General features: G+C 36.2%; 5 protein-coding genes across 10 annotated transcripts; 3 read left to right on the forward strand and 2 right to left on the reverse strand.

Annotated features, from left to right (window-relative positions):
• Positions 1-12,598: 12,598 nt before the first annotated feature.
• On the forward strand, positions 12,599-23,302 carry LOC112014945 (external alternative NAD(P)H-ubiquinone oxidoreductase B1, mitochondrial). 3 transcript variants are annotated; one of them, XM_065775551.1, is made up of 11 exons: positions 12,599-12,801; positions 16,142-16,232; positions 17,401-17,595; positions 18,039-18,245; positions 18,440-18,690; positions 19,051-19,270; positions 19,487-19,591; positions 19,948-20,214; positions 20,327-20,448; positions 22,827-22,946; positions 23,027-23,302. In XM_065775551.1, the coding sequence occupies exons 1-11, from the start codon at positions 12,716-12,718 to the stop codon at positions 23,112-23,114; spliced, it is 1,752 nt and encodes a 583-aa protein (XP_065631623.1). In that variant the 5' UTR covers positions 12,599-12,715; the 3' UTR covers positions 23,115-23,302. The 3 variants fall into 3 exon arrangements, with proteins under 3 accessions (XP_065631623.1, XP_065631621.1, XP_065631622.1); XM_065775549.1 differs by lacking the exon at positions 17,401-17,595 and having other exon boundaries at positions 16,142-16,418; XM_065775550.1 differs by lacking the exon at positions 16,142-16,232 and having other exon boundaries at positions 12,600-12,801; positions 17,331-17,595.
• A 7,663-nt stretch (positions 23,303-30,965) lies between these two features.
• LOC112014942 (uncharacterized) lies at positions 30,966-32,753 on the reverse strand. The gene has a single exon (XM_024047322.2). It carries the CDS (start codon positions 32,578-32,580, stop codon positions 31,192-31,194), a length of 1,389 nt encoding a protein of 462 aa, XP_023903090.2. The 5' UTR covers positions 32,581-32,753; the 3' UTR covers positions 30,966-31,191.
• Positions 32,754-36,424: 3,671 nt separating this feature from the next.
• LOC112014941 (vacuolar sorting protein 18) lies at positions 36,425-58,064 on the reverse strand. The gene is given in 23 exon segments (XM_065775552.1): positions 36,425-36,908; positions 37,310-37,426; positions 40,212-40,373; positions 40,760-40,915; positions 42,006-42,233; positions 42,975-43,163; positions 43,759-43,864; positions 45,844-45,974; positions 46,068-46,130; positions 47,532-47,610; positions 52,139-52,281; positions 52,620-52,727; positions 53,348-53,407; positions 54,712-54,768; positions 54,935-55,054; positions 55,155-55,273; positions 55,567-55,736; positions 55,984-56,085; positions 56,288-56,355; positions 56,495-56,590; positions 57,149-57,288; positions 57,381-57,593; positions 57,865-58,064. Coding segments are annotated over 23 exon segments (2,967 nt in total). The 5' UTR covers positions 58,031-58,064; the 3' UTR covers positions 36,425-36,734.
• Positions 58,065-63,777: 5,713 nt separating this feature from the next.
• LOC136068414 (uncharacterized) lies at positions 63,778-64,515 on the forward strand. Its single transcript, XM_065775538.1, has one exon. The coding sequence runs from the start codon at positions 63,778-63,780 to the stop codon at positions 64,513-64,515; it is 738 nt and encodes a 245-aa protein (XP_065631610.1).
• Positions 64,516-71,923: 7,408 nt separating this feature from the next.
• On the forward strand, positions 71,924-94,512 carry LOC112014925 (protein VTE6, chloroplastic). 4 transcript variants are annotated; one of them, XM_065775553.1, is made up of 5 exons: positions 71,924-72,843; positions 73,104-73,357; positions 82,510-82,633; positions 83,208-83,312; positions 94,089-94,512. In XM_065775553.1, exons 1-5 carry the CDS (start codon positions 72,394-72,396, stop codon positions 94,212-94,214), a joined length of 1,059 nt encoding a protein of 352 aa, XP_065631625.1. In that variant the 5' UTR covers positions 71,924-72,393; the 3' UTR covers positions 94,215-94,512. The 4 variants fall into 4 exon arrangements, 2 of the variants coding, with proteins under 2 accessions (XP_065631625.1, XP_065631626.1); XR_010629772.1 differs by having other exon boundaries at positions 71,925-72,843; positions 82,510-82,628; positions 94,119-94,512; XR_010629773.1 differs by having other exon boundaries at positions 71,925-72,843; positions 82,510-82,628; positions 94,089-94,190.
• The last annotated feature ends 49,667 nt before the right edge of the window (positions 94,513-144,179 follow it).

Below are 144,179 nucleotides of genomic sequence, written 5' to 3' on the forward strand. Positions count from 1 at the left end.
AATATGATCAAACATAATACTTGGAAATTGAGTTCTATAAACTCAAGTTTGACAAGCTCAAGTTCTAAAAAAGTGCTACATAAGAGCATTCATAGTGATGCAGCTAAAAAATTTAGTTTTTAGCAACTCCAAAAACTATTTTATCTATTTTAACAATGCGCTTTACAATACACCAAACATGAATGGTTCTATATTTTTACCACTTTCATTTAAATATATATATATATATATATATTCTTTCTCTTTTCTTCCATCTCTCTCTTTCTATGAAGCATGAACAAACCCACATCCTCTGCTAGCCACTATCAGCCACCACCACTACTAGAAAACTCAAAACCACCACCACCACCACTGCCACCCATAACCCCCACAAATTGAAACCCCAGTCAAAACCAAATCACAAACCCACAACCCCTATATCACAACCAACCACCAACTACTGCCACAACCACAACTAGCCTACACTGCAACTCTGATTTAAGAAAAAAGAAACAACAACAACAACAATCACCATCACCACAACCATCATATACCCACCTCAACAACCACCACAAACTGCCACAAAACTGAGCAACCCATTACCCCAGCAACCTACCACCACTGCCACAAACACGTATAGCCCACCCACTGCTGCCACAACTGAATCCAACCAAAGCCGACCAAAACCAAATCAACCAAAACCGAAAACATCAAAGAGAGAGGAGAAGACAGTGGTAGTGGTGGCGCTACTGCAGGTCAGTGGTGGCCCTCTCATAAGCTTCAAGTTGGGGCTTGGGTTTAGTGGCTTCAGTCTTAGGGCTTTTGTTTGAAGGCTGGGTTAGTGGGTACTAGAGGAAGAAAGGAGGAAAAAAACAAAAAAGAAGAAGAGAATAACTAAAGACACTCGGTGAAGAAAGAGAAAAGAAAAATAGAGAGAGAGAGAGAGAGAGAGAGAGAGAGAGAGAGAGAGAGAGAGAGAGATACGTGCTTTTTAATTAAAATATGAAAGGAGAAATAAATTTCATTTATGTGTTTTGCTTTGAGCTATAGTGGATTGCCATAGATGGCAATTTACTATAGTTCAATTGTTAAAAAATTTAGCAATAGCACCTTCACTGCAGCTTCATTTTTGTTGGGTTGGTTGTTAAAAATAGCAATTTGGCACCATCATTGTAAATGCTCTAACTAAATAAGTTTGACCAGAGGCATTTATCCTAAATATTTTCTAAATTTAAGCTATTTGGCAAAATTAGCCTCCTAAACCCACTAAACAAAACACAAATCTTCTCTCTCAAACAAAGCAACCGCTACTCTCTCTCTCTCTCTCTCTCTCTCTCTCACAAAACACAAATCTTCTCACTCAAACAAAGCAACCGCTACTCTCTCTCTCTCTCTGAAAACCTTCAACAACAAAAAATGGGTGAATGAAACTAGGCGATCTAAACTATATACACGACAAGGTCTACTAGGTGACCGAACACCTGACGAATCCAACAAGAAGGAGAAGAAAGACTTAAACCCCAAAAGGAAAAAAACCAAGGAAGACAAATCAAAAGTCAACAATCTTAGAGGCTTTATTTTTTTTTTTCACTCAAATATTTCTTTTTTAGGTAAGCTCAGGGGCTCATCTTAATAAGTTTCATGTTCTCCTATCAATAATCAATTACATGGTAAACGAAAAAGTTTTTAGATCTCATAAGCATTATCCCACTTTTCTAAGGAGGGAGTTAGATGATGCTTTATTTATTATTATTAGTTTTCAAGGAAAAAAACTATCATTCACAAAGATAAGCATTTACATCAAAGAACAAAGCCGCTAAGGCAGGAGAAGGAGGATCTTCCATTCAAGTTACATTAGTAGGAGCATCTCCAATAAATTCATCAAATTTTTGTACTGTTTGGAGAATGAACAGTGACATTTAGCTTTTTACCTACCTACTTTTCTAAATACACTTTCCAACAGATTCTCTATCATTTTCTCTATCTCATTTAAATATTATTTCTTCATTCATTCTTTATTCTTTTTTATCATCATTTATTCTTTTTTTAACAACTATATATTTCAATAAGAAGTGTTACGTGAACAACATTTTACGCAATACTTTCACAACAAAATTTATGTGGAAAGTTGTTACTATTTCTAATTTGAACCCACCACTGAAATTATTTTTTTACTTGCTAATATTAACTAATAACAATATGTTACTTAAAATTTATTGTAAAAATATTGTCGTAAAATTTCTCAATTAATATTTTTTATTCTTTATATTATTTTTCTTTCTTTCATTTCGTTTTCATACATGCGTTCATTTCTTCTTCTTCTTTTTTTTTTTTTTTTTCTCCTCCACATGTCCACTGTCCAGTGTCCTATCTCTACCCCCTTCTTTTATTTTTCTTTTCTCCTCAAGAACATTCCAGACATTAGAAAAGAGAGAGAGAGAGAGAGAGAGAGAGAGAGAGAGAGAGAGAGGACAAAGCTGGTGCAGCACTACCACGTCCACCCCCACCGCCGCTCGTCCTCCTCCCCACCACCAGGCTAGGTCAAATCAACTTGTTCTTTTTTTTCTTTTTCTTTTCTTTTTTTTCATATTTGCTTGTTCTGTGATATGAGAACACTAAGAAGCAACGGAGAGAGAGTATGAGAGAAAAAAAAAAAGAAATCCAAAGAAGAACGAAAGAATTGATATAATAGTAGCTTGTATGATTTTTCAATCAAAAAAATTCAATTGCTAATGTACAGTAGCTCATTAGAGTTGATGAGCTACTGTTCATAAGCCAAAAAAAAAAATCAGGATTTAGATAATCCACTGGAGAGCTTTTTTTGGGTTTCATTCTCTATTATAGAGAGAATTTTGGTTTAGCTTCACCGTTGGAGATGCTCTAAAGAGAGATTTAGCAAACATAGCTAAAGGGTGTGCCATTGAGTTACCAAATGATGCTTTATTTAAGCAATTTTAAGTCAAATTATTTCTTTAAGAGTGAGCTTGAGGCTTATACTTAATGGACCCCAGCAACAAAGCTACCACAACATTCTTTGTAATGTCTCATGTTTATAATTTGAATCCCACACCCCCTCCCATTTCAACAAAAACAAAAAAGAAAAAAAAAATATTAAGTTTTTTTTTACTAGGTTTGATAACAAAAAAGTTTTTTTTAATATATAAATATATATATAGAATTTATTGAGGAGACATATTATGATTTGTAAACAGTAAAACTGGTATTAATAATAGGTTTATACAAAAGTGATATGGAATTAATGATTAAACAACTTGTTATCTCAATAGACATAGGTTACATATGGGGGGGGGGGGGGGAATATATATATATATATACCTTTCAAAAGTGATTTAAAAAAAAAAAAAAAAAGACGAAGCTAATAATAAGACCTCAAATTCTTAATTTAACAATTTATTCTCCTTCATAAAAATTTGTGTAATAAATAATAACATGTAGGGATAATTATACATAACAACATAATATATGTAAGTTGTACTTGGTGTCTATTTAAAGATTAAAAAACTTTTTATTCATAAGTGAAAATTTAAACTTGAAAAGATAATCAGAAAACGGAATAATCATGCAAAAAATCTTTAAAGATAAACAAATGTAAGGAATATTCTATATTTTTTGGGTTTTCTTACATTAAAATATCACTTCTTCTTTTTTGAGAAACAAAATACCAATTAAGGTACAAATAAATTACTTTTATATTTCATATTGGTTGAAAATAAGCCAAAATATATAATTCACTCTCTAAGTTTGGGTTTTGTTATTTCAGTATTTTAAGTTTCATTTCTTTTCAATTTAGTTTTTACCATTAACTTACCAAAATGGGTCATTTTGGACCTTAATTAATATTTATTTTTTTCTTAATTTTAGAAAATATGTTAACTAAAAAAAATATAGAAATCCAATTAGAGGAACATGTCGTCCCACCCACACCTGAATAACAATTCAAACCCATCTTTGAAACTCTCCAACCGCATGTACCCATCAACCTCATATACCCTATCCTTTCCCCTTTGCAATACCCATCAACCACATAGAGCTCCAAGAAACCACATCTCTTTCAATCATACCCTCAAAAACTCGACGCACCATGATGCGAGGCTTGACTAGTGCTGGGTCCATGCCTGTTGGCCTTCAACATAGAGATCCGAAGCTAGGTGCTATGGTGTGAGCTTTGGGTATCGTGGGTTACGATTTTATTTTATTTTATTTTTTTAAATAGACCACCTTGCAACGATGAAGGTTTGGTAAGGATTGGGTTACTTTTGATTTGAGTATCTATTTGCAGAAATTGAAGTAAAGTTTTGTAATTTTTATTTGGTTTTATGTGTTTGTCATTATTAGATTTTGGTGAGGTTCATTGCTTCAATATTGCAATCAGCTGTAGTTATTCAGGCGTGGGTCAAATTGGATTTCCGGTTTTTTTTTTTTTTAGTTACATTTTTTTCTAAAATTAAGAAATAAGTAAAAAAAATAAATATTAACTTGTTGGGCTTTGTGGAGCCTAGATATGTTTGATCCGGTTGAAGACCCGACTCGACCCGAATAATGTTGCGTGGTTTTTTAATGAGAGATTTTTTGAGGCTTAGTCTATGGAGTGGAGGCTTGGGCCGACAGGGCCAAGCCGTAGCCCATTGTGAATCCTGTGCGCAGAATATAGAAACCGTTTTTTTGGTGATTAGGGTTTCGATCTTGTTGTTGTTTTTGAGAGAGTGAAAACACTGTAGCCACTCTTTGTATTTTTCCCTGATAATAGTAAAATCCCTGCAACTCCGTAGACGTAGGCAAATTGCCAAACCACGTAAATACTGTCTTCTGCGTGTGATTGTTTTCTTTTGACGTGTGTTTTTTCTCTATTTTTGTTTCTCACGTTTTGGGAATTTTGGGTTGAATTCCCTACATAACTAAGGTCTAAAACAATGCTATTTTGGTAAGTTAACGATAGAAACTAACAGCCCAAATAGAGGATTTAATTGGGAAAGAATGAAACTTAAATAATTGAAATGAAAAAATCCAAACTTATGAAATGAAAAATGTTAAAGCTTAAAGGTTGATTTTTGCATTTTAACCTTAAATTTTTTTTTTTTTTTTTTTTTAAGAATACTAAGTATTTTTAATATACACAGGAAGAGTAGAGAAAGTCTTAAAGAAAATGATAATAGTGTATATCTGAAAAGGTCTAATTCTTGGATACACAGTACAGACTTTAAAACCTTTTTAACTCATACTCATTTTTCAATGTGGGATTAATCCACAATTTTTTCCTTGAAAATACTATATATATATATATGTGTGTGTGTGTGTGTTTGAGTGAATATATAAGTATAAATTTTATGGCTTAAAGTCAAATTATAGTTCCCCACTAACTACCGTCAATAGTAGGTATAAAAAACCCAAAAAAAAAAAAATAGTAGGTATAAAAAATAGTCATATATTCATAGTATTGCTCAAAAAATAAAAATGTGTGGACAACACGTCATTAACGCAGCAAGAGTAGATAACTGGAGAAATAAAAGTATGAAACACGTTGTATTAAGAAAATGACACCTAAAGTCTGTTTTGATGCCGTTTATTGCTGAAAATTGAAAATACTGTAACAAAATAATTTTTAAATGTGTAAGTAGTACCGTGGGATCCAGTTTTAAAGAAAAAGTTACTGAATGAAGGTACTTATAGGTCCCGTGAACAGTGCACGTGATTCACAGAAAAAGCACTTCCGCTGAAAAACACGCAAAATGCACTTTCCAAACAGAGGCCTAGTGGTCCAATAAGTCCAAATTTGTATTTTTGTGATTATAATTGACCACGACATGTTTTTGACCGTTGGCTTAGAAGTGAGTATCTTAGAGACCAACAATTTAGCCATAAATTGTGCCTCCAACCTTGATTCAATACTTCAATGGCCTTTTTAAGTTTCTATTACTATCGCGCATCTTTTGTGTGATGGTCACTTTACAAGTATAAGTGAATGTGGGGTGAGAGATAAAGGCTAGAGTTTAAATTTCTAGAAAGAAGACTCTCACACATATATATACACTTACATTATACTCTCCATTTGGGGCCCATATCACCGTGGCAAATGGCCCTCTCTGATACAAAGAAAGATGACTTGGTTGTTCTTGTTTCAATGGAAGAAATTAAATCAGCCCTTTGGTCTGTGAAGGCTTTTAAAGCTCCGGGTCCAGATGGCTTTCATGCTGGGTTCTTTCAACGTTTCTGGATGATAGTTGGAGGTTTAGTTGTGGAGGAAGTAAAGAAGTGCTTTGTGACAAAGAAAATTCTTGAATCCCTTAACAACACTAATGTGGTGCTCATTCCCAAAATCCAAGGCCCAAAAACCATTGGCAATTACCGCCTCATCAGTCTCTGCAATATAGTTTATAAGATTATTACAAAAATTATAGTTGCCAGAATTAGGCCGTTGTTGGACAAGTTAGTGTCTCTTGTTCAATCAGCTTTTGTGCCAGGTAAGAAAGGGGTTGACAATGCAATCATTGTGCAAGAACTCATCCACATTGTTAGTAGAAAGAAGGAGGAGTGGGGTATTTGGCAATCAAAGTGGATCTTGAAAAGGCTTATGACAAGCTCGAATAGAGTTTTATCAGAGAAACTCTCTTGAAATCTAACTTACCCAGGGAGTTGATAGAACTTATTATGAATTGTGTGTCTTCCACCACCACTTCTGTGCTTTTCAACGGGGGTATGTTTGAACCATTTAGGCCTTCTCGAGGCATTCGGCAAGAGGACCCATTGTCTCCCTATCTTTTTATTCTTTGCATGGAAGTCTTGGGGCACTTAATTGAAGAAAAATGCAGGGAGAAAAAATGGACTCTTGTTAAAGCATCTAGGAGTGGTATCACTTTTTCCCACCTCTTTTTTGTGGATGACCTTGTTTTATTTGCCAAGGCAGATGGTAGAAACTATTCTGCAATTAGAGATGCTTTGGATGAGTTTTGCAATAGATCCGGTCAGTCAGTTAGTGAAGCTAAATCCAGAGTGTTTTTCTCCCCTAACGTTGATAGAGATACGAGGGAATCCTTGTGCGATATTCTGGGGTTTTCTTCAACACCTAATCTCGGCAAATATCTGGGGTTTCCTATTCAACATCGAGGGTCAAACAACTAGGACTTCAATTTTGTCCTAGAGAGGGTTAAGCAAAAACTTGCTGGTCGGAAGGCCAATCTACTCTCCTTTGCCAACAGAACAGTTCTTGTCCAAGCTTCTTCTTCTACCATTCCAGCTTATGTCATGCAATGCAATGCTTTCCCAGGTAAGCTCCTGGACAACATTGATAAAGTTAATCGGGATTTTTTGTGGGGCTCTTCAGTGTCAAGCAAAAAGATGCATTGGGTGGGTTGGCAGAAAATTACTCGACCTAAGAGTGAAGGGGGTCTCGGCCTTCACACAGCTAAGAGCAAAAATCTTTCTCTTCTTGCCAAGCTTAATTGGCGCTTCAATACTGAGAAGGATGCGTTATGGAGTAAGGTTTTAAAAAGTAAGTATTGCAGTAGACAAAGATTAAATGCCACAAATCCCACAAAGCTGCCTTGCTCCAGAGTGTGGTCTGCAATGAGAAAAGGCGAAGATATTTTCTAGAAATGAATGAGTTGGGTTGCAGGTAGAGATAGTGAGTTAAGCTTCTAGCATGATAAGTGGTGTAGTGTTGGGCCTATCAGGAGTTTGGTGCAAGGTCCTTTGTCTATTGAAGAGGAGAAGCTCATAGTAAAAGATGTAGTGTCAGCTGATGGATGGGATTGGTCAAAAATATCCATTCCTATTCCAGAAAGTATCAGCAATTTTTTAAAAGCCACTTATGTATCTCTTGCCGCAAGAGGACAAGACAAACTAGCCTGGGGTAAGTCCATTCATGGCGGATTTGAACTCAAAAGTGCATATCAAATTGCTATTGGAAGTGAAGTTGCTCCTTTCTTGGGTCAATGGGTGTGGAAAGTTAACATTCTTCCTCGGATACAAACATTTGTGTGGATGTGTCTGTATAGTAGTATTGGTGTTAAGGAGTGCCTAGCTAAGAGGGGGGGTTCTGGTGAATCCCAATTGCCCACTATGTCTCTCTGATTCTGATCTATAATTCACACTCTAAGGGACTGAAGCAAGGTTAGGGAGTTTTGGACTCAGCTGGGTGTCGAGGAGGTAAATCCATCTTTTTTCAGTGGCAATTTGCACGAATGGAAAACTCAATACAAAAAAATACAGAGACCACTCCCCCTGGAATACCTCCTTCCTATTCGCTATTTGGCGCATCTGGAATCATAGGAACAACATTGTTTTCAATAATAAAACCATCCATCAAAATTTGGGTCATGAAATCTTTCGTGAAGCTATGGAGTATGAGCACTATGTGAAGCTTCCTAAAATAGCTCCATTTCAAGTGATAAAGAGGATTAGGTGGGAAAAGCCAGAGGTGGGTTGGTTCAAGCTTAATTCAAACGGATCCTCATTGGGCAATCCAGGCCTAGCTGGAAGTGGAAGGCTCATTCGAAATCGAGAAGGCGACTGGGTTTGTGGTTATGCTAGGAAGATAGGCACCACAACGAGTTTTGCTGCAGAACTTTGGGGCCTTAAAGATGGAATTCTGCAATGTTTAAACCTCCATTTACGTGCTATAGAGATCGAAATTGATGCTAAATCTATAGTTGAGCTGCTGAATAATCCAAGGGCTATTGAAAGTGTTGTTTCTGCCTTAGTGGATGATTGCAGGTACCTTATTTCCCAGCTTCCACGGGTTCGTGTTAAGCATTGTTTTAGAGAGGCCAATAGGTGTGCAGATTTTTTGGCAAAGCTGGGTTCGAATCAAGATAATAATTTCCTTGTTTTTAGAAGTCCGCCTGTGGACGTTTTGGATTTTCTTAAGGCTGATGCCAATGGTCTGTACTTAAACAGAATCTATTCTGAGCCTATTTTGGCTGGTTAGCTTCAATAATACAATCCCTTTTACCAAAAAAAAAAAAGTAGAATTTATATCTTGTATATATATTTAAAAAAAAAAAATTATGTTAAGCTCTTGTCTCTAGTATGGACATAAAAAGATTCATATCAGATGCAATACCCTAATACACGGTTGAGATTGAAAGTTCAAAAAATAAACTTTCAATTTCAACCATTGAATAAAAAAAAAGTTAACAAGTTGAATAGTTAAAATTAAAAAATAAAAGCGGTAAAAAGTGACGTGAATGAGTGTGGTGTAATTGCATCAATTGCAATTCCTACCCTTAGAGCAATTACATCAATTTATGCAAAAAAAAATTTCATTTTACACTGCTAAAACCTACTTTTTCTATTTTACACACGCATTTTTACAAAATGTCCACATCAGTTTGTCTATTATGCACATTTATTCAAATAAAATATTCATTTCCTTAACACTTTCGTCTCTCTCAAAGACCCAACACAACCCGCACAACCACCGTCATCAACCACCATCTCTCTCAAGATCAATGCCTCCGGCCTCCAATCACACCAGAATCCCAAAGAAAACCAGTAAAAAAAAAAAAAAAAAACCAAAAAACAAACCCAATAAAAAAAAAAAAAAAAAAAAAAAAAAAAAACTCCAAAGATTGATGAGATGAGAGAAAGAGAGAGCTGTGCGCCTGTGTCTGTTGTAGGCGACAAACTCATTTGCCTAAGCCTGAGAAAGAGAGAGCTGTGCGCTAAAGAACTCCATTCATGTTGTAGGCAACGGACTCGTTCAGCAACTCGGCTTGCTCGATCTTGTAGGCGACAGACTCGACTTGCTCCTCGGCGATCGGTGGAAGCTAGAGCAAGCCAGATTGATGAGATTAGAGATTGAGAGAGTGGTGCGCTTGAGTCTTTGAGGAAATGAGAAAGAGAGAGTCAGCACAGAGAGGTGAGAGAAAAAACAATAAAATATTAAATACACATGCTATAATAACCGTGCATATATGCACACCCACTGAAATAAATATTTTTTGGACCAAAACGTGTAAAAAGGCCACCTTTTTTTTATTTTGTAAAAATTTACACAGCTTGATATAACTGCTCTCACTATTACACCGGATCCAAACCCGACGTAGAACATTAGCACATAAGTTTGTCAGTGGAAGTACAGAAGTAAGTCAAATAACAGAACTCTTTTCTTTATCCAAATCCGATGTAGAACATTAGCACATTGCTTGTCAGTAGAAGTACAGAAGTAACAGAACTCTTTTCTTTTTATTTGACTTGTCGGGACGATAATGTGAATGTTTGATCCCTAAGGCTAAAGTAGTACTTATAGTTTACCAAAAAAGGTTACTACACCTTTCCCCTCCTGTCTGTCTTAACCAGAAAAAGACGGATCGAAAAATTAACATGAGAACATTTAATGGGATAAATTGCGCCACAGCCACACATGGTTCCATTAAGGTAAAGGCTGAGGTAGGGCTTATTTGGTTTTATTTTAAGGTTGATGCAGACGTATTTTATTTGTCTTCTATTCGCTCTGATCTCTATAGTCTAACCTACTATTTTATATGATAATGAATAAAATAGATCTGGTAAACTTATCAAAAAAAAAAAAAAGATCTGATAAAGTTTTTATTTTATTTTATTTTTTATTTTAGAATAAGAGATCTATCATTTGAATTTCATTTATACTCAAATTGATTTATATTTTGACCTGATAAGTAAGAGTAGTAATAATGGAGCAAACATATAGGGTTAAAATTCTATTATATATATAATTAATTTAAGAAGAAAATTATTGATATTTGTCAATGAGAGACATGTTTTTACACATTTATTGAACACAACTGTATATGCAATAGGGATGACAATTTTTTCCCGCCTTGTAAGAGTGGTAGGCGAGGATGGGGCAAGATTTTTTTTTCTCACACCCCAAGGTGGGGTGGAGATGGGTTTAGGCTTTTTAACCCCACCCTGCTCTGTTAGTGTTAAAAACTTAATTTTTATCACTAAGTATTTAAACGTATGAATATTAAGATTTTTTTATTTTATTATGATATAGTCCTGTTAAACACTTTAGATAATATTATTCAGTTCTTACTAAAAATTAATTTAATTTGATGTAATAAATGTAATTGTAATTTCAAATATAATTTTTTTTGAGAGAATCATTTCAAGTATATTTGTATTAATGAAATATGTTTTATAAAAGAAATTGTAATAGGTGTAGGGTGGAGTGTGACAGTAGATTAATACAAAGTAAATTTTTGCAGATTAGGGCAAAGCCCACTGAAGCCCTAAGGGGCAGGAATGGGGCAAGGCAATTTGCCCCACCATGCGGGATACGGCGGGAATGGGGTAAGACAAAACCATGCGAGACGAGAGTGAAGACCCCATCCTTTGGCACCGCCCTACTCTGTTGCCATTCCTGTTACACACATTTTGCACTTCCAAGTCTCCATATCAGCTTTCCACTACCCTTATTCTTAGAGTCTATTTGACATTAGCTTCTATTATCAATTTTTAACTTTTACGTACAGTTTTTTAAAACCTCTTTTTTTTTTTAATACTTTTTCTTACTTTTTTTTTTCAAGTTACAAGTATACTTTAGTATACTTTTAGCAAAAAGTTTTCAGTAAAAAGCTAGATTTTTTTTTTTTTTTGACGGGGTAAAAAGCTATACGTGGGCATTATCCCACATCGCTTAAATGTAACTCTTTCCCATTGTTTAATATACTACAAGAGTTAGGCTCTTTTATAATGATACTTTGGGTTAAGTAATGAGTTTGAACTTGATAAGAGAGTGTAATTAAGTGTGTGTGTGACAACACTCAAGCATGAGCCAACTAAATTATTAAGCACAATGCACATGAATAACCTATATATTTTTTACATAACAGCAAATAAAAAGTGAATGATCAATCCCATAGTTCAATCATACATGATTACAAAAGTTGCAATATACTTTACCTCTAGCTGATTCTTGGAATTTTTTTTTTAATCTCTTTCCAATTAAGCATACACAATTTTTGTCACAATTCATTAAGGAAAACATTAATAAATACTCTAAAAACATTGGCATAGAAAATATTTTTAAAAACTTTTTATATAAAATAATAAAAAAATTATCAACTTTTAACTTTTTATATTAATTTTTTTAAAATTTATATTTTTCATAGAAGTGATATTAAAATTTTATTAATAAATATGTTTAAGAGCACTCCTTAACAATACAAAACGGTGTCGTCCTCCCTGATTTTCAAATAGACGCTCATAAGCCATAGGTCATAACTCCAATTTTTTAATGGAAGATGCATCAGCCATTATCTTTTAAACGAAGGTGTCTCCAATCAAAATGCGCCATGTTAAATAATAAAATCAATTTTAATTATATGGGTCACATGATTGATCACTAATCCCCATATATATAATGATACAATAAGACTTTTTTTCTTTTTTTTTTTGATAAACCAAAAATTTGTCGGGAATCTGCAAATGAAAGATGATCCGGCACTATCATTGGCGTTCAGCCGTACACGTGTCCTTTTTATTGCTACAGATCTCATAACTTCGGTCCGAGAATAATACACAGAAACCCCATCTCCCAGCAAAAGTATCAGTAAATTATAGCCACGTGTACACGGAGAGCAGTTAAAACTAAAAGAAAAAGTGATTTCTAATTCTACATAACTGTCAACCAAACAACAGACATCTATGTTATGGGTCTGAAAAAGAGTCTCTCTCATTGCTGGTAGCTTTTCTTCTTCGATTTGAGCTCTCAAATCCAATAATTTGGGTAAACATGGCGATTCTCTCATTCCTTAGTAGAGCTTCAAGAATCTACAAAGGCTACCCTAAGCTTCTGGTCCTCTGTACTCTGGGTCTCAGGTTTCTCTTTCCCTTACCATGTTTTCTTTCTCAGTCTGCACTGCTAGATTAGATTGACACTATTTCATTGTTTGTTTTGTTTCCTGTTTGGTTGCTGAGTAACTTTAGGGAATGAAAAGAAATGGGCAATTTGAAAGTTGGTTTTTTGTTGCACAGGACTTGAGAAACCAAGGCCTCTGTTCAATTGTGCCTAGTATTTGTTCTGTTGTTTTTGTATAACTGTACATCTAGGAAACCATAGTGGCATTTTTTTTTTAATTAACTATCTATATACAGTAACTGAAAAAAAAAAAAAAAAAAAAAAAAAAAAAAGCAACTCAGAAATGTTCACTCCACTGAGCTAAATCTCCACAAAATCTTATTTTATATCTGCGGCTATCAGAACAAAGGAAATTAGTTTAACAATTATGATTACTTTTTAATGTGACAAATTATCGAGGGAGTCAGTGTTTTTTTTTTTTTTTTTTTTGGTTAAAAGGAAACTTCATTAACAAAACTAACCGGCCTCTAAACAGAGGTTACAATGCGATCGTACATCATTCCAGCCGAATCAAGGCTGAGCAGGAGAGTTACATCAGAAGGGGGCAAGAAAAATTATAAAATCCTGACTGAGGAGAGCAACTCATCTAGCAAGGGCGTCGGCACATTTATTCACCTCTCTATAACAATGTCTAATCCTAACTAGGGAATGTCTTTCAAAAACTTCCTACAATCAGCCACCAAAACATCAATACCATTAGGATGATCTAGTTCCTTCTTCATAAGATCCACAACCAATTTTGAGTCAAGCTCAATTTCAACCGCTGGAAGTTTAAGAGTAATACACAAGTGAATGCCATCACGAAGGGCCCAAAGTTCTGCAGCAACACTAGTTGTAGACCCAATTGCTCGTGCAAATCCCTTGACCCATTCTCCCTTATCATTCCGAATTAAACTACCTCCACCAGTCAGACCGGGGTTCCCCAATGAAGATCCATCTGTATTCAACTTGAGCCAGCTAAAAGGAGGTTGGTGCCAACGAGGGAGTCATTGTTAAAGCATCTAAATTCTAATCCAAAAGCTTGAGCTAATTTAGGTGGTCCAAATCCAATGACCCACTGAAAATTGAAATAACGACAAAGAGGCACATGGAATCCGAGAATAAATCAATCAGGCTTTGACTTTTTTACCACGTAAAGTGTCTAACTTGAAGCTTCTTTTTTTTTTTTTTTTTTTTTTTTTTGAGAAAATCTAAAGCTTAAACTTTTGGGTGAAAACTGAACAGGCCAACAACTAAACTACATATACCAATAGCCAAGCAGCCACCACCAATGTTGGATTTCTTGACAATCATAAGCTCTTGATTACGTTCTAATTTTGCAGTATGTATATATACAACATTCTGTTTCATTGAATCTACCCATCCTCGCCCATATTGTTGTAATTATCAAATAATAATAATAATAATAATAATAATAATAATAATAGTAGGACAAAAATTAGTTACATTACTTTTATGTTATTACTTAGGTTTTTCATTTAAAATTCAGCCACATGGTTGTACTTAACTAAAAATGTACTTTTCATCTATGAGAAAAAAGTCACATGGATGAATTTTAAAAAGAGAATCTAAAGAACAACACCTAATGTAGTATACTTAAATTTTGTTCATAATAATAATAAGGATAAAATGCAAAACTAACCCTCTAAGTTTTTTCAGATTTCATTTCAGTCCTTAAACTTTCAAGTTTATTCAATTAAGGCTTTTTCATCAACTTTTGTTATATTTGTGGTTAATTTTTCAATTTTATAAATTTTTCTTCAAATTTTTTAAATTAAAAAAAATTCAATTAATGATTGAAAAATATTTTACAGATTTTTTTTTTTCAAAATTTTTTAACAAAAGTTAATAGAAAGGCCTTAATTGAATAAATTTAAAACTTAGAGCACTGAAATGAACGAAAGTAAAGTTAGAGGACCGAAATAAAATTTGAAGAAAGTTAGAGGGTCAGTTTTGCGTTTTAGTCTAATAATAATTTTACCCATCCCCATTGACAATGTGCATCTTTTTATGTGGATTATTGCTGTTTTTGGCCACGTTGAATGTTTTTAATATCCTATATTATGTATAGTTTTTGTATAACTAAAGGTAGTCTTTTTTTTTTTTTTTATAGGTTAAATTACAAATTGCACCTTTTTGACCTGTTTTACTTAAAAAAAAATTGACTTGTTTTCAATTCAGTTCTTTAAGTTTCTTTTTTCTTTTCTTTTTTTTTTTTTCTTTTTTTTTTCCTTTGAGTCATTTAAATTTAATTTGTTTTCAATTTAGTCATTTTATTAGTTCCATTTGATCTCGCCATTAGTTTTAATATTTTAACTTTCCAAAACTACATTGTTATGGTGGACATAATAGCATGGATTGGATGGAAGGATTACATTCGATACAAATGGAAGTTAAGGATTGAAATGAAAAAAAGAAAAAAATTTAAGAATTGAATGGAACATATCAAAGTTAGAGTAATACTTTGTAATTTACCTTTTTATTATTATTATTTACATTTATCTCTATTTTAAGTTCTATTTTTTTAGATCTCTTTTAAAACAAGTCTTGATGATTTGTCTTTTGGATTATAAATGTCATTATAAATCTAAATAAATATTATGTTCTTATATGTGTCATAGACTTATCATTTATAGATATAAACCACTTAATTATAATGCTTTAAGACCCTTTTGGATATACACCATTATAAGTTTCTTTAAAAAAACTTTCTCTCCTCTCCCTTTGTATGTGTGTTAATACTTAGTATTCTAAAAAAAAAAAAATTTATAATGCTTTAGTTATAAAATCATGTTCACATACCTTCACAACTCCTTTTTAACCATTTTTAAAATTAAAAAAAAAAAAAAAAAAATCAACAAATGCAAGACTGGGGTTTCCAATTTGTGAGTTTTTTTTTTTTTTTTGGAGAAATAATTACAACGTGATGCTAACCCCGCAGCTCAAATCATTTCCCCTCCAAACCCCCAAGCACTTTGTACATAGGGAGGTGTCAATTTAGCTACAAGGCCTTTACCAATTTTGTGAGTTAAATATTTATGATAATGATGTGTTATGTAAGGTCGCTACTTTAATGAACTATATAAATTAACATAATGTTTGTTAATTTCCCGTTTGTACGATATATGCATAGAATTAAATCAGCTTTTGAATATTATTGCGTTGTCAATAGACTGTGAATTATCTAGATATATTGTTATTTAGTTACCAAGTCTAAAATTTTCAAATCTCTATATAATCATGGGCCCCTTATTTTATTTTTTTTTATTTTTTTTTTTTGGCTTCACTACTATATTGCAGTAGTGGAGGCCTTGTGGCTTACTCAGAATCACAACTTGACACTAGAGCTCCTCATGTTGGCCCTAATGAAAAGGAGCCCGAGAAAAAGAGAGTGGTGGTACTTGGAACGGGATGGGCTAGTACTAGTTTACTTAAGGACCTGGATGCTTCATTATATGATGTTCAGGTTGTCTCACCCAGGAATTATTTCGCTTTTACCCCTTTGTTACCTAGTGTTACATGTGGAACAGTTGAAGCTCGAAGCATTGTGGAGCCAATTAGAAATATTGTGAAGAAGGTAAGACAAAACAAGAGATGGAAGAATATATATGTATATATATATATAGGGATTAGAATCATGTTACTCTTTTTTCTCGAAAAAGAAAAAAAATAATCATATTACTCTTGGTGTAACTCTTTGCGATGCCACATAAGCTTTTATCAAATGGGTATTTTAACAAATCAACTGCCCGGTCCTCTTGGTCCAGGTTCTCAAAAAAAAAAAAAAAAAATCAACTGTAGGTGGTTATTGGAGGTGGATGTATTCAATTGCATCATATAATATGTATGTATGTACACATTAATAATCTGACATTATATGCACATACATACGTGTGAGTTATGTGACGAAAAGCTGGATATTTAACTCTGTTTATCTTGAGATTGCATTTATCACACTTCCATTAGAAGCAAAATTAAATAAATCAAATTGATTGCTCTTGGAAATTCTTTTGATGTGGCTGTGGCAAGTAAAAATATCTTTATCATCCTTTATGACAGAGAAAAGGAGAAGTTAAAATCACAACTCCTTTTTAACCATTTAAAAACTATATATATATATATATATATATATCAACAAATGCAAGACTGGGGTTTCCCATTTGTGAGTTAAATATTTATGATAATGATGTGTATTTTATGCAAGGTCGCTACGTTAATGAACTATATAAATTAACATAATGTTTTTTAATTTCCCGTTTGTACGATATATGCATAAGATTAAACCAGCTTTTGAATATTATTGCCTTCTCAATAGACTGTGAATTATCTAGATATATTTCTAATATATTTTCTCTTTAACCAAAAAAAAAAAAAAGAATTATCTAGATATATTGTTATTAGTTACTAACTCTAACATTTTCAATTCTCTATATAATCATGGCCCCCTTAATTTTTTTTTTTTTTTTTTGGCTTCACTACTATATTGCAGTAGTGGAGGCCTTGTGACTTACTCAGAATCACAACCTGACACTAGAGCTCCTCATGAAAAGGAGCCCAAGAAAAAGAGAGTGGTGGTGCTTGGAACGGGATGGGCTGGCACTAGTTTACTTAAGGACCTGGATGCTTCATTATATGATATTCAGGTTGTCTCACCCAGGAATTATTTCGCTTTTACCCCTTTGTTACCTAGTGTTACATGTGGAACAGTTGAAGCTCGAAGCATTGTGGAGCCAATTCGAAATATTGTGAAGAAGGTAAGTCAAAACAAGAGATTGAAGAATTTATATATATATATATATATATAGGGATTAGAATCATGTTACTCTTTTTTCTCAAAAAAGAAAAAGAATAAAAAAAAAGAATCGTTACTCTTGGTTTAACTCTTTGCGATGCCACATAAGCTTTTATCAAATGAGTATTTTAACAAATCAACCGTTGGTGGTTATTGCAGGTGGATGTATTCAATTGCATCATATAATAAGTATGTATGTACACATTAATAATGTGACATTATATGCACATACATACGTGTGAGTTATGTGACGAAAAGCTGGATATTTAACTCTGTTTATCTTGAGATTGCATTTATCACACTTCCATTAGAAGCAAAATTAAATAAATCAAATTGATTGCTCTTGGAAATTCTTTTGATGTGGCTGTGGCAAGTAAAAAATATCTTTATCATCCTTTATGACAGAGAAAAGGAGAAGTTAAAATTTGGGAGGCAGAATGTGTCAAGATTGATGCTGCAAACAACAAAATTCTCTGTAGGTCTAATATTGAGAACAACTTGGTGGGTAATAGAGAATTCTTTCTGGAATATGACTACTTGGTCATTGGAGTAGGAGCACAAGTAAATACTTTTAACACGCCCGGTGTCAAGGAAAATTGCCACTTTCTGAAGGTAAAGTCTTTCAAATAGAATGGAGCCATACATGATACAACATTAGTCTCTGGTTGCTTCTTAATGACCCTGAGATTCTTAGATGACTGCATTTTTCTAAACAGTCAGAGTTTATTACTGTAATTAACTTAGTCTCAACAGAACTATAAATCTTCTGTTCTCAATTAAATAAGAAACGGTGACATCTCATGCAGGAAGTAGAGGATGCTCAGAAGATCCGAAGGAGTGTTATAGATTGCTTTGAAGCAGCTATCCTTCCTGGTCTTAGTGAAGAAGAGCGAAGAACAAATCTTCATTTTATAATTGTTGGAGGGGGCCCCACTGGTGTGGAATTTGCAGCTGAATTGCATGACTTCTTGGATGAAGATTTAGTCAAATTATATCCTGCGGTCAAAGATCTAGTGAGAATAACAGTGATCCAATCAGGAGATCATATCTTGAACACGTAAGAAAAAATGAAGCTGTCATATTTTATTAATCCTGATGCTAATCAACATATTTCTCATGCCTGTATTTGTCATAAATGAAATATTGGGTCCAATCCTGTATACCATAGGGAGATTTCTTCTGTTAGTCATCCCAATCTTGCATCAAAGCAACTTAGACTTATTGTTGAATTTATTTGTGCACAAATATTCATGTGAGTTCAATTCCAAAAGTCTTTAGTCATATTCTATACTTGCCCTATACCATATATACATTTGAGTTTGGGTTCATATTTAAAATAATGGAAGAGTCTTTTATGCCAGTTAATCATTCAAGACCACAGCTTGAAAGTTCATAAAATTTCATATTTTCTCTGTAGATTTGATGAAAGAATTAGTTCATTTGCTGAGAAGAAGTTTAGAAGAGATGGCATTGAAGTTCAAACAGGATGCCGTGTTCTCAGTGTTTCTGATAAGGATATTACAATGAAGGTGAAGTCAAAGGAAGAGGTTTGCACCATACCTCATGGATTAGTTGTGTGGTCTACTGGAATTGGGACTCGTCCAGTTGTAAGGGACTTTATGGAGCAAGTTGGGCAGGTGTGTTACATAATTTTAATGCCCTTGCACTTATGAAAAAAATAAGTAAATAAATGAAAGAAAAAGCACTTGTGGTAAATGAGTAATGTGAAATTTCCAGATAGTTGAATGGTGTTTTTGGAGCCTAATTTCAAGTTAGATTTTCGTGTAGTCCCTGCTTATGCTTTAACTTTTAATTCAAATGCAATTATCACATTAACTCTGCTCTATATGCAGGCTAAGAGACGTGTTCTTGAAACTAATGAATGGCTGCGAGTAAAGGGATGTGAAAATGTCTATGCCATTGGTGATTGTGCTACAATAGATCAACGTAAAGTCATGGTAAGTGAAGCCTTTAACTGTTTGATTTTACTTTTTAGAACTGCAGTAGTCCTTCTTCATTATTCATGTAATGCATCATTTTACAGCAGCTTGTCCTAGCCATCAGAGATTTAGGTATTTGGTGATGATACCAAGCCCCTTGGTGCCAGTAATTTGTTGAAGTTGTGGGTTACTTGGTCACATTAGCACCAATTTATTTTGTATTCACCTTGGATACTCGTTAATTAAGCTATACAGTTTCTAAATTGTTGTTTTTGCTTCTTGAGATGGAGTTAGAGAAAGATATATTTACCAGGTTTACACTGATATTTGTAATCTACGGTAATGTTACATTTTTTATATCATTATGTTTTTAGGAAGATATCTTGATCATATTTGAAGCTGCAGACAAAGACAATTCTGGTACCTTAACTGTTGAAGAATTCAAAGATGTGGTAGATGACATCCTCATTAGGTACCCTCAAGTGGATCACTATCTAAAAAGCCAGCAGAACCTGAAGGATGTGACAGATCTGTTGAAAGATCCCCAGGGGAATGATTGGCAGGAAGTGAATGTTGAACAATTTAAGTTAGCCCTTTCTCACGTGGATTCGCAGATGAAGAGTCTACCCGCAACTGCACAGGTATACGTCTTTCCTCTAATGGTTAAGCCATCTGGATAAATTTGATGTGGATTTTTGAATGTTTGATATCCAAACAATGGGACACAAATTTACTCCATCTTTGGGTATTCAGGTCGCTGCTCAACAGGGTGCATATCTGTCTAGGTGCTTAAACCACAGAATTCAGTGTGAAGAGAATCCAGAGGGTCCTCGGCGTTTTAGAGGTTCTGGGCGTCATCAGTTTCGTCCTTTTCAGTAAGCCATAAAGTTTAACATGCTCATTATCTTACCTCATTATTTATATGGGTCATCTAGAACATGCAATTGCACTATAATCTTCTATGAATTTTTAAGCAAAAAAATATATAAAAATTCTTTCAGGTTGCATTCGAAGAACAAATGTTATTATTTGCATGATATGAATTTCACAATACAAGGTAGTTAGAGCTTTGGGAATTTCGCTATAACAAAAAAATTTGTGATAAAGCTTTGGAGATTTATCTCTAATTTATTATTGATTTGAAATAAAATTTTATGTCTAATCATTTCAAATCCATCCATAAATTTCATCAATAGAAAAAAAAAATTACTTTCTCCTTTATTCAAGCCATTTAAACCAAAAAAAAAAAAAAAAAAAAAAATATAAGCCATTTAAACCAAAAAAAAAAAAACACTTTAAAATATAGCATTTAAGAGGAGGAAAGACGGATACTTCTAGAAAATCCCTCCTTTTAAATACTTTTATCAAATCAAACCATTAAGGAAACACAATTATTATTTTGGAAAGGGAGATCCATTCAAATTGTTTAATTGGCCTCATTTCCTAGTTAGCTGTTAGCCATTGTATGATATAGCAACTAACATGACAGATATTCAGAAATTGTTAGCACAATCCAATAAGTTTCTGAACTTGAAGTATTGTAACACTTCAATGGAGCCTTTTCCTAGACATCCAAAATACCCCTACGTGCAATGATTAACTCAACAGTTTTGTAAACAGAAATTATTTAGCCAATTTCAGAGACTAAGGTCTGTTTGGTCTCGCAAAAGTGACGTATACAAACTATATCATTTTAATTGGACATGGTAATCTTTCTCTCCTCCCCTCCCCTCACTGTCTCATTGTTTTTCCTTCAACATGCAACCATTTTTTGACGAGTACATTTGAAGAATGGTAAGTAAAAGATCTATCAGGATTGTATGACTGGATCATGGTACCAGAAAGCAATTAATTAAGTAATCTAGTTCCTAAATTGATCCTTGAAACTATCTGGCATGCAAGATATTTGCACGTTGTTGGTAAATATTAAGAAGTAGCCAATTACAGAGTAGCTGAATCCCCCACCTGTTAGAATAATGTGGCCTAACATAATATATATAATGCCTCTATTATTAACAAATAAATATTCAGTCTCTTGTAAAATTATGCTATATTTTTATGATGTAAGATATTGATATATTGAAATAGGTCTACTTGATTTAGTAGACTAAGATTATGAATGCATTCATTGTAGTCCTTGACTTGACCATATCTATCATGATGTAGCCTATTCTGATAGGTACATTGTTGGGCCATGATGGAAAGGAGGTGCAAGTTAAAATTGCTCAGACTATGGAAGACAATGAAGGCTAGTTTTTCGATGGTCAGTGCATAATAATCTCGGAAGTCCTTCCATAATGAGATTCATGCACGTTGAGTGTTGGCTTTAATAAATCTATCGTGTCAATACCAGTAACTTGAACTCCTATTAAAGGTGTTGTCATTATAGTAGTTCTGGATATGAATGATAGATAAATCCATGTATTAGCATGGAGTTACAAAAGTAATAACACATTAATGAACTTCTTCATTAATGAATCTATTTAATAAAGTTGTTTATTAAGAAATGTAACATTTCTGTTACATGAAGTGTTATTACAATAGAAAGGATTTTATGGCTGGTCATGTCCTTTCTGCATATTATAAATATTGTCGAGGCCACACTTGCAAGGAGGTGTGAAGGAGAAAATTAAGCTCTTGTTAATCCTGACCAACTGGGGAAAGCATCCTGATTGCTTGTGAGGTTCTTGAATAACATAATCTAGTATGTAAATTTCTCACATCTTATTGTTGATTTTTATTACATATGCATATGATATAATTGTTAATTGATAAATGTATTGTATTTGTTTCTCTTGAATTATTACTTTTTAAGTATAATTCCAACACCACCCTCACTCCCCGGGGTGCAAAATGATATTTTTTCTTCCCAATCAGTTCTCATGTGTCATTTTGTAGTCATCACTTGTGAATGGAGTATCTATCGAGTAACATTCCAAGGTTATCAGGTGAAAGTTTTCAGTATGGTTGAAGATTCTTTGACAAAGATATCAAGTAAAGCATGTGCTGATATTAACCACAGTCTAGATTCTTAAAAAAAAAACCAGTCTTAAGAAAATTTTGCTTTTGTGATTTTCTTCATTTGTCTTTCACAGAAAAACTTTAGAAATATTTGAATGCCCTCTAAACATGGATCTCAGCTGTAGTGAACAACTCTATATCTATTGACAAAATGTTGCAAATGTTTTTAGCTGCCATTTTTTTATGTATGCCCTTCCTAACTAATGAGGTGCTGGCAATTTGTTGACACAAGGTACAAGCATTTTGGGCAATTTGCTCCCTTAGGAGGAGAGCAGGCAGCCGCAGAGCTACCTGGAGACTGGGTTTCAATAGGTCACAGCACTCAGTGGCTTTGGTATTCTGTATATGCAAGGTAATTATCTTCGGCTTCTGGTGTTTTATGTGTGTGTGCATCGTTGTATCTGATTTGGTATAATTGTTTCTCACGTTTAGCAAGCAAGTGAGCTGGCGTACAAGGATGCTAGTTGTATCTGATTGGACAAGAAGATTCATTTTTGGGAGAGATTCAAGCCGAATTTGAGACAACATTTGGGAGGCCCTTAAATTATCGAGTTGTATTGGTTCTTGCAAATGCAGTCTTTGCACCTATGAAGCTATCACATTATTGTCTATTATTTTTCTGTATTTTTTGTTCCCATTATATTTGGAATAGATTTACTTTCTCGTTCTTGATAAATGAACACTTCCACAAAATGTTTAAATTTTCAAGCAATGTTGATGTAGTGACCCGAAAGGGGGTCTTGCAATCCATGAAATCTCACATCGCCTAGGGAAGCACATAAGAATGTGCTTATAAGGAGTGACCTTCCTTCAATGTGTAGAGACCTTTTTCCCAGCGCAACCTGGGGAAGAACAAAACCGTGAGGGGTATGGGTCCCAAAGCGGATAAAATTTTGGATTAATGTCTGATTGTTGCCAATTTATGATGAACTTGCAGATGGCACATGGCAACTCAAAAATTTTCAAACTAAATTATTGTTTAGTGGGTTTAACCTCTTAACGGTTTTATTGGGGGCTGAGTGGTGGGTGGATATGATGTTAAATTGTCTCTCTTAGAGGCTTATGGTTTTATTACTACTGGGAAACTGGTGGCTGCCTTTACAAAAATGGAGTAAATGGCAACATAGACATGCACCTATCGGAAAATCTGGTGCAACCATGCAATTTCTACTGCCTTTTGTCAGGAATGACAAACGTGAATTTTAAGTTTTAAAACAAAAATATGGAGAGTGATACAATTGGTGGTTTCCATACCTTGGGGCACGGCAAGGAATGTGCTTTAATACTATCACAGAATTTCCCCTGGATATGAGATGAGTGATATCCACCGGTTCATGTTCAAAACATGTCCCAACTCCCAATAGGTATGTCCCTAGTCAATAAGCATATGGCCTCTTTCTGATTTGTTAGTTTAGTTAAAAAAATTAAAAAAAAAAAAAAAAAAAAAAAAAAAAAAAAGGCTAGTGATTGCATTTTGAGTTACAAAAATCCAAAACAAAGCATTCTTGGTTTACTCACAAAAGAGACCATTTGCAATGCTGCCATGGCTTCAGTTAACTCAACCGAATGAGGAAGTAAAATATTTTATGGCTCAGGGCTGCTATAATATTTCCATCATCAGAGTATCGGATCACCACTCCAAACCCAGCTAGTGAAGAATCCGAGCTGCATTTAAAGTTAGCAGCCTTATAGAAACCAATTCTGGCCGGGGAGGAGACCAGGGACGGACCTACAGTAGGGCAGGGGGAGCCATTGCCCCCCACCACCCCCCCCCCCCCCCACCCCCACCCCAAATTAAAAAATTAAAAAAATAAATAAAAAGAAAAGAACTGGTATACAAATGCAATCTGGTATACAAATACAAAAAAACTAGACTTTGGTAATGACTGTTTTGTGTGATTGTTTATTTGTGAGACTAGTTTTGGTAAGTCATAAGTGACTTTTTTGTGAAACCAATTGACCAAAGTCTTTGGTCTAATTGTTTTGGTTTTATAAAAAATTTTGTCTTTGTCACTTTGTGTAATGTTGCTAATATTAATAATAATATATATAAACTTGTGAATTTTGTCTTTGTCACCTTCTGTGATGTGGTTAATATTAGTAATATATATAAACTTGTGCTTGTTTGGTTGTGATTATTTTGGTTTTAGATTTTTTTTTTTTTGTGTATGTTGTACTTTATTGACATTTTTATAATATCAAATGTTTAAAAAACACTTATTTTATATGTAGTATTTTGTTAAATATGAAATAGATAGTTTTTATTTTCATAAAAAAAATATATATATATATATATATGTTTTAAACTTTGGCCTCAAGTTTGAATCCTAGTTCTATCCCTGAGAAAACCAACATGGGGGAGCTTTGATGTATGGATAACCTTAGTAACTTGCTTGTGAGTTGTGAATCTCAAGAAATTCCACCAACAGTGATATGACAGAGAAGAGGGCTACAAAGTAGTAGGCTGAACCATGATTAAGCTCAGACGGTAAGAATCAAAGCTCTTGTGGTTGTGGTTGTGGTAGAGCAGCTGGGAATTAAGTTGGTTCGGACTCACACACAAATTGGGCATAGGCCTGCGTGAATTCAGTCCAGCCCTCCGGATGAATAGAAGTAGAAAATTTAGCCACAATTTTTTTTTTTTTGAGAAACATTTAGCCACAATTTTACGACCATAAATGTCATAGAAAAACTTGGACCAAAGTACATACTAGTAAAAATTTGGACTCAATGCTTGACCTGCCAAATTTTATTTACTGTAATCGCTGTGTGCGTATTAGCGTATATACGTGAATTGATTTTGAATGATTTTTCAATGATNACTCAATGCTTGACCTGCCAAATTTTATTTACTGTAATCGCTGTGTGCGTATTAGCGTATATACGTGAATTGATTTTGAATGATTTTTTCCAATTAGATTGTCTGACGATGGGACTTTTTTTTTTTTTTTTTAAGAAAAAGGAAAAAAAAAAAAAAACAATTTATAGTACTTAATATTTGTGAGCTATACAAATCCTCTATATTATTTTTTTTCCTGAAACAATTGTGGTATATCAATTGTCTAGTCCAATTCTTCTATAAAAAAAAAGTGTCTAGTCTTTTTTCTTTTTTTTTTTTAATTTTAAACTTTAGTTTTATAAGAAAAGTAAAAAGAATACATGACAATTTGTAATTGATAAAGTATAAAGTAGAACACAAAAAATGGTACAAAAAATTCATATTCAGATTTAAACCTAGACATCTTTTATTGAAAATAATAAGTATAGAAGAGAGAGATATGAACTTAGCAGTCTTTACTAAAAATACCAAAAATGCCATTTGAACTATAGGTTATCAACTAAAGGGAAATAAAGGGAAATCTTTATTTGAAGAACAAAAATACAATTGGGTTTGTCAAATAAAAGGGCATTAATAACCCTCCAGAGCTCCAGCATTCTAGGAGAGAGAGAGAGAGAGAGAGAGAGAGAGAGAGAGAGAGAGAGAGAGAGAGGACTAATGACCTAAGTAACCAACTGAAACAATAGAGAGCTTTTAGTGTTTTTGTTATACATTGCAAAAGGAAGAGAAAGATTTCAACATAAACTTCTTTACAATAAATACCCAAAAAAATGCCATTTGCATTATAGATTATTGACTAAAGGAAAATATTTATTTGATAAATAGAAATACAATTGGGTGTGTCAAATAAAAGGGAATTAATAACCCTCCAAAGAAGTCTAAGGCCACGTTTCCATTCAACCCCATACATTTAGCATGAATATGGGTACCAATGTTACAATTCTGAGGGGCCTAACCCAAGTAACCTAACTCTAAGCTGTGTGAAGGGTTTCAAACAAAAAAGATATTGACCATCCGAGGCCATCTCAAAGTTGTGGCCATAGAACAACTACATTCATAATGCATAGACCAAAGCTGTTCTTTACTAATTTTTTTGCATCTCTCTTAATAACTCGATGATGATTCAAAAACAAACTCAATGATGATTTCTTTTCAACGCTTCTCTAACTGCCAAGTTAAGCGCAATAGCTTCTGCTGCCGCAGCTAAACTGCCATACTTGTATGTGGTTATATAAGCGTTCATTATTTTGCTTAAAAAGGTGAGTGAAAAATTTTCATACTTAGTGAGACATGACTAAACTAATTGACCCCAATGACTTGTTTCTTGGTTTATTAGGTTTGCCACTACAAAAGGGATGTTTTTGGCATTTAGCATGATTTTGCTAACAATTTCATTAGCTGACAAGTTTTGCACACTATTTTCTTGAGTAGCATATTGAGTCTTAAAGCCTCGAGTTCAAAGTAGTGGCAAAGCTGAGGTGATACAAAAAAAAATGATTCATGTGGTTGGGATGTAGTTTCAGATCGGTTGGGATGGGGGAACAAGAAAGCTGAAGCACGAAGCAGCAGGACAAACTTCCAGCTATTGATTTGTCATTGCTTTGGTGAATTTGTTTTGATAGGACATCAAATTAATGGTGGGACATGTGAATGGGAGGCATGGATTTCCTTTTTTTTTTCTCAGTCTTTGAGAATTTTTTTTTTCTTTGTGAAACTCAAGTCTTAGAGACTCAAATTTCACGTAAATTTTTTATCAACATTAGCTTTGCCACCTCTTGGTAGATACTTGAGTTCCTTCATTAAACTGTAGCTTCAAATCCTCAAGATGCTAGTTTATAAAATAGTTTCAAAAATTTGCCAACTAACAAAATTGTTAAGAAAATCATGTTAAATGGCAAAAAATCCCACTACAAAATAATGAAAGGATAATGCCTTTATTTCCTCTATTCTTGGTTTGGGTATAAAGCCCTCATTTCCCACAACAAAACATTTAACCATTATTCAAGCGTTTTTAGCTTCTCTCTCTCTCTCTCTCTCTCTCTCTCTCTCATGTGTTTTGTTGTTTGGCCATAAGAACTTGGACAGAGAACTTCTTTGGTCTGAAACCTACCATCCATCCAATCTTTGCTGTTAGGGTAGTGTTGATCTCATGGAACTTCCTAAGTCCAACCCCCCCTACATTTCTTAGGGGTTGGCAAAAAGAGACCAAATCCTTTAACGCCAATTTTTTCCTTTTTTTTATTCTCACATTTTGGAAGAAACCAAAATCTCCTCACTATTCATCTAATTCAGTACATTACTATATTGGCAACTTAAAGGTGGACATGGTATAAGAGTGCTTGAGCCATTGATTTTAATATCTTATCAACGTTGCCCTACCAGCCCAAGATAGACATTTGCTCCGCCACCCATGTAATTAGATTTTATCTTCTATTTTCTTGTGACAATTTGATATTTACATTTGGGGGAGGGGGATGAACAATGATTGTTTTCGTTCGGAAGCACTAAGAGGAGCCAATTGATTACAAAGCTCTCGGCTGTGTCTTCTATTTTAAAAGGCTAAAATCATTAGTTTTTCCTCTTGACAAAAACAAAGGAGATTCCAAATATTTCTACTCTAGATTAGTCCTACAAATCAGATGCCAAAATTTGAAAAGCAAATTAACTGATAACTTTAGTAAGAAGCTGCTTGGGAATTTGCTTAGTTGAACTCTCATAAAACAAACCAAATTATGCTAGATTTACCATGACCCAGCCAGACCCTGCTATGTGCAATGCTAATTGGACAAATTTAGTCGAGTAACCTGTCATACTGGTTCCACAGTGAAGCATCTTTGTATTTCCTAGGTCTATTCTATGAATTGTTAATGCTCTCTATTAAGTACACATGATGTTCTGCTGTACCATAGTAACTGTAAATTCATTGAGGCACTGGAATTTGCCAGGGAAAAAAATACTTCCAAGCTACAACCATTTGACATATCAAGGTTTTTTTTAACTTCTCCAAAAGCAAAAAGTTGAAATGTTCCCTAACGTCATGAGCAATAGGAAAAATTGTGAATGCTTGAATGATATGAATAATAGTGCACAGGTTTAACATATTTAGAACACGTTGAGATTTATACAGAAGAAAAAGTTGATCCATATGACCACTTGCTCTTCTTTTTTTCCACCAAGGAAGTTGATCTATTTTGATACAAACAAGATATTAGCTCTCTCTTCAAACACCGCTGGCATATTCATTTGAAAATAGTAACCTCTATCTCTAGATTTAGTAGTTGCAGCCTAAGTGAGATGCGTGACCTTAAACTATTAAACAAGCTTAAGAGCGAGTGGTACATTCTGAATTTTGATGAAAAAGGACCAAACTTGAAGCATTCAAGAAAGTATGACACAAGTACTAAGTAGTCAATAATATTATGATTTTCCATGATAGGAGACTTCTGTTAAAAGGGTTTCAGCAGCACCAGAATGTCAAAGACTAGTATATGACAGATCATGCAGGTTTCAGGCATCTGGGATGAATAGTAAAGATATGTTTTTGTCCAGGATAAAGATATAACAGCATTTGATGAGCTTCCTTTCTCACACTGAAAAATCTTTATGTCCTTGAGTACTATGGTAAAGAAAGTATACCTTCTTTGAATGGAGAAATCTTCTCTCACACTAGAATGGTTGTTACCAGGCACACATTGGTATGGTGGTCAAGAGCGGATGGGAAGTATGCTGCAGGTATATCTAATCAAATTCCTTGCCTTCCCAAATTGACTATCAAAGACTGACCCTGATCCTTGCCATTGCATCAACTCTTGGACAGGTAGGTCTTAAATGGGTCAGTGATAATGGGGTTGGCTGCCAAAAAGCCTTCAGAATAAGCAATGATTCTCTTCTTTGTTAAACAATTCAAAAATTTGACTTCTGTCCATTTTCGTTTTTATAATTTGTTGTCAAATACTGGCAACCTAATAACATCACAGAAGCTTTTCAAATTTTCAATGGAAAATCCGAGTTTCTCAAAATCAATATTTCACTTTTCTGCACTGAAATACTGCAAAAGAATGCAGTGTAATCTGCTTAAAATCCAATTTTCATTAATCCTATTATTGAGAGAGTAAAATATACACCAGCATGATCATCTGCATTTTTGTGCAAATTGGTAATCCTTAATACTGTTCCAATATTAATAAAAACTACTCAAATTTCATTCATTTGGAAATCCTTAATCCTGTTCCAAGTATCTGGACCAACATTTGCCTTCAAATGCATACCGAACCTTACAGATTGCCATCACTGTTTCATTTCCTTCCTTGTCCATGGCTTGAAGGTCTCATCTTTTAGTCCCTAAGCCAACTGTCCTTCTCCTTTCCATATACATAAATCACAAATGAAAAGACTCTATATAATACATGAGCACCAGCAAGCATTAGATGAATGTGTTGACTCTGTATTCTTTCAAACTCAATGGCTATCACCAACACGTATTAACACCAAAAGAAGGTAACTTTCACACATTCTTAACCATCATACAATGTTTAGCAATCATGAGAACATTACAATTTTACAAACATTTGTAAAGTAATGAGGTTCAAGTCACCAAGTATAATCTAATTGTTAACCAAATTCATGATGCAATTACGTAAAGGAAACTCCCCCTAGATTGGTGGGATGCTCACAAGGACAATAAACATCTAGCATTTAGGAAGAAGAACTACTTTGCCTATATGATAAGTATGCTGCTAGACATAAGTTCAAATACATCCCTCTGAATCTAGGTATAAGTGCATAAATTCTAACAATAATGATCAATTAAAATCTGATGGTCATATCCAGATGCCAATTACTAGATTGCTTTGAATTGCTAGGGTACTTTTAGCTTGATTTTGGTATGCGTTGACAGTAACACAGAAATTTCTGCCAGAAGATTGCTGCTATATGGCTTTGTCCTAATAGTCAATAGATCTTGAAGAACAAGACTAAAGTAAAAAACTAAAGTCATAACCCAGTAAGCACTAAGCAGTAACCACCAATTAACTTCATTCTACAGTCCCAACAGTGTAAGTAAGAAGAAATATGGCAAGTTCCAGATATCAGAATCAAACAACAAAATATTTTTTTGAGTTCCACAGTACCTTCATCTTCACCTTCTCATTGCACATATCTTCATCTTTGTTTCTTCTTCTTCTTCCAGAAGGTATTCATGCAATTTATATTTCATCAAAACAACTTGACCAAAGAGGCATGTGCCTGATGACAGTAAACTGTATTTTACCATAAAAACCATCCTGAATGAAGTTCAAGACCTTAGGAAATATAGAGACATATGATACATTCAGGTAAGCTAGTTGTCAGAATGAAACCTTAGGAACTCTCCCCAAATGCAGGTATTATTGATTGGAAAATTTTAGTCAACCAGTAAAATATGATAACAGATTCAAAAGGGAGAATAGAAATAAGTTCCAATGTCAACTAATTTGAAAGTTGAACTGTCAGAATAAGTATCATTCAAATGGTTCTGAGTCCTAACAAAAAGAGTATCAAATAACATGCTATTCATTTTCATTGACTTCAAAACATGTACCACCATTATCAAGCAAGAGAAAAGCTTAGCCCATTATTGCATAATAGATGAAGTAATACAACCCATTCACAGAAAAACAAAAGCTTGCAAAACCCATAACAAGAGTTATGGCTCACAACAATGAAGCTAAAATTTTCAGTACTAACAATCCACTCGTTCCTTACTTTCTTATTATTCAATTCATTCTGCATCTCCTTCTGCAAAACTCAAGGCCTGACAAACTGAAGGCTCCACCTCCTCATTATTGCAAAAATACGACCTCCTTCCAATCAATTCAGCCACTCTTTTCGCCGGCCCTGAGTCCCTTGGAGTCTCATTCACACACCGGAGTGTCCTAATCTTTGGAAGCACGCCACCCACCTCAGAAATTGACACTGCATTACCATCCTCCTCACCCTTGTACACCATTACCTCACTGGGAATCTCCCACCGCTTCTTCACCCGGCTCTCAGTCCCTTGATTCCCACGCGATTTTCCCACTGATGAAGCTCGCTTTTTTTCACACCTCTTCCCATCATCCTTATCATTCTCCGGTAGAGACCGCTTCCTACCATCACTCAATCTCAAATTCCCATTACTCTGATTAGCAATCTGATTATACCTGCTCGCCACAACCCGGCCTGGCTTCATTGGCTTCTTCACCGACTTTTCTCCATCTTTAAACAACTTCTTTGGCTGAATTGATGCAATAACCCCATCTTCTTTCTTCACAGGCCTTTTAGACGTCATTGTCGTGGCGGCTTGCTTTGAAGCCTGAATCTTTGACACAGTTTTGCGCGATTTCGGGCTAAGACTCAGACTTTTACCCCTTTCTTTTGTCACCTTCAACTCATCTATATTTTGAAGCTTCCAAAAACACGATTTCCGGCGATTCTGTATCGACTGGACCGGCGTGATCTCCGGCTTCTGCCTAGCTCTGGCTCCAGCGAGTATTTCCGAAGGCCCTAAACTCATACCCCTTCTCATAATCTTCGATTTCACGCTTGAGGGTAAAGGTTCTTCAATCTTTTTCATCAAATCCAAATTCTTCCCACTCTGCTTCGGCTCCATAAACTTCGCTTGCACAATCTTTCCACGCCTTTCAACCGTCTTCACCGCATTTCTCTCAGCCTTTTCCAGCCGAAGCGCATCAAGTCTCAAAGATAACCGAGAAATCTCCTTCTGAATTTCCTCAATTTCCAAATCAATCTTTCTTTCATCGGAGACCTTATCATCTTTTTCTTCTCTTTTTTCATGCTCCTTCTTTGGTACCACCGGGGTTTCAAGAAGGCCCTCCTTCACAAGAACCTTGAATGGCTTCCCTTGTGAGTTTACGACAAGGCTATTCGGGCAAAGAGGCCTAATGGGTACCGAAGATTTCACAGGGGCAGGGGTTTTAACCACAAGAGGGCTAAGATTTTCTTTGCTGCAATCGGATTCAAACGATTCGGACAGATTGACAGAGTGAAGATTAGACCAAGAAGTTTTAAAGGCAGTAGAGCCTTCGGATTCTTCGTTGTCAAAGGCGGCATTGTTCCAAACCTGGAGATCTGGGGCGTTAATGGCATCTGGGTATTGAAGAATACTCATTGTTGAGTAAAGGGTTTAGGCAATTCTTGAAGATCAGAGAAAATTGTTTGTTTGATTTTGTTTGTGAGGGTTTTTGGTTTGTGGATTTCTTGTATGATTCTTGTTGGTGATCAGAGAGAGAGAGAGAGAGAGAGAGAATTGTGAATCTGAAGTGGGGAATTTTTTTTGTATTTTGAGATTTTTGACCGTTGGGAGGAGAAATTAGACGTTGTTGGAAGTGGTATATTGGCCGTTAGATGCTAAACGGCTCCTATAGACGCTCCGATTTGATTTTAAAAAAAAGGTTAATTTGCCAACATTTGTATTTGTTCGCATTTAATAAGTACCATTTTTTTTTTTTTCGGGGGGGATATTTTTTTGGGAGGGGGGGGGGGATAAATGGGGTCCAAACGGAGCGCCTTAGATACGGTGCGTTTCATTCAAAAGGAGTCTTGTCTGACTACCTCTACCTTACCTAAAAAGGACAGAAAATTATCTAACATCCAGTTTTGTTTATGCACGTGTATCAAAAACAAAACATTAAAAAATCAGATGATTCACTGCTTAGAAATTATTAAAACAAAATAAAATATATGTGACTAAATGTTTATTTGTTTTGTTTCAATAATTTCAAAGCAGTGAATCATCTGATTCTTTAATGTTTTTTGGTGTTGTAGAAGGTTTAATATTTGAATTTTTTTTTTTTTTTTTTTGCAGTATCTGAAATTGTTTGACAAATTTTTTGTAAGCAATTACACGTTCAAACAATGGCTTCTTCATCAAATTGTAACACAAATTGAAATCATACAATAGTAAATCATGCAATGATGTTTTTCTTAATCAATTTAAGATTTTACAAAATTATTTTATTTTACCTTACAAATAAGTAGGTTCTCATGCATAGCACGAGTTAACGACTAGTTTATCTTAATAGTTGAATAGGACATCATGCTCATTCATGACACTGATATTTACAGAAATAGTGATGTTGCCCTCACAAAGGCGCTAAGGTCACTTAATATAAACAATGGCAATTTATATTTTAAATCATATAATTTATTAGTGATTTTGGAAAATTTTAAATTTAATCACACTATGTTCTAAATGCTCTTTATCATTAAAAAAAAAAATTATTGTTACCACTACATGTTCTCTCAGCATATATTAAATCCCAAAAAATGTCATTTTACTTTAATGAAATAAAGTTTAATTTGTTAATTTTTTTTAGGAGTTTAATTTGTTAAGTTCGAGAACAACACAACTAATTCATCCTTATGCATTTCAGATACAATACCGTTTAGATGATTTACTATGAAGAATAGAATACCATCACACTCTAGTGATGTAACAAGTCAAAAGACTTTCATAATGTTTCTCTTACGTCAATAATTATATGAATGTAGAAAACCCAATTTAGAAAATTATCTTAGCTAATAGGACATGATGAGGCGCAAGTTTGTGCTATACTAGATGTATCAGCTAGTGATGCACAAAAATATTATAGGACATGATTAATTGTTACAGCGACAGTAGATACTCAATGGCAAAACTTTTGTGTATTGTAGTTTTAATATCTGAGACATCTTTGTTTGACTTTTGGGAAAAATATAATTCAATGGTTAAAAATAGCATAAAAATTGTCTAGAAAAGTGGACTGGAATCATACTTGAGTTAGATGGTGCTTTAACTAGTGACAAACTTGTTGAATCTTGGCGTATGGTATTTTGGGTGGAGTATTCAAAGAATTGGAATGAACACAGGAACCACGGAAAGGAAGTGACTTTTAGGTTACGTTTGGATTGGGCGTTTACTGCTTACGTTTCACGTTTGTGTTTTTTGAGAGGCATGGGACCCAGCTACAGTGGCAGCAATAAACACGCAAAACCTCCGCGCTGAAACGCAAAATGAAACTCCAATACGCACCGTTTCATTAAAATGTCTGCGCGTGTAGGTAGTCCACTTTTTTGGTGAGCATAAACACAAAATGCGTTGAACCAATCTAGTACTATTCACACTCTCTGACCCACGAAGCAGAAGGACAAAATGTTGCATTCTCTCCATCGGCTAATTTTTGCATTCCCTTCTTCCTCTCACCTACCATGCACAAATGGAGTTAATTTTCATCAATGCCTCATCCTCTTCATCTTCAATAAAATGCACCTACCCACCATCCCGCAATAAACTATCAAAACTCACACTGAAACACAGTAATTCAGCTCCCACACTAACAAACGAACCCATTCCTTCGTACTTCGCTTGAGCTCAGCTTCTCTCCGCTTGGGACGTCGTGGCCGCCATTGTGGTTCTCTGCATTCACGGATACTGTTCTGTCTAACTTTTCATACTCTCTGATTTATTGGTGTCTGGTTATTTTGTTTTCCATGAACACACTTCAATCTGTGGTTTTGTACAAAACTTGTGTGTAATTTTAGTTTAACATTTGTGTGTGATTTTTGTGTTTTCCATAACATTAATATGTGGGTTTCTCTCTGCTTCATGTAATTTTGGGTGTTTCTCATCAAGTGTAGACGTATTGGAACTATATATGTGAGTTTACTTTGCATTTTTCATGACTCATGCGTAACTGAAAACTGATATGCATACAAATTGTTCGTTGAAATGCCTCAATGAGTATAGAAGGAAGTTGTAGCAAATATGGGTAAGGGGAAATCGAAGGCTGATGGTAATGGAATAAGAACTAGGTGGAAAAATCCTAGGGAATTAACACTATAACTTCAATCCTAGGGAAAATTGATCTACAGCTATAACACTGGAAATTACTTAACATGAATCATATATCCAATCATAACTTACGAAATTTAAATTATACATTTCACATCATCATCCAAATTTATTAACTTCAGTCACAGAAAGTAGTTGAAAATTAGTAAAAGAGTCCTCCACAATCTTTACAGGAAACCCACCTTCCATTAGACAAAGATTGAATCCAAAAACCAGAGTAAAAATCAACAATGTATCAAACCCACAAGCTGCCAGCCACTCGCCCATATATGGTAGACATACACTCAACTGGGCATCATACCCATCATCATGCATATTGGGGAAAAATTGATCAAAATTCAAATCAATAAAATTTGGAGAAAATACAAATCAATATTAAGACTAATGCGTGATTTTTTTTTTTTTGGGAGCTTTTAGCTATATATTTGCTAAAATATTAAAATAGCTATACTGGTGTAAATACTCTTACACCCCTAAATTATAAGATTTAAAATGAAAATTTTCCTTTTGTTTTTGGTTTTTTTAATCCTTCTTTGAGTTTTGTTAATTCCCAAAAGGTAAGGTTAATGTTTTATCATCTAACTCTTTATTTGTATAGTTTGAGTCTTATTATTATTTAATAAAAAAATTATTCTTATCTTTATATTATAGTATTAATATGTTTAGTTACATTTTGTTAATTTTATTTTCTTAATATGAGTGGAAAACTCACTTTAAAATTGTATTCTTTAAAGTTTAAACATCTTTTATGGCAAATACATTAGTCATAAAATTATTATATATTTATGTTATTTATTCGAATAATTATAAAATTATTTATGACACCATTGGTTTGACCGGTCTCCAATTTGGCAATTACATCGGAGAATGATGAACCAATTCTATCTCAGTTATCTATCTGGTCCGATTTTCAGAAACCTTATAAAAGAGAGAACTAAGGAAGGAAAAAAGAGATAATGTGCGAAATAAAAAAGAAGAGTTTGAGCCCACAAAACAACATTTACTGAAACGCATTGTTTGTGCTTCATTTGTGTTCGAACTGCATTATCGAGAACAAGAAAAAGAAAATCCTAACTTCCATCAACTACTAATATGGTTGATTAGAAAAAAAAAAAAACCCCCGTTGAGAAGGATTTTACAATAGGAAACAAATTAAAACTGTAACAAATCAATCATTGGGGAAATTACATTACTACAAAAAGCAAATTCTGCGCTTAAGAAGGCAGGAATCGACCCAACTACCTCAGGGCTCCATAAAAAAATTAATCATTGAGGGCCATTGATCATGACCAAATTGACATTAGGACAATACAGTTGAGAAAAAGGAAAAAGGAAAATAAAAACAAAAAACAATAGAAACAAAATAGCAAATCACCATAGGTAATAACACTCCTGGGAAAAAGAGGCACTGAATACACAGACAGACAACATGATCATAAAGGTAAGGAAAGAGTCCTTTGGCTTCCAAGACTACTTGGTTTTATCTCCCATGAAGCAACCTGAAGTGCTTCCTCCGGGAGGATAAAATTCAAAGATATCTCACGGATCATCAGGTCACCGCAAAATGGGCATTCACTGGCTATGGCATCGTCCAACTGTGATCGGAGCTGGCCATCATTTGGACATAAATTAGTCAGTTTAGCTTAACTTTTGAGAAGCAATAGGCTTGTGCTCAAACACTCATATGAAGATGAGATTTTTAGCATTTTCTTGAAGAGGTTAAACTATTAAATTGCATCAGAATCAAAAGCAAAAAAAAGTGAAAACAAACATTACTAAAAATTTGATTGGTAGATAGTGGTCAACAATGAAATGCTTGTTACTAAGGAAGGAAACTAGAAGTAAATGCAAATCAGATGCAATTCAGAGCAATGCATTCTCAAATGGTATCAAACTCCATATGAACCAATAAAGTACAGGTCAAAAGGAATAGCGCCATGGCCTCTGATTTCCATAAAAAGATACATGCTGCTAAAATGCAAATGAGGAACCACATGAAAGTACAGACCTTATCTACCGGGGTCACGCTGGTTATGGATTCCTCAGTTAGGCTACCATTTGAATCCTTCCTTGCTTCACCCCCAATTAAAGTAAGTTGCTTCTGCAGATCCAGTATATACTCTGCCTGCAAGGTTCATTCATTCAGGAGGGAAAAAAGGAAGGAAATAAGTTTTACCCAAAAAAACAAACAAACACAGGAAAACAGCTTCCTTAACCCAGAAAATCAATCCTAAAAATCCCTCTGTACACACCACCAAAAATAGCCCCAAAACCCAGCAACAACCCACTGAAAAACCCTCAAAATCTCATTGCAAATCCACTGCTGATATCGTGTGCGGTGGTTGGCGTTGGCTGGGTTCAGTGGGCGAACGAGGAGGCTTTGCCTCATTTGGATCAAAGGCATCGAAGTCTAGATAGGCTCGGATCGGGTTTGCATTCAGAGATAGAGCAGAGAATGAAGTTGTTGAGGGCTGTGGTTGGAGGTGATGAGCTTGAAAAGCTCCGGCCATGGAGGTAGCTCAATTTTAGAGAGAGGGCTCAAAGGGATGAGAAGTGTTTTAGGCTGATGGAGAGGGTGAGAAGTGTTTTAGGCTGACGGAGCATGGTGGAGAGAGGGAGAAGGTTCTAGTCTTCTACAGCTATTGGGTTTTGACAGAGGGAGAGAGAGAGAGAGAGAGAGCGAGAGAGAGAGAATAAAAAATAAAGAATAAAGAATAAAGAATATTTAAATAAAGTGGTAAAAAAAATAGAAGTTTTAATGTAGGGTGAATTGTAAAGTGATGCGTCAAATGCTATAAAGTTGGTTTTTGAGATGGTAAATGCTAAATTTTTTTAAAACCCTTGATGGGAATGCTCTAATCAAGCAGTCAAAGCATGTGCTTCCTTCAGTCTGAGAGTACCAAGCACATTAAGTTTCAATTATATACAATTTTGTGAGAAGCCAACAATGACAGAAGCTAGTGACAAAACAGAATTTAAGTAATTGGACATTTTTCGACCCATGATATTCTGTAACACTCGGTGTCAGACCCCAAATTATTGATTGAGCTTCCCAGTTTTTTTTTTCCACCAATTTAAGGGAAACAGACAAATGAAGTGGTACAACTGCATTCACATTCAGAGGGGCCATATGTCTCAACTATGTGCTTGTCAATGCAATCAAAATCACCTTTTTTTTCTCCCCCCTAGTTTTAACAAATCTTTTAATTATTATTATTATTATTATTATTTGATAAGTAATAAAGCTTTGATTATTATTCCTTCAGATGATGTTTGCAGTAGATCACGTTAAAAATCTGATCCCTCTAGTTAACACACCTGAACATTACTAGTCATCTAAGAAATGTGTCATAGTTTTAGTCTAAACTTATCTCTGATACATCTCACAAAATCCTCTGTCACACCATCTCACCCAAGCTTCTTCCTCTCCCTCTCACCATCTCAGCCAACTCTTTCACCACTGCAATCCAGAAAATACCAGAAAGAACCCCGCTGCAATCACACAGAAACCCAACCAAAAAACCCAGAAAGAACCCCACTGCAATCACACAGAAACCCAACCAAAAAAACCAGAAAATCAGCACAAAAAAAAATACCCAAAACCTCACTGAAAATACCCATAAAATACCCAAAAAAACAAACAAACACAGGAAAACAGCTTCCTTAACCCAGAAAATCAATCCTAAAAATCCCTCTGTACACACCACCAAAAATAGCCCCAAAACCCAGCAACAACCCACTGAAAAACCCTCAAAATCTCATTGCAAATCCACTGCTGAGATCGTGTGCGGTGGTTGGCGTTGGCTGGGTTCAGTGGGGGAACGAGGAGGCTTTGCCTCGTTTGGATCAAAGGCATCGAAGTCTAGATAGGCTCGGATCGGGTTTGCATTCAGAGATAGAGCAGAGAATGAAGTTGTTGAGGGCTGTGGTTGGAGGTGATGAGCTTGAAAAGCTCCGGCCATGGAGGTAGCTCAATTTTAGAGAGAGGGCTCGAAGGGATGAGAAGTGTTTTAGGCCGACGGAGCATGGTGGAGAGCGGGAGAAGGTTCTAGTCTTCTACAGCTATTGGGTTTTGACAGAGGGAGAGAGAGAGAGAGCGAGAGAGAGAGAATAAAAATTGAATTAAAAATAAAGAATAAAGAATAAAGAATATTTAAATAAAGTGGTAAAAAAATAGAAGTTTTAATGTAGGGTGAATTGTAAAGTGATGTGTCAAATGCTATAAAGTTGGTTTTTGAGATGGTAAATGCTAAATTTTTTTAAAACCCTTGATGGGAATGCTCTAATCAAGCAGTCAAAGCATGTGCTTCCTTCAGTCTGAGAGTACCAAGCACATTAAGTTTCAATTATATACAATTTTGTGAGAAGCCAACAATGACAGAAGCTAGTGACAAAACAGAATTTAAGTAATTGAACATTTTTCTACCCATGATATTCTGTAACACTCGGTGTCAGACCCCAAATTATTGATTGAGCTTCCCAGTTTTTTTTTTTCCCACCATTTTAAGGGAAACAGACAAATGAAGTGGTACAACTGCATTCACATTCAGAGGGGCCATATGTCTCAACTATGTGCTTGTCAATGCAATCAAAATCACCTTTTTTTTCTCCCCCCTAGTTTTAACAAATCTTTTAATTATTATTATTATTTTTTGATAAGTAATAAAGCTTTGATTATTATTCCTTCAGATGATGTTTGCAGTAGATCACGTTAAAAATCTGATCCCTCTAGTTAACACACCTGAACATTACTAGTCATCTAAGAAATGTGTCATAGTTTTAGTCTAAACTTATCTCTGATACATCTCACAAACTTTTGACACAGCCAGTGATAAACTAACCAGAAACAATGATAGCCATAAACTTATGCTAACGCTAAAATCCAATAAAGTAATAGCACCACAACTTACCTGAGCTTCATTGGTACAACGTGTCACGTGAGCAATCAGGCATTGTGCATGGAAGGCATGTCCACATGGAAAGACATAGAAAGGGGCCATTGGTCCGATGGATGTGTAACCCCGAGCCATCTGGTACTCTCTACCCACGGTTAAGATTTTACGCCTACAAGCCTGATAATTCACAGATGCAGAAGTCACATTTCAGATATAGGCACAAAACTAACTAAAAACTCAATCAGTTCACAATAATGGGGGGAAAAGAAAAGGGTTTCCTTTTGGGAGATGGTGGGGGAGGGGTGGCGGGGCCAAAAAGATTGCTCCATTGTAGGTATTTAAATCAGAGATGCCAGTTTTGGAACTCTAAAATTTTTTTAAGTAATTAGACGGAGCACTATCAAAGAAAACCATATGAAGTATGATAATTTGCTTCCACTCCAATCTAAGTGGTGCATAAGTGAATTCACATTATCTTCAAACATGCACAAACTAACAACTGTAATGTTATTCAATTAATTTTTGGCTTGTCCATGGCAACTAAAAATCAGGATGATTTATACCCCACATTCCTCTTCACGCTCAATCACAGCATATCTTTGAGCAAGTGCACTGATATCATTTCTGATGTTGTCTGCACCATGTGTTGCATCATTCATCTCCTGTTTCAGTAGTTCAATTTGCTTGTTGTAATCCTCTAGCGATGAGCAAATTGCCTCCTACATACATATAAAAGAAATTAAAGAACTATGGCATCCAAAGACAAATTTAAAAGCAAGTAGAATGATTAAAAAAAAGTGAGTAAGAGTAATCCAAAAGTTGGTTATATTAGACATAGGATCATTTAGACACATGCCGTCTTCAATTTTTTATTAGAAAAATCAACTACTTTCTGAAAGAACATGTATCACATAATATTTGTTTAACAATATTTTTTTTTCTTTTAAAGATAACAGAATCATATTGCACCCTTGAAATTTTGACATGAGGTTATAAAAATGAGATTTGAAAGGTAAAAAGACACATAAGGAAAAAATTCTTTTCTGTTTTTGGCACATTGAAGAAATGCTATATAAGTTTCAAACTCCAGAAAGCTTACAGAAGTTTGGGTTTTCTTCAAAACCTTTAGGACCGAAGCATTTATTAAAATAAAATAAAAAGTGCAAGAGAGCAGAAGTTATGTGGTAGAAAACTAAGGCAGAACCAACAGAGGGATGCAGCTCAACTACTGTATGCAAAGCACAAGAAAGTCTTAAACCCATTAACCCTTGGGGAAATAGCAAGCTTATGGGTTTTTATACATTCATTATGTGCCATAAGATGAAATCCAGACGCAGAAGACCAATGGAAGGGAAAACTCTAAAATATTAGATATGGGGGTAAACCGCAAGCCCTGCCACATTGGAAACACCAGCAAATGGCCACCAAACTTGATCAGGCATTAAAGAAGAAAAAATCCATTATCAAAAGGAGGGAATTAGCCTGAGCTAATGTTAAAAATCATATGAGATTTGAGGATATAACTGAAAAGATTCTTCTAAAGGCAAATGAATTGTATTTAATCGGTATTTGAGGAGAAGAGAATTATTTGAAATGGAGTTGCTTTGTACAAAGAACAGTTGAATATAACTAACATGGAACTTAAGAATAATTAGTGAATATAGATTTAAATCAATTATGAAGCAAGAACAGGAAAAAAAAATAAAAAGGAGTGTTCAATTTTTCAAAAGAAGAATTGTAGCCCAAGGTATAAATGGAATCGTTGTGATCACTGAAACTAGAACAAAATTGAACATGATAAATTCTCACTTTGAAGTCATCAATCAGAGCAAAGTCTGGAAAGAATGGTAATATATCCTCAATCTTTAGAAGGCCATCTGTTTCCTTCAGAAATGCTATTGCCTTCCGTATGTTCTCCCGTTTAGCCCCCTTTTCCTGTTCAATAACATGCTTGGCAACCATAAGCCAAAGCTTCTTTCTTAAGTCTTCATCATCTTCAACCTTGTCAGCTTCAGCCATTGCAAGCTCAGGATCAACCTAATGCACCAAAAGGAGAATTACATAAGATAAAAATGCTGTCTAAAGTGAAAGCAAAGATAACCATTAGAAAGTTTAAAAACAAGTACGTTGCCTAAGAATCTGCATACGTTCCACACATAAGAAGACAGCACATGGTGGGGTATGGTTAAACCAACGAGTTTCTAGACTTCTAGCCTCCAAATATGCGAGATTTCTAATTATTAGGATGCAACAACCACAACTTACCGCCAAGGGCATGGAATAGTTGAACATTCAAGGACATGAAATCATTGACCTTAAGTCTAGTTTATTTGTATCTTTTATTCAATGTTGCACTATGGGGTATCTTGTACTTCTTTAAGAAGCTCTACCATTTGATCTTTTCTTTCATTAATAGAATTTTATTACTTATTAAAAAAAAGAAGTTCAACACGTTTTGATGACAAAATTACCCAAAACCCCACAAGTAAAATGCCATACTTCCAATGGGGGATTCTTTCCCCCCAACACCCCCCCCCCCCCCCCCCTTCCCTGATAGNACCCCCCCCCCCCCCTTTCTCTGATAGATATACAGTGGGGGAGGGGAAGGTGTGTTTAGAACCACAAAAATGGTGCACCACAAAGGATGCCATTACTACTAGGTTATCACTTGAACCCCAATTGGGGGAAAACTATTGAAACAGCCATGGAAAAACTAAACTACAATGTATTCAAATTAAACAAGGCAGAATAACAACATTGTTAGCATTAAATTGCTACCTGTAGGGCAAGAGCAACTGCTTCTTCATGCATAGACATCATGCTGTATATATGAACACAGGCACGCATTCGCTTTTCCTTGAGGCATAGGCGCAAGGCATACTTGGGATCATAGAAGAATTCAGGGCCATTTTCCCTTCCTTTCCCAAACTTGCATTGTAGGAAACGCAAAAGTGCACTATCATCTTCCTGATAGAATATGAAAGAAAAAACAAAATTCAATTTCTATATGCAGTGTAATTTATACTGTACACAAATGCCAGAGTAAGTTAATATATAAATATATATATATATATTTATATAATAACGGCATGAATTTTACCCAAAAGAAATAATTAATTTTTGAACCCAAAAGAAATTCAATTCACTCCACAAAATCTTAAACTAACATACATGTGTTTCAGAAGTGACAAAAGAGTCAGCTTTAAGTCACTGTAAAAACTGACCAACTTCCACTTTATTATATGATCAAAACAATTTATGAATGATAAAAAAAAATAAAAAAATAAAAAAAAAATCAAATATATTTCAGATACTATTTTGACATTGAATTCATAAAAAAAGGGAGACATAGGAAGTTTTGATAAAAATGCTTCGAAATATTGATAGATTTATAGCATGCATCGGCCAAACCATATTCCACCGACACCATGACATCAATAATTCAATACAGAGTGCATTAATTATAATATATGATAAAGCATGAAAAAAGAATTACAGTACAATTAACTTAAAAGCATATAGTACAAAAATTATTTCAAAACTCTAAAGTAAGGAAATCAACCTGCTTGGCATACAAGGAGAGAAGCAAGTTGTGAACTCCAGGATCCTCATTATGCAAACGATGAACACAGTATTCCAAATATTTGATGACCTCATGTGTTTCATTCCTGCATGTGATATATAGTAGCAATAAACCATTAATACAAAGTTTATACTTAAATATAAAAAATAAACTAAAAAGTCTAGATACATAACTAACCCCTAAACAGAAACAGTACTTCAAAAGGTCTCAGTAACTTCTAATGTTGGTTTTATCAATTTAAGTGTTGTATCTGACAATGACAAGATGTAATTTTCTCCATAATATGAATTTGTCGAGCCATAAGGGAAGTACTATAACTACTTAAATGCAAATGTTCTTGTAATTTATTTCAAAAAAAAGGCAAAAATATAACACAGAAGATAACTGAGTATATCCTCGATCTCAATTGGTGATCAGAGAATGCTCCACATCAAAATTCATGAATCAAATAACCAAACAAAAGAATTTTTTTAGGACAAAGACATAATTTGCTTTTTATGAGCAAACCTAAAAGCATGGTCTAGTGAATCAAACCAAAAAGTTCTTTTTTTTTTTTTAGGACAAAGACATAATTTGCTTTTTATGAGCAAACCTAAAAGCATGGTCTAGTGAATCAAACCAAAAAGTTCTTTTTTTTTTTTTAGGACAAAGACATAATTTGCTTTTTATGAGCAAACCTAAAAGCATGGTCTAGTTTTTAATGCCTCCTTGCTTCAAACATACACTACTTGGAGAGTAAGCAGGCTACTTTGCTTGCATTTATACTAGATCCATAATAAATGGTGAGTAGGAATATGTACAAATATAACCACATAGACCATCAGAGAGGCCTATCAAAACAATAGAAAGCTAAGGGGCTTGACATTGCAAGAATTATTAAATCCATTGGATTCAAGGGGGTGAAGAGTTGAAAATCTCGGCATTTAAAAAATGACCAATAGTACAATTTTTTACACAAGAAATGCACAAAATTTTCTAATTTATCAACTGATGATTTCTTCCTTTGGCAGGTTACATATTCACCCAGTGGGTATTGAATCCATGATCCATGACCTCACCTTAGGAGTGATCACAGATAGGTCAGGCTTGGGATAAGTGTCAACTTGCCAACCAACTTGATCACTTCAGGTTTGAAGATAGCTCAACTGCTGCCAACTAGGAACATGCGGGTTATAGACAGATCAGGAAGGTTATGTTGACAATCAGATTGGGGTTTTGCTGGTTCACCTTGTCAATGCCAGCAATTTTAGGTGGTGTCAAGGCCAACATAGCAATCTCTGTTGGATTTGGCAAAGATCTCTGTTGAATCTCATTATAGATCATATTGTGAAGGACATGGGCCCAGAAAGGTTGATGGCAAGGTGGGCAAAGGACAGAAAGGAGGCAAAGTGGGGACATGGAAGAGAAACAGTGATGATTGGTGAGGTGTAATGGGTAAAGGTCATTGGGTGTCAGTTTGGTTGGGTGCATCAGGTTCATAGGATGAGGCCCCAATGTCTAACAAAAAAAGATCAGGTTTTGCATTCTAAAATCCAGTCTCTCTCAACTAATTGAGTCGGCAAAACTGTCTGATCTGAATTGGGTTAGTTTTCTCGGGTGTTTGATTAACCTTACCCAACCTTACCCTTCAGCCATTCTTATTGAAGAAGGAATTTGGCCAGAGCATTTAATGTATCAAGTAAAGAGCCTCTACATAGATTTTATTTCACTTTCTCTTCCACCAGATGATGTTAAGTCTTTGATGTCTCTTAACTTGTACACTATTTGCACTGCTGCTTAGGTCTTTTCAACACATTTCCTTTCTACCAAATTAAAATTGAAAAAGGTGAAGAGCCAAATGAAATAAAAATTCATTACCACTACAAGCGATCATGCCAGATTCAGGTGTTAGCTGCAACTGCTTTGAATCAATAATCCTGACCAAATTTAGAACTACGACAATTTCCAGGATCGCATGCAAGTTTAACCATGAACATTACAACATAATGCTACTATCACAAAAAATTTGTGATGAATCTGAAAGGAATATATGGTTGATCAAAGATCCAAGTAGGTGCACATTACTTTGCATGAGGTTCACTTGAATAACGCATCATTGCTGGAATCAGTTTCCGCGGGTTCAGGTTGTTTGTGGCCATCCACGACTCCACAGTTTCATATGCATCAAGCATGATGAGGTCTGGGGCGAACTTATACTGCAAAAAAGAGTTCAATGTTTATGGAGGGCCAAGAGTGGGGAAAAAATCACCCAACATGTAGATTTCAGTGTTGAAATTTTCTTATCCTACCTGAAGGTCTATAGGAACAGCAGGTTTTTGAAGTACTTCAAGTGCTTTCTTTGCTTCTCCTTGCTGAATACAAAACCAAGAGAGAGAGAGAGAGAGAGGAAAAAATGACAACTATAAGTAGTGATAGAGACATAATTTTTCTTCAGAGGGTGCAACTTTAAAAATTAATCCCAATTTTTTGGATAGTAATTTGAAATTTTAGTCCATAATCAAGGATTTGCAAGAAGATTATTAAACTTAATTTCAACAAGATTTACTTGGCCATGGCAGCCCCATGGGCACGCAGCCAAGGCCATGGCTATGTTCAAATGACACCTCCTCCCCCTATAAAGAAAGGGTGGAGGGTAAATTTATGGGTTTAACACCCACTGGATAACCAAATAACTATATCAGCTTCTAATTTTAGCCTCCACTCACCCATGAGCCCTAGTTCCAACAGCACCTCCTCCAATAAGAAAGCATGGAGGGTAAGGTCATGGGCTTAACACCCACTGGTTGAGTGTGAAAACTTACCAATAAAAAAAAAACTTCCACCACTCTTTATTCATTTTCTTTTGAGCCAAGGAGAAACTGCACAACTCACAAGTGCCCGGATTTTTAAAGCAAAAGCCAATATGTGTGGGACCCTATAGCAGAGGCAACAAGCACAGGTATGGTATATTGAGATTTGTCTGTATCAATGCCCTCTCCTGATATGTCATGTTGAGAGTTGTCTGTCAGCCTTCTCAATATTATGGGGCTTCCTTACTAGAAATCAAAGAGTTGAGAAAGATGTTATTGGTTTGAGGAGAGTGCCAGTATTTGGTCTCTAGTAAAAACATCTTTCAAATCCCATTGGATAAAACACTAAGCTCAAAACATCTAATTTTATTCCATCTTTGGACTGATGCAGTAGAAGGCAAAGGAATCCTCTCTAAGAATCTTTAGAATTTGGTATGCAGTCCAGGGTTTATCTGCCAAAGGAGGATAAGTATTAGGTAATTCTTGGACTTGTACCATATATCCTCTCAATGCTGGTAGAATATCGCTACTTATTAGTAGGGCTTCTGTGTAGAAAATTTCTCAGGGTTATGACCTTTTGCTATTAATAAAATTAGGGAGGGCAGAACAAACCTAAAAACCACATGAAACTACAAAGGCTGGACTATGTTTTCCCAAAAAAAAATCTCCAAGACCACCTAGTGTTTGCATTAGACAACTCCGTGAGACCCAAAAAAATTTCAAAGCTGAACCTTAGAAAAAGTAAAGAATGACAAGGAATTGGAAGTACATCAACAAGGAAAAACATAGCATGACTATGAACGAGAAAATTAAAAGCAGAAGCTACACTTAAGAAAGTGTGAGTCTAAATGTAACAATCACTATTTTACGTAAAAAAAAAAAGGATATAAGAGTTAATCTATAAGTAGTAGTAGCAACAGGTGACAAACATTCCACAAGAAACTCAAAGCTTAAAGAAAGCACCTGAATATAGTGGTGAACAACAATTTCATACTGCTCCTTTAGACTAGCAAAATATACTAGTTCTTCAACCCGACCATAACTGTAGCACATTCCAAAAGAAAAACAAAGTTTTAAGCATTCTTTAACTTGACTAGAAATTTATGAGAGACTTACATGCATAAGAAATGAGTTTTGCCTTTTCAATAGAAAGCATGGTGCTGCATCAATAGTCACAATAACAAAGAAATGAGATAAGTAAACTACAATAACACTTTTTAGGGTTAACAGTTAATACCATGCATTATAATAAGAAAGCTAATTACAAACTACAAATTTCAAGCTAGCTAGGTAAGAAGTTGATCTCCATGATTATTAATCAACCAGATGTTGGGACAATTGAGCAACTTCCCACCTTATACTTTGCTAATTAATTTTGAGACTAATCAACCAAACATGAAATTTGACCTTGAGCCGCCACCCCCACCCCCCACCCCCCCTCTGCCCAAAGAAAAAACCTTTGGTTTTCCAGAAAAGTTAAGGTATGGGGAAAAGGGTGCTGAATTTGCATAAAAGGGCAATAAATCAAAAAGGAGAAGGGTCTTGTTTGTTGAATCATCATGTAGCTGAATATAAATTCTTGGAATGAGCATGGATTAAATGAAGGAGAGAAGCGATTTAAGGATCAGAGATTTACCGAGGGAATGGAAAGAGAGGAGTATGCTTACAAGACATCAAAATCGAGTCAATTTCTAGAGAGCATGTCCGAAGCAGACATGTTATGCTTACTGAGGGAATGGAAAGCAGATGTGGTATTCAGAATTGATGAAGCAGTGGGTGATTTTCTATGTCTTGTAGATTTAAACACGTACGTGACGACTATTCTTGGATTTTCTACAGAATATATGTCCCCAACAAAGACTCGGACAGAATTATTTTTGGGAAAACTAGTGGGTTGTATGATTTGTGGGGGGACCCATGGTGCATTAGAGGTGATTTCAACATAACCAAATTCCAGAGTGAAAGTAGGGGAGCTATAAGGGAATGAAAGTATGGGAGCTATAAGGGGCCATTCTCCAACATGGGAGTTCTCTAATTTTATTTTAGAGCATGGGTTCGTAGATATTCCTCTAGAAGGGGGTGCTTTCATGCATTCTAATAACAATGATCCTACATCCATGTTGAAAATTGGCAGATTTTTTTAAATCACCAGAGTGGGAAGTGCACTTTAGCAATTGAATCAAAGGCTATCACTCACTTAGCTCTTGTAGGACCATTTCCCTATTCTTCTTATTAGCAATGGGATAAATAGTGGAGGAGGATCTTTTAAGTTCAAGAATATGTGGATGAAATTTAAAGGTTTTGTAGCGAAAGTTCAAAATTGGTGGTGCAGCTACTAGTTTTCAGGATCACCAAGTTCTGTCTTGGCAAAAAATCTAAAGCCTTTGAAGAATGATTTGAGGATATGGAATAAGGTGAAGTTCAGTGATGTAGGCGGAAAAGGAAGAATTAGTAGAGGAAGTTTGGACGATGGACAGCTTAGAGAAAGAGTGGATTCTGTCAGCAAATGAGTTGAGTAAAAGGGAGATTTCAAAGGTAGAACTATGGAAGGTGATTCTTCTGGAATAGATGAGTTGGCATAAAAAATCTTGAGCATTATAGCTTAAGGAGGGGGATCAAAATACTCAGTTTTTGCATAGATTGGCCAGTTCACACAGGTAACAATTTTATAGGATAACTTGGACAACTAAGGGACGTTGAATCTGTCACATGGAACCAAGACGAGATCCAGAACAAAATACCGCAATTTTATAGTAATCTATCTATGCAGTAAGCCAGAAGACTGAAGACCCAAGTTGGATGGACTGTCTTTTAATTCAATTGATGCTAATACAACAGCCAAGTTAGAGAGATCATTTGAGGATGAAAAGGATTTGCAAGCATTGAAGAGTTTGAAGGCACCTGGACCATATGGCTTCTCTGTAACCTTCTTTCAAACTTGTTGGATTATGGTGAAGGACAATGTTATGGAGTAATTTCAAAACGTCCACGAGAAAGATATGTCTGAAAAAAGCTTAAAAGCAACATCCATTGCTCTGATTTAAATAATAATAATAAAATAAAACTGCTGTAAATGTCGAGAATTTTAGCCCTATTAGCCTTGTAGGTAGTGTATGCATGCTAAGGTGCTCTCAAACAGATTGGAAATTGTGAGGGGACTTTCTCTCTAATACTCAAATGGTATTTTTCAAGGAAGGCGGATTTTAGATTGTCTTAATTGTGAATGAATGTCTAGACGGTAGAATAAAGGAAGGGCTCCCAAGGGTGTAATGTAAATTAGACCTGGAAAAGCCCTCTGACCACGTATATTTAGAATTATTTTTGCATAAGTTGCAAAGATATGGCTGCATTGCAGAACCAATCATTTTTATCTTTACTTGATTTCCTAGATTCTTGTAATTTTTGTTCTTGATTGTTTGCCCCCTTGTACACTCCCAGTGTACTAGGGTGCTCCCCTTTTTTGATATCAATAAACTTATTAGTTATCAAAAAAAAAAAAGATATGGATTTGGGGAAAAGTAAAAAAGGTGGATAGCCTTTTGTATTTCCAAAGTTTGCTTCTCAATTCTGGTGAATGGTAGTCCTAGAGAATTTTTTGAAAGTACTAGAGGCATATGGCAAAGGGTTCTCCTATCGCCTATCCTCTTTTTGGTTTTTCTGTGGAAACTTTTAATTCGGCTGATTTCTAAGGCTGTAGAACAGGGTTATCTATCAGGTTTTCCTGCAGATACAGCTAGCGATGCTCTTATGAAGATCTCTCAATTATTTATCATGGATGATTATCTTATTTTCTGTGATGTAGCTTCAGTATTTAAGGCACACCCTTAGCTGTCTAAGGCTTAAAGGTTAATATGAGCAAATCTGAGATAGCTCCTGCAGGTGAGGTAACAAATTTGGAAGAGCTAGCTGAAATTCTTGTGTAATGCATGCCATTTGCAATTGAAATATTTGGGTTTACCCTTGGGTGCTCACTTTAAATCCAAGGCTGTTTGAGATGGGATTTTAGTGTGAATGGAATGCAGATTGTCTAGCTGGAATTTTTGTTTTTTTTTTTTTTTAATATATATATATACATAAAGGATGATTTATTTTTATAAAGAGTACGCTCTCTAGGCTCCCACTTATTTTTTGTCTTTGTTCCCTATGCCTGCAGGCCTAGCCAAAAGGATGGGAAAAAAAAAATTCCAACATGACTTTTTTATTGGGTGGTTTGGGGCAGGAGTTTAGTTCTATTTAGTTTATAACTCTATTGGAACATAAGTTGCTAAGATATGGATATGGGGGAGGAGCAAGCCTATGGAAGAACATCAAAAATGGGCGGGCTACTTTTGTTAGGCTTATTCACTAGGAGGTAAGGAACAACACTAAATTCTATTTTAGAATGATCTTTGGTCATTGAAAAAAAAAAAATCTTAAAACACTTTTTATAGCAAGGGATAGAGGTGCTATGGTGGTAGATTTTTTGGATTGTTCTATAGGAGACATTCATTGGAAATCTCCTTTTTTGAGACCAGTCCAAGATCGGGAGCTTGAATCCATGATGTTATTTTTAGATGAGTTGTTTACTGCTATAATCCTTCAGGATGTTCGAAACAAACCGCTATGGTCTCTTTCAAAAGGTCATGGTTTCCATATCAAGGACTAATGTAATGGGAATGACAGAATTCTCTTGGCGAGGTATGTGGTGAGTCGCAGTTCATCCTTGTATGGCCTATTTGGGTGGACAGCTACCATGAATCAAATCTTAACGTTATATAACCTCCAAAGATGAGGTATCATAATCACTAATTGGTGTTGTGTGTAAATCAGATGGAGAGTCCATAGATCTCCTATTCCTACATTACTAGAATGCACAAGACTTATGTTTGTTTGGGGTGATTTGGGTGATGCCAAGATCTGAGATAGCTTATAGGCTTGTTGGACTAGAAAATTTTAAAAGTATGGTAGGGTTGAAATTTGGTAGGCTATTCCATTATGTTTGATGTGGATTATTTAAAGGCTAATGAATAAATAATATTTCTTACTTATCAAACAAAAAAATTATTTGGAGGGGGGGGGGGGGGGGTGTTCGACCCATAATTTGCCATTAGACCTAAAGGTCAATGGTCTTACAGTGTAAATGAGTGGGGATAGGCTAATATCAATTTTTTTTTTTTTTTTTTGTTTTATAAGAAAGCATAGTCCCATTACCTGTTTGCCCCTGCTTAGGTTACAAGCTCGCACTAACACTTCAACTTCTTCGACTAATTTTCTAGATTTTTTATATCAGCTGAATTTTAAATGTTAATTGATTTTTTTCCCTCTTGTTTTGGTTTTTCCTTTGTATGCTTCCCCTGTACTAGGGTTTGTGTCCCTTTTTGCACTTTTCTAATGGATTTATTTACAATACACCATCACAGAACATATGAGATTTAAGATACTGATAACAGATGCAAATGTGACACCCTCACCTCCCCACCTCCCCCTTGGCGGTGGGTGCAGGGGGGCAGAGAATAAGATTAGAAAGAATAGTTCAGACACATGTATTCAAGGGAGGCAAACAATTTATAGCAGATTGCATTAACAATTACCTTTCCAGAAGTCTCATTGTAGTTGCTTCATCTAATACGTCCTTGCAATCACCAAGAAATGCACGGAACTCTTTAATAACTGATTGGTACTCTGAACCATGATTAACCACAGCAGTGTCATCTTCCAAGAGCAGCCGATTTATCTACAAATAATTGATGAAATATAAATTTAATTTTAAAAATGGCAACATTATAATCCATGCATTGCAATCACTGTAGTCAAGGGATGGATAATATATTTTCAAATGATACAATACATGTGATGTTGAAGATAACTAAAACTCCTAATCTTCTTTCACGTCTCAAAAATGGTTTTCACGCATTTTTTTTAGTACGTAATGGTGGTTTATTAAGGGAATATGCCCACATAATGGTGCAGTACAAACAAAGAAAGAAACCCCCTTAGGAGCCTTAACATACCAAATACTCTAATAAGGTAAAGAGATTGCATTGGTACAATTCAGTATAGAAAGAAGCAAACCTTGTCCAAGTACAATTCAGTAGCCCAAGTGGAGATCATTGTTATTTGGCATTTATCATCCTTTGCAAGATTATCAAGCTTCCGGAGTAAGAAAGTTCTCGAGGCATCCTGCAAGTAAGCAAAGCAAAATATAATATTGTAAATGTATGCTACGCTATTCCAGTCAAAGGAAGTCTAGCTAAACTCATGCAATCTCATAATTATAATTTTGGAAGGCTCAAAGACAAAAGTCATAAATTATATATCAGATATTGTATGTAATATACATCTACCATAATATTTTTTACAGCTTACATCCACATGGAAATTAAGAGAATTTTACACACCTAGCAGCAGTTATAAGTCAAAAATTAAAATCTGCATCTTTCATGATTTTTCTACATACGTTCATAATGATTTGTCTTGCAGTAAAAAGAAATGTGCACTGGGTCAAGGATATTTGACCAACTGGAATTAACATGAAAGGCAACATAAAATCTATATTCCCTACTTCAACCCCAGTTCCAGCATTACATCTGCTAAAGCACAAACATAAAAAATCAAAATAAAAATAATAAAAAAACAAAAAATCAAAAAAGGAGGAACATATAAACTTGACGTACAAGAACTTCCAAAATTGTGTTACACTTGCATCCAACATGATACATTGCATGCAGCAGAAAAAGCAGTTATATTGATTTTCCCTACATATTTATTGAGCCAAAAGAATGAAATGGTATTCCGACTACCTGTTCACCTATGGTAATAAACTTTAGAGTGATCTCCTCAAATGACAACATATAGTTAATCTGCAAAACATTTCCTGTCAGTTACAAGAAATAAAAAATAATAATTAAAAAAAATTAACACACAAGAAGAAAACACACACACACACACACACATACATAAACTAGAATAATGCTCTCAAGTTAAAAGAAAAAAGCATCATCAGTTAAATATTATTCATGATTTATGTGATTTCACCAACAAAGAATCGTCTGTATATTCTCAGGTCTGTTAAAAGTTTCAATATTGTCACATTAACTGATCAGAGTTATATGAACTATATCTAATATGCTACCTCAGAAGACAGTTAACCAGTGAGTCAGAGCCAGTTTGATAATGATACAAGCCAGCAACATAATTGCAATAAAGGCACCAGAAGATACAAAGAACCATTGAAAGAGAAAGTGAAGAAAGATAGAATGAACAATTGAGGTGTCTTCTTCTCCAACATAAGCTAGAAATAGTAATCAACAACACATACATGGAAAACTGGTTGGAAGGGGAGGACAGTGTTATGAATTAAGAATTAGAATGAGTAGCATGTATGTTAGACACCTTCAAATTCAGAAGACTCACAACTGAAAATCAATATCTTTGTGAAAAAAAATTAAATAAATCAAAATTTACTATCCTTCAAAATGGGGGATGAGACCATGCACAATTGAGGGAGGAATCAATTAACAAAAGCATGAAAAACTGGTACGAAGGGGAGAACAGTGTTATGAATTAAGAATTAGAATGAGTTGCATGTGTGTTAGACATTTTCAAATTCAGAAGAATCACAACTGAAATCAATATGTTTGTGAAAAAAATTAAATAAATCAAAATTTACTATCCTTCAAATGGGGAATGAGACTATGCACAATTGAGGGAGGAGTCAATTATGCATCTGCAGATCAGGTGGCTTTGCCTGGATGAGGTACAACAGCTTGCATTTTACTCAAGTATAATAGCAAAAAGTTGTTGACAGAAGGGGAAAAAAAAAAAAAACACTTGCATTGTATAACTTACTCAAAAAAAGAAATTTGATGCCTGAGAAATCAGACAGTAGTAAGTCTTTTGGGTTTATAGATATAATTAAAATCTTTCTGAGCTCAACAGATGAAAGATGTTTGGTATGTTTCATTATTTCCTTTTTTTTCTTTTTCTTTTTTAGGTTTTTTTTTTTTTTTTTTAATAAGTAACAAATTTTATTAAGACAAATGCTCCAAGCACGCAGGAAGTACAAAGTAAAAATACTAAGTTCATTCATAAGGAATCAAGTAAAAATAACAAAATTTGTAACTTAAATACAATGACAGAATAAGATCAAGTGATGGATATTCACTTTTGCAAAGAAAGATGCTGCTCTGTGATAATCCTTGGAGGCAAATGCAGCTTCAGCCTGTACCACAAATCACTCTATTATACACGACTCAGCTAACAAGATTTAGTTGATACATATATGCTGTCCTTAAAAGATTGAAAAAAAATTGTGAGAAGAAATTACAAAAGAGGCATATAATCAGAACAACCAAGAGTTCAACTGCAATAAAATCAATTAGTCTGACCTGTACTAAGTATACTTGGTCTCTTTGGAGTGGGTCACGACAATTTGCCAAAGCTCCAGCATACTCATTCATGTCCAGATAAACCTTCCACATATCTCGGCCTTCATCATTGACAGACACCTGGCATGGTATTCTTAAATTAAGCAGTATGGGAGAAAGGTATTTCCTACCGTGACATGGACCAAAAATAGAATAGATGAAGTCATCAGAAGATACAAACTTGATAAACAGAGTTTTGGTCATATGCATAGAACAGTCCAGCAGTGGCATCACTACATAATCCAATGATACCCCTGGAAACTGATTCTGATGTTAGGTCAAACTGAAGTTCAAAAAAAAAAAAAAACAAAAAAACAAAAACAAAAACAAAAACAAAAACAAAAACAAAAACATTCAAAGGACTTAGAAAAGAAGTTATAGGGCTGAAAAACGGAATAAAAGTATTATGTTATATGTAGGAAACTCCAGGTAGAAGACTGACAAAACCTCATTATAAAGATAATGCAAGATTACTATACCTCATATTAATTAATAGCAGTAGTCCAAAACATTATACTTATTACCAGCATTGAGATTGGAGCATTCATAAGGTTGACAAGAAAAGAGCACATTCATAAGTATAGGTTAAGAGTGTCAACTAGTTAAGTGAATACACACCTTGACCTTATTCCCAATAAGAAGCAAGAAATGAAATTCAGACACTGCCATAGAACTCGGTTTAACTGCTTCAGCACCTTCGGACAATTTTGAATAGTCCAATAGAGCCTTGTTCTCCACAAAATTTTCATCTCCATTTGGAGAGCTGCCCAAGAGTTTTCCAAACAAAAACTAATAAATAAATAAATAAATAAATAAACAAAGCAAATTTCATAGTTGAACTACAGCTGATACAAATCAATAAACAATCCACTCCTTATATCAGGGAAGTGCAATAAGCACATTCCAAAAGGCAATCCACATAGCACCCACTAAAGTAAGAAATCCAATAGTGTAAATGAATGGTCCAAATTTGACATGAAAGCTAGAAAATCAATAATGTTAAACTTTACCCATGATGTGCTCCAAAGTTTAGGCCACCATGATAGATACCAGCTCCTGAAAGCCAGGCAAAATGCACAGCTCTTCGTTGCTTGAAGTAGAAATGCAGTTCACTGATAGTAAACCAAAATCAAAGGGAAACCTCATATTCAGAAAGCTAAAAAAGAAATGCCAAGTACCATAAATAATTGATTTTATAGAAGAGAAGCAACCTTCCAATGTAAGTATAAAATAATATTCCAGCCTCTACAGTTTTAGTGTCTGATTTTGTAAATAAGTTATTCAAAATAATGTTCAAATAAAAAATGCATTTACCTGTTTGGTATTTCACCGGGAAGCTCCATGAAATGCACGACACGATCTAAATAACTTGCAAAAACAGTCTAAATATTTAAAATGATCAATAAGCATAAAATTCAAATTATACAATAAGAAGACAGAAGCTATAAGTAGATAACAAATTGTCCCACCATAGAGTCAGACATGTTCATTGTAAAAATTGGGTGTTAGAGTTAATCTTACCTCCAAGGATCCAATCCCAGTAAAAGAGTAAAGTCGTGTAGGAGTAACAGCCATTACATAGTATCTAGTTCCATTCATTATGCTAGCTGTCTCCATCTGTAATCGAAAAAAAGAAACCAAAACAGAATGCCTTAGAATTGTACACAGATAAATTCCTTTTGAGAATAAACTGTAGTGTCAATTTCTGAAAATCAAGACAGCTTTATTTTAATCTATCTAGCTCTCATTCCAATACGTAGCAACCCAGTTGCCCCCACCCAATTACCCCCCCTTCCCCAAAAAATAAAGATGGCATTCCAGTGTTTTGACCCCCTACAGGTACTTCATAAGTTCATCTATCAGAACAAGCAACAGAATCCTTTAATCTTCAAAACATACAAGGTTTGAAGAGCTTGAGCAAATCCACAGTAGCTGATTAGGCATTGTCTGACAGAAAATTCATGGCCAACAAGCCAAATCAACTGGATACGTAGCAAATGCACGCAACTCGACACACCAAAGCATTAAAATTATTACCATCCAAAGAAAAACTTTCTTAGTTGCTTCTTGTGTAACGGAACACACAAGTTAGTCAGAAATATTCAGTAACTAGCAAACAAAAATCCTTATTCTTTTTTTTGGTTTTCAGAAGAAAAACACAGAAAATAGAGAGACCTGTAAATCCATGAAAGCTTCGGGAAGTTCCTCCAATTGGAACAGAAACTTAATATACTTCTCCCTCTTGTCCTTCTCATCGACCGCAATCTCATGAAGTTGGCCATTATCCGTACCAAGAATAACTTCCTTTGTCGAAGCTGTGTTTTAAAACAACAAAATCAAACTGCATATATGTTTGGCTATATCCACATGTATGAATCAAACAAACAAGGCGTGGATAAAACCCTACCTTCAGTAATGAGTTGTCTGTTCCAGGCAACAGCATTGACAACAAGACCTTTCAATTTGGTTAAAACTCGAGGCTTAATCCACTTGGCATGAGTATAAAAAGTATCAACACCTCCACTTCCAACTACACTGGCAATGCAATGACTCCCTCCTGGATCAATAAACACCCTGTGGATCGATTGCTCGCCGGGACGACCCGTAGACAGATCAATCTCTATAACATACCTCAAATAAAACCAATAACACAAATATCAGGAAAAATTTACTTTATTAGCAACACATATCAGACTCTCCCTCTCCAACAAATTAGGGGAAAGGCGGACCCGCAAAGGTGGGAGCTTTGTGTACTAAGTACGACATTTTTAATGGAATTGACAATATGAAAGAAAGAAAGTGTTTGAATTGTGTGGATTCGGGAAAAGATTTTTTTTTTTTTTTTTAAATTGAATTTCAGATATTGGAGGAAATGGAAAGTAGGAACGAACCGGTGGAGTCGCCGAGGCCGAAATCGTGGCGGATGACCCAACCTTTACTGGTGCCCAACAAAATGACGTCGTTGCCGGCGGCCATGCAAGTTATAACTCCGCGTCCCTTCGCGGCGTATCTTTCTAGAAGGTCCACCGTGAATACCTGTCTTCCTGCCGGATCCATCTTTCAATTCAATTCTCACCCGTGTTGCTTAAGTCTAAGTACTTTATTAGCAACACATATCAGACTCTCCCTCTCCAACAAATTAGGGGAAAGGCGGACCCGCAAAGGTGGGAGCTTTGTGTACTAAGTACGACATTTTTAATGGAATTGACAATATGAAAGAAAGAAAGTGTTTGAATTGTGTGGATTCGGGAAAAGATTTTTTTTTTTTTTTTTAAATTGAATTTCAGATATTGGAGGAAATGGAAAGTAGGAACGAACCGGTGGAGTCGCCGAGGCCGAAATCGTGGCGGATGACCCAACCTTTACTGGTGCCCAACAAAATGACGTCGTTGCCGGCGGCCATGCAAGTTATAACTCCGCGTCCCTTCGCGGCGTATCTTTCTAGAAGGTCCACCGTGAATACCTGTCTTCCTGCCGGATCCATCTTTCAATTCAATTCTCACCCGTGTTGCTTAAGTCTAAGTGTACTCCAGTTGATTATCCAAAAAACAAAAAAAAAGTGTACTCCAAATTTTGATTCACCGGAGATCAATTATCAATCAACTATCAAAGAAAGGAAATGCCAACGGCCAACGGGAGAAAACCCAAGAAAAAAACAACGTCGTCGTTTCGTTTTGTGAAATTATTCAATAGTACTGACCTGGCACTGCTAGCCAATAGAAATAGGGAGTCATTTTTTTTTATTTTAAAGACCTCTTTCAATTGATGGGACAAAATTTAAAAAGAAACCTTTCAAACTTATTATATATCTTTTTATTATTATATGTGAATTTTAATTATTGAATTATATATTCTTCTTTAAGTTCCTAAAAGAAAAAAATTATATGTTCTTAACATACATGTTAACTTTTGTTTAAATCAGATGTTATTTACTATTTGATCGACAAACTTATTTTTTATGCATAATTTTAAACCATAAAAACTTAAAATTGAAATATTTTGATTGATGATATAGTTATTAATTTTTTATCTTCTTAAAATTTTACAATCATAAAGGATATAATAAGAATATGCAACCCAACAGTTAGATTTTCAAAATTAACATTCGTTAGCAAAAATATATGAGGAGCTTGAAAGGTTTCTTTCCAAACTAAACATTTTCCTTCTTTTTTTTTTTTCTTGAGAAAGAACGCTATAATGTTATTTAAGAAAAAACCAAATCAGCTTGAATTACAGCAAAAATGTGTGGAGAAACATCCTCCATTCACACCGTATACTCACTAACATGTCTAACAATGTTATAGGCAGCACAATTATCCTATCTCTTAACATGACTATAGCTCACATCAACAAACTGACTTGCTAGCATCTTTGCTTCCTCTACCAAGTTTCCAAAATCAGCGTGTGAAGAATCAACACCCAACAAGGCATTGATGGTTATCTTGGAGTCCCCTTCTAGGATAATAGATGCAAGACCATTTTCACTAGCAAACCCTAGAGCTTTTATTGCTACAATGACTTCAACTGCAATAACCGAATATGGCAGTGAGAATTTCTCGGCCATGGAATCTACCACCATACCTTTATCATCCCAAATCATGACACTGACCCCTGCTGAATTAACATATCTAAAAACAGCCTCATCAAAGTTCACTTTAAGCTTAGGCTAGGGAGGAGGTTTCCAAATGATCCATTTGTGAATCTCGAGTGGACAAATCAAGAGGTTTTGGTGGAATGGAATTGACATGGGCAGCTTGGACAATCTGAACCTCAAGAATGACTTACTAAATTAGGAAGACTTTGGTACTAGTTCGCAAAGAATTCCACAGTAAACCATGCCATCCAAGTTGTGGTAGCAAAGAACGCCAAATCTAAACCTTCCACAATGATGTACTCAATCAAGTCCATGAAGTTCAAAAAGGTTGTGGTAAAGCGGAAACTCTAGCAGTGATCTTGAGCCCACACTGGTGACAGGAAAGGACACGACTAAAGCACATGTACGGTATCTTCTGAGGCGCTTTGACAGTGATCACAACAGTCATTTGGAATTACCTTTCGCCATTTAAGATTAATCTTGGTCGGGAAAGAATCTTTAACAACTCTCTACAGAAAGTTTTGGATCTTAGGTTGCACTACTAAGCCCCACACCTTTTTCCATAAAAGCATCATTACTAGGTTGATATGAATGGTCATCGAAACTTTGTGATTTATAAAGGAATTGGTACCCTAACTTAACAAAATATATACATGTTGGAGTAAAGGGATATAAAAGCTTGTTGTCAACTGGATTGGAGCTTAAGGGAATTGATTCAATCAAGGCAATGTCTCTTGAGAGGAAAAGAGTTTGTGAAAGAGAAGAATTCCAATTTTTTGTGGCTAGATTGATAACGGCCTCCACTTGTGCATCTTCAAACTTAGTGACAATTAGGGAAGTAATGAAGGGCAGGAACTCCAAAGGCAACCAAGGATTAGACCATATCCGAATGGCTGACCCAGTTCCAACTCTCCATCACATCCCTTCTTTAAGCACCTCTCTACCTATTAAAATGCTTCTCCATGCATACAAACCCACCTGAGACTCAACTACCTCCATGATGGAACAATGGGGAAAGAACTTGGACTTGAAAACTCTATAGAAGAGAGAGTTCGTATTTTGAAGTAACCTCCAAGCTTGTTTGGATAAAAGAGCGTCATTGAATAATGCTAGGTCCTTGAAGCCCATTCCACCCTCACTTTTGGTTTGAAAAGCGCCGCCCATCTAACCCAATGAATCTTCCTTCGATCTCCCTTTTGTCCCACCAAAATTTTCAAATGAGCCCCTCGATCTTATTGCACAGACCAATAGGAAACTTGAAGTAATTCATGGTATAGGTGGGTATAGTTTAGGTCACAACAGATCAAGCAGAATTCCAGAAAGTCTACATACCTCTCGAGTTTTCCACATTGCCAGAATAAGTGCCCATTGCTTTCAGCTTCCATCCCACAGGCCTCACATGTTGGACTAAGACTTTCCAATGGCCGAGGTTAGCTTTGGTTGGAAGTATATTACGACTTGCACGCCATGCAAAACTTTTGATTTTATTTGGAACATTAAGACCCCAAAGAGACTTCCAGAATGCTCCACGATTTCGTCCATTTAAAGTTATAGGGATTGGACTGTTTGTGGAGGATAAAGCAACCTTGTGGGCAATATCATGAATTGGCCTTTAGGGGTATAATCCCAGACTAAGCAATCCACTAATAGGTAGGATCGTGGTGGCATCATTGGGGGAGAAAACTTGTTTAATCAAGTATGTGTGCCAACTTTTATTCAAAGGGTTTGTCTTTTTAATTTGCCACAATACTATCAAGAGATTTCCAAGACGTGGAATAATAGTGGACATCGCTTCCTTCTTGAAAAAAGGAAAAGGAAAAGAAAAAAAAAATTCTAATACCACCTACATGTTGCATAAATAAGAACTCTAATAGCGAAATTTAAACTAATTAATTAAAACTATTACTGTATTTTTTACAATTCAAGTGATTAAAGCATTCACATCAAGCTAGTCAAACTAGCTTCTTGTTAAAACTCTAGCTACAAACTAATAAAAAGTTCATGCATTAGTCACAACAAAGTTAACAAACTACCCAAAAAAAAAAAAAAATTAACAATTAACATTTAGCATTACTCTTAACACTGCCTCGCCAAAACTAGCTAGACGCAATTCCTTGCTACTACTAAGTACTAATAAAAATGTTTTTTTATTCTTTTTTTTTCCCCTCTCAGTGTGACTCTATTTTCTTTATCTCTTTTAGAGCATCTCCAATAGGCTCTCTAAAGCCATTTTTGGAGAGCAAACCCACAAAAAAACACCCTCCAATATCCTCTCTAACTTTATTTATTAATTTATTTTTAGAGTTGCAACAGGAGCTTTCTTCACCTGGAGAGCGCTGTAGCAATTACTGTAGCAACTATAAACATTTTTCACTCATAAAATAATCACCGGTAAAATAAATAATGATTCTTTCTCTTACATCCCTTTTCTCTTTCACTCTTCACTCTCTCTTTCTTTATCTCAATGGTTACAAAGTAAAACATACCACAATCAGAACAAAAACACAAAACACACTCGAAAAGATTTGAAACCAAAAAAAAAAAAAAAAAAAACACACATACACACACACAATCTTTCTCATAAACCTAATGAAATCAGAACAATAAAAGCAAAAAATTGCATTTTATTGGAGGTAAGGAGGAGGACAAGCGATTATGAAGAAAGTGGTGTGTACGTATGTGGTGGAAAATTGGGTTAATGTAATTAGAAAAATTTTATGATTAGATATATATATATATATATATATATATTGTGGGGATAAGAGCCCAAATTTGTATATTGGGCCTTGGGCCTTATCCGAAGACGTGGATATGTTCGAGGAGGAATAAATGATTGGGAGAGGCCCCAAAGTTGAGAATCACGTAAGTAAAGAATGGAGGAATATAGTTTGAGGAGTAGCTCCTTCTCGGATACGATGAATATCAGTCAAGCATGCATTTGGATAATTTAGGTGACCTTCCAAGGAGTTCCAACGATTAGGATGAACCTTAAGCACGTACAAATGTGATATGAACACAGAAATATCTATAAAAAAAAGTTGCTACCACCGCATTAAATGCATTGCAGCAACTTTCTTGACCGCATTTATGTGGAGAAGACCCTTGAACAATGCAGTCTCAACTACCACTATTCACAGAGAGCCAAAGAAGATGTTTGATGGGACATGCACTCAAGTGAAAACTTAAATAGTTAACAAGTGTACGATCAAGATGGCCTGAAATGAACTATATAATGTAAAAGACCTCCCATAAGAGGGGGACAGAAAAAAGAAAAGAGAAAGAGAGAGAAAAGGAATTACTGTAGCACTAAGAACTGTATCAACCTTCAAAACTATTGGATTAATTCATAATCTATCTTCTCGAACAATCATTTTATTGATGTTTACGTATGTCTCATGCTTGTTCATCTTTGAAATCCTTATTAACTGTTGTCCAATCCACCAAAAGCCCAGCTCTTTCACCCAGTCTCTACAAATTCATTGTACTGGGCTCATTGGACTCATATCCTATATCTCTTGGGCTTGGGTTACAAATTGTGACCCTACAATTGGCATCATTTGTGGGAAGAGCTTGAGAAATAGTGAAAGCAACGATTAACGATGGCAAAACTGAGTCCACAACCAGTAGAAGCAGAATCAAGGGTGTCCCAACGTGGCGATCCTTTTCTTAACCTTGAACGAAGAGGTGATCGTGAAGGAAGTGTGCACACCACACACACTGACCTAAGTCAGCCTCTAGGTGGAAGTCATATTTCCCATGCAAAGAACAACAAGAACATGCAACTGGAAATTGATCAATTAAAAAGGGAGTTACGCCATGCAAAGAAGAAGCGGGCTTCTTCGAACTCTGACGATTATTCAGATGACGAAGAGGACGTTAATTATAGGCGGAGGTCTCGAACCCCACCCAGTGAATCATTTTCCTATGAAGAAGAGCATCATCGTGAGTAGTGGTTTCGAAGCCCATCACATAGAGGCGTAGGAAATGATGCTATAAGCAAGGCCCTGAACCAAATCTTCAGGTCACCTTTCACTCTTAAGATTGAAGAAGCAAGACTTCCTCGTCGTTTTCATCATCCAATGTTCACCATCTATAATGGTCGAATAGACCCTGTGGAGTACGTGAGCCATTTCAACTAGAGGATGGTTGTCCATTCCAAGGATGAAGCTTTGATGTGTAAGGTGTTCCCTCCAGTTTAAGATCAGTTGCAATGAGGTGGTTTGACAGCCTGAGAGCAGATTCTATAAGTTCCTTCAAGGAGCTCACTCAAGCATTTGGTTCCCGTTTTGTCACATGTCGCAGAGTTCCTCGGCCGTTGACTTCCCTACTATTCTTGAGCATGCAAGAGGGTGAGACTCTGAAAATGCATTCAGATAGGTATTGGGAGATGTTTAACGAGATAGATGGTGATTTTGATGAAGTGGCCATCAGTACTTTTAAACTCGGCCTCCCCGCCGATCACAATTTGAGGAAATCTCTGACTAGAAAACCCGTCACCAGTGTGCGTCAACTGATAGACAGGATTGATCAGTATAAAAGGGTTAAAGAGGATCAGCAACAGGGGAAGTGGAAGGATAAGGTTATCCCTCAGGAGAGGAGGGATTTTAGGTTGGATCGATACAGTAACAATAGACCACGGAGAGATTTTATTAGACAATCAAGGTCGGTGAATTTTCAAGTAGTCAACATCATGTTCCGAGAGCCAGTGCATCAAGTTTTGGAAAAAATTAAGAATGAGCCGTTCTTCAAACTATCAAATAAAATGATAGGAAACCCTGAAAGACGCAACCATAACCTCTATTGCCAATACCATCAGGATCATGGGCATACCACAGAGGATTGTAGAAGTCTGTGGGACCACTTGGACCAGCTTGTCTGCGAAGGCAAGTTAAAACAGTTTTGGCATCACTCTAGTGGTCAGGGGAGCCAGGCAAACTTGGAATCTTAGAGAGATGATTCTTCAAGACCCCCTTTAGGAACAATAAATATCATTTTTGCTGCACCAAGAAGAACAGGATCCTACCCGTCCAGGCTAATGTCCATAGCTTGTCTATCCGTAGGAGACACTAATCAAGATTTGAAAAGGGCTAGAATGAAAATTTCACCAGTCTTGGGCTTCTCGGATGAAGATAAAATCGAAACCATCCAACCCTACGATAATGCTTTGGTAATCACCTTCAGAATTAGAGGGTATGACGTGAAGAGGGTGATGGTGGACTAAGGCAGTGGGGTTGAGATAATGTACCACAACCTATATAAGGGGCTAACTTAAAACCCGAGGACTTAACGCCCTACAGTTCCCTTCTAGTAAGTTTCGACGGGAAAGTTGTTGTCCCAAGGGCTTAAATTCGACTACTTGTTCAAACTGGTCCAAAAGTAGTAAAGGTAGATTTCATCGTTGTAGACGCATATTCACCCTATACAGCAATCGTGGCCAGACCCTGGCTTCATACACTAGGAGTTGTTTCTTCTACTCTCCACCAGAAGGTTAAATATCCGTCCGAAGGCCAGGTTAAGGAGATTTTGGGAGATCAATTTGTGGCTAGACAATGTTTAGTGGCTGCCATCTAACATAAGCCAGAGGCTGAGTCCTCGGCCCATGTTGGAGAGGATTTATAGCAATTAAAATCTCCGGCGTGGCCCATAGATGATTCAGTCGAGGGGGCGAAATGCGAAGATTTGGTTAAGTTGGTTATTGACGATGATCTTGAGAAGTTCTTTCAAGTTGGTTCTCAATTACCCATTCAAGAAAGAGAGATGCTATTAGAATTTCTTAAGGAAAATGTAAATGTGTTTGCCTAGAATGCTTATGAAGCCCAAGAGTGGATCTAAAATTCATCTGTCACTGCTTGAATGTCAATCCATTGGTCACCCCTAAGAAACAGCCTCCTTGGTGCCCATCCAAGGAGCACGCTGATGTAATATTAAAGGAAGTAACGAAACTCAAGCTCTATTAAATAAGTTTTTACCCTGAATAGTTAACGAATACTGTGGTAGTGAAAAAGAAGAGTGGGAAGTGGCAAGTGTGTGTAGACTTTACAGACTTGAATAAGGCTTGCCCTAAAGATCCATTCCCTATGTCTAAAATAGACTAGCTAATGGATGCAACTGTAAGCCATTCACGGATGAGCTTCCTGGATGCCTTTCAAATTTATCACCAAATACCTTTAGTCTTGGATGATTGGGAGAAGATTACTTTTGTCACCCCAATTGGGAACTATCATTACAAAGTAATGTCATTTGGTTTGAAAAATGTGAGATCTATCTACCAAAGAATGATGACAAGAATGTTTGAGACACAGTTGGGTAAGAATATTGAATTCTATATAGATGACATGATGGTGAAAAGTAAGGTAGTTTCTAAGCATGTGGGAGACCTTGGAAACATTTTTGAAGTTCTTAGAAAGTACAAGTTGCACCTAAATGCTTCTAAGTGCTCGTTTGGCATAGGATCAGACAAATTCTTAGGTTATATGGTAACTCACAGGGGGATTGAGGTCAATCCCGACCAGATAAAGGCTATTAACAGTTTGCAACCACCTCGGAATCCTAAAGAAGTACAGAAATTGACCAGAATAGCCGTTACTTTGAACCGATTTATCTCTCGATTAGTAGATAGATGCAAACCTTTTTTCTTGTTGATCAACAAGTGAAAGGGGTTCGAGTGGACTGAAGTATATGCTTTAACTTTCCAGCAGCTGAAAGATTATCTAGTTCGGCCACCAATCATGTCTAGTCTTGAGCCGAATGAGGTCCTATTTGCCTACATTGTTGTGGCCCCTTATGCTGTAAGTTTGGTATTGATACGAGTTGATCGTGGTGTATAACGGCTAGTTTATTATGTGAGTAAGTCACTACATGAGGCCGAGGTTCGTTATCTACCGCTGGAGAAAGCCATCTTAGCAGTAGTGCATGGTACACGGAAGTTGCCCCATTATTTCCAAGCACATATAGTTGTTGTCCTCACCTTGCTTCCGCTTAAAGCCATACTCTGAAGTGCCGATTACATAGGGAGGATAGCTAAATGGGGTACGGTTTTAGGAGCTTTCAACATCTAGTACATGCCTCGTACCTCCATTAAGGGCCAAGTCCTCACAGATCTGGTGGCCGAGTTCGCTGAACCCCCATTAGAAGAATTGGTACCAACACAAGACATGGATGAAAAATAGGTTGGCATGATCGCCCAATAAGGCCCCTTATCCTGGAAGGTGTATGTTGACGGTGCAGTAAATCAGAAAGGGTTTAGAGTGGGGATAATGCTAGTATCCCTTGAGAAAATAATCATTGAAAAGTCATTGAGGCTGGACTTTTCGGTTACAAATAATGAGGCCGAATATGAAACTCTACTTATGGGAATGACTATGATTCAAAAAATGGGTGAAAAGGCAGTGGAAATGTTTTCGAACTCAAGGTTAGTCGTCGGCCAAGTAAAAGGAGAATTCGAAGCGAAAGATGAAAGAATGCAGGGATATTTGAGTCAAGTTAGATGCCTGTAATCAGAGTTCGAATCTTTTAACTTATTGCACATCTCCAGAAGTGGAAACACATATGCTGACTTCCTAACCACACTTGCGACCTCTTTGGCACAGAATCTGCCTCGGGTTTTCCTCGTAAAGGATTTGTACAAACCCGCAGAGATGAAAAAAGAGACAGTCTAAGTTCACCAAGTCAGAGCAGGGCCCAGCTGGATGGACCCTATTGTTCTCTTCCTGAAAGAAGACATTCTGCCTGAAGAAAAGTCAGAGGCTGACAAGGTACGGAGAAAGGCCACTCGATTCTAGTTGTCCGAAAACCAGAAATTATATAATCGTTCTTTTTCAGGACCATATTTGTTATATGTACATTTTAAGACAACTGAATTACTCCTTGAGAAGCTACATGAAGAAATTTGTGGAAGCCATACTAGAGGTAGATCCCTAGCACATAGAGCCATCACCCAAGGCTATTGGTAGCCAAATATGCAAAGAGAGGCCCAAGAATATGTGAAAAAATGTGATCAGTGCCAACAGTTCGCACCAAACATACACCAACCAGGAGGGATCCTTAATCCATTATCCAGCCCTTGGCCATTCGCTTAGTGGGGCTTAAACATTGTAGGTCTGTTCCCTAAGGCGGTAGGAAACAAGAGATACCTACTGGTTGGCACGGACTATTTCACCAAATGGGTCGAAACTGAACCTCTGAAAAACATTAGAGACGTAGACGCTAAGAGATTTGTCTGGAGAAACATCATCACTTGGTTTGGGATTCCTTATACCCTCACCTCGGACAATGGCCTTTAGTTTGAAAGCAAAGCATTCAAAAATTATTGCTGTGAATTGGGAATTACGAACAGATATTCTACCCCATGCTTATCTCTAGGGAATGGACAAGCTGAGGCTGTTAACAAGATCATAGTGAATGGATTAAAGAAAATGTTAGATGATGCGAAGGGCAAATAGGTGGAAAAACTGCCACATGTTCTCTGGACATATTAAACCACTCCTTGCAGATTTACTGGGGAGACCCCCTTCTCAATGACTTATGAGGCTGAAGTTGTCATTCCTTTAGAAACTAGTTTCCCAACATTAAGAATCAGTTCATTCAGTCCGAGCACAAATAATGAACTACTGGAGAAGAATTTGGATTTGATTGAAGAGAGAAGGGAAAATGCAATGGTCCAATTGGCATATTATCAACATAAGTTCAAACAAGGTTATAATGCCAATGTGAAGTTAAGACCTTTAACACCTGGTGATCTGGTGTTAAGGAAAGTTGTGGGGCACTGCAAAGAACCCAGCTTGGGGAAAGTTAAAACCCAATTGGGAAGGATCATACCGTATTACCTTAGGGGCTGGCATCAGAGTATATTTTCTAAAAGATTTAGATAATCATGTAGTACCACGCCCATGGAATGTAAACAACATTAAAAGGTATTATTATTAGCGAGCTTTTCCTCTTGGCTCTTAACAGAGGAGGACCTTTTGCCTCATTGGTCCTTGACCATCTTTTGTTGTTTGTTTTCCTTTGAAGGGCCCACTTCGCTTTCTTCAAGGACTTCATTTGGCCTCTTCTTCTTCAGCTCAGGGATTGGCTTCAGTCCAAAGTCAGCATGAAGTTGAGGAGGGGGAGAAGGAAGGTTCGCTGAGGGTTTAGACTTATTGGCTTCTTTCGGGGTGGATACTTTATTCCTCCCCTTCATAAGCTCCCTTAAACTCTTGTCGTCTGCTTTTGAGGCTATGTCTTCCTCTTCTTCGTCTAAAGTGTCTTCCAAGTAAGTGATCACAAGAGCAGGGGCGTGAACACTAAATGTCTATCTGGTTCTTCCTCAGCCTCCAATATTAAAATCGCTTGAACTCCCTATGCTTCCTCTTCTCCGAATTGAAATTTATCAATTTCTTCTTTGAGCGAGGAACTAGAAGAGGCAACCTCTTCTTTAGCTGCCGTTGCTCTGATGGGAGCTTGTTGAATCAGTGGGACGACCAGAGGAACACCCTGTGGGACTGGGTGAGCTACAAGGGGAAGGTCGTATGGAGCCAAAAAATTTGGCCAAGCCACGTCGATCCGATTTATCCACTGGTCACTCGCTCTTGTAGCATAGTTGACCACTTGAAATTTGTCTGAAAGAGGCTTGAAATCCAAAATTAGATGGACAACTTGAAGTTGCCCATCTTCACTTACAAAAATTTGGGATCTCAGCAGATAATTAAGGGTTGCTACGTTAGTAAAGCTAAGACGAGGAGCTACATGCCTTCTATCTGTTGATACCAAGAAAGAACTAAGCGTAGTTAGAAACTTAAAATCCATTGTTTAAAAAAGAAGAAGAAAAAACTAGCAATAAAACAACAAGATAAAAAGAAGTAAAACAAGGCCAAGGACAAAGAGCCTAAATCTATTATTAGGGAACCTAAATCTAAAATATCCCACTTGGCTCTCTTGGTTGGGTTGGGCAATGAAGACCGTCATGCCACGCTCTTGAAGCAATCAGGTAGTCGTCTTTCATCCCCTTATTAGATTTAGGGAGACAGAAAATGAGTTTGACAATATCGAATCGGGATTTAAGGTAAAATCTCATCCCTTTTTGTTTGTGACACTCGTACATATGAACCACATTGTGCCAAGTGAGCCCCAAGCCTAAATGTTGGTTCAAAGTGTCGATATTGCCTAGAATCCTAAAAAGATTGGGTGCACACTAGTGAGGACAGATCCTATGGTTACAAAGATATTCTATTGTAATATCACTCATAAGGAGAGTTATTCCCCCTTCTATGAAAGCTATCATAGGGATTATGACTTCTCCCACTTCTTGGTCAGTTGCTATTCCTTCCGGGGAACAATACCGCAGGACGACCTCCTGTGGTATGTGATACTCTCTCTTAAAAATCTCTATCTTCGTAGGGCTATCCACTAAATACTTAAATCTATCCATTTCGGATAAGTAAAGAGGAAAAACACTGGAAATGACAACTGGTGGAAATGAGACGTTGAAGGCCGAGGAGGTTGGTTAAGGAGAAAAAGAAGGGTTCAAAGGAATCAAAACTTACACAGAATAAAATGAGCAGTGATCCTTGAAATCTTTAGAAGAACTCTCAAAGATCTCTAAAAAAGTAGGAGTTCGATAGTTCAACAGGTCTTGTGAGCTTGAATGCTTAAGTTCGCTAGAGAGTTTAAGAGATTGTAAAATAAGGGAAAAATGACTTCCTGCAAGACTTTATATAGTGGGCAAATAATGGGTGGGAGTTATCTTGCCCAAATCCTAAAGAGAAAATATTGACCGTCGGATCAAGGTCTCAACGTTAGATGCAGGGAACATAACACTGCCTTGAGTAATTAATGACGCTTCGCGGATTCCAAAACGTTAGTAGCAATGATGACGCGCGCAAAACTATATCCCCACACGTGTAAGCTCAGATATTTTGACATTTCTAGCCCTCAATTTGAAGGCAAATCAAAATTCCACTTTTTCTCCTCGGATGCGAGGGAAAAACTGGAATTTTGAGGGGCTATTGTGGGGATAAAAGTCCAAATTTGTATATTGGGCCTTGGGTTTTATCCGAAGACGTGGATATGTCCGAGGAGGAATAAATGATTGGGAGGGACCCTAAAGTTGAGAATCACGTAAGTAAAGAATGAAGGAATATAGTTTGAGGAGTAGCTCTTTCTCGGATACGATGAATATCGGTCAAGCATGCATTTGGATAATTTAGGTGACCTTCCAGGGAGTTCTAATGATTAGGATGAACCTTAAGCATGTACAAAGGTGATAAAAACATAAAAATATCTAAAAGAAAAGTTACTACCACTGCATTAAATGCATTGCAACAACTTTCTTGGCCGCATTTATGTGGAGAAGACCCCTGAACAGTGCAGTCTCAGCTACCACCATTCACAGAGAGCCAAAGAAGATGTTTGATGGAATATGCACTCAACTGAAAGCTTAGATGGTTAACAAGTGTACGATCAAGATGACTTGAAAGGAATTATATAATATAAAAGACCTCCCATAAGAGGGAGACAGAAAAAAGAAGAGAGAATGAGAGAGAAAAGGAATTATTGTAGCACTAAGAACTGTATGAACCTTCAAAACTATTGGATTAATTCATAATTTATCTCCTCGGACAATCATTTTATTGATGTTTATGTGTGTCTCATGCTTGTTCATCTTTGAAATCCTTATTAACCGTTGTCAAATCCACCAAAAGTTTAGCTCTTTCACTTATTCTCTACAAATTTATTGTACTAGACTCATTTGGCTCATATCCCATACCTTTTGGGATTGGACTACAAATCGTGACCTTACATATATATATATATATATATAAAATGCTATATCCATAATATTTTCATAACAAATCTTAAGTGATAAGTTGTTATTAGTTGTTATGAATGAGCAAAAATGTAATTTAAATTGTGGATTTAAATTAGAACCAATAACAACTTACCACATGTGATTTAGTGTGAAAATATTGTGAATGTAACATTTTTTTTTTTCATTTTAAAAAAATTAAAAAAATGGATAATGATAAATTAATGAATAATAAATAAATAAAAACTAAGAACTCACTGTATTGTTATCCCAAGTGCTTCAAGAAATTCTATCGAAGAAAAAAAAAAGTACTTCAAGAGATCCATTGAAAAAAAGACCACCCTCAATTTAAAAATTTGGACCCGTTGGGAGATTTAGAAAATATAGTTGGGATTGTATAAAGGAAGATTAAAAAAAAAAGAATAAAAGATGAATGAAGAAATAAAGTAGGGATAATATATAAATGGGATAAAGAAATAATAGAAAATTTGTTAGAAATTGTATTTAGAAAATATAGTTGGGAATGAATAAAAGAAAAGTTAAAAAAAAAAGAAAAAAAAGAAGAAGATTACGGAAAGAAGGTAGAAATGATATTTGAATGTGTCAGACAAATGATTGAGAGTGACAGTGTATTTGTACTGTCCACTTTCGTTACAAAAATTTGAAGCAGCTGATGCTCTTATCTGGTCGTCTGACTCTCCCTCTTTCTTATCTCATGGGCGGTAGTGGTGCTAGTTTTGTCGCGATCTGGCGGTGCCGGTAGGTGTGGCGGATTGTGCGCCTTAAAGTTGATTTTTGTAGGTTTAAGTTGATATTTTCGCTGTGAGTGCGGTGGTCGTCGGGTTTGTGTTGATTTTCTGCTTGATTTGTGGGGTGGGTGCGGCGGTTTCTATTTTTATTTTTAGTTTGATTTGTGTGGTGGATGCTGTCCGGTTTGACGGTGCTGGGATTTATAGTTTTTCTGATCTAATTGGGTTTTGTGAATAGCATGGTTTGTTGAAGGATGTTACTCGGTAGTGAGAAGTCCCCCTGGAATAAAAAATGATGATATCGACAATGAATAGTAGTTTTATTATGCAAAGGTCAAGTCTTGGTGTTTACAATTACAATCACACCAAACTCGTTTCACTTCTCCCATTCAAATTCCAATTCCACCATTCTCTCTCTCATGCTCATACTAAAAGCAACAGCGAAAGGACCCTATTAAATCTCCACCACCAAAACCCTAAAAGTAATAGCAAGAAGATGGTGGTCCAGTGCTCTTTATCATCGTCAGTATTAGAGGCAGTTAAAAAGGCGCTGATCCAATCGTCTTCTCTCACGTGGAAGTCGGCAATCCTGAGCAACATGGTGATCTTTGTATTGGGTTTACCAATTCTGCTTTCTGGCCTCTCTCTCTCAGGGATTGCCTCTGCTTTCCTTTTGGGCACTCTCACATGGCGAGCTTTTGGTCCCTCTGCTTTCCTTCTCGTTGCCACTTACTTCATCATTGTAAGCAAACCCCATTTCAATTCTTGCTTTTTTTTTTCTTCTCCAATTTTGTGAAAACTACACCCCCCCAAAAAAAAAAAAGAGTTTAATTTATGAGCATGTTGTGAAATTGGATGTGTGCAGTAGTATTGTTGACCATAAAATCCGAACACATGATTGCATAAGTTTTATCCTAAACTGGACCTAAGTTTTATAGTTGTACTTTTTGCTGCTTCTTCTTCTTCTTGTTATAATGGAATTATGTGTTATATATGTTGTAGGGGACAGCAGTAACGAAAGTGAAAATGGCACAAAAGGAGGCACAGGGGGTTGCTGAGAAGAAAAAGGGAAGAAGAGGACCAGGCAGTGTTATTGGTTCCAGTGCTGCTGGTTGCATCTGTGCATTTCTTTCAATTTTTCAAGTTGGGGGACCTGCTTTTTCTCAGCTTTGGAAACTCGGCTTTGTTGCCAGTTTTTGTACTAAGTTGAGTGATACTGTCTCAAGTGAGATAGGGAAGGCATATGGTAAAACAACGTAAGTATGAAGTAATAATGCATCTTTAATTTAATTTTATTATTACATTTTCTAATTCACTCACTAATGAATGAAATGTTAGCTAATGGTGGAAATCTAAAGCCTATTTATCTTTCCTATATGCAATTTAGGGCCAGTATTGTTGCTCAATGCTAAGAATACTTTCATTAAGTTCTTAAATTTAATTTTCAATCAATCAAATGGCAATTCAGCCCCAAAAAAAAAAAAACAATGAATCAAATGGCAGAAGCAAAATTGTGAAGTATGATATATGAAATACTATCTGCAGAATCACCAATTTGTTTTCCTTTTCTTCACTCTCTCATTGGTACTATTTGCACAACCTCTGAACACATTATCTCTCTTTTTTCCTTCTTCCTTACAACTCTAAATTAAGTGCTTTTGCTTACCTATCAAAACATTAGAATCAAACATATTTCTCTACCAAATCAACATATAATAACTTGTCAAATCACCCTTTAATTCCTAAATACAACCACTTTCCAAAATATTTTAGGGATAAAACAGTTTTCTATTTGGGTTTTTATTTTATTAGTTATGGTAAATTTTATAGACAGCAGCAAATCTGTAATTTCTGCCATTCCTGTGAATTATGGGTAACTTGATATTTTAGTTGAGTCTAGAATTATCTAGAAAATTCTAAATATCTTAGGTTTATTATCTTGGGGTCCAAGTTAGTATTTTATTAGGTTTTAGATTACTAGTCATAGTAGCCCTATTACTACTACCAAGAGTCCTAAATTCCTAATACTGCTAGGATAAGGAAGTCTTTAGATATATTTATGCTTATCAAAGGAGAAGTATTGATTAATAAAATTATTGAGTGTTTTGAGCATTGGGGTGTGTTGACCTTTGTGTGACGTCTTCTCTCTTTCTCCTCTCTTTTCCTCTCCTTCTTTTCTTTCTTTATGGCACTGTTCACTCAGGATACAGTCCTTGGACACCAAAAAAATCTCTCATTTTCTTCTTCTTTACAATCCTATATCAAGCCCTAAATCCTCACATACTTTCTACTACCAAATAGTCATCAAATAACTCATCAAACCGCCTTTTAATTCCTAATACAACCCTACGTTTCTTCAACAACTTTATATTTAAAATCCAAAAATCTTCTTAAACCTAAGCCCACCGCAACCACACGAAGACAAATTCCCCAATTTGTCCTACATCAACTTTCCTTCATTATTACATTTGCCAGTGTAATTTGCTATAATGGACAAGCAGAGTTGAGGCTTTTGTGTTGATGGCAATGATCCAAATGTTTCTCAAACCTTAGTGGACATGAATTATGACATAGAAATTTAGAAAGTTGAGGCTTTAGTAGCCTTGATAAGCCAGTGGGCTAGAGCTGAAATGGTACTTCCATAAGAATGGCTGAAGGGTGAGGTCATGGGTCCTGCATGATGACATTTCTGGTTTTTATTGGTTTTTGTGACATGCTTATTACTATATTTAGCCCGAAGGCTAAGAGCATGTTTGGTATATTGAATGAGGATTACGATAGGAATGATAATCTTTATTACTAGGAATAAAATGTGTTGTAAAGGAATAACTAAACCTATTTATAAGTTTGGTTGTGAGTTGAAACATTAGAATAAAATTTAAATTTATTTTAAGAAATATCTTACTCATACAATTATATTTTCTTAAAAATAATTTCTTTTAAATTTGATAGAGATGAGTTTTTTTTTTTAATGATTTTCTATTTTAAAATTGTTGTATATACAGAAAGTTTTTTATTTGGAAATATATTAATTTTAGAAATTATTACTCCTACCAAGAAATAGGTATTGCAACCCTTTTAGAGAGGAATAATTATTCCTCATTTTAAAGAATAGCTATTTATAAGGAATGACTATTTCCTGTAACAAAAACATAACAAAACTAAAAAATAGTAAAACCATAGAAATTACTATTACATTATAGTGCCTATTATAGTCTGTTAAACATGCCCTAATATGATTGCCTAAGAACACTTGATGTTGAAGAGAGAATTAGAGTCTCATAATAGTATAGGATAGAGAAACTGCTATTCCAAGCAATTGTACTTTTTCTTGAGATTGCAATGAATTTAGGAAACACTATGCATTCTAACACCAGAGCAAAGTGGCTGGTTACGTGGAAGCCACAAGCATGGTGGCATGAGGAGTGTCCAAAGAAGCCTTAATCCAATCCAATTAGATTCATAAGCCCAACTAAGTTGATTTTCAAGCTCTGTGAATAAGGCCATTATTTTGAACAAATTCCCTAACAATTCAAAAGATATTTGAAGAATAATAATAAGTCATTTTCTCCAAGAAGTCAAAGAGCATTCATTTTGGGTTTCCTAGGAAATATTAAGCCTTTAACAGACAAGTTGTTTATTTTGTTTCTAGTTTCTATTAGTCAAACCTGAATATGATCTTGAAAAGGTAATGTTTTAGTTGATATTTTTGTTCTCCCATGCTTAGAGGGCTGTTCTAAGCATTGTGTAAGTCATTTGGCTAAAATGAATAAATCAGATTAGAGAGTGTTTTCAGAAAATCTGCCTATGTGCTTTCAGAAGATGAATTTCTTCTAAATTAACTCTTATCCCTGGGGTGGATACCTTTGGGTGATGAATTCGGTTTTTGTATCTCTTTGGGTGGTGATATTTTTGTATCCCATTGAGTGGCAAGCCAATTCAATTCTGCATTATTAGCTAAATTCCTTTGGGTGGTGATATTTGTTTCCCTTTGGGTTTGCTTTGGGAGTGAGCTTATCTATCATTTTAATACTTGAGTGTATACTTATTCCATATAAACAAAAAAAATATAAAAAATATACATCTAGTCATCCCTCATTTATCATATCGGATAAGTTTGATTTACCCGAAACCCTTATGGTATCACATTCTATTGGCAGTAAGTCCGACAGTATTCACTGGCATCAGGAAACTGTAAAATGCTCATTAATAATGTATAGAAATTTAGATGATCAAACTTCTTGGTTTTAGTAAGCTGGTGGGGCTTCCTCTGAGTCGACATGAGAAGTTATGTATTGCTTTGTTACAAAAGATTGAGAAGGAGACGGAGGATGTCAAAGTGTTGAACAGGAAAGTTACAGTTTCTAGAAAAGTTGTCATTAAAAAGAATAGAGGGAAGAGAGAGCTGAGGAACTTGCAATCTTCGGTTAACTATGATGGCAGGTAGAGTGTTGGTTGCTGAGCTAATACGTCAGTTGGGATTTTCATGTCTTTATGAATTTAAAAATTCTTTCTTGGAATGTTAGGGGTCTGAATGATTGTCGGAAACTGTTAGTTGTGAAAAATTTATTGCGTGAGTGAAAGTGTGATGTAATTTGCCTTCAAGAGACTAAGCTTTCTTGCTTGGATAGACAAATGGTTGGTAGCTTGTGGAGCTGTCCTTATGCGGATTGGGTGGCTTTAGATGCTGTCCAGACGGCTGGTGGGGTTTTGCTGATGTGGGATAGGAGGGTCTTAGAGAGGTGGGACTTTCTGCTGGGTTCCTTTTCTGTGTCTGTTTTGTGGAAAGAGGTGGGGGATGGCTTTACCTGGGCGTGTTCTGGGGTTTATGGCCCAATTGATAATAATGCGAGGGGGCTTATGTGGGACGAGTTGGTTGGAATTCAGCAATACTGGAACGTCCCTTGGTGTTGCATTGGGGATTTTAATATTGTTCGTTTCCCGAGTGAATGGTCGGGTAACTCTCGTCTTACTCTGGCTATGGAACTTTTTTCGGAGTTCATTGAGGACCTTAATTTGATTGATTTGCCTTTGGAGGGAGGGAGTTTTACCTGGTCTAGCGGCTCTGATTAGCCTTCGATGTCTAGGATAGACAGAGTTTTGGTGTCTCACGATTGGGAAGAGCAATACCTGGATGTGATCCAGCGGATTTTACCTCATCCTGTTTCAGATCATTTCCCAATTCTAGTGGAGGTAGGGGGAATGGCAAGGGGGAAAAGTCTGTTTAGGTTTGAGAATATGTGGTTAAAGACGGACGGGTTCATTGATAGAGTTCACTCTTGGTGGAATCGACATTCTTTCTCTGGTACTCCTAGCTTTGTGTTTGCCAAAAAATTGAAGGCCTTGAAAGAAGATATCATTCAGTGGAACCGTTCGGAGTTTGGTCATGTCGGACGCAAAAAGTCTCAATTATTAGAGGCTTTGAAATTGCTTGATGCCAAGGAAGGGGAGTTTGGCCTCTCTGATGCAGAGACATGTGAGAGAATTGTGGTGAGATCCGAAGTAGAGAATCTTCTCTCTTTGGAAGAAATCTCATGGAGACAGAAATCAAGAATATTATGGATTAAGGAAGGAGATAATAATACTAAATTCTTCCATAAGATGGCTAATTCCCGTAGAAGGTTTAACCATCTAAGCATTTTGGAGGTGGATGGGGTGGTTATGAGGAGGAGTCTGAGGTGGTTGCTCAAGTGGTTCAATTTTATAAAAATTTGTATCAGGAGACAGAGGAGTGGAGGCCTTTTGTGGAAGGTTTGGAGTTTGATCAGATAGTTGGGTCGGAGAGGTGTTGGCTTGAAAGGAGGTTTGAGAAGGAGGAGATTCTTCTAGTTGTTAATGAGTTGGCTGGAGATAAAGCCCCAGGTCTAGATGGTTTTTCTATGGTCTTCTTTAACCATTGTTGGAGAGTGGTGGAAAGAGATGTTCTAGCAGTTTTTGAGGAGTTCTATCTTCACAGTAAGTTTGAGAAATCTCTGAACACTACTTTCATAGCCTTAATTCCTAAGAAGAATGATGCGTCCAATATCTGAGATTTCAGGCCTATTAGCTTGGTGAGGAGCTTGTACAAGATCTTGTCTAAGGTTTTGGCAAATCGTTTGAAGCTGGTTTTAGATCAACTGATCTCTGAGTCCCAGAATAATTTTGTGGGAGGTAGATAGATTCTTGACTCAGTTCTTATTGCTAATGAGTGTGTTGATAGTCGAGTTAAGAGTAAAACTCCTGGGGTTATTTGTAAGCTAGATATTAAGAAAGCTTATGATCACGTGAATTGGGAGGCTTTGCTAGATCTCTTGAAGAGAATGGGCTTTGGGGAGAAGTGGTGTGGATGGATCCGTACTTGTATTTCAACTGTTCAATTCTTTATTTTGGTTAATGGGACTCCAGCTGACTTTTTTAGGAGCACGAGGGGTCTGAGACAAGGGGACCCGCTATCTCCTATGTTGTTTCTAGTTATTATGGAGATTTTAAGCAGGATGTCGAAAAGAGTTGAAGGTGCTGGCTTGATTAGGGGTTTTAAGGCAGATGGTAGACGGGGTGAAGGGGAATGTGTCTTTCATCTTCTGTTTGTGAATGACACTATTCTTTTTTGTGATGTGGAAGTGGAGCAGATCCTTCACTTTCGGATGCTTCTCCTTTGTTTTCAGGCTGTGACAGGTTTGAAGGTTAATGTCCTGAAAAGCGAGATGATTCCAATAGGAGAGGTTAATAATGTGCATGCGTTGGCAGAGATTCTGGGTTGTAGGATTGGGACTTTGCCTATGACCTATCTAGGTATGCCGTTGGGGGCTTCTCATAAGTCTCTCTCTATTTGGAATCCTATTTTGGAGAAAATTAAGCAGAAGCTGGCTGGGTGGAAGAAGCTGTATTTGTCGAAAGGTGGTAGACTGACGTTACTTAAGAGTACGCTAGCTAGCCTTCCTACTTATTATTTGTCTCTTTTTACCATCCCATTGCATGTGGCTAATATGATTGAGAAGATGCAAAGGGACTTCTTGTAGGGGGAATCGAAGGCTCACTTGGTGGGGTGGGATAAGGTGTGTGCTTCTAAGGCGAACGGTGGTCTGGGAGTAAGGAAAATAACTACTTTTAATAAAGCCTTACTAGGAAAATGGTTATGGCGGTTTGGGGTTAACAAGACTCATCTTTGGAGGAGGGTTGTAGTTTCGAAGTTCGGGGAAGAGTGGGGGGGTTGGTCTTCCAAGCTGGGTAGGGGTGCCTATGGGTGTGGTTTATGGAGAAGTATTCGAAAAGGTTGGGAGGTGTTTAGTAAATGCATTCAGTTTGAGGTAGGGGTGGGGGATAGAGTGAAGTTTTGGACAGATAGGTGGTGAGGGGACTTACCACTCCATCTATCCTTCCCAATAGTGTATGGGATTGCTTCTAATAGAGAGGCATCGGTGGTCTTGTCTCTCGAAAGGTTGGGGATGGAGGCTCGGAGAAGCTGGAATGTTCGTTTATTAAGGGATCCAAATGATTGGGAGATGGGTGAGGTGGATGAATTCCTTCGTACCTTGGGTTCAAATTTACCTCGATCTGAGCTCGGAGACCGTATGAGGTGGAAGTTGACAAAGAAGGGGGATTTTGACATCCGCTCTTTCTACAATAAGCTTTGTTAGCCTTTGCCTATTATCTTTCCTTGGAAAGGTATTTGGAGGGTTAAGGCTCCTCCGCGCGTCTCTTTCTTTGTTTGGACTATAACTTGGGAGAAGATTCTTACAAGGGACATTCTGAGGCGTAGAGGAGTTGTTTTTGTTGACCGGTGCATTATGTGCCGTTGTAACGGGGAGACGGTGAACCATTTGCTACTCCATTGTGAAAAAGCTTTTCAGCTGTGGAGCTTGGTTTTTAGATCTTTTGGGATCTCTTGGGTTCTGCCAAGATCGGTTGCAGATACGCTTTTTGGTTAGTGGAATTGGTTTGGAAAGCACTCTTCTAGCATTTGGAATTTAGCTCCTTTGTGCCTAATGTGGTGTATCTGGAGGGAGCGGAATTGGCGAACCTTTGAGGATACAGACAAATCCGATGACCAGTTGCTCGCTTTCTTTAGTGGTTCCCTCTTTGATTGGACTAGGGCTTGGGGAATCACCTCTAGTGACTCTCTCCCTTTGTTCCTTACTTCTCTGCTCTATACTTAGTTCTTTGTTGGTTTATGTTTGTTTTGTTGTCTTTTCTGTTTGTTTGTTTTCTTCTCTGTACTCCTTGCTCTACCTTTTGTTTTTCACGAGGTAGCTCTTTGAATATACATCTTTTTACTTATCAAAAAAAAAAAAAAAAGAAATTTAGATGATCATCAATAATGTATAGAAATGAGGAAGTAGGAAGCATTGGCCACACTATTGGAAATGAGTAAAGAAAAAGTCCTCGTATGTTTGTCATTTCGAATAAGATAAAATAATCCCATGATAATGTTAGAAGCGCAACTCTGAAATGTTATTGTGAATTTATACATATGAAAGTAGGAATCTTTTCTGCTTATCAAAAAAGAAAAAGAAAGTAGGAATCTTTTCAGATGAAATTGTTTTGGTCTAATAGAGGTCAACATGAATGGAAGAAAGAGGAATACCCAAATCTGAAGTTCGCTTACATATATGCAAGTTAGCACATTCACTTATGACTTGTAGTCATTTGTTTTATCTGTGTTTGGGGTTCATTCATTGAGTGATGCCGTCATTTGGGAATTGGAATGCGACTATATGGAGAGAGGAATAGTGGTACATTTAATTGTCTGGAGCCATATGTTATTTAAGATAAAATCAACGTATTTGAAATTGTTGTTTGAGTAGTCATGCACCATTGGAACAAATGACATGCATTCTATCATAGATTTTATCGATTTCCTCTCTTTTTGTATGTAGTTATTTGATTCTAAATTACAAATTACCCATATCGTCACCCCTGTAGCAATTTAGTCCCAAATTTTTGAATGCTACATTTGACCCTGAACCCCTCAGCTTTGGTCAAAATGAAAATTTCAGGACTCTGTACAAATTAATAGATTTTGCATACTGTGGACTAAACCTGAGGGAGGAAGAGTGTGGGGACACGAAGGAAGAGTCTGAGCGCAAGCCTTTTCTGGAAACATTTTCTGTTTTAAAAGACACTTTCTGCTCAAAAGGCTTTTTTTTTTTTTTTTGGTTGACCAAACCTTACTTTTCCGTTGGCTTTTGTTTTCTGATGTATCTAACACCATAGAGTGCAGAAAACATTTTCCAAAAAATGTTTACCACCAAAACTAACGGGGAATGTAATTGTTATAGGTTTAGCCACAGGGAGTAATTTGTAATTTTTCCTGTAACTTTGGAGAATCTTGTGTACATATGCTGTGTACTGATGAGGTATCTCCTCTGTGTGTGTTTGTGTGTGAGGAATCCTATTATATTTGCCTATATTGGTAACTATTATGTTAAAAGTGTACTTTATGTTCACATGTCTAGCTTTAGTCTACCAATTTCATTGCATTTCCTCAATGCATTCTCGTTTCTTAATCACATCCACTGTCAATAATAAGAATAATAATGAATTCTATTAGAGAGGGAGATTCTCTTCTTTAGTGTCCTCTATTGCATACCCTAGATAACCCTACAGAAAACGATCTATTTAGCAGAATATGAGAGATGTACAACTAAGACGAAAAACAATCAAAGAAATTTCAAGAATACTTAAAATATTGGCTTAATAAAAATAGAAATAAGGGTTAATGGTTAACGATTATAAGGAGTTCATGATCTATTTAGCATAACCCTAGGATCTCTCTCTCTCTCTCAGTAACTTCCCACATCTATTTACTCTACATTTATTTTTGAGAAGTACTACGTCCACAATATTTTCACAACAAATCATAGGTGTTTAGTTGTTATTGATTCTAATATGAACTTACTACTGAAATTACTTTTTTGCCCCACCAATAACGACCCATAACAACCTATTACTTAGAGTTTGTTGTGAAAGTGTTATGAAAATGTTTTGGACATAACATTTCTATTTATTTTTAAATAGGTTTATTTTTGGATATCCACATACGTCACATGTCAACATCTGATAGTTATATTGATAGTAACAATAATAATGATGATAATAATCTACTGTTGGCACCTTTGGATTATTAATGCTAATTTTTTCCAAGATAGTATTAATGAACGAAGATTTGAGGTTTATTGACTACTAGTGTGCTTATATCCCATGAAGTTTGTAGCTTCATGCAGTGTGAATGTGTAACTTAATACCAAATCAACACTGTTTGAATTGGTTTCTGGTAATTTTGTGTTCAGTATATGGGGCCTTGCTTAAAGCATGACATGCATTCTCCAAAATCAACATTTATTTTTGGGATATTTTGCCCCTTGCATGTATTTTAATATTTACTTCTCAGTATTTGTTTTTAATCATTTAAATTGGTGCTTCTGAGCAGGTATCTAGTTACGACATTTAAGATAGTCCCAAGGGGAACTGAAGGGGCTGTGAGTGTCGAGGGAACCATTGCTGGACTTTTAGCATCAATTCTTCTTTCCTTTGTTGGTTGTGTCATGGGTGAGGTACTCTACACCGTCTTCCACTATTATTGAATACTTGTTCCTTTTTTTGGGTCAAAATTTGTTCTGGATCTGTTTCTTATTTATATTAAGAACTCTTTTTTTATTTTTTTGTCCCTCCCCTCTCCCCCCCCCCCCCCAAAAAAAAAAAAAAGAAAAAAATCGGAAGATTGCAGTCGTGATTCTTTCAACAGAAATTTCTGCCCCTCATAAGTTCACTGATATTCTACCTACTAATATATGCATAAAAAAAATGGAAAGAAATGTTGATTCATTGAAAACTCACTTCTATAAAATGTGACTGCTAAGAAATAAGAATCAGCAAATGCATTAAGCTTTTGGATATCCATGATAAGATAATGTTGGAGTTTATTGGGTGGGGTCATTATTTGATTTTGGCATGTCCTGGACATGGATAATGTATGATCTTTGTATTTGGCACCCTTATAATTACTGTTGTTGGAATTACTATGTAGAATGACTTAACCAGATTATATCTCGACTTAATAATTAAACTTATATAGTTTGAGATATTTTAATTTATTTTCCTTTTTTGTGTATTTTTCTGGTGAAACAGATAAGTGCACCTGAAGCAATTATATGCATAATAGCTTCCCAGGTTGCTAATGTTGGCGAGAGCATAATAGGTGCTGCACTTCAAGAGAAGGAAGGATTTCAATGGGTATGCAATTCATATCCCAATAATTCTGCAAAACTTTTGAGTCCTATTACTTGAATATAGTCTGATCAGTCTGTAGTAAAATTTTTTTGGGTTTTATTGGATTACAAATGTTAGGTTATGGCATTGGTAAATGGATCATTAGTCATCTTGAACTTTGAATTATGCTGATCATGTAGGCAACTTCTTGTTCCAGTCTTGGCCCCCCTCCCTCCAATCTTGGCCCTTAACCAAAATTTAACACAAATAACATCACAAATCAAACCAAAAAAAAAAAACCATGTATAAGCCCAAACAGCCCACAAATTTAATAAAAACTTCACAAAAATTAATTAAAAAAATTGATACCCACAGATCAGCCCATTGACAAAAAAAATTAGAAAAAAGAAGAGACCAATATAGACGTATAGACTAGAAAAAGAGAGCCCGGGAGTTGAACTAGATCTGTTACCAGATCTGCCCCAACAGTACTAAGTCAGATTTTTGTTGTTCCCCCTTGTCCTACGTCAGAGAGAGAGAGAGAGAGAGAGAGTGGCAGGGAGCTGCGATGCTGACAAACCACAATTGTGCTGCCACCAGCCACTCCTCAGTCCTCGCCTCGCCAGATCTGTGATTCTATCTAACAAGTATTTCTCTCTCTTTGAAGCCTATTCCTAATTTTCTTTGACTGTGATATGATTTTCTGTTGAGCGTATTTGTGTGTTTTGCTGAGCCAAGATGTGAGAAGTAAGATGTGGCAATAGTAAAGTGTGGCAGACTATTTCTATGACTTTTGTGTTTTGGAGACAATGAGTTCTAGAATAAAGTAGTTAAAAAGAGTTATGTAATAGAGAATTTTAGAGAGGACAAACTCGGGTGTGGGGATGTGGCTAAATGGGCTACAGTATGGTGGAAAAATGCAGTGTTATAAATTATTAGTGTTGGTAGTGGGGTAACAGTGTGTGTTGTGGGGACAGTGGGTGAGTGATAGAGTGAGTGAGTGTAGACCTTGTGCTTGAATAATTTATATAGTGTATTCTAACTATTTCTAATTAATACAGCATTCTAACTATATTTTAGATAGAAACAAAGACATAATAAATTATAAAAATGTCACACAAATTTAACCAAATAAAATTGTTAAACTCGCCCAGATTGCCAACTGCTAACTCATAATGCTATAACAGTATAACTAATAATCTGTATAACTAATAATCTGAAAACTAAATATATCTATAAATTGAGAACTATTAAATTAATTAATAATTAATGTATCACACATATCACCCACAATTTATTTTTATTTTTTGCTTTCTTCTGAAAATTCAAATCTGCTGACTAACGGCATTGTTAAGCGAGATACACGGGATATGGGGGAGTCGGGAAGGAAAAAAGTACTAGTTTTGGGGCAAAACCTCCGCTTGTCAATCATGAGGCAGATTTGAATGGTATCACTACTGGGGTTGTTTTAAATGTCCACATGAAAATAGCACGTGGTCCTCAATGGCAATGGGAGGTGCAATGGGCGAACATTAATGAAGAGGGCCAATCTGTTTTTATATGGCCCAAACCAAACTTTTATGGAAGCCTCGTAGGTCCCATTTTAAGACTAAACATCAAAACCCAATCCTCCCTTCCAGCCAAAAATTTTTTTTTTGATAAATAACGTAAGAATATTATTAATAATAGAAAAAGTGCCAAACCGAGTACATTGGGGATGTACTATGGGGGCACAAATCATAAAACAAAAGTACAACGGTCAAGAAAAATAGAAAAAGAAGGACAAGAAAAATGAGAAAAGACCACACTCCAATCAAAGAGAGTGTGCAAGAAAAGAGACTTAATCTCTAGCAAAGATCTTTCACTACCCTCAAAGCTTCTAGCATTCCTTTCACGCCATATGCACCAAATCAAACAATGAGGCACTAATCTCCAAACATCAATATGACGATGTCGTGCAAATTTTCCTTGCCAAGCCTCAAACAACTCAAGAACATGATGAGGCATAACCCATTGGATACCAAACAAGGAGAAAACCAAAGACCACAACTCCCAAGCTACGGGGCAATGAAGAAGAAGATGATCTACCGACTCCCCACATCTTTTACACATATAGCACCAGTCAAGCACTATCACACGTCTTTTGCGAAGGTTGTCAGTAGTTAAAANGACGATGTCGTGCAAATTTTCCTTGCCAAGCCTCAAACAACTCAAGAACAATGATGAGGCATAACTTGGATACCAAACAAGGTCCCAGCTACGGGGCAATGAAGAAGAAGATGATCTACCGACTCCCCACATCTTTTACACATATAGCACCAGTCAAGCACTATCACACGTCTTTTGCGAAGGTTGTCAGTAGTTAAAAATCTAAGGCAGCAGACCAAGAAAAGAAAGCCACCCTTGGAGGAACCTTCGATCGCCATATCATTTTCCAAGGGAATGAACAGAAGCAGGGGGTAGAAGGAACTATATATCCTCTAATCAAAACCTCTGTTCCTTGCAGGCTTCCAACAAACTTTATCGGGGCCAAAACCCCGTACTGTCGAAGAATAGACCAACCTCATAAACTGATCAAAGGCATCTTCTTCCCAATCTTGTGGTGGACGACGAAATTGCACATTCCAGTGAAGTCTCCCAGCAGACCCACCCATAACTTCAGCCACCGAGGAATCCTTTGACCTACTAAGACAATAAAGTTCTGGAAAAAGCCTCTTGGAGAGTACACTCCCACACCACACATGCTTCCAAAATTTCACTCTAGTACCATCCCCCACATCATAAACAAGGAGCTTAGAGAAGTTCAACCAGCCATTCTAATGTATCTCCACAGGCTGACCCCATAAGGACTTGTCACCTTTTTCGTACACCAACCTCCCCAAATATTCCCATATTTTACCTCTATAACCCTCCTCCATAAAGTATCAGTCTCCATGCCATACCTCCACAACCATTTTCCTAGCAAGGCAGAATTAAAGCTTCCCAAACGTCTTATACCCAACCCCCAACCTGCACCGGCTTACAAATCTTGGCCCATTTAACTAGATGAATTTTAGGTTCACCACCAATCCCATTCCACAGGAAATCTCTTTGTAATTTCTCCATACGCTTAGCCACCTTAGCCGGTAAAGGAAAAAGAGAAAGGAAGTAAGTAGGTAAGGACGAGAGAGAGCTTTTAATAAGTGTCACTTTACCCCCTTTAGATAAATAAAGTCTCTTCCAACCTGCTAATCTCCTCTCCATTCTCTCTAGGATAGGATTCCAAATAGTTAAATCCTTAAACTTAGCGCCTAATGGAAGGCCCAAATACTTCAAAGGCAAAGAAGACTGCCCACACCCCAACAGACCCACCAAATCCTCCAAATTATGCACCCCACCAACAGAACCAACTCAGATTTCCCCAAATTAATATGAAGCCCTGACACCCTCTCAAATCTAGCAAGAACCGCCTTCAAATTAGCAATCTGAGAAGGATCAGCATCACAAAAAATCAAAGTATCATCTGCAAATAAAAGGTGAGACACCATCACTGCTGAGTCAGCTGTACTACCCACAGAAAATCCTGAGAATTGCCCAGCGGAAGCAGCCACATCCAACAAACGACTTAATGCTTCCATCACAATATCAAACAATAGAGGAGATAATGGATCTCCTTGCCGAAGCCCCCTAGAACTTCCAAAGAAATCCGATGGACTACCATTAATCAGAATGGAAAACTTTACAGTTGAAATGCAATACCTTATCCATTTTCTCCATTTCTCTGAGAACCCACAACGCTGAAGCATATACAATAAAAAATCCCAGCTCACATGATCATACGCCTTTTCCACATCCAATTTACACAACACACCTGGAACTCCTGACTTCAATCTACTATCAATACATTCAGAAGCAATCAAGACGGAATCCAAAATTTGTCTACCCTTCACAAAGGCATTTTGTGAATCCGAAATAAGCCCATGTGCCACCCTACGGAGCCGATTTGCTAACACCTTAGAGATAAGCTTATAAATCCCACCAACTAAGCTAATAGGCCGAAAATCCCTTACCTCCACAGCATCCACTTTCTTGGGAATAAGGGCAAGGAACGAAGCATTAAGACTCTTCTCAAACACTGCCTGAGTATGAAAATTGTGGAATACCGCCATAATTTCTGTTTTCAAAACACACCAGCAAGATTGGAAAAATGCCATAGAAAAGCCATCCGGGCCAGGCGCCTTATCACCATTAAGATCATTGAGCACCCCAAACACCTCTTCCTCCTCAAAGGCCTATCTAGCCAACTTGCATCTTCCACCGAGATACTAGAGAATTCCACATCATCTAAGACAGGTCTGTGGCCACATTCTCAAAATAAAGCTGCCTATAAAACTGAGATATATGATCTGCTATAGCTGCCGGATCCGAAGACAACTCCCCATCCACCATAAGCCTATCAATAGAATTAGCCCTCCTATGAGAGTTAGCTAAACGGTGGAAAAATTTAGTATTCCTATCTCCTTCCCTAACACAGAGAACTCTAGATTTCTGCCTCCAACAAATTTCTTCCAACAGAGTAGCTTTTTCTAACTCCTCACAATTCTTCCCACTTCTACCGTTTCCTCCGCTGATAGACCCTGACTATCCTCCAAATTCTCAAGAACACTTAGGTCCTTCCACAATTTTTTAATCCGGACTTCAACATGACCAAACACCTCCACATTCCATCTCTTCAAATCATTTTTAAGAGCTTTAATTTATTAGCTAAAACAAAGCTCGGTGCACCTTGAACTGATAGGATTCCCACCAAGACCGAACCCTATCAACAAAACCCTCATCCTTAAGCCACATATTTTCAAATCTAAATGGCCTACTACCTCTCTGAAAAGAGCCACCCTCAAGAACAATTGGAAAATGATCTGAACACAACCTAGACAACCGTCTTTGAGAACTGTTGGAAACTTATCCTCCCAATCTGCAGAGAACAAGAATCTGTCCAGCCTAGCCTTCGAAGTAACTTCTCTAGAATTTGACCAAGTGAAAGTCCCCCCTTGCAATGGCAGATCAATGAGGCCCTGTTCTGAAATAAAATTAGAAACTCCCGCATAGCAGTAGTGAAAGCATTAGACCCCAATCGTTCGGAAGGGAACCTAACCACATTAAAATCACCACCCACACACCAAGGAACACTCCACCAGCTACTCAAACCACAAAGTTCCTCCCATAAAAACCTCCTATCTCGTGCACATTAGGACCATAAACCCAGCCAAAAATACAACCCAACTCCCCACGTCTACCTCACTTTACCCCGAAGCCCATCACACGAAAGCCCAATCTCTCCCTACCTGGAACCTCCTCTTCTTCACAGCCATCAACTTCAAATCCACAAGCCCAAACCCATCAAGCCCAATCACCTCCCACGCACCGATACTACCAAACTCAAGTCAATACCAACATCAAACACAAAACCACAAGCCCAAATTCATCATTACCAAAGCAGCCACCAGCAATCAACCTATCAAACATTTTATTAATGAGTCTGAATTTAGTAAGGATAGGTGTAAAACCCATGTTTTACACATCCAATAATAGATTGCTACGTCAGCCTTTACTTAATGGGAAATGCATCCTACCACACCTAATAATATCTCAATTAACTTCCCACTTTCATCAACTTCTTTAATTTCAGAACAAACTTCTCATCCTTTCCTATCCAAAAAAAAAAAAAAAATCTGAAATCTCATTGTTTTAGCAGGTTTGCTCAAGTTTTAATTTTTCTTGATGTCTTCTTTTTTCCAAAATGGATTTCAAGATTTCTCAATCATTCCGGCGACTATCAATAAAAGACAAGATTCTATGTTTCTATGTTAACTATGGAACAAAAAACAAAATTCTATGTTACCGTGCAAAACCCATACCATCAAGATATCCAAACATAGCAAATCACCTAGTAAAACCCAATAACAAAATATAGCAAAACAAACCTTGAAGTCACATATTCCACTTTCAAGGTTTCAATAGTGACTTTGATGAATTGATGTGGTGGAGTTCCGGCGAGGTGATGCGGTGGTAAACGGAGGTTCGGCTAGGTTTGTGGCAGGAGAATGAGGAGCTGAGGAGGGAGATGAGATTTTAGGGACTTTTTTTCACATCTGGTCTGAAAACGTGAAATAGGTTTTTTTTTTTTTTTTTTTTTTTTTTTAAAGATGTTATTAGGTGTATTAGGATGCATTGATTTGTCAATGAGTCTTAAGTAAAAGGCTGATGTGGCTTGATCTTATTGGCTGGTGTAAGGTTTACACCCCGTCCTCATTGAATTTATTCTCTTTATTAATACCCCCTCAAAACCAAATACATACTGATATAGACCAGTTAACATTTCTGCAATCTCCCCAAATCCAACCAACAATCCTTTCTTCTCCTCCACTTCCTAGATGGGCTAAAGGAGATTGTCCCACCAGCGCGATGATATGATGGGGGCAGTCTCTCATCCTTTTGCGGTCAAGAGTCACTGCCATCCTGAGACTGAGACCCAGATAGTGGTGAGTGAGGAAGCTTCATCTCTTTGTGTTGCTGTTGCGGATTCAGGGACTACTCTTTCTGAAGCTCGGTCTGATGATCTTGAGCTCGTTCCTCTTGCCCAAACCAACAAGGAGCTTCAGCCCTCAATTAGGCAGGTTTTTTTTTTTTTTTTTTTTTTTTTTTTTTTTTTCGGTGGCTTGGATAGGTGGTCTTGGGGCAACTTTAGAGATTGGGTTTTTGAATTGAGAGATGGAAGACAAGTGGTGATTCCACTTTCCCTTTATCGATCTCTAGGGAGTCTCACATAGTTTTCGGGCTTAGATGATGAGTTAGATACTGTAAGCAGGCGAGGAAAGGAGCTTTTGCTCAGGGAGGAGGGGCTTCCTTTGAATTGGGCTGATGATTGTGAGTGCGATGTAGCCTGGGATGCTTTATCTACTGATGTGGATGAGGAGCCCATGTTTGTAGCTCCTTTAGCAACAGCAAGCCCAAAAGCGGGAACAACATCTCCAGTGAAGAATGTTGAAGATGAGGCAAAAAAAACAGTACTCAGTTGTTGCTTTGGGTTACTGGAAAAATCAAGCCGTTAAGAAATCAGTGGGCACTTCCTTGGAGAATCTTAAGGAATAGGTAGGATTATTTCTATCTCTAGAGGCTAGGGAAAAATAGCAACTGGTTGAAGAAAGTGCCCAGAAGAAATTAACAAAGATGGGCATGAAAGGGAAGCGGGAGTTGAAGAATTTGTGAATTCTTGAAATCATGAGAATGGATCAACCAAGACAAGGAGTGTCAGTAGGGATAGGGACGTAGTGGTGCATCAATTAATCTTAGAATTATCTCATGGAATGTTGGGGGACTGAATGATAATGAGAAGTAGCTTCGAGTCAAGAACATCATCAAGACATGGAAGACAGATATTGTTTGTTTGCAGGAAACAAAAATGGATTTAATCACAAGAGGGGGTGATGCATAGTATATGGGGTTGCCAACATTTTGATTGGGTTTTATTAGGGTCGATTGGTTCCTTTGGAGGTATTTTGGTGTTGTGGGATAGAAGGGTAGTGGAAAAATGGAGGAGGCAGTAGGTCGCTTCTCTGTTTCTTGTTGGTTCAAGAATGCTGCTGACAACTTTGAGAGGGCTCTTTCAGGGGCCTATGGCCCTAATGTTGATAGAAATTGACAACTTTTGTGGGAGGAGTTGGCCAGGATTAGAAGTTGGTGGAATGTGCCTTGGAGTGTGGGAGGTGATTTTAATGCGGTGAGGTTACTGTTAGAGCGCCTTGGTGCAGAATCCTTTACCCCTGCTATTCATAAGTTTTCTGATTTCATAGCAGATCATGGTGTACTAGATCTTCCTTTGGAAGGGGATGCTTTCACATGGTCTAATTCTTGTGTTGAGGCATCGAGATCTAGGATTGACAGATTCCTCTTGTTGCCTGATTGGGAGGATAAGTGCCCTTTTGTTTGTCAGTGTAGGATGGCTAAAATGGTCTTGGATCATTTTCCAATTCTGTTAGAAGGGGGGAATTTTTAGAGGGGTAAAAGACCATTCAGATTTGAGAACATGTGGTTAAAGGCAGAGGGTTTTGTCAAGAAAGTGCATTCTTGGTGGGACTCCTATAATTTTCAGGGATCTCCCAGTTATAGAATTGCTAATAAACTGAGAGCTTTGAAGGTCGATTTGAAAAATGGAATGAGGATGATTTTGGTCATATGTAAGAGAAGGAAAAAAAAAAAAAAAGTTATGGATGAATCTTAGTGATTTGGACTCTCTCTGGAGGAAATTCGTTCCTTGTCTGATGTTGAGAATTTGGAAAAGGAATGTCTCACAAGTGAGTTGGAAAAGACAACTCTTTTGGAGGAAATCTGTTGGTGGCAAAAATCTCGAATTCTATATCTTAAAGAGGGTGATAGAAATACAAAATTCTTCCAATGTTGAATGACTTGGAATTCTATAGATTTTCTGAGGAGGATGCAGCTTGGTTGGCTAGACCTTTTAATGAGGATAAGGTGCTTGGAGTGATTCAAGGATTTAATGGTGATAAGGCTCCAGGCCCTGATGTTTTCTCTATGGCCTTCTTTCAGTCCTGTTGGCATATTCTAAAGCCATAAATTATGAAGCTGTTTCAGAATTTCCTTGGCCAAGCAATTTTCAAGAAGAGTCTTAATGCTTCTTTCTTTGCTCTTATTCCAAAAAAAGTGGATGCTTATTAGTCTGGTGGGTGGAATTTATAAAGTCATTTCTAAGGTCTTGGCTAATTGGCTTAGAAAAGTGATGCATGGTATTATTTCATAGTTTCAAAATGCCTTTATAGTTTGCAGATTCTGGATTCAGTATTAATTGCAAATGAATGTTTAGATAGTAGATTGAAAGTAGGGATTCCTGGAGTTTTATGTAAGTTGGATGTGGAAAAAGCTTTTGATCTCATATCTTGGGATTTTCTTATGTACATGCTTCAAGGGTGTGGGTTTTCAAAAAGATGGAGGAAGTGGATTTGGTTTTGTATTTCTATGGTATATTTTTCCATTCTAATAAATGGCAGCCTCAATGATTTTTTTTGGGAGTTCTAGTGGTCTTTGTCAAGGTGACTCTTTCTCTGATGTTATTTGTCATTGTGATGGAGGCATTGAGTCGTTTGTTGGTTGTAGCAGTAAATGAAGGGCTTCTATTGGGCTTCTTAGTAAGTGTAACAGCTGATAGGCCTTTAATAGTGTCTCATCTTTTATTTGCGGATGATACCTTAATTTTTGTTGATGCCAACTTGTGTTAGGTAGAAAAATTGAGGGATATTCTCTTGCAATTTGAGTCTGTTTCAGGCCTGAAGATTAATTTGGGGAAATTTTGAGTTGGTACCTGTGGGGAAAGTGAGCAACATGGGGGATTTAGTGACTGTGTTGGGATGTAGACAGTCTACGCTTCCACGGAAATATTTGGGTCTTCTCTTGGGTGCTAAATCAAAGGAAATGATGATTTGGAACCCTGATTCTTGAGAAGTTGGAAAGAAGATTAGCGGGTTGGAAATGCCTTTATTTGTCCAAGGGAAGGAAGCTCACTCTCATTAAAAGCACACTCTCAAGTTTGCCGACTTATTTTCTCTCTCTTTTGGCAAGCATAGAAGTATCGCTTTTTGGAAGGCTGTGCCACACTGCATTATGTGGTATCTTTGACAAGAACGGAATTCCGTAAGTTTTGAGGGATGTGAGCGGAATATCCTAAAAATTAGTCTTCTTCCTCCATACTTTGTTGGATTGGAGTGCTGCTCTCTCCCTTGTTTTTCTCTCTTACACTTGTTTGATCATTGTATTTTGAATTGATTACTTCTCTCTTAGTACACCGCTGTTTACTGGGATTGTTTTTCTCTAATAAACTTTTTCGTTACTTATTAAAAAAAAAAAAAAAAGGTCTGATCAACAACCACTGCATGCATCACCACACTCCACAGCCACCACCCCTCCCACCATCTTTCCACATGTGGTCACCACCCTGTACTACACAAACTCTGATGAGCATTGATTGATGGCCACAATCATTGTGCTGGGAAGCTGTATGGCTCCAGTTAACTATTGTCATTGCACTGAGATGGGTCTCCCGCTAGACACCTGTGCTACTCACTTCTGGGTCGAGTCAGATCATGATCCAGATCAAGTTCAAGTTCTCCTCCACATGCTTGAGCTCATGGTCTTAATCTCCTGGACTCAACAGCAGAGCTCAGCTCCAGTGGGATAGATGAACAGTCAGGATTCTTCACTGGAGAGTTTTGATTGAGAACTAGAAATGAGTTCAAGAAAGAGTGGTGGCTGGCAGAGAATGAGATGACACAGATCAGCTTAGTCTCATGGACTCCATGGCTGAGATTCGATCTCCAGTTTTTTGTTTCGCAACTTAAATGCCCTGAATATTTTGTCCCAATCCCCTCCCTGGATTCAATAACCCTACAGTCATTGAACTATATTGGTTGCTTCGGATTCATGTGACCAGAGGCTAAAATGTCCCAAATACGGTATTTATATCTTCAAATTCATATATCCAAAGGCGGAAACGCCCTAACATGGGACTATTACTATTAGTCCTATCCTAATCCCAGTGACGTGTGCCAAACAGGACCTTTTTTTTTTTTTTTTAAATTTTTTTTTGCACAACTGGTAAAATTAGATTGTGGAATTCTTTGAGAGTCCATTCTATAGTTTATTTTGTTTTATTTTTGGAGAGAGGATGCATTGTGTTTCTCTCTATAGTGCAGCCCATCTGTTCCTCTCCCTCTTACCTGACTAGCTGTAATGATTCTGTCTGCATTTCAGTCTCATAAGGTGTCTGGTTCTGTTTTGCAGCTCAACAACGATGTTGTCAATGTTATCAATATATCAATGGGCAGCATTATAGCGGTGCTGATGCAGCAACTTCTTCTCCAAAAATGGCTCATGTGAATTTGCTGTCACCTCTCCCTAGATATCAGGCATCTTAACCCGATGCTCTAATGGGGGTTAGGAGGCAAACCTTGTGTTGGAAGCGGTGGGAAATATGAGGGCATCAATGTATAGTTGTAATAGCTAATTTATTTTATTTCTTTTTCTCTGTATCTTCATCAATCAAAATCTTTATCTTATGCTCATTTCATTTGAAATTAAAGATCAAGAAGTGTGTTGTTGGGAACATAAAAACAAATGAAGTGCTTACACCTTCAGTGGAACAATTATTTATTTTTGTTTCAGTATCTTTCTTTCATTTATTGGCGTATTTGTATGTTATTATTGCTGATCATGGAAAGTCCATTGCTATGGATCAAGTAATTTAATATATCGTATAGAAGCTTGTGCTCAAACAGGGGATTAAGGTAAGATACTAACAGTATACATTTGAAACCATAACCAGGATTTTGTATTCGTTATGCTTTCATTCAAAGACTGGGTTATCTTGAATTAACCCCTTTATTTATTTTTTGCGGCCAATCTGAAAAGAAGAAAATAAATATGAGGTTTTTATTTTTTTAATTGAACCTTGAAACGTGCTCATGTCATCTGAATAGGATTAACTAGATGTTTTCTAAGGGAATGTAAATTCAAGCTCATCTGAATAGGATTAACCCAATAAAAGAATAACTCGGAATCAAAGAAAGTTAATCTAAATTACTTGGAATCTCTAAAGACAATTCTAGACTCAACTAAATTAACAAAAATATCTTTAATTCATAGCAGTTCCAAAAACTGCAATTCTACCCTTGAATACAAAAACTGGCCATAACTTGTAATATAAAAAATCAAATAATTAACTGTTTTAACCCTAGAATGCTTATAACTAGACCATTAAAACCATAGGCCACTTGCTTCAATAACAATTTGACTTCACGCATTGACCCAATAAACTAAAGCTTGAATGGACAACATTTTGAAATAGCAACGAATTAATCTTCCATGATTGCAACACCAGCAGATGCTGAAATTAAGTACATGGTAAGAGTTAAATCAGTCCTTGAATATTTAGGTGCCGGTTAAAACTATAATTCTCAATGGCCAAAGCCAATGATTCAACTCTTGGTTCAGCTCACTACCACTTCTCAAGTTGAAACCCCAAGTGCCGGTTTCCTTTGGGTTTGATGCCAAACCTACCCAACGCAAATCAAACTAAACGTCCACATACCCACAACCATAAAAATTGGAAAACGCATTAGAGGATAGATGATTCTTTCACAAAACTAATTATTAACTAACTTCACACTATTTGACATTTACTATAGCACTTTCAGTTTTTATTTTTATTTTTTTTTATACGTAATAGAAGTTTTATTGATTAAAAAGTACAAAGTGTTTATGATAGTAAACCCATGGCACTTGAGATGAATACAAAAAAAATCAAATAGAAGAGCTAATAGAAATTAAGAAATTAGACATGGTAGTAATACAATTCGTAAAATCCCAAATATGAGACAACTCAAACAAAGTCCTAGCTAGCAAAGACTTCAAAAGATCTATAGGTCTCTCAATGTCTTTAAACGTAGGAGAATTTCGTTCTTGCCACATAAGCCACATAAGACAAGCCAATACTATATTCCAAACATTTGAAGAAAAATTTCCCAATCAATTCCCCCATGCAAAAAGCAAAGAAGCAGTTGTTTTCAGCATCGCCTATTGAACCTCAAACATCAGAAAAACTTCACTCCACAACGCATGAGCAAAATTACGATAAAGTAGAAGGTGATCCACAGTTTCCTCTTTACAACAACACAAACAACACCAATTAACAATGGGCAAGTTCCTCTTAACAAGGTTATCACCCCTAATTGTTGTCCACAAAAAGAAAGACACCCTTTTAAGTACCTTTACATACCAAATACTCTTTCAAGGGAAAGAAATACAAGGGGCATCCAAAAGAGGATTATAAAAAGAGTGCACATCAAAACACCATTCCGAGTCAACTGCCAATTTTGGATATCATCACCCTCCCTCTTGGGCATTTTGGAGTAAACATGCTCAAAAGAAGTATACACCATCTCCAATTCTCAGTCATGAAAAGAAAACTAGAATAGTATATTTCAACTCCTACCTCCCCTTTAGGTGCATTATTGACCATGTTAAAAAAAAACATATACTTTACTAGAGGTCATGTAGACACATACCTTTGGTGAAACAGATCACCAAATTGCCGGATCTTTCTCTTTGCTTGCTTTACGAACTCCTCACGATCTCCTTTGTGGAACACCTCAAAGTCGTAGGAAAGGCTACTAGAGTCTCTCCTAATTTCCACGCTCCAAATTCTAAGGAACAGTAGATGATGTCCCAGAGAGATGGCTTATTTTGAGAAAGCACTCAAAACTATACATATGTTTACTCACTGTGTCTAACCTATATCTGACTGATGTAAGAGTATATAAATACTAGTAGAAATTCACTTACTATCAGATATATGTGATCCCTAAAAGATCTCATCTTTTAAGTTTCAAATTACTCCACCATTGATATTGATAACCCATATCAATATCTATTAAGTTTAAATTATCCCACTACTAATATTGATAACTCATACCAATATCAGTTAGTTTAAATTTAAACTTACTTATCAGATAATTCATGTGGACGATCCATGGGCCATGGTTTATGGGTTGGATCAAAACCAGCCCAATTTCTAACATCTCCCACTCGTCCACACTAGGTACTACAGTTAAAACTGGCTCTTCTCAATCTCTTGTCCAATCCTCTCTTTATACAGAAAAATGGAGTGTGCGACCTAACGAGAAGGTGTAGGGTAGGAGTACTATATTAAGTCACCATCTAAACTAACATAGTACATCACTCATAGTATCTCGTCTATGCCCCAGATTATTTGATCACACCTGATCAAGTTTCTTTAATCCCTCATGAGTTCAAAACTCAAAGCAAAACTTGATCCTATACCATATGATATGCTCATGATTATGTTGAAAAACAAATTCCTCATAATCGTCCGGGCTATGAGCCATAAAATAAATGGTGTGTTCTAAATAATCTTCCCCAGACACTCATGTCAATTCATTCACACTTGACCGCTTTCCTAGACATGCTCTGCGAGACCGTATATATCATGGCCCTGAGATGACATGCTAAAGTAGGGACATCAAACATTCACTTCATGACATAGTTCTAGGTCGAAAAAAAAAGGGCACAGAATGGACCATATAATGGTCTAATAGGGCTCACATAGTGACAGAGTAGGGATCTATCCAATCACTCCCTTAATTGGTCGGCTATAGCACATACAGTATAATTTGTATGCTACGGTGGAGCTCCCACTCAACTGGGCTTGTTACACTCAAACACCGTACAAATCTTAGTCCAATTGACACAAAAGCAACCAACCTGAGTTTCTTGGCACAGTTACACATCAAGTTCCTGTCCAAGATCTCACATTTGGCTTTATTCAGGCTTCATGAAGTTGTGGATACACTTCAAGTGCGACTCCCATAAGTCTCATCTTAGCCTAGCTAAGGCAACATTCATTATATTATCTTGCACACCTCTTTAAGCGTCAAGATGATCACTTAATTGATTTATAGAAAAACAAAGTGATCACTATGTCTCACCCTGCTCGCTACTCAAGCGCTAGGGTGATCGTCTATGTGAGTAGACCGATCTAAGCCTGGTGACATATTCTTAAATAATGTGTGCTCAGTATGCAATATCAATCAAATCACAAGATGAATCAAAATGAATAACATCATTATTGCATAAAGTATGAATAAACATAAATGTCCATAAGGTATCCAAAAACATATCAAATCCTACAAAGTCCCAAACTCCTAACATAAGCTTGAAAGGCATCTCTAGCAATGGCTTTAGTAAGTGGATCAGCCACCATCCTGCTAGTGGAGATATATTGGAGGATCACCTCTCCTTGTGTAATAGCAAGACGAATGTAGTTATAACGAGCCTGTATGTGTTTGCTTTTGCTATGATACTTAGGATCTTTAGCATGAGACAAGGCTGCCATATTATCACAATACATCTTTACAGCTTCATCTGCAAGAGATGTCACCCTTAGGCTTTGGAAAAATCTCTTTAACCAAACAGCTTCTTGTGCTGCTGCTGAACAAGCAACATACTCAGACTCCATTGTGGACAAAGCAATGCAAGACTGTTTCTTACTGCACCAAGAGATAGCTGCACCACTAAGTAGGAATGCATAACCTGTAGTAGACTTGTGTTCATCTCTATCACTGGCCCAGTCAGCATCAGAATAACCTCTCAATCTCAAATTTCCACCCTGATAGCAAAGAATGAGATCCGATGTCCCACGAAGGTATCGAAAAATCCTCTTAACTGCTTGCCAATGAACAGGATTACTTTGATAACGACTAACCATACCAACTGCAAAACAGATGTCTGGTCGAGTACACAACATAGCATACATCAGACTTCCAACCGCACTTGCATAGGAAACTCTTGCCATTTCTCTATTTTCCTTTTCTGATTTAGGGCAATCTTCAAGGCTTAATGTATGTCCCTTCTCTATTGGAGTGTCTATGGCTTTGGAATTATGCATATGAAATCACTCTAAGATCGTCTTTATGTAAGTTTCTTGAGACAAACCAAGAAGCTTCTTTGAGCGATCCCTGAAGATCTTAACTCCAAGCACATAATTAGCCTCTCCCATGTCCTTCATTTCAAAAATAGAGGACAACCACCTTTTGGTGGTGACAATCATCTCCATATCATTTCCAGCCAACAAAATGTCGTCCACATACAAAGACAGGATAAGTAAACTCTTTCCTGATCGTTTGACATACACACAATGGTCTTCTTCCATCATTTCGAAACCAATCGAAATAATAGCCTTATGAAATTTGAAATACCATTGTCTAGACGCTTGCTTTAGGCCATAAATGGAACGCTTAAGGTGGCACACTTTGCGCCCTAGTTCCTTGACCTCAAAGCCAATAGGTTGATCCATATAGATCTCCTCATCTAGTTCTCCATTGAGAAATGCAGTCTTTACATCCATTTGGAAGAGTTCCAAATCCAAATGTGCAACAATAGCTAGAATAAGGCGAATAGAGACAAATCTCACCACTGGGGAGAAAGTCTCATCATAGTCTATCCCTTCTCTTTGGGTATAGCCTTTCGCCACGAGACGAGCCTTATATTTGTCAATTGATCCATCTGCCTTGCGCTTTATTTTTAAAACCCACTTGTTTCCAATGGTCTTGCGCCCAGGCGGAAGGTCAACCAACTCCCAAACTTGATTCTTTACCATAGAATCCATCTCATCCCTCATAGCAATTATCCATTCATGTGAAGCAGGTGAAGCTAATGCTTCCTCATAGGAAGCAGGCTCATCAAGGTCCAGTGAATCACATATAAAAGATTCCCCTTCTATCTCAAAATGACGACGGGGAATAGTTCCACGTTCACTTCTACGTACCTTGGATCCTTGTGTGTCACTATCTAGTGGTTTGCTCCCACTAGGAGCAAAATCACTCCCACTATCTTTGACGATTTCAGGATGAAGTTGTGATTCTCCACCCTCGCCCAAAGATGGTATGACACCTTCAAGTTCTTGCAGCTCATAAAGCTGAAGATCTTGTTTTGCTTCACTGATGCTTGGAAAATCATCTTCAATGAAGTTGACATCACGAGACTCTATCTCAGTCATTCCACCATTAGAATGTTCACCATACATTACATACCCCTTTGAGCTATCTGAATATCTTATAAAGATTTTCTTAATTGCTCTAGGGCCCAATTTCCCATACTTATGGGAAGTACTGTGAACAAAACCTGCACAACCCCAAGGCCGCAAGTTCTCCAAATTGGGTTTTGTACCAGTCCATAACTCATATGGTGTTGTGGGAATTGACTTAGAAGGCACACGGTTAAGGATGTAGGCAGCAGTCAACAATGCATCCCCCCAAAATGAAATTGGTAAGTTAGCTTGCGCCATCATCGATCTAACCATCTCTAATAGAGTACGATTCCTTCTCTCTGCAACACCATTTTGTTGTGGAGTACCAGGAATCGTCAATTGCCTGCGTATCCCTTTTTCCTCACACAGTTCCTGAAACTGTTTAGACAAATATTCACAACCCCTATCAGTTCGAAAAACCTTTAGGTTCCTTTCTTTCTGATTCTCAACCTCTGCCACAAAGCGCTTAAAACAATCTAATGCTTCAAAGCGATGGGAGATCAGATAGACATTACTGAAACGTGAATAGTCATCTATAAATGTGAGAAAATAAGAGGCGCCATGGCGTGCCTTAACATTCATAGGTCCACATATGTCCGAATGGACTAATTCCAAAGGATGAGTTGCCCTTGGAGCCTTACCAAAAGGCTTCCTACAGGCCTTTCCAGCTAGACAAGGTTCACACATAGGTAGGCTTACATTAGTGATAGACCCCAATAGGCCTTCTCTAGCTAGTCTAGCCAATCTATCTTTTCCTATGTGTCCAAGTCTAGCATGCCACATTACAGAATCAGAAATATCATCATTATGAGCAATAAAAGAAAAAGAGGAATGATCTAAATCCAACATAAAGAAATTATTAGATAAATAACCATGTCCATACAAGGTTTTATTTAAATAAAAATCCAACTGAGGACCATCAAAACGGAAACTAAATCCAAGTCTAAGCATAGTAAGTACTGAAAATAGATTACATTGGACACCAGGTGCATGAAGCACATCATGAAGAAGTAACGTACGTCCCAGACGCAATTTGAGTTGGTAGGTTCCAACTCCTATGACTTCTTCTTGAGCTCCGTTACCCAAAATAACGTACTGCGTGCCTGTTGGTATCTTTTTGTAATCCACACACCCAACTCTATCTCTGGCTATATGTTTGGTTGCTCCTGAATCTACAATCCACCCAGGAATAGTATGAGCAACTAAAACATGTGTACAAACATAAGTAATAGCAGAGTTGTTAAGAATGGATACCTTCTTCGGCTCAGTGCACTCACGAGCGAAGTGACCCTTCTTACCACAGTTGTAGCACTTGATCTTTGCCTTGTCCTTCTTAGCACGCTTGCCCTTTTGGCGCTTTGCTATCTTGCCTTCTTTAGGCCCAAGGTTACCAGCTCCTTTGGCATTCCTCCCTTGTCCTTTGTGTTTAGGCCTGAATGCCTTCCGCTGCCCAGATTGGGTGACAAGGAGGGTGTTTTGGTGCGCCCCCATGCGCTCTACCTCAAGCTCGAGATGACGAGAAATATCAGCAAAAGTCTTGATATTCTCACTATGTGTCAAAACAAGCTTCATTTGCCCCCAAGTAGGTTCAGGCAGTGAACGTATCACCGCTGTGACCTGTTGTTCATCAGAGAGATTATTGCCAGCAGCCTTTAGGTCACGGATCAATGCAGACATTGTCCTTAAATGTTCAGCTATGCTATGCTTTTAATCCATAACATATTGCTCAAACTTCAAAGTAAGAGCTCGCAACCTAGTTGTTGAAGTCCCTCCAAAGGCAATCTTAAGCTGGTTCCACATCTCTTGGGCATTTGGGTAGTTCTCAAACTCCCCAATAAGATCATTGTGCATGCTACTCAGCATAGTGAAGCGTGCACAACGATCTTTCTTAACCCAAGACTCATAGGCCTCTAAGTCACGGCGATGTTGGGCAGTATTCCCATTTTCAGATTGCATCATCACATTGGTTAGGGTTTCAAGGACCTCTTGTTCATTAAGTAGATATTGAATTTTTCTATGCCACATATCATAGTTGGTTCCATCTAGTTTCTCTCCCTTAGTTAGATCAGCAACTACATTCTTAGTGGCCATGATCACTACATTCATTACACAAGTTGACATTAGTAAGATCTTTCTTAACCCAAAAAATCCAACTAGACCATGATATTCCTTTCTACATAGTAAGATCGAAAATTTCGCTAAGCTCATAATCATCTCTCACTATGTAAATTGGAATAACACATCTAATTGATTTTTAAATAAAATTTTGTGAAGAATAAAACATCACACCATCCACATATTAAATCATACATATAACATGTGTCCATACATCTTTGTGCACCGCATTGTGCATAGGCTCCACTATAAGCCCTATTGGTAATTTCATACAACATGCTAAGACAAAATTTGAAAATTATAGGTAACCGTGAAACACATCCCCTTACATGGCTTCCAAAATTAAATTACATAGCCTTAAATTACATTGCCAAAAACAATGGCCCAAAAAATTACATATTCAAGTACCCTACTACAAAGATTCTATTTGTAATTAAAAAATTGGGGATGCCACGTTACCAAATAATTTCAAAAATTGTCTTATCCATCCACAATAACAATAAATAAAAATATACATGTCGCATAAATTACCAATATAATCTCTAACTATAGAGATGAGCCAAAAGAGTCTCATAAACCCTTTGGACACATATTCATCACATAATGCATTCATATAATATCAATTCAATCATATCACAATATGTTAAAAAGACATCATAAATTAATTCAAAGATTTAAAACAAGCATAATTATACAGAAAATTAGAAAACTAATTTCACAATTTTCTCATATTATCACAATTCTATTTTAACATCACGAAAAAAAAAATTGCCACTACAATTACATATAATATATATATGTCACACTACAATTACATATAATATATATAATTAAAAAAATCCACTGTACGAGTTATGATTAACTGTGCAAGTAATATATTAAGTTTTCATATAACTCAATTCCTTTGTAACTATGTTACAAACTCACACAGTATTTGTAAACAATATTACAAACCCACACAGACCCACACAGCCACTTGCGTGTGGCTTATCACTTGCACTGTTTCCTTGTTGAAGGAAACAACAACAATATGTAATACACCAACGTGAGATGCACATTATCTTTATCAAGGTGTAACTAATACAGTAGCGTGGGGCCCTTATATTTGTGTGTATCTGAAACAAGGATAGTGTTCTAGTGTGGACATTCTGGCCTTTTGCCCCTAATTGTTTTTTTATTTAGCAATTTGCCCCTATTTCGAAACTATATAGGAATATGCCCCTGTTTCAATACTCGATTATCCTAAAATCGAGTTTCAATGAAATACTCAATTTGTACAAAATCGAGTTATGCCGGATCAAACTTAAAAAAAAAAAAAAAAAAAAATTTGCATGTAACTCGAGCTTAGGGAAATCGAGTTCCATGCAAAAAAAAATTTACAAGTGTGATCGCCCAATATTATGGAGACCTATAACAGCGTTTTTAAGCCCTATAGTGACGTTTTTAAGCCCTATAGTGGTGTTTTTCTGGGAAATTTTTTTTATACCAAGTTTCAGTAGCCCTATAGCGGCGTTTTTTAATCCCTATAGTGACGTTTTTCTGGAAAAATTTTTTATACCAGTTTTCAGTGGCCCTATAGCGGCGTTTTTTATCCCTATGGTGACGTTTTTAAGCCCTATAGTGACGTTTTTGAACTCGATTTTCATTTACTCGAGTTTCATGATTTTTTTTTTTTTTTTTAAAGTTTGATCGGGCATAACTCGATTTTAAACCAATCGAGTACTTTAAGTAACTCGATTTTAGGATCATCGAGTATCGAAACAGCGGCACGCACCTATATAGTTTCGAAACAGGGACATTTTGCCAATTAAAAAAATAAAAGGGGGTAAAATGCCAGAATGTCCGTTCTAGTGTAACTAACACACAAACATCAACGTGGGGCTCTATAATTTTATTATTATTATATTAGATAACCACTCAAACAATTAGTGGTTAGTGGAGCCAGCAGGTACACCATTACAAAACAATTTTCCTTTTATTGTTCATCGTCTTCCACGTTAGACATCAAATTTTCAGATTTTATCAAATACAACCATAATCTTTAAAAGACCATAACTTTCTCGTTTAAAGTCTAAATTAAGCATGTAAACTGTCGTTTTAAAGCTTATGGAATGTACTTTCAAACCAATAAAAAAATATTTGATTTAAACAACATTTAATGGGTCAAAATAAGCCTGTAAATTTCAGATTACATGTAAACAATAAAAAAAATTACAGCTTTTTATTTCTCTCTCTACATGCCATAACATGCCTAAAAAATTACAGATCTGAAAAATTAAAAATTACTTAAACTTTTAATTTTAGCATGCATATAGAATTATATATTTCTGAGATCATGGCATCATTCAAGAGTGAAAACAAGCATAAAACGGCTCTGATACCAATGTTGAAAAAAAAAAACATATACTTTACTAGAGGTCATGTAGACACATACCTTTGGTGGAACAGATCACCAAATTGCCGGATCTTTCTCTTTGCTTACTTTACGAACTCCTCACGATCTCCTTTGTGGAACACCTCAAAGTAGTAGCGTGGGGCCCTTATATTTGTGTGTATCTGAAACAAGGATAGTGTTCTAGTGTAACTAACACACTAACATCAACGTGGGGCTCTATAATTTTATTATTATTATATTAGATAACCACTCAAACAATTAGTGGTTAGTGGAGCCAGCAGGTACACTATTACAAAACAATTTTCCTTTTATTGTTCATCGTCTTCCACGTTAGACATCAAATTTTCAGATTTTATCAAATACAACCATAATCTTTAAAAGACCATAACTTTCTCGTTTAAAGTCTAAATTAAGCATGTAAACTGTCGTTTTAAAGCTTATGGAATGTACTTTCAAACCAATAAAAAATATTTGATATTAAACAACATTTAATGGGTCAAAATAAGCCTGTAAATTTCAGATTACATGTAAACAATAAAAAAAATTACAGCTTTTTATTTCTCTCTCTACATGCCATAACATGCCTAAAAAATTACAGATCTGAAAAATTAAAAATTACTTATACTTTTAATTTTAGCATGCATATAGAATTATATATTTCTGAGATCATGGCATCATTCAAGAGTGAAAACAAGCATAAAACGGCTCTGATACCAATGTTGAAAAAAAAACATATACTTTACTAGAGGTCATGTAGACACATAGCTTTGTTAGAACAAATCACCAAATTGCCAGATCTTTCTCTTTGCTTGCTTTACGAACTCCTCACGATCTCCTTTGTGGAACACCTCAAAGTCGTAGGAAAGGCTACTAGAGTCTCTCCTAATTTCCACGCTCCAAATTCTAAGGAACAGTAGATGATGTCCCAGAGAGATGGCTTATTTTGAGAGAGCACTCAAAACTATACGTATGTTCACTCACTGTGTCTCACCTATATCTGACTGATGTAGGAGTATATAAATACTAGTAGAGATTCACTTACTATTAGATATATGTGATCCCTAAAAGATCTCATCTTTTAAGTTTCAAATTACTCCACCACTGATATTGATAACCCATATCAATATCTATTAAGTTTAAATTATCCCACTACTAATATTGATAACTCATACCAATATCAGTTAGTTTAAATTTAAACTTACTTATCAGATAATTCATGTGGACGATCCATGGGCCATGGTTTATGGGTTGGATCAAAACCAGCCCAATTTCTAACAAAAAAAAATAATTTTTGATAAATTTTATAATAAATGTGTTCAAAAGCTAAAACGTAGATCATTACAAAAATTCTTGCCACATGAAGAAGATAAAAGTTAAGGTAAACAGACTCGTTTAAACAAGCCTGCTATAGGCGACAATACTAAAATAATGGTTGATTAAAACACAGGAATAGGATGACGAATTAAGGCACTGGACGGAGAGTTCACATGACAGATGATCCTTAATAGTGGACAGATTCTAACTACACGGACACAAGGTGGACGGATGTCTAGGCCATGTGGCACCCACATGGCTTAAATGGACTCCAAGGAATCCTAAATGGAAATATCTTGCACCCTACGATTGACTCTGGTCAATGGAATCTCTATATGGGAGGAATCTCGCAAAATACTCACATTTATTAGGATCTTCCCCACAAGAAAACATCTTCTTACTCAAGAAACAAAAGGTGGTTCTACACCACTATAAAAACCCCAAGCCCTCAGAAAATAAGGTATGCATAATTTACCTTAACTTTGGCACTCTAGAGTTGTAAATATTCTTTAACTTAACCTTTGGACGGTATTTGACCGGTACCACACCGGCACTCTCTATAAGGTTTTCTCCATTTTGTTGTGTAGGTTTTTCCTAGAGCATGTGAAGACTATGCAGCTTACTGACGATTTTCGACATCATCAACACAAATAGCAAACGGATTTTTTTTTTTCAATAATTTCCAAACTCATATCCAGCAGTGGAACATGACATCTCTTTCCATATATAGCTGATTTGATAATGTGCCACAAATCTATTGGACATAAATAACTATATTTGTAGTGATCAAATTATTCAATTGATATAAAAATGAATCTCTCATATGTGGATTATGTATGTGTCTCACATTAATATAAGAAGAAAGTGCAATATAGTAGGTGTATGTAATAATTTCTCATATTTTTCTCAACACTAAAATACACAACATGGTTTATATTTTTTGGCGGGTTAGTGTTTAGTGCAGATGGGTTTGTATAATGTGTTGGTGCTTCGACATGATTAATAAATAAGTCAATTTCGTGCTAACCAATTTGACCCACAATCAACCTAACTTGATTCATTATTCATGTTGTCCTACAGTCCTATTTAAACCATGTAAATAAAAATTATTTTTGTTTAGCATAAACTTTAATTTTATATATAAATTGTTTAATTAAAAGAAATTTTAATGGATCCCATATTTCACTTTTATTACAATCTTTCAATAGCACTTTGATCTTTATATTGTGGCCTGAAAACATCATAAAGTAATATTTATCAATGTAATACCAATGAAATATATATATTTGTAAAGTTGTGATTTCCAACTAGCCTTTGTTAGCTTTAATTTTGTGCCAAATTTGATTGTAATTTCTTCAATCATTTCTTGGTATTTATGTAGGTTTATTTGTAAAGGATGAGTGTAAGAGATTGGTTAAGAATCAAGCTTCAAAGTAGAAACAATGCAGTTCACGACTCGCTCGCGAGAAATTCACGAGAAGAGTAACCCATGAAAGGCCACGTGTGAAGCATATGACTAGAAGCTGAAGAGTTATGCCAAGCTGTCGAATTCGCGAGTACTTCACGAGAAAGGCCTTCTCACGAGGTACCCGCAAAACATTCTGCTTGGCAAAAAGATAAAGTTCTTTACCAAATTATTTACTCACACTATGTATACCCTTATTACCCACGAAATGTAAGGATTACTTTTCAGAGAGAAAAACCTAGCAAAAACACTTAAGAGTTAAAGATTGTTATACCCATAATCATCTACACATTTTCTCTTTGTTTTCCTCTACTCCTACCTCTCCATCTCTACATCCTTGAGAGGTTCTTAGCCCAAACACTTACCTCACCCAATATGAGTGTTGAGTCAAGTTTTGATGTCTTTGGGAAGCATTTTAAGGAGCCATTAAGTGGCGGATGCAATCGGGCTAAATTGCGGGATCTGGAATGATAATGAAGACAAGACTCCGATAAGTCTGTTGGTAGCAGGAGCTTAGAGGGCTCAAGTACATGGGTAGACTAGGCTTAGAAGGTCTTTTGTTATTTGTGTACTCCAACTTATTCACTAGTAGATCAATTTCTACTTGGAGGGTCGTGGGGAGATTTTTCGCCGAGTTCTTTGGTTTCTTCTTCGATAACACGTCTTGGTATTATCTTATGTTTGCATCTCTCTTCCCTACTCTTTAACCTTTCATTTTATTGTTCATTGTGGTTGAATATAGCTTAGAGTAGTATTACTAATTTATTGCACATATTTACTATTATTCCGCACTTTGTTAAGTTAGAGTAAAAGCAATCTAGCCGTAATTTGAAAATTGGGGTCTGAACAAGTTTTAGTGTTTTTACACTAATTTGAGCTTTTAATTGGTATCAGAGCGGGTACATTTTGTTGGATTTGATTATCCTTGCGTGATCTTAGACCGTGTTTGAGATGGATAGATCTCAATCTCTCAACGTACCTCCTTACTTTGATAGGAGTACCAATGCATTTTGGAAAGTACATATGCATGCATTTCTATGTGCCATTGATGAGACTGTTTGAGATTCCATTGAGAATGGTTGGGTGAGACCAACAACATCCAAAGTCGAATGGGATAAGGCCACACTTGCTTTGGCAAATGCAAATAGCAAAGCTATTAATGCTATTTTTTTTTTGTGGTGTTTCTACTGATGAATTCCACGTGATATCTCATGTCCGTTAATTTTAAAATTAACAAATTAATAAAGTGCAAGTATGCCTTAGCTGAAGGCCTTCATGCAACTGACAATCAAATTTGGGTAGTGTAGCTTCAAATGCTACTAAAGAAGTTTATTCAAAGGGTTCTTTCAGAAGGCTATCTATTTCTAAGAGGGGCTCAAATATTTAGGGAAGATCTAAGAAGGACTTAAATTGAGTAGAATCTTAGCATAAAATCTTTCTAAAAGCAAACTTTAAATAAAATTTTTGAAAAGAGATATATAATTCCTTTTAAAAATAATATGTATATACTTAAGTGCTACTGGGTAGAGATTATAGTATCATCTACCTTTGGATTTGTAGTAATCTCATCATTGTCTATTATTGGCTTGTCAGTACTCATGTCTTTAAATATGGAGATTTCTTTGAACAAATGTATATTCTTGGGGATTGGAGGTACGATGAAATTAAAGAATACTTCTGTTCCGAAAATATTAGTACATATTCCATTGTCTATCATGGAGAAAGAATAAAGTAAAGCCAAAAAAAGATTCCCTAAAATAACTTTGAGGACAACTTGTCTGCTAAAAAGAAAGGTGTTTTGAAATTGATTCCATTATCATATATGTATGTCTTTGTCGATTTATGACTTATTTTAAGTCTATCACCATTAGCTTGAGTTAATTTGTCTGTTGTTGATTCATAATATTTGGAAGATATTAATCCTTCCTATATACAATTCATGTCAGAACCTGAATCAACAAGTGCAACAACAGTTAATGAAAATTCCTTATGAACAACCAAAGTTATTTCAGTATACCACTTCTGGAATATCATTCTATCAATTATATTTAAAAATTCATCTTTATAAGAACTTTTATTAGTATAATCATGTCTATCGAGGATAAGGGAACTTGTCAAAGGTTCATTACAATATTTAATTCTATCCTTTTTTTTCTTTTTCTTTTTTGCTGTTCTAATATATTCTAAGCTCTGATACCATAAACTACCCAAGAGAGAGCACAACAATAATATGGGAGGATAAACAATGATAAAATAGATGATAAAGAAGAAAACAGCAAAATAGATATATTCAAAATAAGTTAAAACAGAATATAGAATATGAAAATAGAAACTAGTAAAATCTTGCTTGAATAAAACTTTAGTCTTTGATTAAAATTGAAAACAACTGTCTTTGATACAAGCTTTGAAAATAAAACTTTGCCTGAAGAGTTACAAGATTACAAAGTAAAATCTGTTTTTGAAATTGAAAGGTTACAAGATTCTGCCTGAAGGGAAGGGTTACAGGATTAAAAGAGAGGAAGGATTACAAAAGTCATTCTAAGGGAGAGAAGGCTATCTTCTTTCTAAAAATTGAACATAGAACTTGAACCTTTATTTTTAACCTTAAGTTTTGGACCTTTAGTTTTGGACCTTCAAATTGGTCCTTCAGTTTTGGACCTTGACTTTTGTCTTCAGAGTCTATCTTTTTATAGATGAACTAAACCATAGTAAGTTCTCAAAAGTAACCTGAGTAGGTAAAGTTAACTCAAGTTAATATTTGGTAGAAACTTGTAGAACATTATGGAAAATACTATTGATGAATAATAGACTTTAATAAAGTGACTTCTGATGACTCTATCTAGGAATCTGTCAAAGTACTATTCACACATGCAGATGAATAGTAATATGTCAAAATATCTATCTGATCTTTTTGGATTTGTCTGGATTGTTTGTCTGGAAGCTATTCACACATGTTTGTGAATAGTAATCTATCGTAGTGATTTGTCATATGTCATAGGGATCTTGAGAATCTTGGAATGCTTCTGGGTGAGTCCTGTAATTTGGGGAGGAAGATTCCATTATTATGTCATCTTCATCGTTTGAAATTTGTGATGCAGCTTCATTCAGTTTCTTCTTAAGCTGTCTTTTGTTTGAGATAGAGGCAAGCTAGCACTAGACTTGACTCTTTTCTAGAAGGAAATTAGAACTTTTTGTCTAGGAGGGAGAAGATTTTTTCTGCAATTCCTAGCAAATATGATCAAAATTAAATTTATTCCACCATTTTAATTTTAACTTTTTGGTGAGCATGGGGAAAGGATACTAGGGATGTTTTTCTATTTTGTATTCCCATCTAATTATCCATGGGAGATCTGGAAACCTATAATAAAATTGCAAAAGATGTGGAAAATTCTTAAGATGCGGAAAATTCTTAAGATGTAGTATATTTGGTTCTTTCTTGAAAGTCTCATATGCTTTTAAGAGATCAGGAGGGAAAATCATAGCTTCAAGACCATGGGAATTCCACCAGTCAATAAACCATCTTGGAATCATCATATCTTTTTTTCTATACATATCAAAATGGAAAAACCAAGTCATATGTGTTACTAGGATTAAGTCTATATCAACTAAAATAAACTCATAAAATTTTTGGGTTTTTAGTGTTTTTTTCTTAGGGTGTTCCCATCTGGGAGGTATGAGCTGTCAGACTAAGGAGAGGGTATCTGTTATGTGCTAGTATTCTTGTTCAATCCATAGAACAAAATTCCAGGAGTCTTTTTGGGAGTTCAATACTATGGTCTTCTTTTAGGGATTGGGCTTCTTGAGAGGTAGAGGATTTATACTTTGGTTGAGTAGAAGGAGAGGCTAAAGGGGGAAAAGAGGATGCAACTATGTTAAATGGTTTTTTTAAGGGAGGAGTTAAGGGAGTTGAGGGCAAGGCACATGTCTGTTTGGTTGTTGGAGTGGGGCTTGGGGAGAGTGGTTCAAAGGAGTTTGGGTTACATGTTAATGGGGATCTTTCTTGGGGTTTGTTCGAAGAGAAAGTAGGTGAGGTGAAAGAAGGACGAGGGAGAAATTTGCTAGGAGGAACCAAATGGGCAGCATAAGAACATCTGGTTCTGGGCTTTGAGGAGTTGTTCTTGTCTGAAGGGGAACTCATCTTCCCTATAGGAATTCACGGGTTAGGAAATTAGGAATTGAATTAGTTTCTTCTTTAATATATTCAATATCAAAACCAAAAATACTTAAAATAGCTTGCCATGTAGCAAAACTCTGTTTGGATGCAAGATTTTGAGCATCTTTCTGTAAAACTTCTTTATGACTTTTACAATCAACTCTAATTAAAAAATTTTGGTTAAAAAGATCATTTTGAAATTTTGAAACACATAATATAACAGATAAAATTTCTTTCTTAATAGTGTTGTAATTTTGCTGGGCAAGTGACTAGGACCCATAATGGAATCTAACAATTTTTTTTTTAGCATCATCTTTTGCTATATGTTTTAGGATTCCACCATAACCTATGTTAGAAGTATCTATCTCAACAATTTTAAAAGCATTGGGTGAAGGTATAACAATACAGGGGAGTTGCTTAATGTTAGGACATATGTGATTCACTTGTTAGGAACATATGTCATTACTTTATGTAATTAACTAATCTTTTGACAAGACGCACTTTACTTGTAATTGGCTAGATCTAGGATGTGTTTAATGCTTCAAGAAACCTTATTTCAAGTTTAAGCATTGAAGGTATGCAAGTTTGTCCAAGATTCAAGTGTGAGAAGTGTTGTTCATTAAAGCTTGAAAGCTAACTATCGATCAAAACCTATAGAGCTGTTGAAGCCCGTGGCTTGACAGCAGTGTTAGGAAATTTAGACCCCGGTTGATAGAATTAACAAGTTTTAAATCCAAGTTGTTAATTAGATTTATTATGAACAAAACTTGTTAAAATAAACAGACATTAATATCATGTCAAAATCATGCAGCAGAAATAATAAATAAGACAAGATATGATGACCCAAGAAAACCAATGAAACCAACCAGTTTCACAGTAAAAAACGTGGGGGGAAACCTTCCCGAAAAGCAATCCAATATAGTAAAGAGAAGTTTCAAATCTAGTACAAAACCTTTGTCCCTAGACTCTACAATCCTCGTAGATGAACTCACAGCAGAAACTTTCTACCGCTTCAGAACCTCTGAACTCTTCAATATATGAACGCTACCCTTTGATGTTGCACGGATCCCAATACGTGACTAAATCCTTTGCACAAATCCTAGTATGTGACTCACTCACCAACTTGAGGAAGAAGAATGTTGGCTACAAAGTTCTTCACTTCATCAATAATGAAGATCAAGAAGCACTTGGTTACAAAACCCTAAGGCGCAAATACATAGTAGCTTCTTTCAAAGAGAATAAGGCATCGATCACCTTTTGCTTATGTTCTCCTTGTATTCTCTTATGTGACGGCCTCTAAAATAAGCCTTATATAGGTCTAGGGTTGTGAGAAAAGAAACCCTACACAAATACAAAAGCCTGGCCCAAAAATCAGATTTGAAAATTCTGATTTCCCGTAACCTCGATCGATTGGGAAGTATCAAGGAGGTGTTAAGCTTTAAACCTCAATAGATAGCTAGGTGTCGAGAAGCTATCGAGGAGATATCGAGAAGACAGAAGATTTCTCGATCGATCCACAAGCTGTCGAGAAGGTGTCGAGATTACGATAAGGAACACCTTAAGAGCTCGATAGATAGCCAACTATCGAGCAGGTGTCGAGAAGCTATCAGGCTACCTGTTCGCAGGTGTCGAGCTATCTGTCCAGCTTTAATGAACAACTTTTCTTCACTTGTTTTTTAGTCCAATCTTCATGGCTTTAACACTAGACCTGAACAACATGTTTCTTCAAGTACCAAACACAACTTAGATCTACCCAAATACAAGTAAAGTACGTTTTGTCAAAGGATTAGCCAACTACACAAAATATGTCCTTAACAATCTCCTCATTTGGCAATCCGTGACAAAACCACAATAAACAAATAAACATATGAGAGAAGTCATAAATCAGTCAACTCATATTCACTTATTGAATACAATAAAATCTATCCTATCACAAACTCTTGAAAAATTTTGCAAGAAGAGAGTTTATGGCAAGTAGACTTTGACAACTTGTATTTCTGAAACACTTTAAATAAAACTCATCAAAGCATCTTAGTGTGAAACTGAAATAATAGATTGTATACAAATAATAAGTAACATGTGTATGAAGATAGAAAAGAAACAACACATGTAAAGGTAGGTGAAAGAAACATACATCAACATATAAATATTAAAGATAAGCACAATGTATGTAAACGTGGTGTCAAGACCCAAGGTACAGGAAGAAGGAAATAAGCACTCCCCCTAACAAGATGAAACACAACTCCCCTTTACAGAGACATGTATTTCTCCCCCTAACATGTATAATTTTAAAAAGAAATCACATATCTCCACAATTTCTCCCCCTTTTTGTCATGATTGACAAAGGGTGTAAGAAACAATAAAACTTCACCCGAGAAACACAAAGATGATCAAGGGGGTACAAGAAAATCCATATAAATACATGAATGTAATGAAACAAGATGCAATGGATGACAAGATAAAAGAAAGAAGCAAAACATGTGAAAAACACATCTTTCAACAAGAAAAAAATGTTAAGCACATGAATCCCAAAACACACACACACACTAAACAAGTTTAACTAATTTTATATTTCAAAAACAAGTCAAGACAGTTTAGTAGGCATACATTAGCACATTTAAAACTTTATGATGGCCAAATCACATTGTACCTGCACATGTATCAAGAGTAGCAAAGAATATTGTGTGTTGTGTGTGAAAAATATCGCAAGATTGCATAAGTGTATACATGTTATGACAATTTAAGATATGAGAAAATAACTTTAACTCACACACAATCATAACTGTTTGATGGGGACTATCACCTTCGAGGTACATCCTATAACTCCCATATCTCCCAGAATACACGCTTGCAACCATATTTAAAGCATTTTTGATCTTTTTGCTTTTTATTTTTCTTTGCATATATATATATATATATTAAAATTTTAGCATATCATATATGGGCATATAAAAGAGAGAAAAGAAATACCCAACATGTTAAGCATAGACATTGCACTTTTGCTATGCCGAAGCATACAGGTGTCTTTGACACTGCACTTTTGCTATGCCGAAGCATACAGGTGTCTTTGACACTGCACTTTTGCTATGCCGAAGCATACAGGTGTCATATTATGATTGGCGGACAATAGTGATGAGATGGTTATTTATGTATTTCTCTTAGGATTTTTTAGTCCTACCCGTCAAAAAGAGTGATATGAGTGTTAAGTTTAAGAAATAACTTAATCTTACTCATCACAAACAAGAGCCACAAAGCTTACTTGCTTAGTTGTGCATAGAGATGCTCATCTAAGCTACAAACGATACAAAATTTAGAAACTTTGTTTCAATGGTCATCCAAGGCACACAAGTAGCAAAGTACACAAACACACACACACACACACTGTTTTTGTATTTTTATGATTTTTTTTTTCTTTTTCTTTTTATTTTGTTTTTTTTTTTTTTTTTTGATTGATTGGTTTGTTTTTGTCAGTTTGTTCATGAAAGCATAAAAGAATGATGCATATGCATGAAGGCATGATAGAAAATTGCAGATGCATGAAAGCATGATTCCAAAAACAAATAAGAAATCAAGCAAAGAGAGTCCTACTTTAGATAGAAATAATTAAAGCAGAGGACAAACAAAAAAGACAATTAAGTTTTAGGCTCCTTTCTCACCCACACAACACGAGTCTTTGGCCGTGTGGATGAAAAGGCATATGTCCTAGTATGTCTACTAAAGGACAGAAGAATTAAAATTCTCCTGAAATTGAGTTAAAAAGCTCAAAAATTTTAATAACTCACCAAGAATAGGTACAGAGCCTTTAGACAAAGGACGAGACCTATTGGACACTTGCTTATGAGGAAACAACTTGAAACAATTAGGACGAATGTGTCCAAAAGCACCACAATGGTGACAAACATGAGATTTAACAAAGGATTTAGAATTAGCCAAAACAGTTTTGGATTTCATACCTTTATTACCTTTCTCAAATTATGGCACAAAGACAGTCCTTGATCTAGAAGTAGTGGAAAAGGAGGGGCTGAAGGAAACAGCATATCCTAAGCCAGTCTTGTCAGAACTAGGCTTTTGAGCACTCAAGACCTCATTAAGCTTTGCACTTGATATCTTTTCTATTTGAGTTCTAGCTTGACTAAGCTTAACCTCAAGATTCTTGACCTTCTCTTCTAATGAGGCGTTCTCCACAATAAGAGTCTCAACTAACCTTGTAGTCTCATCCAGTTTGACTAACAGATCAGCTTTTTTAGTTTTTACCTCATTAAGCTCTTTTCTACAAAGATGAGAAGTCTTCTCAAATTTTATGAATTCAATGCATAGCTTATCATAGGCTTCCTGAAGGGTCATCTTCTTGGGTACTTCATCATCAGAAGAATCCTCACTGTCACTAGCACTCTCCACAATCACCTTATCGGTTGAGGCAGTAAAGGCCATAATGTGACGACATTCATCCACATACTCATTAGAAGAGTCATCCTCAGTGTCACTCCAAGTAGCAACCAACCCTTTATCTTTTGACTCATTGGTCTTTTTCTTCATAAGGTAGTTTGGACACTCTATCCTCATATGACCAAAACATTTGCACTCATGGCATTTGATGAGGGGTTTCTATTCTTGCCCTTCCTTGAGGATTTAGATTTCCTAGGAGGTTTTCCTTTATCCTTTTTCCTAAACAGAAGAAGCTTGATAATCTCATCAATTATAAAGGTTAGATCCTCATCCTCATCTTCACTTTGATCTTCATCTTCAGAGTTCTCAGTCTCTTCCTCTATACCCTTAAGAGTCAAGTTTTTGCTCTTTCCACCTTTTCCCATTGAGCCTAATCCCATCTCATAGGTTTGAAGGTTCCCTACAAGCTCAGTCAAAGGAATTTGATCAATGTCCTTTGCTTCTTCAATAGCAGTGATCTTGGCATGAAATCTTTCAGGTAAGGACCTAAGGATTTTTCTAACAATTTTGGATTCTGCTATAAATTCTCTAAGGTTAAAAGCAGAATTCACAATATCCATGAGTTTAGCATAGAACTCATCAAATGTCTCATCCTCCTCCATCTTTATTTCTTCAAAACTACTAGTGAGTTGTTGAAACTTCATAGTCTTTACTGCCTTGGTACCTTCATAGGTGGTCTCAAGAATGGTCTAAGCTTCCTTGGTAACTTTCGTGAATGATATTTTCTTCAATTCCTCATTGGTCACCCTACAAAACAAAGCATTCAAGGCCCTACAGTTGAAATTTGCCACTATGATTGTTGCATCATCTCAATCCACCGGTGATTCCTTTGGCTTAATCCAACCAACTTCAACAGCTTGCCTAACCTGTTCACCTAGAGCCTGCAAAAAAACTTTCATACGAACTTTCCAGTACGCATAATTAGTTCTATCAAATAAATGAGATATAAATAAAGATTGTCCTCTATCTATGACAACAAGGGTCAATGGATCATACTCAGGAAATTAATCCAATCAGAGTGAACCCGCTCTAATACCACTTGTTAGGAAATTTAGGCCCTAGTTGATAGAATTAACAAGTTTTAAATCCAAGTTGTTAATTAGATTCATTATGAATAAAACTTGTTAAAACAAACAAACATTAATATCATGTCAAAATCATGCAGCGAAAATAATAAATAAGACAAGATATGATGACCTAGGAAAACCAATGAAACCAATCAGTTTCACAATAAAAAAAACCTAGGGGGAAACCTTCCCGAAAAGCAATCCACTATAGTAAAGAGAAATTTCAGATCTAGTACAAAACCTTTGTCCCTAGACTCTACAATCTCCGTTGATGAACTCACAACAGAAACCTTCTACTGCTTCAGAACCTTTGAACTCTTCAATAATGAATGCCACCCTTTGATGTTGCATGGATCCCAATACGTGACTAACTTCTTTGCACAAATCCTAGTATGTGACTCACTCACCAACTTGGGGAAGAAGAATGTTGGCTACAAAGTTCTTCACTTCATCAATAATGAAGATTAAAAGCACTTGGTTACAAAACCCTAAGGCGCAAATACATAGTAGCTTCTTTCAAAGAGAATAAGGCATCGGTCACCTTTTGCTTATTTTCTCCTTGTATTCTCTTATGTGACGGCCTCTAAAATAAGCCTTATATAGGTCTAGGGTTGTGAGAAAAGAAACCCTACACAAATACAAAAGCCTAGCCCAAAAATCATATCTGAAAATTCTGATTTCCCGTAACCTCAATCGATCGGGAGGTATTGAGGAGGTGTCAAGCTTTAAACCTCGATAAATAACTAGGTGTCGAGAAGCTATTAAGGAGCTATCGAGAAGACAGAAGACTTCTCGATCGATCTACAAGCTGTTGAGAAGGTGTCGAGATTGTGATAAGAAATACCTTAAGAGCTCAATAGATAGCCAGCTGTCGAGCAGGTGTCGAAAAGCTGTCGGCCTATCTGTCCGCAGGTGTCGAGCTATCTTTCCAACTTTAATGAACAGCTTTTCTTCACTTGTTTTTTGGTCCAATCTTCATTACTTTAATACTAGACTTGAACAACATGTTTCTTCAAGTATTAAACACAACTTAGATCTACCTAAATACGAGTAAAGTGTGTTTTGTCAAAGGATTAGCCAACTACACAAAATATGTCCTTAACAAGCAGCTCGACAGATGGGGAATCTGTTGAGGTTTATAAAGTTCAGTTTTTCAATACTATTTTTCATTCAATCCGTGATTGTATGTTTGGGCTTTCTTTTCTCACAACCCTAGACATATAAAAGGATTATTTTAAGGGCCGTTGAAGGTGGAACAAGTTGCACAAGTGTTGAGCAAAGATTGTTTAAGCAAATTGTGACTAGAGACAGAATTTTCCCTAGTTCATCTTTCTTGTGAAGAAGTTGCTATGTTTGTACACCCTAGGATTTTATGACCAATCATCTTCTCAATCTTCATCGTATGATGAACTAAAGAACTTTGCAGCCAACAACCTTCTTTAGTTGATGATTGAAGTCGCGTACTGGATCCGAGTATTTGGTTAGTCACGTACTGGGAGCCATGCATCAAAAGGAGAGATTGTCACTACAGAATAAGTCCAATTGGGTATTGGGGTAAGGGTTCAACTGTAGGTTGGTATAAGGTACTGAGATTCCTTTACTTGTAACTGTTTGTTGTGATAATAGTGGATTCTCTAGAGTGGTGACCTTAAAATCACACAGTGGGGTTTTTGCAGTGTAAATTTTCCCCATTCGTAAACAAATCATCGTGTCAATTTATTTTCTACTGCATACTTAGTTTAATTGGAGATTTTTTTATGCTACAACGCGTTTGCATGTTAATTTGATTAATTGATAAACTTGGGTAATTAATCAATTAATTCATCACATGGGGCTAATACGTTTTTGGCCTATCACTTAACATATTTTTTAATCTGTCGAATTATCATAGTATGTCTGTCTATATAAACAATTGAAAAATCTGTGAAAGGTGTATATATGTCATTCATTATATTTTGAAATTCACTAGGTGCATTTTTTAAACCAAAAAGCATGACATTCCATTCATAATGACCAAAAGGAACTAAAAAAGTAGTTTTGTATCTATCTTTTTCATCTATCTAAATCTGCCAAAATCCTCTTTTCATATCAAACTTGGAAAATACGATTGCTTCATAAAGTCTGTCAAGTAAGTCTTTCTTATTGGGGATGGGATATCTTATCCATTGTAATGTTGTATTTAAAGGTTTATAATTTATACCTAATCTTGGAACTCCTCATTCCAATTCTGTCTATTTTTTAACATAAAAAGCAGCACAATTCCAAGGAGACTTGCTTTTTTTAATTAACCCTTTATTTAAAAGATCTTCAATCCCTTTCTTATAGTGTTCTAATAATTCATTATTTGTTTGTATTGGTCAAGCTTTAGTAGGTATCTATCTTTCATTAAAATCTTTTTCATAAGGTAACTGTACTATGTGTTGGTGCCTGTGCCAAAAAGTTATAAAGAGATTAGAATTTTTTTTTGTCTCAATCTGTTGTCTAAATAATTTATTTTATGATTCAGTATGGGGTTTGTTAATTGATCAGCAATTCTTTTGTATGTTATTTCTAACTTTAAAGATTCAAAATGTCTATTTTTCCTGTCAATCCTTTCTTTATCAATTTCCTTTATTATGGAAAAGTTATTGAGTGAATAGATTTCTTTCGGGATAGGTGGTAGAATGAATTTAAAAAATATGTCTTTTCCGAACACATTGGTTTTAATTCTTTGTCATTAAAAAGGGGTAAAGTAAAGCCATAAAGAGATTTCCTAGAATAATTTTAGAAGAAAGGTCTTTAATTAAAACAAAAACTGTTTCAAAGCATATTTCGTCATTACATATGTGGACATTAGGTATTTTATAATTAATTATCAGCTTTTCACCGTTAGCTTGAGTTAATCTTTCAAATGATTTTTCATAATACTTTAAAGGTATTAATGCTTCTTGTATATAGTTCATCTCAGCGCCTGAGTCTATTAAAGCAATTTCTGTCAAAGAGAACTCTTTATTAATTACTAAAGTGATTTGTGTATGCCATTTTTGAAAAATTACTCTGTCAATTAAACTCAAGAAATTTTGTCTATTATTGTTATCATCTAAAACATCTTTTTCTAATAAAGGGGTGTCTATCATGGGTTTAGAGAATTCTTCCAAATTTATTATTTCCACAATATTTTGTTCATTTATGTTGTGGAATTATCCTCATTAATTTCTTGTTTTACCATTTTTGCTTCTATCATTAAGTCTTGTAAAGTTATTGGTTTTGTGTCTATTCAGTCTTGTTTTATTTTTGTCTTTTTTTTTTTCCTTATCTTTTCCTTTTTCTTTTTCTTTCTTAGCTTTTTCTTCTTTTCCACATTCCGTAACATGATGCCCATATTTTTTACACTTAATACAAGCAATAGGTATGTCTATAGATTCTTTCAAATTTAGTAAATAGTCTTTTTTATCTTTTAGGTGATTGGGTAGATTATTTATCAATTTCATTATTATGTCTTTTTTTTTTCTTTTTCTTTTATTGACTTTGAGTGGGTTGGTTGATCTTAATTCTGTCTTTTTCTTAACTTGATCTATCTCTTTTTGATTAACATTAAACATTTCCATTAATTCATCTATTATATCTTTCTCAAATTCTAATTTACTGATTTGTTTAGCAATTTTATTATGTCTATCACATTGTTTTTTAGTATGTCCATATTGTTTACATTTATGACAAATAGTATTTCTAATATGTCTGTCATTATCTGATGTCTCAATATTATCTAAAATCGCTACATTTCATTCTATCTCTTTTTTCTCTAAGGGTGAATTTAAAATTTCTATCTTTATTGCTAATTCTGCTAAACCATTATCTTGGTTATATGCCATAGATCTTTCAATTGATTTTAAACTTTCATCAATTTCTTCCTTTAAACTATTACTCTTCTTGGAACTATTATCTTTCTCTTCTTTGATGACTACTTTTTCTAAACTATCACTATTATGTCTTTTCTTTTCTATGTCTCTTTCTATGCGTAACTTCTTATGTAGAGTTTCTATATCATTTTGTCTTTCAATTTTTTCTAACATCTCTTTTAATATGCCTTTTCTTATCATTCCTTATTCTTTGTCTTCATCAATTATGTCTAGCTTCTTCTTTTGTTTTATTTCCATAGAACTCTTTCTTTTATCTTCTATACGTGTTGTTCTTTCCATTATTAGGTCATCTTTCTTATTATTACTCTTTTGTCTTTCTATGCCATTTTTTTGTTGCATTATTTCTATAGCACTACTTTCCTTCTTTTCTATCAGAGTAAGGGTCTTCAAATCCTCTTTCTTTAAGTCATCTTTCTCAAAGTCTTTCTTATTGTTTTTATATGTTATAGCTATAGGTCTTTCGGTTACTTTTAGTTCTATATCATCTTTTCTACTATTATTTTTATGCCAGTTTTCTATTGCACTATTCCTTTCATCTTGCCAATTATCTGTCATGGTTTTTGTTAAAGGTGATCTGTGATGAGGTTTAAAATGTCTTTCTTTTTCTAAAGGTGAATTTAAGGCTTTGATTCTTTCAAGGAGGTCCAATAAATTATCATTTTTTCTTTCTACTTTAGTGTATGTAGTGGATCTTTCAACAGTTTTGAAAGATTCTCATTTTTTATTAATCATGTTTAACAAACTATTATTGTGTCTATCAGTTTGTCGGTTGATTTTATCTCTTGTTAATGTAGTCCAATTATTTATGCTATTATTATAGTTATAATCATCTATATCACTGTCAGAATCAGAATATGTTTCATCATAATATATATTACTATTTAACCAATTATTGTCTATATCTCCTATGCTATAACCTTCATCATAATCTATATCATCATAGTCCATGTTTCTAATTAGTGTGTGCCTAGCCTAAGTGTGAACAAGCAAACAGATGATGAGCTGATAAATGAATTTATTCTATTTCCAAACAATTAATAATTACTAGTGGAACTATTACTAACCACTAGTATCCTTGCTATCGGGACCACCTCCTTGAGAAGCTCCATTGCGAGACTGCCCAAACAACGCTTATCCATTGGCCAACAAAAAACAGGCTGACCAATGCTATCAAAGAGCAAGTAGTGGCTATGTAGTAATATTAGTTCCTAGTAACTTTTTAATTGCAAAGAAATAAAACTCATACATCTACCATCCATGGCTCTGATACCATAAACTGCCAATTTTAATCTTTCATCAATTTCTTCCTTTAAACTATTACTCTTCTTGGAATTATTAACTTTCTCTTCTTTGTTGACTACTTTTTCTAAATTATCACCAGTATGTCTTTCCTTTTCTATGTCTCTTTCTATATGTAACTTCTTACGTAGAGTTTCTATATCATTTTGTCTTTCAATTATGTCTAGCTTCTTCTTTTGTTTTATTTCCATAGCACTCTTTCCTTGATCTTCTATACATGTTGATCTTTCCACTATTACGCCAGCTTTCTTTTTATTAGTCTTTTGTCTTTCTATGTCATTTTTTTGTTGCATTATTTCTAAAGCAGTACTTTCCTTATTTTCTGCCAGAGTAATTTTTAGGGTCTTCAAATCTTCTTTCTTTAAGTCATCTTTCTCAAAGTCTTTCTTATTGTCTTTATATGTTATAGCTATAGGTCTTTCTATTGCTTTTAGTTCTCTTGGACTAATAGTGTGACAAAGGTACCAAACAAAATTATAATAGATGACATACTTACACCCTTTATAGTATCCTCAAATACTCATATAACGGATGTTTTAATAAAAGAAGTCTTGACATATTCTCCTTTATTGATCATTAAAGAAAACATTGATTGTGGTAATTTCTTGAAAAAAGACAGATTTAATTTCTTAACAGGCAGAGTTAATCATAAGTCTTCAATAGATTTTCCCCAGACTATTATAGTAGTTGATGAAAGACTTTATGGAGAAGCTCTATTTCACACCATGGAAGAACCTTTCCTTTGAGTGAACCTTTGATTCGGTGGTGAGGGGGAAGAATTGAAACCGTTCAAGTTTGAAAGGATCATGAGGGCCTTAAGAAGATCTCCAAGAGGAGCAAAAGAGAATGGAAACTGATTCTGGTTTCCGGATGAGATCATACTATTGCTTTGTTGAGTGGTTAACCATTTGTAGCAATTTGGATGAGTATGCCCTGAAGCTCCATAGTGATGATAGAGATGCAGCTTCTTCAATTGAGACTTTTTATTATTAATCTTCTTAGTCCTAAGGTTTCTGGTCTCTTTATTTTTAAGTTTAGGAGGTGCTCCCAAAATAGATTTTCCCTTGTCTACGTTCTTACTAGCTATATCAGTTTTACATTCAGAATTAACATTATTAACAGGTGAGACAAACACAGTAGTACTAGAAGAGGAAATATTAGGAGAAGATAAATCATACCCCAAACCGGTTTTGTCAGAAGCAACTTTCTGAATGCTAAGCATCTCATTGAGCTTTGCACTGGAAGTCCTCTTCAATTGATCTCTAACTTGGAATAGTTCTGCTTCAAGCTTCTTTATCTTTTCAGCAAGGAAGTTGTTCTTGAACCGCAAAGCTCCAATAGTTTGATTCATTTCATCAACCTTTGTAGAGAGCTCTTCTCGGTTTAGCTCTACATCACTCAGCTACAGTTTCTCATGCTTCTCAAAAACCTTGTACAATTTTGAATAGTTTGTATGGATGTCATCTTGTTCATCCATTTTCTCAAACTTAGATACCACTAACTCCTCTTCTTCATCTTTTGTTTATGTATCCCCTTAAGTAGGATCAACTGTAACAGTGAAGGCATTTAAAATTCCCTCATCATCACTATCATCTGACTTAATCTCAAGCTCGGTGTCACTCAAGGTAGTAGCAAGAGCCTTGCTTTTCCCAACTGACTTGAGATATGTTGGACATTCTTGTTTCATGTGTCCAAAACCTTGACATCCAAAGCACTTTGGTCGAAAGGAATAGTGTACTGACCGCCATCCTTAGCATCCTTCTTTCCTCTGTCTTGGCTCTTGAACTGAGATGAACTAGATTGCTTACAGTCCTTACCAAATCATTTTGCATTGGCATTCTTCATGAACTTCTTGAACTGCCTAGTGATGTAGGATTTTATCTTGGAATCTTCATTATCAGAAAATTCATTGGTCTCATTGCTTTTGGCCTTCAATGCCACGCTCTTTGCTTTTGCTTCCTTTCCCAATTCTAGTCAAACCCAGTTCATAGGTTTGCAAGTTGCCAACTAGCTCCGTCAAAGGAATAGAGCCAATATCCTTTGATTCTTCAATGGCAGTGATCTTGGTATGAAATCTCTCAGGCGGAGACCTTAGCACCTTTCTTACAACCTTAGGTTCGAGAATGGTTTCCCCAAGATTAAAGGCTGAGTTGACTATGTCCTTTAGCTTGGCATAGAACTCATCAAAAGACTCATCCTCCATTTTTATCTCCTCAAAGCTAGTATTAAGCCTTTGGAACTTTGAATCCTTGACGGCCTTAGTTCATTCATAGATTTTCTGGAGGATAGTCCATTCTTTCTTAGCAGTTTTAGTAGAGGATATCTTCTTAAACACCTCATTGGTGACCGCACTGAATAGAGTATTATATGCTCTATTGTTAAAGTTTGCCACTTTGATCTTGGCATCATCTCAATCAGCCGGCGCTGCCTTTGGCTTAGTCCAGCCAATCTCCATAGCTTACCACACCTTCTCATCTAAAGATTGCAAGAAATCTTTCATGCGTACTTTCCAGTATGCATGGTTAGTGTCATCAAATAAAGGAGATATAATAAGTGACTGCGAAAGCCCGACGAAGCAATGCTATGTGGAGGTAGAAGGCCTACGGATCGTGAACTTCTTTTCCCGAAGAAGAAGCAATGATGGTAAGCCCTATGATGGGAAACTACCACGTTAAGTTTGGAGAGAGATGGGACCGGTTATTGTTCCGCATCTTGGACTAACCATCCCTTAGAAGGTATTGTTAAAAGATCATCAATTCCTAATGAAATGGATGTAGCAGTGGCTTGCTAGATCCCGAGGGTCTTTACTTGATCCAGAATGTGTGATGTATATGCCATTCCAAAGTGATCTATTAATCTGCTCATAAGTTGTTTAATGGCAGTTCCATCTATCACTTTATTGTGAAAGACCGTATTGGCTCCTCTATTCGTGACAAACAGGGGTCAATGGATCACACAGCAAAGATTAAACATAATCAGAGTGTGGCTGCTCTGATACCACTTGATAGGCCAAAAATGTATTGACTCCTTTAGGAAATTAATCAATTAATTAGCCAAGTGAAATTAATTAGATTCAATTTCATGCAATAAGCATAATAGCACAAATAAATTACCAACTAAGTTAAATACAGCAGAAAATAAATTTGACACAGGTGATTTGTTTAGGAATTGGGAAAACCACTGAGACAAAACCCCATCGGGTGAATTTAAGGTCACCACTCCCGAGAATTCACTATTATCAAAACAAGTGGTTACAAGTAAAAGGAATCTCAGTACCTAATATCAACCTATAGTTGAACCCTTACCCCGATACCCAATTGGACTTGTGATGTATTGGCAATCTTTCCTTTCAATGCACGAATCCTATTATGTGACTAACCAATGATGCATGGATCCTAGTACGTGACTTACACACCAACTTGAGAAAGATGTTGGCTGCAAAGTTCTCCAGTTCATCTAACAATAAAGATCAAGAAACTCCTTCGTCACAAAACACTTAGCACAAAGACGTAGTAGCTTCTAGAGAGAATATGATGAACTAAGGCAAATTCTGTCTCCGGTCACAATTTGCATCCACAATGACTTTTCATCAAGTTGCATCACCTTTGAAGGCCCTTAAAATAATCCTTATATATGTCTAATGTTGTGAGAAAAGAAACCCTACACAAATACACATGGATATGCTTGAAATCAGATCTAGAAATCTGAATTTCGTAATTCTCGATAGATATAGCTTCTGTCAAGCAGCTGTCGAGTATCAGTATTAAACCTCTATAGATATGATCTGTCTAGCTATTTGTCGAGCTTTAAAGAATAGCACTTCTTCACTTTTGTTTTGGATGGATTTGTATGGCTTCAATACTAAACTTGAACTCGTGTTCCTTAAAGTACTAAACCCATCCTAGATCTACCCAAATACAAGTAAAGTGCGTTTTGTCAAAGGATTAGCCAATTTATATAACATATGTCTCTAACAAGTTCCACATATGTCCTAATAAACTCAGAGGAACTCCCTTGTAGGTCCAAGGCACAAAGCAGCCTCCCCAAGAGTTATGAAGAAAACTTTCCCCAATAGATTTGATAACACTTCCTCATAAGTGGAATCAATGTCAGTCCCCAGTAAGCCAGAAAGAAAAAGAAGAAATTCTTCCCCAGTTAGCTACACTCCACCAAACTTCTTCGTTAAATTATCTCTCCTCAGCGAGTCCATCACCAAACTCCTCAGTGAGTCCATTATCCTACTCCTTAGTGAGTCCATCACCATACTCCTCAGTGAGTCCATCATACTACTCCTCAGCGAGTCCATCACCATACTTCTCAGTGAGTCCATCACCATAATCCTTAGTGAGTCCATCACCATACTCCTCTGTGAGTCCATCGTTTCTCCTCAGTGAGTCCATCATTCTACTCCTCAATGAGTCCATCACCATACTCCTTAGCGAGTCCATCATCCTAAGGAAACAAAAGATTTTTCCCTAATGGATCATATACCATCCTACTCCTCAGCGAGTATTTCCTTACCATCGCAAGTGAGTCATAAAGGAAACAAAAGATTTTTCGCCAACAAATTATACACCGTCCTATTCTTTAGCGAGTTTTTCTTACCATCCCCAATGAGCCATGAAAGAAATAGAAGATTTTTCCCCAATGGATCATACACCATCCTACTCCTCAGCGAGTTTTTCCTTATCATCCCTTACCCATGCAGATATCCTTCGGGAATTGAATATGTCGGCACGGTAGAAAAGATAGTGGTAGAGATAGAGATAGAGATAGAGACCAAAGAATGTCAAAGACGTCCAGAGCCTCACTAGACAAGTAGCTACCCTTAACAAGTTTGTTTCAAAAGCTACTGACAAGTGTTTAACATTTTTTAGAGTGTTGAGAAAAGCATTTAAATGGACGGACGAGTGCCAACAAGTGTTTGAAGGCTTGAAGACTTGTCTTGCTTCAACTCGCTATTAAGCCCATTTAAACCTGGAGAAGAATTGTATCTCTACTTAGAGGTATCCCCTCATGTAGTAAGCTCAACCTTGATCAGAGGGGAGGGGAAGGTACAAAAACCTATCTACAGCATCAGCAAAGCTTTAAGGGGAGCAGAAAAACAATATCCACCAATGGAAAAGCTTACATTTTCATTGGTGATAGAAGCAAGGAAGCTCAAGCCTTATTTTCAAGCTCATGTAATTAACGTCTTGATAGACCACCCGCTAAAGAAGGCCATGAACAAGCTAGAGGCCACTAGACGACTAATCCAGTGGGCAATAAAACTTGGTGAGTTTGATGTACAATACAAACCAAGAGAAGTGATAAAAGCTCAAGTTCTAGCAGATTTTATTGCTGAATTTGCTCCTGCTAGTAATAAGCAAGATGAAGACCAGGGGGCAAAGCAGTGGGTCATCCATATGGATGTCTCATCCATATAGTATGCAAGAGGAATTGGAATAGTTTTACACTCACCAGAAGGGGATCATCTGGAGTATGCAATCCATCTACAGTTCTAGACAACCAACAATAAGGCTGAATATAAGGCCCTTCTACAAGGCTTGGAGTTAGCTAGGTTACTTGGAGTAGATACTTTCCTCATCCAGGGAGATTCACAGTTAATAATGGGCCAAATAAATGGAACATGTGAAGTTAAGGAGGGACAGATGAAGAAATACTTGGGCAAAGTCAAGCAGTGCATTAAAGGCTTCACGACAGCTCAATTTCAGCAAATACCAAGGGAGAATAATATGGAAGCTAACGTCCTAGCCAATATGGCATTTACAAATGAAATTATAAGTGATCAAATCAAAATCCAGTATATCCCAAGTATTAACATTCTAGAAGTACATCAAATAGATGGAGTATACAACTGGACCACTCTAATCATCTCTTATCTTAAAGATGGACTCCTTCCAGAGGATAAGGAAGAAGCACAGAAGCTAAGGGTAAGGGCAACAAGGTTTGTCCTCATGGACGAGGTGCTATACAAGAGGGGTTTTTCTCAACCCTACCTAAGGTGTTTGAATCTAAAGGAGTCTATTTATGTCCTAAGAGATGTCCATGAAGAAGCTTGTGGAAACCATTCAGGGGCCAGATCCCTCCTCTACAAGATGGTCCGTGCAAGGTATTACTAGTCGTCTATGCAAGCAGATGCTAAAGCTTATGTTGAAGTATGCAAGAAATGTCAAATGTACAGCAACATACCTAGGCAGCCATCAGAGTATCTTACTCCAATGGTGGACCCTTGGCCCTTTGCCTAGTAGGGACTTGACATGCTTGGTTCCTTTCCCATAGAGACAAGATAGATGAAGTTCTTAATAGTAGGAATTGATTACTTTACAAAATGGATGGAATCGGAGCCCGTGGCAAGAATCACTGAGCAAAATACAAAATGGGTGGAAGCGGAGGCTGTGGTAAGAATCACTGAGCAAAATGTTCAAACTTTCATCTAGAAAAACATAATATGTCGCCTTGGAATTCCCAAGGTACTTATCTCAGACAGCAAACGTCAATTTGATAATGCACCCTTCAAAGATTTTTGCAAACAATTAGGGATTAAAAATCATTATTCCTCACCTTCCCACCCACAAGCCAATGGACAAGTTGAAGTGGCGAACCGATCCTTGTTGAAAATCATCAAGATTTGGCTTGAGGGGGCGATGGGGATATGGCTAGAAATAACTACCCAGCATCCTTTAGGCATACAGGACAACAGTAAGGACTCCAATTGGAGAGACTCCCTTTAAATTGGCATACAAAAGTGATGCGGTTATACCCATAAAGGTTGGTTTAACTAGTTACAAGGTGGCTCACTATAACAACAAAGAGAATAAAAAGCAGCTTCATCTAAGCCTTGCCTTATGGACGAGGTAAGAATGAATGAAGAACAAAGGGTGGCTTGTTACAAAAGCTTGATGTCTAAGCATCATGATGCACTGGTGAAGACAAGACAGTTTAACATTGGGGACCTCATCTTAAAAAAGGTGTCCCTGGCTACAAAGGATCCCGCTCATGGAAAGTTAGGGCCTAACTAGGAAGGACCATACAATTGGGATGGACATTACAAAGTCATCAATTCCAAAAGACAAGGTTCATACTATTTGGAAGCCTTAGATGGACGAAAGATGGAGCACCCATGGAATGTGGAGCACCTAAGAAAGTACTACCAGTAAAAATATTTTCAGTGACTTCTAATAGCTTATCTTTTAGTACTTATGTTTTCAGCAATATTTTATGTTTTTCAGCATTTAAATTCCCTAAAAAGCACTAGCTACTAGCATGTGCTATGGACAACGTCATGAATAAAGTCCTTGTATATAATGCAATTTGAATTCCCTAAAAAGGACTAAGTATTAGCTTAGACGATGTCTTTGAACTGCTATGTACTAAGTTCTCTAATGTTTATGGACTATGTTATGTATAGTTATTGTATATAAAGTTGCTTGAATTCTCTAATTTAAGAGTATTGTGAAATTAACATCCACGACAAATTAAAAACGTATAAAATCTCTGGACATGGAGATATATCGCCGTGAGCCATCCTTAAACAAGGAAAAGGAAAAATTGCCATGAAACCTAAGGCAGTAATGAAGTGTAAAGTGAGGGAACAGACCTCAGTACCTAAAAAATTAAGGACGAATAACCAAAGAATCCAACTTATGGGCAACACATCCAACTTACCAAACAATCCAAGCTATGGATAAAAAGAATAACCAAAGAAAGTTCCAAGAACAAGTCTAAGGAAGAGGAAAATATACATTCCAAAATAAAGTCCTAAACATGGATGAAAAACACTTGGAATTAGATTTGGCAATCACAGTATGTATAAAGGTGCATTCATAAAAGAAGGTAGACGAACATTGTCTAAAAACCCTTAACAAAGTTAAGCCTAAACAAGGCAATCGTATTAAGATTCATCTTCAAACATGGACGAACCAAATGTACTTAGATAAATATAAAGTGGTCCAAAACAACAGACCCTTTCTTAAAAAAAAAAAAATAGATAAAATAGAAATCATTTCATTGGGATAAACCACTGGGGGAATTGCCACTAGACTTAGGGTCGTCTTTAGCAAGAAAAGGAGTGGAAGCATTTTCTTCAACATTCAAATCTTCTAAACTTGTCTGAAGTAAGGAACTTTTAGCTACAGTACGAGGCTTGATAGAATCAAAGTTTATCTCAGGGAATAGCTCAACAGTGTCCATACGAAAATCTTCAAAGCTCACTACATAGTTCATGTCTAGAAGATCAGTGAATGCTTTGGACGACTTGAATTCCTTGATCACTTCATCTTTGGCTTGTTTAGAGGAAGATCTAAGATCTTCGTTTTGCTTTCACAGATGATCCAAACGAGTACCCTTTTCCACTATGTCCATCCTTAATTCTTCTTCCAAATTCTTCAACTCCTCCACCTCAGCCTCAAGCTTCATCCTTTCCCCCATCTTGCGACTTGACTCCTTCTCCAAATCACGGATTTTAGCCTCCACCCTAACCCTTTCATGGTCCATCTCAGTAGCCTGTTTGGATGATGCCATGAACTTTGACGTAACCTCAACCTCAAGCTTCATCCTTTCCCCCGTCTTGCGGCTTGACTCCTTCTCCATATCACGGATTTTAGCCTCCAACCTAACCCTTTCATAGTCCATCTTAGTAGCCTGTTTGGACGCTGCCATGAACTTTGACATAACCTACAAACCAAATTGGTTGAAAAGATGAGTGGACAAGAATATTAAATATGAAAAATTCAAGATGCCAAAAAAGTGTACCTTGAAGAGATCATGAACTATGGAATGTTCAAACTCTTTTTAAGGACATGTCATAACACACAGCAATGTCTTCATCATTAACCACTTGCTGAAACTTTTCCTAGGCAAGGTCTTCATTCTCAAGAAGAGTCATAGGAATACTTCTGGGAGGATTGGACGAAGTGGTTTTAGTAGGCTTGGATGGAACTTTAACTAGGTTGGACGAGTCCAAATTGATGACTTGTGCAGACGATGGTTTGGCAGCAGCGGGAGGAATAATGGAACTTGGTTTAATGACTCTAGACTTGGATGACCTATGTTTTGACTTCTTATGGCCCCGTTGACTTGGAAGGCTATCTAAGTCCACAATCCTAGATAAAGTCTTCCTCTTATCTTTAATGGCTAAACGAGGCTGAGAGTGAGTCTCTTGCATGGTCTCCTCGTCTACCAAGCCTTTCCCCTTGTTCTCTTTCGTGGTTGTCATTCCTGTAAGAAAAAAAAAATGTTAAGTTTTGAAACAAAACAAGTAATAAAAATGCAAAGGAGAAAAATTATGTCTTCGGTTAGTAAGCTCATGAGCAAGCGCCTCTTCAGTAGGTTCAAGGCCAAGTCCCCAACTTGCAAGACTGCGAAGTGTCACTAAGCAGTGAAACGTCCTGTCTATGTAGGAACAAGCTCGCTGGACGTGGCCTAAATGAAATTTAGACAAGACGGGTCATTTTACAATTGCACAAAAAAAGAAAAAGGGGGTCAGACTAGTACAACAATAGAAGTAAAAGTGTAGTGAAAAATGGACATACCCTCAAGATGAAAATTCCCTATCTCACCAATATAGGGAGGAAATGGATCCTTGCCTACCTCAACAAGGTTTCCTGCCCAAAACCCGGAGACGAAGAAGAACTCCATCTTCCACTTCCTATCAAATGTAGAGAGGGACTTCACCAATCTACAATTTGAACCCCTAGTTGTTAATTGGTAAAAACCTAAGGATTGACTAGTCTTAGAGGGCTTGTAACAGTATAGGAACTCATCCACAGTGAGAGGATGATTCCCATCAAATACTTCCCTCCACAAAACCTGCAAAGAGACAATAAGCCTCCATGCATTGGGATTAAGCTGATTAATTCCTAGACCTAATCTAGAAAGTATTTCTCTAGCAAAAGCATTAAGAGGCAACCTAAGTCCTCCATGAAGTTAAGCTTCATAGATACCTACCCCAAAACGTAGCCATCCTCCACAAATGGCTAATCGAGGATTAAGGTCGTCTGGGATCTGGTAATGGAAGGAAGTTTTTTCTCGTCGGTCTTTGAAGGAATGCCTACTGCGTAGCTATACAAAGTCTCTTCTTCACTTGAAGAAGGAGACAAGGGAACACTAGTGAATGTGCCAACAAGTGCCCCAGAAGCCATCCTCATCCTCATCTCCTCTTGTAAAACGTCTAAAAGAATTTTAAGAACCCCAAACGTATATTCCTCATTTGTGGTGTTTCCCCCACTACCACTACTACTACAACTACTATCAGAGCTACTACCACTAATACTACTATCATGGTACTCGTCTATCTCCCTATCATCACTGTTGCTAGATGAAGACACTATGATTTCAGATATTTTGGAAACTGAAGAAAAGCCTAAAAGAAGAGAAAAGGAGACACCTGGCTCTAAACGAGGATGAATAAAGATGGAAAATACTAGACGAAGTGCTGGATGACAAAGGTCAGAGGAGAAAATATAAGAAATGTGAAAGGGTAGGAAATGAATTCCACTATTTATAGGCAACAGACTCAGTCACTAAAATGACACGACCAACCAAATGAAGCCACATGGCATTTGCTTTGAAGAACAAAAAAATGTTATGAACAAACCTCAAGATTGTGCCACGTGTCAACATAAAAAAAAATTCAAATCACCACAATGATAGACAACACAAGGACGGGAGGACAACTGATGGGGACCGACTAAGTATAAGCCGTCCTTGGTTGTCGTCCATGTATTGATCACACCTAAGGAAAATCACAATGGAATAAAAATGCATGAACAAGACCATTAAGAAAAATGGGATCCACCAAAAAGAACTCGTCCATAGACGACCATGTTATAGATGACTATACCAACGGACGATCAAATTGTACTTAGTAAATTCTACCAGAAATTCTCCAAAGGTTCTACATAAGCAGAAAATGACACACTGATTGGTACATGGAAGGAATCCCATACACTTCATTCCACATACCCCATTTTCTTCATAACCACCAACATCACCCACGATGGTAATGGACCCCAAACAAGTAGACCCACGTCAAACTCTCTATAAAAGGAGCATGTCCCATCTACCAAAAGTAACTTCTAACCATTCACTATTTTCCATTCTTGTGTCCTAGAGAAAAAATTGACTTAACCGTAGGAGGGTCCTTGGCCAGGTCACACCGGTCACCTTTGATAGTTCTTTCTTTCTTTCAGGATTTACAACAATCATCATAGTCCAAAGCATTCTAGCCTACTGGTTTTCATGCATCATCACCATTAATTATATAACAAGCACCACTATGGAAATATAATTGCACTCTAACCCTTATTAATAAATTATATCCCAAGTCTCTAATGATATCATTTGACTCCTCCTTGAAATATCCATAGTAAACAAAGTAATGAACTGTCACTTTGTAAACAACTATTTTATTCCTTGAGTACCCAATTTAATCTTTTAGTTATTCATATTTATGAAATCTAATTTCATAAAATATGAACTTTAGTAACTCTTACTAAAGTGGTCAGCCCTAAATAACTAGTTCTCATTAAACTTATCTCAAGGGGATATTTCATGTCTCAATAGAAAGAGATTATGGATTCCATCTTAAGAATATGTGTTCCCTCAACACTGCGTGTGGTTACCCAAAATACAGAGGTTTTGATAGTTAAACTAGATCTCACTACTAATAAATCAAAGTAACCTACATTTCATGATTAGGTTCACTATCCTCTCAAGATTGAAAGTCTATGAAATTAGAAGTCGTGAGATTAATTATTCAGATGATAATTGTTAATTGAATAATTAATCTCATAGGAGTCCAGTTCAATATGTATTACACACTTAAGATATATCAACTAAAAGTCTCCCCTTCCATGATCAAGGCAAACCATCTTAGTTAATGTGTTATAGTCTTCGCAAATGAAACGCCCAATTTCATTACCGACTACAAACTATATTTTGAGTTTACAAGGAACTTGTGATTTATATCTTCTATAACTAAATCACAAAAATCACATATAATGCATCTCAAGGACTATGATAATGTCCAATTAGTTCATTTACAAATAGTTTCATATAATTAAACAATTTAATTATTTATAACATGCCAATAAATTGGATTTTAGGGCATAAACCCTAACACCTTCAACATCTTGCTAGCCTCTTCTAGCCCTAAGCATCGCAATGGGTCTCCATCGTACCCTTTCTTAAAGAGAATTCCTTCATTTGGGAAATAGCAGTTGCCAATTTCCTAAGATCATACCTTTCTCCATGCTTTTGTGGCAGAATTTCTTCTACCAAGTATCCCATAAACGGGCCTCTCCAACCCTCCGTGGTAAACACAGTGTAGCTCTCTTCTCTATCTACGGCTAGATGGCAGGCTTTGCACTGGGTCTAGATCTAATCTGCCTCCTTGCTCATATTTGGCCAATAGAAGCTTACTCTCTACAACCTTTGGTATAAGCTAACCTCCTTGCAAAACCTACAGGTCTTGCTATGAACTTCCTCCAACTTTCTCTAGGCCTCCTCATGCCCCACACATCTTGATAAAATTCCTCCTAGCATTCTATGATATAGTTCTCCTTTCTTTAGGACATAGCCTTCCAATCTTCTTTGCATTCTTCTTTATCCGGGAACTTTTCCTTGAGTATTTCAATTACGGATTCTCTTCGCTTCTTAATCTTAACTCTAGCATAGCTTCCTTCAAAGGTTATTTGTGAGCCCAACATAGCTAATGCATCTACATATTTGTTTTCACTCCTCTGTGCATGCTCTATTTCAAATGTATAAAAATTTTCCTCCATCCTTTGGGCCAACATCCTGTATGAGGCCAAACTTGGTTCTTTTTAAGAAAAACTTCCTTTAACTTGGCAAACTACCAAGTTAGAGTCGCCTATCACCCTCAGGAATTTGATCCCCATTTCGAGGGTCATCATCAATCCCATCAAGTAAGCCTCATATTCAGGTGTATTATTTGAGCATGGGAACTCTAACTTGAATGAGAGTGCTATGGTTTCTTCATCATTGTGATAAAGGACCACTCTGATGCCCCTTGAGTTTGCCATAGAGGAGCCATCGAATTTTAGGAGCCACTGTTCTCTTGCCATTTTTACTGTAGCTACTTCTCCGAGTACCTCATAGTCTAGTAGGAATTCCTCTTCTCTAAGAAATTGGGCCAACAAATATGCTATGGCCTGGCTTGTTACTGCTTTAAGTGTTCCTGCTTTCAAATCATACTGTGATAACTACAATAACCACTGGGATATCCTGCCAGACAAAATGGGTTGTCGAAGAAGTACTTTGATTGCATGGGACTTCGTCATTAAATGTACCTTATAGGCCAAGAAGTAATGGCACAACTATTGCGACACTTAAACGATTTCCAAGCGCACTCTTTCAGCATCTCTTAAGGCATGACTTACGTAATAAATTGGCTACTCAATGCTGCCTCCGTCTTCCTGGACTATCAAAGTCCCAATGGTAGGCAGGCTTGAGGCTAGGTAAAGCAACAACAATTTTTTGCAAACTAGAGCTTGCACAGTGGGGAGGTTCATCATAATCTGTTGTAACTTTTGAAAAGCATTCTGTTGTGTGTTTCCCTACTCGAAGCTATGTCTTTTCTTTAATAGCTTCGTAAAAGATGAAGTAATTGATACTAGGCCTGCTATAAATCTCCTAATGTAGGAGACTTTGCCCATAAAACTTTTTAACTTTTTAACCGTGATTGGTGGCTTCATAGTCGCTATCGCCATTGCCTTGGCTGAATCTACATCTATCCCTCTGTTATGGACCAAGAATCCTAAAAAAAAAAAAATCAGCGAATACTCCAAAAGCACACTTCAATGGGTTCATTCTTAGCTTGAAAAGTCTACAGCTTTCGAACACCTTTCTCAGCACCTTGACATAATCTTCTTGCCTTTTGACTTCACCACTATGTCATCCACATAGTCCTCCATTTCTCAAAGCATCATGTCATGAAATATGGCATTCATAATGTTCTGATAAGTAGCACCCGCATTTTTTAGCCCGAAAGGCATCACTGTGTAGTAGAAATTCTCAATGGGCGTTTTAAAGGTAGTCTTTTCTGCATCTTTTGGTTTCATCTGAATCTGATTGTACCCACTGAATCCATCCATAAAGGAGAACATGGCATTCCCCGTGGCAGAATCTATCAACAAGCCCATGTTGGGTAACGAGAATTCGTCCTTGGGACAAACCCAATTAAGATTTCCAAAGTCAACGCAGCATCGTATTTGCACGTTCTTCTTTTTCGAAGGTACAATGTTTGACAGCCACCATGGGTGTTGAATTTGTTTGATAAATCCGACTGCTAACAACTTCTACACTTCTTTTATTATCAGCTCTTCTACTTCGGTGTGAAACACCCTAGTAGGCTAAGCCACTGGTTTGGCCCTGGGATTCACATTGAGCGTCACTACAACAAAATGCATTTTTAGTGATGAAAATTTTCGTCACTAAATGTCCAGTTTTCGTCACCAAGGACTTTTAGTGACGAAATTTTCTTTTTAGCAACGGAATTCATTTCGTCACTACTACCCCGTCGCTAAAGGTCTTAGCGATGAAAAAATTTGTCACTAAAGGTTCGATTAGTTTTTTTTTTTTTTTTTTTTTTTTTTTAAGTTTTAGCAACAAAAATATTTCATCGCTAAAATTTCGTTACTAAAACTATTTCTTAAAAAATTCTGCTATATTTAGCAATGAAATATTTCGTCTCTAAAACAAAAAAAAAAAAAAAAAAAAAATTGTTGCTATATTTGGTGACGGAAAAATTCGTCGCTAAAACTAATTTTTTGTTTTTAATTTTTTCCTATCTTTGATATTAATCTGTAACCTGTCATTACATTATTAAAACCTCACATTTGAATAACACATTTATAATAAAATGATCCATACATTCCTCAAGTAAAAATAAAACAAGTATCCAATTCAATCCATCCATACAAATTGTTTGCAACACATACAATAACACCAGATGTTTTATAACAATACAAAAAGTTTAGCATAATATAATTAGGGCCAAAAGAAGATGTCCTCAAATGTCTTCAAGTAGTGCCAAAAGAAAATGCCCTAAAAGCCACTAATAAGAAATCTGCACAAATATAAAAACAATACTACATTAAAATCATAAAGTAAAAACATTAACTATGTTATAAGAAACATTTCTAACAATGCATTAAGAGTAGGCACACCTATGAATTAAAATCACAACTCCTAATATATAAGTTGTAGAAAGCAAATATAGATTTTCAAATGTAATGTAATACAATTAGTTTCAAATAATGCATTAAAAGTAGTCACCCCATGTAGTGCAACACAATTACTAAGATAAAACACTAACCAATAAGTCTTTTAGCTTGAAGACGAACCACACCCATAGGTAAGGTGAATATTACTTCAACAAAATAAGGACAACTCATGCATAATGTATTTTAACATTTAAGACTATAAGCTACTTAGATGAAGTCCTATCCCATTCATGAATGTACAAGTCTATATTAATACTTAAACAAATATACATTGCACAATCAAACACTCCCAATATCAATTTATACCACCTTATAACACCATGCAAGCCACCCACTTGCTCCATTTCAACAACCCACCACAATACCAATCATCAACATCACAATATATAATGCTTCCAAGTATTGAAAACAATTAAATAATATCCATCACATATAAATCAAAAAAATCCATTCACAATTCCAAAAAATAAGAAACACTCTCAATATGAATTTAAACCACCATATAACACCATACAAGCCACCCACTTGCCCCAACACAACAACCCTCCAAAATACCAATTCTCAATATCACAACATATAATGCTTACAAGTATTAATAACAATTAAATAATATCCATCACAACAATTAAATAATATCCATCACATATAAATCAACAATATCCATTCACAATTCCAAAATATAAGAAACACTCCCAATATGAATTTAAACCTCCTTATAACACCATGCAAGCCACTCGCTTGCTTTAACACAACAACCCACCACAATACCTATTCTCAACAAAACAATATATAATGCTTATAAGTACTGAAAATAATCAAATAATATCCATCACATATAATTCAACAATATCCATTCATAATTCCCAAAAAAATAAGAAACACTCCAAATATGAATTTAAACCACATTATAACACCATACAAGCCACATGCTTGCTCCAACACAACAACCCACCACAATACCAATTATCAACATCACAATATATAATGCTTACAAGTATTGAAAACAATTAAATAATATCCGCCACATATAAATCAACAATATCCATTCACAATTCCAAAAAATAAGAAATGCTCCCAATATAAATTTAAACCACCTTATAACACTATGCAAGTCATCCACTTCCTCCAACACAACAACTCACCATAATTCCCAACAAAACAATATATAATGCTTATAAGTATTGAAAACAATTAAATAATATCTATCACATATAATTTAACAATATCCATTCACAATTCCCAAAACAATAAGAAACACTCCCAATATGAATTTAAACCACCTTATAACACCATGCAAGCTACCCGCTTGTTCCAACGCAACAACCCACCACAAAACCAATTATCAACATCCCAAAATATAATGTTTACAAGAATTTAATAAGAAATTACTTGCTATGCTTAATGCTTAAGCCAGCACACACCTCTACCAAAGAAATCCAAAATGACCACAAACAAATAATGAGTTGCCTACCAAAAACAAAAAAATAAAAAAGTTACTATGCTTGTAAGTTACTAGTAATAATGATGATTTGTAGACAATTGTTTTTTCCTAAACTAGACTTGTATCCATTATCAAACTTATATGTTTTACTATATTTAATAATAACACCTACTATTCAGTTATCATTTCTATAGGCTTGATAAAATAATATAGTCTCAATATGGAAATCAATACATCATAGAACCATTGTTGACTCTAAAGGCTCTCTTTTTCCTTCCTTTTTAGACTTTTAGCATCTCCACAAATAAATGATCATCATTTAAAAGGTGGTTGCACACATTTTAATCAACTTTTACATAAAGTGAAACCAAGTGACCATTCAATGGCATTATAAAAATATTTTAGTAAATGTGTATACAAGTATGTAAGAGTGTGCTAAATTTGGAAAATTATGTAAAATAAGGTGTTATAATCTCTCTTTGAGCTTATTAAACCCCAACGAGGTTACAAAGGAATAGTAACAAGTACAGCATCAATCACATTCTCCATTTTAGCATCCATATCGGATTTTATAGCATTGATTTAAACTTCCAAAATGTCATTTTATTTTGCAAAAAAAAAATAATAATAATAATAATATGTAAAAGCAAAAACAAAAATTCAGAACTCACAAAAAGCAGTCAAATGCAAATGAAGGTGGATGCTCTATGGGTCACTTTAGCTCGGCACCCAAACGCAACACATAAAGTAGTCAAAATTGCTCTCTTACCACCTATAAGCCCCAAAAACCAAACAACATTTCATTAATTAATCATAGAACTTTTTAAATGTTAGTAAAAAAAAGAAAAAAAAGCAATTATGGATTATAATACTAAGATCACCATGCCTGTTTTAGCTTTCTTCTCAGCAAGTGAGACAAAAACTGCATTCTGCAAAACCCCAATAGTAAATAGATTGTCAGATGATGTCTAATACTATATCTATTTATGTTTGGTTGACAAAAAATAAAAGAAAAGCGGGATGAAATATCAAGAATATCAGTCAAACATGTGCAATGCAACGTTTAAGTGCTTGTCAATATTGCCATTTTATTACATCTAATCTTCAAGACATCATATCAAACATTTTTCTAAAACCTCAACTGTCTCCAATCCCACAGCATATAGAGCCTTATCCACTTTCAGAAAATCCTTCAAAAACATTCATAATCTATTTTTTTCCAAAAATCCATTGCATGAGACTCTTTAATATCCTTGTGGGGTCTATGTCCATTACTCATATTGTATTGTAAATAACTGTAGCTTCACAGTTTCCTTCTCTATGCTAATATTTTCATTAAGAAACCATTTTTATTTCATTCAATTGCAAACCCATTCATATTAATCTAACTAAACAACACAAGACCCTAAACTTACATTTCCAAAAATTTCACTCACTCACTTCAATCCAACCAAACAAATACATATTTATACAACTTAGTCTAGCAAACCCATATTCCCAAAAAAGAAAAAAAATCAATAGAATCAATAAAAGAATCATCTAACATGTACAAATTTCAGCTTCCAACATGAAATCTTGCACTAATATCGAAACCAAAAAAAAAACAACATTTATCGAAAAACAAAAAGAAAAACAACAACTAGAGTCAAATGAAATGGAACAAAATTCATATAACACACAAGTATATATATATATATATATATAGGGGGAGAGAGAGAGAATAAAAGACAAAAAGAGATATAGAAAGATAGAAAGAGAGAGAGAGAGGGGGGCTGACACATCGGGAGGTGGGAGAGGGGATCGGTGGCAAAGGGAATGGACAGCGAGGGGATCCCAATGGTAGCAAAAGGAATTGACAACAGCGAACAAAGCGACAGCAGCTAAGGAGCTCAACAGAGAACGGTGGAGAGAGATAGAGAGTAAACAACGTAGAGAGAGAGTGAGGAAAGAAATGTTAGGGTTTGATTAAAAAAACAGAACCGGTTTTATTTATAGTATCAACTATAGCTATGTAAATTTTTCATCACTATTGCCTAATTTTTCATCACAAAAAATCCCAGATTTTTGTTACGCTTTTAGCAACGAAATTAATTTTGTCACTATAAACATGCTTTTAGCAATGAAGTTTAATTTCGTCGCCAAAGAAGCCAAATTTTGTTACAATTTTTAGTGACGAAATTCAGATTTCATCGCTATAGCATACTTTTAATGATGAATTTTGATTTCCTCACCAAAAAACTATAATGAAAAACCTATTTTTGTGTGATTATTTTTAGTGATGATTGTTTTTTGTTGCTGATGCTCCGTTTTAGCGACGAAGTGATTTTTGTCGCTAATATTATTCATAGCAACACCTACAATGATGAAATGTTTCGTCACTAAAAATTTCAACTTTGAGCGACGAAATATTTCATCGCAATTGATTTATAAAGCTCACGCCAAATTTTTCCCCGCTAGCACCCATAATTCAGATCACCTATACGACAAAAATTACTTTTCGTCGCTAAATGTTATAATTATTTTCATTATTAGCGATAAAATCCATATTTCGTTGCTACATCTGTATTTTTAGTGACTAAATATTTCCTCACTAATTTTCGTCACTAAAAACACATTTAGTTGTAGTGGTGTGTACCACCAACCCTAGGTCTAGCGCATTCATTTCGCTATAATCCCATGCAAAAACATCTATAAACTCTTTCAATAACAGGATCAATTCTAACTTTTCCTCCTTTGACAGCTTCGTACTTATCAAGATTGGTCTTGGCTTCTATGGGTCTATGCCCAAGTCGATCTCTTCTAGCTTTTCTTCTACCGTTACTTGTACTTCCTTCTCTACCATGATCCTCTTTTCACCTTCCGTGTTACTTTCTTCCCTTGAACTTTCTTGGGCCACATAGCATACTAGGGTCTTATGCTATGGCTCTTCTCTAGGACCCCCTTGCGTGCTGTAGGTAGGCCCTGCACACCTTCATTATTTATATTTTATCCTTTCATCAGGTGCTTGGACCCTGACGCATCGTGGCGTACTGTCTGGCTCTAGGGTTGGCGCCTTTCTTCTTTTTCTTTTTCATAACAATAACTCCCTTAAATCAAGTTCTAGGTCGTCTTGGATGTCCTCCCACTTAGGAACCAAGGTGCTAGTCAGTTTGGATACTAAACTTTCCCCAGATGGTGCCTACTCGTTGTAGAACATAGTTTCGACTAAGTGAGCATCTGCCTTCTCGAATGGGGATTGGTTTGTTGCAATCTGTATCATTCTGCCATTCAATCTCCCTTTCACGCACTGGTGATAAGTGGACAAAATGAGGTGATGCTTGTGCAACCACGACCTTCTCAGTAATATATGGTACGAAACTTTCGTCTTCACCTCGTGGAATCAAGCCAATGAGGCTATCGAGCCTACCTTTAGCCAAAGTTGTATGTATCCTGCTGTGTACTCACCTTTTCCTCCAAACCCTATCACCTCCAATGGGTATCCTTGAATCTTGTTCTCTGGTATTCCCACTACTTGCAGCATGCTGAGTGGGATAAGATTTACAGAAGCACCTGTGTCAACTAGGGCTCTCTTACAGGAGTCTGATTTATGGAGGCTGCCAAGTAGAGAAGCCTTATGTGGTCTAGGTATCCCACCTTCATGTCTTCATCACTGAAAGTAATCTCGTTGGTATCTTAAAGAAAGGTTCTGTCAGTTCGAGCCTTTGCAGTGAGGCATTCATTTGCTGTAAGCTCTAATTAGTCAAACAATTTTTGAACCGAAAGCTTCTCTTCAAGGTTGTAATGGCTGCGGTTGGCAATGACAGTCTTTCCTATTCGTCTTCGCTTGAGTCTACGCAAATGACAACTACTGCTACCCCCTTCCCTTTGTGATTAGGGAGTGGGTTCCTCTAGACCTCTGGTTGGGACAGTTCAAAGGTCCATTCTTTGATCCTGCAATGCACTAATCTGTGGAATGTCCAACATTTTGTGGTAGCATGCTGCAAGTAATTATGCAGGCAGTAGTATGTGAGTCTCTTCGTTCTTCTTCAGTGGGCTCTCTAGAAACATGATTTGGTTTGAAAACCTCATCTGCAATCCATTTGTCTAAGAGCACATATAGATCATTTGGTATACACGATATTAGTGGAGGGCTCTCATACTCCCTCTCTTCTCACTTCTTTCTCTTCTCACCGGTGGACACTGTCATGGCTTGCAGCATGGATTTCCACTCCTTGGGCTTGTCAGAGTTAGGTCTGACTAATTGGGCCGTCTTCTTGGCCTTCTATAATAGTTGGCAAACTGGGAAATTTCTAGGTTGTCCAGGACAACCCTGTATTCCATAATCATATTGCCCATACATAGTTCCACCAACATCTTCTCCTCGCAATGATCATAGTAATCGAGGGCTATGTCTTTGAACCTCTTGATATATCCCTTGAGATCTTCTCCGCTTCTTTGCTTGGTGCCTTGCAAAGTTACAAACGTCACTATTTCTTCTCCGTGGAAATATTTGGTGCAGAATACATCTACCAAATCATCCCGCATTAGGATTAATCCTGGCTTCAAGACAGTGTACCAGGTATATGCTTAGTCGCATAATGACTTTGAAAACTCTCGGAAGCAAAGGTTGTCATCTGCTCATAGGGACCAAGGGTATCCATAAACTTGCTTACATGCTCGACGACACTTCCCTTTCTGCCATCATACTGTGTGAAGGTTCGTGGCTCGTATCTATCGAGATACGGCTTACTGAGTATCCTCAAGGGATATGAAGGTCTCCTTGAATAAAATCTTTCCTTAGGCGCCTTAGCATTTTTTTGTTCCAGTAGTGCTACTACATCAACCATCGTGACAAAACATTGTTCAGCGTTCTATAGGCCACCACCCATAGGAGTCTCTTCCTTGTTGCCATGTGCTCGGGGTCATGTTGACTCCCCTTTTCCTTCATCTTATCCGCCTTTTACTGGCGAATCTTCTCCATTAGCTATCATTAGGAATGCTATACTGACTACAACATTTCAATAAAGAGGTTAGTATTGTCAGCAGGATTCCTTTATTGCTGTTATGGCCTATCCCCTGCTCCATTGGCACTCTTTGCTTGATTGGGCTGGTGCAGTGTGGCTAGCCTTGGCTCCACCTGTGATGTCACAACACTCATATTCCACATCGTCTTTGATCTTGGGGGCGTAGCTTGCAAGGGATTTGTTCATTTTCCCTATCTTTCTCCCAACTCCTCAATGAAGTCACCAATTTAAATGTGAAGGCCTTTTTGTACTATTGAGCCTTAACTCCTTCTACTGTGCTATGGCCCGTCAGTATGAGGTAAGAGAGTTAGGACTGGCCTTGCTAGAATTGCGCTTCAGCCTAGCTTATGCACAAGTTAGTCTTACCCATCGTAGATGGGTCCTGATATGAGTGC

This window comes from Quercus suber, unplaced genomic scaffold (genome assembly GCF_002906115.3).
Source record: "Quercus suber isolate HL8 unplaced genomic scaffold, Cork oak 2.0 scaffold_114, whole genome shotgun sequence".
Lineage (NCBI taxonomy): Eukaryota > Viridiplantae > Streptophyta > Magnoliopsida > Fagales > Fagaceae > Quercus > Quercus suber.

What these genes read in the sequence shown, in the direction of transcription:
- LOC112014945 (XM_065775551.1), top strand. Translation starts at nt 12,716, where the DNA reads ATGGCGATTCTCTCATTCCTTAGTAGAGCTTCAAGAATCTACAAAGGC. An exon ending in TTCGAAATATTGTGAAGAAG is followed by an intron (nt 17,596 to 18,038) that starts GTAAGTCAAAAC and finishes CCTTTATGACAG; the next exon opens with AGAAAAGGAGAAGTTAAAAT. An exon ending in TGGTATTCTGTATATGCAAG is followed by an intron (nt 22,947 to 23,026) that starts GTAATTATCTTC and finishes TCTCACGTTTAG; the next exon opens with CAAGCAAGTGAGCTGGCGTA.
- LOC112014942 (XM_024047322.2), bottom strand. Translation starts at nt 32,580, where the DNA reads ATGAGTATTCTTCAATACCCAGATGCCATTAACGCCCCAGATCTCCAG.
- LOC136068414 (XM_065775538.1), top strand. Translation starts at nt 63,778, where the DNA reads ATGAGGTGGTTTGACAGCCTGAGAGCAGATTCTATAAGTTCCTTCAAG.
- LOC112014925 (XM_065775553.1), top strand. Translation starts at nt 72,394, where the DNA reads ATGATGATATCGACAATGAATAGTAGTTTTATTATGCAAAGGTCAAGT. An exon ending in AAGGCATATGGTAAAACAAC is followed by an intron (nt 73,358 to 82,509) that starts GTAAGTATGAAG and finishes GCTTCTGAGCAG; the next exon opens with GTATCTAGTTACGACATTTA. An exon ending in TTGGTTGTGTCATGGGTGAG is followed by an intron (nt 82,634 to 83,207) that starts GTACTCTACACC and finishes CTGGTGAAACAG; the next exon opens with ATAAGTGCACCTGAAGCAAT.